This window comes from Telmatherina bonti, assembly GCF_933228915.1.
Source record: "Telmatherina bonti genome assembly, chromosome: 4".
Classification (NCBI taxonomy): Eukaryota; Metazoa; Chordata; class Actinopteri; order Atheriniformes; family Telmatherinidae; genus Telmatherina; species Telmatherina bonti.
The window spans coordinates 20,861,098-21,002,225 of NC_136622.1; the positions used below are offsets into that span (position 1 = coordinate 20,861,098).

The 141,128-nt window shown below is 38.7% G+C and overlaps 13 protein-coding genes across 17 annotated transcripts in view; 6 read left to right on the forward strand and 7 right to left on the reverse strand.

Annotated features, from left to right (window-relative positions):
* The first annotated feature begins 1,727 nt into the window (after positions 1–1,727).
* On the forward strand, positions 1,728–6,771 carry ca6 (carbonic anhydrase VI). The gene is made up of 10 exons (XM_079238946.1): positions 1,728–1,832; positions 2,351–2,530; positions 2,767–2,915; positions 3,263–3,358; positions 4,944–5,010; positions 5,202–5,359; positions 5,479–5,605; positions 5,704–5,787; positions 5,874–5,906; positions 5,993–6,771. The coding sequence occupies exons 1-10, from the start codon at positions 1,742–1,744 to the stop codon at positions 6,625–6,627; spliced, it is 1,620 nt and encodes a 539-aa protein (XP_079095072.1). The 5' UTR covers positions 1,728–1,741; the 3' UTR covers positions 6,628–6,771.
* A 273-nt stretch (positions 6,772–7,044) lies between these two features.
* On the reverse strand, positions 7,045–23,342 carry slc2a5 (solute carrier family 2 member 5; the record flags this gene model as incomplete). Its single annotated transcript, XM_079239712.1, has 12 exons — positions 7,045–7,269; positions 19,968–20,095; positions 20,309–20,384; positions 21,378–21,479; positions 21,613–21,723; positions 21,913–22,100; positions 22,175–22,300; positions 22,383–22,535; positions 22,624–22,748; positions 22,840–23,000; positions 23,093–23,191; positions 23,298–23,342. 12 exons carry the CDS (start codon positions 23,340–23,342, stop codon positions 7,045–7,047), a joined length of 1,539 nt encoding a protein of 512 aa, XP_079095838.1.
* A 5,558-nt stretch (positions 23,343–28,900) lies between these two features.
* On the reverse strand, positions 28,901–34,118 carry gpr157 (G protein-coupled receptor 157). Its single transcript, XM_079239222.1, has 4 exons — positions 33,613–34,118; positions 31,528–31,741; positions 29,633–29,827; positions 28,901–29,281 (listed from the first exon to the last, which is right to left on the reverse strand). The coding sequence occupies exons 1-4, from the start codon at positions 33,987–33,989 to the stop codon at positions 29,063–29,065; spliced, it is 1,005 nt and encodes a 334-aa protein (XP_079095348.1). The 5' UTR covers positions 33,990–34,118; the 3' UTR covers positions 28,901–29,062.
* On the forward strand, positions 33,795–64,528 carry spsb1 (splA/ryanodine receptor domain and SOCS box containing 1). Of its 4 annotated transcripts, none has more exons than XM_079239226.1 (5): positions 33,795–33,836; positions 42,048–42,226; positions 52,427–52,665; positions 60,704–61,591; positions 63,150–64,528. In XM_079239226.1, exons 4-5 carry the CDS (start codon positions 60,898–60,900, stop codon positions 63,275–63,277), a joined length of 822 nt encoding a protein of 273 aa, XP_079095352.1. In that variant the 5' UTR covers positions 33,795–33,836; positions 42,048–42,226; positions 52,427–52,665; positions 60,704–60,897; the 3' UTR covers positions 63,278–64,528. The 4 variants fall into 4 exon arrangements, with proteins under 4 accessions (XP_079095352.1, XP_079095349.1, XP_079095351.1 ...); XM_079239223.1 differs by having other exon boundaries at positions 42,048–42,190; XM_079239225.1 differs by having other exon boundaries at positions 33,816–33,884; positions 42,048–42,190.
* A 6,200-nt stretch (positions 64,529–70,728) lies between these two features.
* On the forward strand, positions 70,729–78,082 carry slc25a33 (solute carrier family 25 member 33). Its single transcript, XM_079239135.1, has 7 exons — positions 70,729–70,941; positions 73,002–73,175; positions 74,466–74,543; positions 75,644–75,744; positions 76,017–76,083; positions 76,844–77,124; positions 77,214–78,082. The coding sequence occupies exons 1-7, from the start codon at positions 70,901–70,903 to the stop codon at positions 77,411–77,413; spliced, it is 942 nt and encodes a 313-aa protein (XP_079095261.1). The 5' UTR covers positions 70,729–70,900; the 3' UTR covers positions 77,414–78,082.
* A 4,123-nt stretch (positions 78,083–82,205) lies between these two features.
* Positions 82,206–88,727, forward strand: LOC306755426 (uncharacterized protein). Its single transcript, XM_079239805.1, has 8 exons — positions 82,206–82,575; positions 83,623–83,661; positions 83,744–84,055; positions 84,590–84,898; positions 85,149–85,463; positions 85,601–85,750; positions 85,851–85,923; positions 87,342–88,727. The coding sequence occupies exons 1-7, from the start codon at positions 82,530–82,532 to the stop codon at positions 85,892–85,894; spliced, it is 1,215 nt and encodes a 404-aa protein (XP_079095931.1). The 5' UTR covers positions 82,206–82,529; the 3' UTR covers positions 85,895–85,923; positions 87,342–88,727.
* Positions 88,728–88,896: 169 nt separating this feature from the next.
* Positions 88,897–93,303, reverse strand: LOC306755168 (uncharacterized protein). Its single transcript, XM_079239458.1, has 7 exons — positions 93,164–93,303; positions 92,871–92,969; positions 92,250–92,281; positions 91,449–91,474; positions 91,267–91,320; positions 91,102–91,164; positions 88,897–89,920 (listed from the first exon to the last, which is right to left on the reverse strand). Exons 1-7 carry the CDS (start codon positions 93,243–93,245, stop codon positions 89,713–89,715), a joined length of 564 nt encoding a protein of 187 aa, XP_079095584.1. The 5' UTR covers positions 93,246–93,303; the 3' UTR covers positions 88,897–89,712.
* A 4,434-nt stretch (positions 93,304–97,737) lies between these two features.
* On the reverse strand, positions 97,738–100,555 carry dnase1l1l (deoxyribonuclease I-like 1-like; the record flags this gene model as incomplete). The annotated part of the gene is made up of 8 exons (XM_079238485.1): positions 97,738–97,818; positions 98,385–98,481; positions 98,651–98,808; positions 98,986–99,098; positions 99,845–99,966; positions 100,054–100,140; positions 100,230–100,318; positions 100,415–100,555. The coding sequence occupies 8 exons, from the start codon at positions 100,553–100,555 to the stop codon at positions 97,738–97,740; spliced, it is 888 nt and encodes a 295-aa protein (XP_079094611.1).
* Positions 100,556–105,971: 5,416 nt separating this feature from the next.
* traf3ip3 (TRAF3 interacting protein 3) lies at positions 105,972–111,097 on the reverse strand. The gene is made up of 12 exons (XM_079238486.1): positions 111,001–111,097; positions 110,122–110,410; positions 109,339–109,366; positions 109,144–109,173; positions 108,923–109,018; positions 108,142–108,213; positions 107,823–107,963; positions 107,523–107,651; positions 107,314–107,449; positions 107,041–107,186; positions 106,533–106,649; positions 105,972–106,335 (listed from the first exon to the last, which is right to left on the reverse strand). Exons 2-12 carry the CDS (start codon positions 110,352–110,354, stop codon positions 106,135–106,137), a joined length of 1,329 nt encoding a protein of 442 aa, XP_079094612.1. The 5' UTR covers positions 110,355–110,410; positions 111,001–111,097; the 3' UTR covers positions 105,972–106,134.
* Positions 111,098–111,958: 861 nt separating this feature from the next.
* atp5pb (ATP synthase peripheral stalk-membrane subunit b) lies at positions 111,959–116,273 on the forward strand. Its single transcript, XM_079238660.1, has 7 exons — positions 111,959–112,095; positions 112,781–112,817; positions 113,470–113,615; positions 113,831–113,994; positions 114,220–114,345; positions 115,349–115,528; positions 116,025–116,273. Exons 1-7 carry the CDS (start codon positions 112,068–112,070, stop codon positions 116,100–116,102), a joined length of 759 nt encoding a protein of 252 aa, XP_079094786.1. The 5' UTR covers positions 111,959–112,067; the 3' UTR covers positions 116,103–116,273.
* A 1,802-nt stretch (positions 116,274–118,075) lies between these two features.
* eps8l3b (EPS8 signaling adaptor L3b) lies at positions 118,076–125,579 on the forward strand (the record flags this gene model as incomplete). Its single annotated transcript, XM_079238488.1, has 18 exons — positions 118,076–118,090; positions 118,195–118,297; positions 118,382–118,446; positions 118,534–118,692; positions 118,864–119,013; positions 119,113–119,198; positions 119,284–119,417; positions 119,631–119,752; positions 120,132–120,224; positions 120,339–120,413; positions 120,510–120,655; positions 123,655–123,868; positions 124,292–124,320; positions 124,447–124,540; positions 124,948–125,064; positions 125,152–125,240; positions 125,329–125,461; positions 125,538–125,579. 18 exons carry the CDS (start codon positions 118,076–118,078, stop codon positions 125,577–125,579), a joined length of 1,866 nt encoding a protein of 621 aa, XP_079094614.1.
* A 350-nt stretch (positions 125,580–125,929) lies between these two features.
* LOC306755152 (glutathione S-transferase Mu 4-like) lies at positions 125,930–131,197 on the reverse strand. The gene is made up of 8 exons (XM_079239435.1): positions 131,057–131,197; positions 128,873–128,948; positions 128,718–128,782; positions 128,546–128,627; positions 128,232–128,329; positions 127,928–128,023; positions 126,439–126,549; positions 125,930–126,308 (listed from the first exon to the last, which is right to left on the reverse strand). The coding sequence occupies exons 1-8, from the start codon at positions 131,090–131,092 to the stop codon at positions 126,213–126,215; spliced, it is 660 nt and encodes a 219-aa protein (XP_079095561.1). The 5' UTR covers positions 131,093–131,197; the 3' UTR covers positions 125,930–126,212.
* Positions 131,198–134,265: 3,068 nt separating this feature from the next.
* Positions 134,266–141,128, reverse strand: part of ampd2b (adenosine monophosphate deaminase 2b) — a gene marked incomplete at both ends in the record, with an annotated part of 19,838 nt that continues 12,975 nt past the window's right edge. The window contains 15 exons of one of the 2 annotated variants that reach the window (XM_079239749.1): positions 134,266–134,481; positions 134,573–134,683; positions 135,895–136,068; positions 136,263–136,383; positions 136,872–137,035; positions 137,130–137,256; positions 138,069–138,232; positions 138,350–138,481; positions 138,578–138,772; positions 138,882–139,011; positions 139,135–139,224; positions 139,302–139,443; positions 140,638–140,827; positions 140,907–141,009; positions 141,093–141,128. The exon at positions 141,093–141,128 is cut by the window's right edge and continues 33 nt beyond it. In XM_079239749.1, coding sequence (XP_079095875.1) covers positions 134,266–134,481; positions 134,573–134,683; positions 135,895–136,068; positions 136,263–136,383; positions 136,872–137,035; positions 137,130–137,256; positions 138,069–138,232; positions 138,350–138,481; positions 138,578–138,772; positions 138,882–139,011; positions 139,135–139,224; positions 139,302–139,443; positions 140,638–140,827; positions 140,907–141,009; positions 141,093–141,128 — 2,095 coding nt within the window. Of the gene's footprint in view, positions 134,482–134,572; positions 134,684–135,894; positions 136,069–136,262; positions 136,384–136,871; positions 137,036–137,129; positions 137,257–138,068; positions 138,233–138,349; positions 138,482–138,577; positions 138,773–138,881; positions 139,012–139,134; positions 139,225–139,301; positions 139,467–140,582; positions 140,828–140,906; positions 141,010–141,092 lie in introns of both variants that reach the window. The other variant, XM_079239750.1, reaches the window with a different exon arrangement.

Below are 141,128 nucleotides of genomic sequence, written 5' to 3' on the forward strand. Positions count from 1 at the left end.
TTGTGAAGACTTCACAACACAGCTTCAGTGTAAATTTGTTAATATATACTTCCTCATGAAAAAAAATTGTTAAAGTAGGTTTAGTTCAAAAGTTCAGCCAGTGATCCCCTTACCAAGGCAGAGCCCCGCAGAGCATAAAATTTCTTGTCTAGCTTGTATGACCAAGTCTTAAATTTTTTTGATTTTGATCAAAATGGATAATCAAATCAAAGTATGAAATATTATGTTCAAACCATATCTTTGGTTCAAACATCACCAAGCCATGTTTTTGTTGCAGGTAGTGTTTGATGTTCTTAAACTGACATATTGGTAAATATTGTATTGTGATGCTTTTACTTGGTTTACTTGAACTGTTTTAATAGGTTTTAACTTTGCTAGTCAGAAGCACAATAACCTGCAGCAAGCCTCTTGGAAACATAATCTACCTCAGAAGAAAGAAAAAGATGCTGAGCTCAGTCATGTCACTGTCACTAAGATACTCAACCTTGTCAAGCTCATCCCAGTTGGGATGAGCTTGACCTAAGTATTTATATCATGCACAGGGAAAGATTTTAGACATAAAAACATAGTCAGTTTGGTTGTCATAGTTTATAGAACTGTGAATAAAGTCAGAGATGGCTGCTTTGAGAAGATCTAATACACTGAAATTCATGCTGACTTGTATTGTAGTTGAAACATTTCCTGACAGGATTTTATATGAATAAAACAGATCTTTACCAAACATGTGCTGTAAAACAGAAACTTTTATTCAACTGTGGAGACTGCTGAATATTATTCTTATTCAGGGGAACCTAAACATTTGCATACAGCTGTAAGCTCACTGAATGATGATGAAGTTGTTGCCTGACATTTAACACAGAGGTGTGAGACTGTGTTACTCTTGAGCACTTTTTCCACATTGTTGAGCAGTTTGAATTCTTGGTTTTTGTCCCATAACCACAAGTAACCCCAAACCTTTCTGAAGAAAACTAGATATTTCCCCCCTTTTTTGTGAGTGCATCCAATTCCCAGAAGCAAACTATATATTCACACTTACACACCCCTCAGTTTGACATTTCTGGCATTTGAACCAAAAGGGTTGAGCATGTTGCAACTGGCCCACATTAGCAGGTAATACACAAAGTAATATGTTATTATAGATCCATGGAATGAACACATTGTTTTCTTCCATATCAGGAGCCATCTGTTGTTTTGTTTGACAGAATGACTTGCAACTTTACCAACAAAGTCAGGGCGTCAAGAATGTGCTTGTAGCCAAGCACTTTCTCTTCTATGCCAGTCCTCTAATAATTAAGTCAACACTTCTGCCAGAGTTTGAGAAACTTCCGGTCTTGAATGACTGATTCTTAAGAAAAAAAAAACACATCAAAGACTAAAATAAGATTTGTTTTAACATTTCAATCCTGAAAGTCCAATAACAGGTAAAACCACACATGTACATAACAAATACAGTTATTATAACATAATGTTTCCCAGCACACATACAAATGTATTTTAAACAAACAAAACCAACCTTTAGTCTAAATTAAGAGTGCATTTCAGATATGAGAGTAAAATTGTCCTCGAGAGTTTTTTTTTTTTTTCCCTTTTTTATTTTGTTTTTCCCCTTCCAGTCACTTTGGCTCTCTACTGGGAAGCGCTCTGGGCGTTTTCATAACACCTCCCTTCTTTACTGGTGGGTTAAATGTGGAGAGAAAAGCTCTGTGAGGAGTCAGTGTTGTGCGAGAACAGAGACGCGGCGATGGAGATCCTCTCTGCGTTTGTCTCCGCCGTTTTGGTTTGTGTAGTGAGTGCAGGAGTCAATCATGAAGATATTCGCTGGACATATTCAGGTGGGTTTTTTGGTTCTTAGAATATTTTAGACAGGAATATAATATATATGTTTGTCATCTGAAAAATACCAATCCTTAATTAAATGGGTTTGATGCGTAAAGCGTGCGTAAAAGCGCTGTTTGGTTGATTCTCGGAGATATAATCCGTCAATAAATGAAGAATTTTTGTTTGTTCGTGATGTAATTAAAGCTGTTTGGAGGTTTGCGCACCGCAGTGGTCAACTAAGATAAACATTTTCAGACTCTTCTTACATCTGTAGTCTATTGGAGGAAATAGCTGTGTTGTGCCGTTGTAAATATTTTTGGGGATAATACTACAAGGAGCTAAAGCGACATCGCAGCATCCAGTTGAACAAGTTCTGTGGGTGCGCTTATAACCAGCGATCTGCAAGCTCCTATAAATCCTCCGCAAATAAACGCTACAAACCATTTTAAACAGCAGCACTTATTAAATAAATTTATGTCTGTCAAGTGTTATTTTTAGGCTACATGTAAGTGGATGATTATTTTGCAAACAGAGGGAGCTTTGGATCAGATGCACTGGCCAACTAAGTACCCTTCGTGTGGCGGCAAGAAGCAGTCCCCAATTGACATCCAGAGGCGCAGCGTAAAGTACAACCCAGACATGTTGGAACTGGAGCTCAGCGGATATGATGCTCAGAAAGGGAATTTTCTCATGTCTAACAACGGGCACACAGGTAGGTGTGTTTGAAATGCATAAACTTACAGCTTGTGACCTCAGAAAGAAATAAAAAGAATAAAACACTGAATAAAAGCACAAAGAGCTAAATTTCCCCCCCTTTTCTTTCCTTTTTTATGCAATATTGAAATAAATATCACTTCTTTCTGGAAAGGAGGACATATTCATAAACGCCTGAACAGCAGCCTTCTAAAGTATTCATGACCTCTAATAAAATCTTTATGTCACCATCAGTTCAGATCGACCTACCTCCCAACATGATGATCACCAAGGGCCTCCCAGGAAAGTACACAGCCGTCCAGATGCACCTGCACTGGGGTGGCTGGGACCTGGAGGCCAGTGGAGCGGAGCACACCATAGATGGTATCCGATATATGGCAGAGGTGGGCTTAGAAGACAGCAATGAAAATGTGACCTGTTGGACACTAAGACGCTTACTGTAGAATTATGTTTTTTTTTCTATTTCATTTTTTTTTTTTTATGGAGACAGTGCCATTAAGGAAACCACGGCTATCTGCATTTATTAGTTTAAGATATTATCTTCTTATTTGGGAGCGATTTTCTTGTATTTCCCTTTTTCTTTTAATTTTTTTTCCGCTTTCCATGTTCCTGCTAATACATGCTTGTTGTTTTATTTTAACTGAGTTTAAATGCCATATTTACATTGACATTGATAGATAAGGTGATGTTGACGCCTAACCTGTCCCTTTTTTTCCACCTTGTCTCCCAGCTCCATGTCGTCCATTACAATTCAGAGAAGTACAAAAGCTTTACTGAAGCCATAGATAAACCAGATGGGCTGGCAGTTCTCGCCTTTTTCTATGAAGTACGTGAACCATAAATACCTTTTCCTCTGGTTTGTCTCATTTATTTAAAATCTACTTCGTATTCAGGCACCATCTGAGAAAAATGAGCATTAGCTCTGTTGTAGAAAATTTGAATAAATGAGAAAGAATGTCTTTGTGCTGAAAAATGATTATTTGCAACCCCCTGGTCTTTGAAGTGGGTATTTTGGTCATCCTGCTGGATTAAAGGCTCTTTTGAGTTTTCAGCTGCAGACTCACATATTGAATGGTATCTTGTTTCCTGTAGCCCAAGACAAGTATGAGCTATGAGACACTTCCTTTCCTGTCCATTGAGAGGTCATTGCTGCAGCAATGTCACTGCTATCATCCACTGTGACCGAAGCACAGTCAGTCTTGTTTGGACAAAGTTTGTTGCTGAAAAATTCTGAATAAAAATGTCTAAAATACGTCTCAAATTTGAAAAAATGAAAAAAAAGGTCATATCTGTAAAGCTAAACTGATTTTTTAATTGATTTCTTTTACCATACGTTCCCGTTCCCACATCCAGCATATCATCTGCTGGTTAGAACGAGTATTTAGATGCATTATAAGCTTAGAGCCAGTCATATGGAGCTTCTTACATTCATTGAGCAGTTTCTTTTTAATCTACCACATAGTGCCAGCTTTACAGACAATCGTCCATCCAATAAGAAAATAATATATTGTTGTAACATGTGGTCTATCTGTAGCATTAATGGGTTTGTTTTAAAGCATAATCTCTTCCTAATGTTAACTAAACAGCTTTATTGACCAAACTTAACCAAGTTGTTTAGAAGTCTAAATCTAATTACACAGCTAGAGCAATTAATATGAGGTTTAAAGGAAAATGAATGGCAGTCATACTTTAAATTGAAGTTCACTAGAAATTCTCCACATCTGAGCAAATAAACTGAAAAAAGTAAGTCCAAAATATGCAGTAATTTAATTTTGTATTAAGTTCATAAACCAGCACAAGACAGGTTTATTTTGTTGTTGTTGTTTGCTTTGTTATTACGTTATTATCTGTTACTGTCTTGTTTCTCTCGCTTTGTGGTAGACTGTTTCAAGTTGTTGCTGTCCAGCTTTCCTGTCCTGTCTTGGTTTCAGTTTTCTCTGTTTGTCTTCTTGCTGTTTCCTTGTGTGTTTTTGGATTTGAGTTGCAGAACATGGAGCTTGCTGGGTGGGAAGATACTGCATTAGCTCCATTATAGGAGGATGGACTGATGATGATGATGAGATAAAGTTAGAACATTACCCATGAGGCTGGACTTATGATGGCTCACAGTAGTCTTACATATTTACATGTTCAGGTTTATGACCCAAAAGTGGTCATTTATCATTAAAGGAAACATTGAAGTTTCAGTTTAAATGCAACCATGAGAAACATTAACCACATATCAGAACTCAAAGCTCTCACTTCTGCATCAAGCTTACTCTTTTTCCTGGTTTCCACAATGACACATAATTTATCTGTATGTACCAAGTTTGTTGTGAGAAAGGACTGGAAGTGTGGTATATAAGTAAAAATCACCTGTTGGGATTGAATCTGCTGGTTTTAAGTTAACCCCAATACTGGTTTATTTCCAGGATGGCCATTTTGAGAACACCTACTATAGTGATTTTATCTCAAACCTGGACAAAATCAAGTATGCAGGTGAGGTTTTCATGCATTTAACACTAATTTGGATGTTCAGCCATTTAAAAAAAATACATGTTTTTACATGTATTTTTTTAAAATGCTTTTTATGCCTCATCACTTTGCAGAAGGTCACTTTTCAGGTAATCTTCCAACTGATCCAGATTTGTGGGTTTGGGTCTGATTAGACACATGTGTAACTCTGACAGGTCAGTCCATGAATATAACGAGTATCAACATCCGCTCCATGCTCCCCGAGAACCTCAACCATTTCTTTAGGTATGAGGGCTCCCTTACCACTCCACCCTGCTATGAGAGCATCATCTGGACAGTGTTTGATACACCCATCACTCTTTCTCATAACCAGGTACAGCAGGCAATCTCAAAATGGAGACCTTGTAAGAATAAATAATTCAGCAAAAAGCCGGCTTATTTTGACTTTCAGTGCTAATTTGACATACATTTATGTGTTGTATGTGCATTCAGATCAGGAAACTGGAGAGTACCCTCATGGATATGGACAATAAAACCCTGTGGAATGATTACCGCATTGCTCAGCCTCTCAACAACCGTGAGGTGGAGTCTTCTTTCCTGCCACGCCTTGGGAAAGGAAGTGTGTATGATTTCACAATTTTTACATCAGAAGTGATGAGGGAATGTTCCAAGAACTGAATCTAATTCTCATAATTTTCCTTCACTTTTTTTCCAAAGCATTTTGTCGGCAAGATGAGATAGAGTCCAGGTTGCTGAGGATTGAGGGTTTGATAACGTCTCTTGGAAAGAACATGCATTCAGGTGAAACAACTTCTCACGTCGGCTTCATCAGAATGTAGGTAGTCATATTTCACTTGCCATGTTCACTTCTTTCTCTTTCTCTTCAGGAGGATCTCGCCCCTCAAGGCCTTCCATATATGGTGAGTGTGTGTTGTGTGTGTAATGAAGCTGATCAAAAGATCTGTCCCTCTCTGCAGTCTGATTCTGGTTCTTCTGTCTTCCTCAGAACATCGAGATCTGTTTCCGCTGGTGCTCAACTTCCTGGAGAAGAATTCAGACAGCTACGCCTTGGCCCGCATCAGCCATCCCATGGATCTGGACTCCTTCACTGTCTGCATGCATGTCCTTCCTCAAGTTGAAGGAGTCCACACCGTCATCTCCTACTCCAGCCATGGTATCGACAACGAGCTGATGATCTCCATCGGGGAAGACTCAGATGCAAGAGAGGTGGGCCTCTGGATTGGCAATGAGTTTGTCAACTTGCCTCACAACTTTATTCCCCATGACTGGGCCAACTACTGTGTAACGTGGTCATCTCACACTGGTGGGGCAGAGCTCTGGATTAACGGTATGGTAGGGGAGCAGAGGTACTTGAAGAGTGGTTACACAATAAGCCCTGGTGGTGAGTTCATTCTGGGCAAAGACCAGGATGGGCTACTGGGAATCTCTAATTCGGATGCCTTTGTTGGTAAAATGACTGATGTCAACATGTGGGACTACGTGCTGACAATGGCAGATATCCGGGATCAGATGTCATGTGAGAGTAACAGCACTGTGGTGGGCAATGTGTTCAGCTGGGGTAGCACCAAACTTAGCCTGTATGGAGGGGTGCAGTTGGACAGCCAGTACAGATGCTCCTGAAAAGCCTCAGTAGTTTGCCCTGCTATACAGGCTCAAAAATGCTGCAAGTAGTAAACCATCACAGCTGATGATGGGGTTTTAAAATGTTTATGGGATGATTAATGAAGGACCAGATGTATGTCACAGCTTCATCCATGTATTCATATCCACGCATCTTTAATAAAGCTTACAAAAAACTTGCTGTTTTGTTTAATGAGTCATGCACATAATTCACACCTCTACAGCTGAATGAAGTGAGATCAGCTCAGTATTTTTAGCAGGCACTCAAATAAAGATATGTTGCCACAAACTGCACAGAGATTATCAAAATTCCTCATAAGATAAAGAGGAGAAACTAAATTAAACCGCTGAAGTCCTTTTAGTCTCCTCAGCCCCCACTGTGAAGACTTCCTCTCCGTTCAATGCTCTCATTCTTCCTCAGAAGGCCGTGACCTTTTCCGCGTCCTCTGGGCTTTTTTTGCTGTCTGTCAAAGGTACGTTGCCATCACCCAGTTTGATCTCTGTTTTGTTCCTCTCAGCGAACATTTGAGAGACCTCCAGGAAGGTCTTGTTCTTGGTTTCTGGCACCACCAGCCAGACGTAGACCAGCGTGATCAGACAGACAACAGAAAAAACAATGAAGCTGTAGGGACCAAGGCCTCTCTGGAGGGAGAAGGAGGAAAAAAAATGTGAGTTTTTTGTCAGGGTGAGAGCTTGTAAATATAGAGATAGCTGGATAGCGACATCTGCTCTGATACTTTTTTTTTTCCTTTTTATGGGAATACTCTTTTGTTTAGTCCCTTCTATCTAAACACATTCCTCACTGGTTTGCTTTTCTACACTGAAAATGTTTCTGTTTATCCTCAAGATTATACCCCTCTGTCCATTAGGAAGAAACACATTGCTCACTCAAAACAAAAACACTGAAGTGGATGCATTCCCTGAAACGAAAAGGTCATTATTGGTGCTGTGAGAAACTTCCCACTTTCAGCAAATAGATGTGAAAACTGTTTTCATATTTGAAACCTGACACACAGAGTGCTAAATGTTTTAAATATTTCACTGTCTATTCATCGTGCAACACCATCAGGTGAGTGTCTGATTGGTCTCTGCAGCATGGAAAAGACTCCGATGCTGCAAATGACACAAAAATCACAAATAACTCAGAGGGATGGAAAAATCTGTAATTGTGCCTGAGCTGGGAACTTGATGAGATTCATGTAATTTTGATATCTATTAAGTTAGTATATGCTTGAGCACTAATTCTGTCATTTATTCAATATAAGCTGCTGATGACATGCAGAATTTATCACCACTGAGTGTTGTCACTTTTGCTCGGTGTGTGTTTCGCCTTTAGGCAGAACAAATGAGTTTCAGCAGGCAGTTTTTATTGAGCCACGGCTGCATGAAATGGATCGCCAAGAATACTAATCTGGAAAATGGAAAATAATTGAAAACCTTTTCAAACGAAACTAAAACTTTTTGTTCACACAACAGATATGATTAAGAAGTATTGATAATATTGAACAATGTCCAAGGATTCATATAAGAGAGCTATTGTTTTGTGAATAGGTACAAATAAATGGCAGTTTTTTTTGTTTACTTTTGTTTTCTTTTATGGCATTGGGCTGTTGTGTAATACGACCTGTTTGTGTGTGTATGTGTGTGAATGGTGTAAGAAATATGTCATGTAACATAGAAAAGACACCGGGAAGTTTAGCAACTGATGTTTTATTGGGTAATGTGAAGCTTATTCAATCAAATTAATTAAAAGGAATATTTAGTTAAGTTGTGCAACTGAATATTTGTCTTCTTTCTTTTGCCTGAGATTGTTAATGCTGTCTTTGTGCTTTTTATTACACCAATAGCAAAGACTAGTAGTCCATCTGGTCAGACACAAGTTGTAACTTGAAAGTGTAAGTTTGGAACTTTTACTGTCTAAATGAATAATTATGTAATTATCTCTTAATCTTTTCCTCTGTTATAGTAAAGATGCTTACTTCTTGAAGTCAACTAGCAGAGAAGAGAATCTGCAAATGCTACTGTCCCATTTGAGGGTGAGTTCAAAATGGCAGCATATTCAGAAGTCACAAGATGTTTATTCTCCAAAGCAACAGGAGATTTTGGACTGAGTATCCTCCCAGTATCTTCCGTTCTTCTGCAAGTATTCCCCCCACTGCTCAGACTAAAGACTTTTTCACATCATTTCAGTTTACATAGAGTGTGACACCCAAACAGATACTTTTGCAGTGTTTTTGTATTTTATTGTTTATTAGTTTTTTTTAATTAGTATTTATATTTTGTAATATATAAAATTTATATTATTTCATATTTTGTATCTATTTTGATTTTTGACTTTTACTTAGTTATTTTGACATTAGGAGCTTATTCTATCTGCTTAGGATTATGACTGCCTGGTTTATGTGTGATGTGGGTGCCAGTCAGGGGATGAACACAGAAAGACACCAGATAAGGCAGTTAGTTTTATGTATAAGACAAGCATGACATTTGATCTCTGGTCTCATACTGGCTGTTGCCATTCTGCCTCTGCAAGTGGTGTAAAACTGCTGGAGTAGGTTGTAACGAGCTTAGATTACTGAAGGGTCTTTTTTCTGTGACTTTTTCTGTTGAGCCACACACACATTCATTACTGGTAGTGTTGTGTGGCACACAGCATTTACTGCTGATACAGTAAGGATTTATCTTTGATGTGCTGGAACGAATCCAGGACTTGTGGTGATGACTGTGTTTACACATGAGACAGTTAGCATTACCATTGTTTCTCATTAGTGTCCACAACTGCTGACCAGAGAAATTATGAGAACAGTCGCATTAAGATCATCATAAATAGTTGTGGACCAGAAAGTTTGATTTTTTTTTTTTTTTTAATGTGAAAACAGGATTTTGCATTACCAGAGGGTGATCTTTATGTTTAGCCAATCTGAGAGATGCGAAAGAGATGCTTGAAAAGAAAGGGAAACAAAACAAAGGAGAAAAGAGAAAGAGAAAAGAAAGAAGAGAAATAAAAGAAATAAGATTAGAGAAGAGGAAGACAGAATTCTAATAATAATGAACAAAGTTCTCAAAAGAGAAGCAGTTGATCTAGCAGAGCAGAGAGACTAAGTTGCAACTAGTCCTAATGTATTGTCATATGTTAATTATCCAGGTTCAGTCAATAAACTGAATTCATGGTCACACTTTTTAACCTTTAAGCTGATTGCAGAGACACATGTATTTTGCTGATACACCAATCTGAAGATTCGAGTGCTAGCCAACCTTTCAGAGAAAACATTTGCAACTATTGTCAGCAACAGATACGACTGTGTTTACACATGAGACAGTTAGCATTACCATTGTTTCTCATTAGTGTCCACAACTGCTGACCAGAGAAATTATGAGAACAGTCGCATTAAGATCATCATAAATAGTTGTGGACCAGAAAGTTTGATTTTTTTTTTTTTTTTAATGTGAAAACAGGATTTTGCATTACCAGAGGGTGATCTTTATGTTTAGCCAATCTGAGAGATGCGAAAGAGATGCTTGAAAAGAAAGGGAAACAAAACAAAGGAGAAAAGAGAAAGAGAAAAGAAAGAAGAGAAATAAAAGAAATAAGATTAGAGAAGAGGAAGACAGAATTCTAATAATAATGAACAAAGTTCTCAAAAGAGAAGCAGTTGATCTAGCAGAGCAGAGAGACTAAGTTGCAACTAGTCCTAATGTATTGTCATATGTTAATTATCCAGGTTCAGTCAATAAACTGAATTCATGGTCACACTTTTTAACCTTTAAGCTGATTGCAGAGACACATGTATTTTGCTGATACACCAATCTGAAGATTCGAGTGCTAGCCAACCTTTCAGAGAAAACATTTGCAACTATTGTCAGCAACAGATACACACACTCACACACTTTGTAGTATAATTTATCACAGTTTCCTTTTTTCTCCTTCTGTATCTGTCTGTCTTTGTCTGATGCAATCTGTCGTCTTGAGGCCCTTCACAGGATCTCTACTCTTATCCATCATGATAAAATCAGGAGAGACCCACCCACCAATAACAATAAAAATTAAAACCGCAAGCGGTGATATAGGCCCTCGCACCATGGCGCCGCTCGGCATCATGCCACCGCCTCCCCTGGCAACATCCTTCCCATGCCTCTCTCAACCTAAAGTTCAGCCAGACTGCACTTCAGGCCATTTAGGTCTTATGAACGGTCACTTCCTGTCACCAAGGGGCGGGGCTAATTTATATTCTAATTATTGACATACAGAAATGTGAAGGATATGACTGGCATCATCTGTAGCAAATTTGGTGCAGGTTGGTTGTTTTTTGTGGGAGTTATGTCAGTTTTTCTTTTCATTGCATCACATCTGCTTTGCTACCCATCCTCTCCTAAACGATATCCCCTATTAAAAGAAATAGCACAACTTTTAATAACACATGCCTCTTGAGCATCCTGACTCATTTGGGTTAAAGTTAGACAAAATTCTTTGGAGAAGTTCCTCAAAATGCATGGCAAAGAAAATGACAGAAATTACCCCAAAAATGGCACCTTTTTCAACATGGCCGACTTCCTGTTTGATTTAGCCCATATGTCCAAGAGACTTTTTTGAAGGTACTGGAAGCATCTACAAGTGTGCTGAATTTTATCCATGTCAGTCAATGTAGTGGGAGGGGCTAATTGATTAAAATATTGTTGGGGGCGCTATGGATCCATTTACTATCTTTTCCACTATGTTGTAATTTTACTCTATTAAGGACATAACTGTCATGAGTCATGGCAAGTATGGTGAAGATCAAAGGTTTCATGGCTTTGTTACAGGTACTTCCTGGTTCATGATATCAGACACTTGTTGTTGCCAAGGGGGTGGGGCTAATTCATAGTCGTATTATTGCATTGAATATTTTGTTCATCATGGGACTGGCATCAAATGTGTCGATTCCTGTGCTGATATGTTGTTTTATGTGGGAGTTTTATCATTAAGTCTTTGTTAATGAGACATTAAACTTTGAAGGCCCGCCGCTCCTAAACTAAATCTTCTATTTGAAGAAATAACACAACTTTAAATCACACATGCCTCCTGAGCATCCTGTGCAAGTTGGGTGTCAGTTGGACAATATCCCTAGGAGGAGTTGTTTAAAATGTATGGCAAAGAAATGACCCCAAAAATGGCACCTTTTTCAAAATGGCCGACTTCCTGTTGAATTTAGCCCATATGTCCAAGAGACTTTTTTGAAGGTACTGGCAGGTTCTCCAACTGTGCTGAATTTTATCCATGTCGGTCCATGTAGTGGGCGGGGCTGATTGATTGAAATTTTGTAGGGGGCGCTATGGAGACATGCTCCATTTATTCCATAATGTTTCAATGGGGCTTAGTTCAGGGCCTTACTGTCATCAGTCATGGCAAGTTTGGTGGCGGTCCAAGGTTCCATGGCTTGGTCACAGGTACTTCCTGTTTCATGGCGTTGGACCGCCATTCGCCATGTCCCGTTTAGCGTAGCGACTTGAGGTTTTTATTGTGGCATCATGAAAGGGTTTGACATGTTTTGGAGGAGTCTCAAGTGTTTGGGACCATTTGCTTAGAAGCATGACCCTCAAACGTGGAAAAAAACACTTCCTGTTGTAAGTGGGCGGAGTTTAGGTCTACACCAGCAATGGTCACAGTAATCTGTTCAGGACTGATCCCTTATTAATCCCTATAAGTTTTAGGGTGATCAGATCAAAATTGACAATTTTATAGTGATTTATGATGTCACGCCGCCGCATGGAATTTCGCCATGGCGTCACGGGCACGCCGTGCAGCGTAGAGCAACGTCCTTTATCAGATCTCTTCACCAACATGTTTTGTGATGCCTGAGTGAATTTGGGCCATGTGGTGTCCACCAAGCCAGAGTTATGGGTGTGTGAGCAAAAAACAACACTTTTGACCTCCAGGGGGCGTGGCTATTTCATAATCAAAATATTGACATATATAACTCTGTAGGAGGGGACTGCCATCATATCTAGCAAATTTGGTGCAGAAATGTTGCTTTATGTGGGAGTTATATCCGTTTAATTTTTAATGGCGAGACATCAAACTTTGAGGCCCCGCCCCTCGTAAACTAAGTCTCCTATTAGAAGAAATAACACAACATTTAATCACACATGCCTCCTGAACATCCTGAGCAATTTGTGGCTCAGTGGGATAAAAGCCCTAGGACGAGTTCGTTAAAATGCGAGGTGCTAAAACGCCAAAATATTGACTTTGACCTAAAATGGCCGCCTTCCTGTCGACATTTCACCATGACATTAAGAGGATTTTTTGTTCGCCCTAGCATGTAGATCATGTGTATGAATTTTCATAAAGATTAACGACATGCAGTGGCGGGGCACCTAAAATAGGTGGCGCTCTCATTCAGTTTCGCCCAAACATTCTGGAGCACCTCAAAATATCAAATTTTTCGTATTCCCTTGGGGGGGTACGCAAAATTTGGTGAGTTTTCGAGCACGTTCAGGCCTCCAAAAAAGCACGCGAAGTGTCCGAATAAAAATAATAATAATAATAATTAAAACCGCAAGCGGTGATATAGGCCCTCGCACCATGGCGCCGCTCGGCATAATGCCACCGCCTCCCCTGCCAACATCCTTCCCATGCCTCTCTCAACCTAAAGTGCAGCCAGACTGCACTTCAGGCCATTTAGGCCTTATGAAGGGTCACTTCCTGTCACCAAGGGGCGGGGCTAACTTATCATCTAATTATTGACATGCACAAATGTGAAGAATATGACTGGCATCATCTGTAGTGAATTTGGTGCAGGTTGGTTGTTTTTTGTGGGAGTTATGTCAGTTTTCCTTTTCGTTGCATCACATCTGCTTTGCTGCCCCGCCTCTCCTAAATGATATCCCCTATTAAAAGAAATAGCACAACTTTTAATCACACATGCCTCTTGAGCATCCTAACTCATTTGGGTTAAAGTTGGACAAAATACTTAGAAGGAACTTCTCAAAATGCATGACAAAAAAAATGACAGAAATGACCCCAAAAATGACACCTTTTTCAAAATGGCCGACTTCCTGTTTGATTTAGCCCATATGTCCAAGAGACTTTTTTGAAGGTGCTGGAATGGTCTATGAGTGTGCTCAATTTTATCCATGTCAGTCAATGTAGTGGGCGGGGCTGATTGATTGAAATATTGGAGGGGGCGCTATGGAGCCATTTACTATCTTTTCCACTATATTATAATTTTACTCTATTAAGGACATAACTGTCATGACTCATGGCAAGTATGGTGAAGATCAAAGGTTTCATGGCTTTGTTACAGGTACTTCCTGGTTCACGATATCAGACACTTGTTATTGCCAAGGGGTGGGGCTAGTTCATAGTCATATTATTGCATTGTATATTTTGTTCATCATGGGACTGGCATCAAATGTGGTGATTCCTGTGCTGATATGTTGTTTTATGTGGGAGTTTTAGCAATAAGTCTTTGTTAATGAGACATAAAACTTTGAAGGGCCGCCCCTCCTAAACTAAATCTTCTATTAGAAGAAATAACACAACTTTAAATCACACATGCCTCCTGAGCATCCTGTGCAAGTTGGGTGTCAGTTGGACAATATCCCTAGGAGGAGTTGTTTAAAATGCATGGCAAAGAAATGACCCCAAAAATGGCACCTTTTTCAAAATGGCCGACTTCCTGTTGAATTTAGCCCATATGTCCAAGAGACTTTTTTGAAGGTACTGGAACGTTCTCCAACTGTGCTGAATTTTATTCATGTCGGTCCATGTAGTGGGCGGGGCTGATTGATTGAAATTTTGTAGGGGGCGCTATGGAGACATGCTCCATTTATTCCATAATGTTTCAATGGGGCTTAGTTCAGGGCCTTACTGTCATCAGTCATGGCAAGTTTGGTGGCGGTCCAAGGTTCCATGGCTTGGTCACAGGTACTTCCTGTTTCATGGCGTTGGAACGCTATTCGCCATGTCCTGTTTAGCGTAGCAACTTGAGGTTTTTATTGTGGCATCATGAAAGGGTTTGACATGTTTTGGAGGAGTCTCAAGTGTTTTGGACCATTTGCTTAGAAGCATGACCCTCGAACGTGGAAAAAAACACTTCCTGCTGTAAGTGGGCGGGGCTTAGGTCTACACCAGCAATGGTCACATTAATCTGTTCAGGACTGATCCCTTATTAATCCCTATAAGTTTTAGGGTGATCAGATCAAAATTGACAATTTTATAGTGATTTATGATGTCACGCCGCCGCATGGAACTTCGCCATGGCGTCACGGGCACGCCGTGCAGCGTAGAGCAACGTCCTTTATAAGATCTCTTCACCAACATGATTTGTGATGCCTGAGTGAATTTGGGCCATGTGGTGTCCACCAAGCCAGAGTTATGGGTGTGTGAGCAAAAAACAACACTTTTGACCTCCAGGGGGCGTGGCTATTTCATAATCAAAATATTGGCATATAGAACTCTGTAGGAGGGGACTGTCATCATATCTAGCAAATTTGGTGCAGAAATGTTGCTTTATGTGGGAGTTATATCCGTTTAATTTGTCCTGGCGAGACATCAAACTTTGAGGCCCCGCCCCTCGTAAACTAAGTCTCCTATTAGAAGAAATAACACAACATTTAATCACACATGCCTCCTGAACATCCTGAGCAATTTGTGGCTCAGTGGGATAAAAGCTCTAGGACGAGTTCGTTAAAATGCGAGGTGCTAAAACGCCAAAATATTGACTTTGACCTAAAATGGCCGCCTTCCTGTCGACATTTCACCATGACATTAAGAGGATTTTTTGTTCGCCCTAGCATGTAGATCATGTGTATGAATTTTCATAAAGATTAACGACATGCAGTGGCGGGGCACCTAAAATAGGTGGCGCTCTCATTCAGTTTTGCCCAAACATTCTGGAGCACCTCAAAATATCAAATTTTTCGCATTCCCTTGGGGGGGTACGCAAAATTTGGTGAGTTTTTGAGCATGTTCAGGCCTCCAAAAAAGCAATTCATTTATTAGGAGAATAATAATAATAATAATAATAATAATAATAATAATAATAATAATTAAAACCGCAAGCGGTGATATAGGCCCTCGCACCATGGCGCCGCTCGGCATAATGCCACCGCCTCCCCTGGCAACATCCTTCCCATGCCTCTCTCAATCTAAAGTGCAGCCAAACTACACTTCAGGCCGTTTAGGCCTTATGAACGGTCAGTTCCTGTCACCAAGGGGCGGGGCTAATTCATAATCTAATTATTGACATACAGAAATGTGAAGGATATGACTGGCATCATCTGTAGCAAATTTGGTGCAGGTTGGTTGTTTCTTGGGGGATTTATGTCAGTTTTTCTTTTTGTTGCATCACATCTGCTTTGCTGCCCCGCCTCTCCTAAACGATATCCCCTATTAAAAGAAATAACACAACTTTTAATCACATATGTCTGTTGAGCATCCTGACTCATTTGGGTTAAAGTTGAATAAAATTCTTAGGAGGAGTTGCTCAAAATGCATGGCAAAGAAAATGACAAAATGACCCCAAATATGTTACCTTTTTCAAAATGGCCGACTTCCTGTTGGATTTAGCCCATATGTCCAAGAGACTTTTTTGAAGGTACTGGGAGCGTCTACAAGTTTCCCGAATCATATCCATGTCAGTCAATGCAGTGGGCGGGGCTGATTGATTGAAATATTGTAGGGGGCGCTATGGAGCCAGTTACTATCTTTTCCACTATATTGTAATTTTACTCTATTAAGGACTTTACTGTCATAAGTCATGGCAAGTATGGTGAAGATCAAAGGTTTCATGGCTTTGTTACAGGTACTTCCTGGTTCACGATATCAGACACTTGTTGTTGCCAAGGGGTGGGGCTAATTCATAGTCCCATTATTGCATTGTAGATTTTGTTCATCATGGGACTGGCATCAAATGTGGCGATTCCTGTGCTGATATGTTGTTTTATGTGGGAGGTTTAGCAATAAGTCTATGTTAATAAGACATCAAACTTTGAGGGCCCGCCCCTCCTAAACTAAATCTTCTATTAGAAGAAATAACACAACTTTAAATCACACATGCCTCCTGAGCATCCTGTGCAAGTTGGGTGTCAGTTGGACAATATCCCTAGGAGGAGTTGTTTAAAATGCATGGCAAAGAAATGACCCCAAAAATGGCACCTTTTTCAAAATGGCCGACTTCCTGTTGAATTTAGCCCATATGTCCAAGAGACTTTTTTGAAGGTACTGGAAGGTTCTCCAACTGTGCTGAATTTTATCCATGTCGGTCCATGTAGTGGGCGGGGCTGATTGATTGAAATTTTGTAGGGGGCGCTATAGAGACATGCTCCATGTATTCCATTATGTTTCAATGGGGCTTAGTTCAGGGCCTTACTGTCATCAGTCATGGCAAGTATGGTTGCGGTCCAATGTTCCATGGCTTGGTCACAGGTACTTCCTGTTTCATGGCGTTGGACCGCCATTCGCTATGTCCCGTTTAGCGTAGCAACTTGAGGTTTTTATTGTGGCATCATGAAAGGGTTTGACATGTTTTGGAGGAGGCTCAAGTGTTTTGGACCATTTGCTTAGAAGCATGACCCTCAAACGTGCAAAAAAACACTTCCTGTTGTAAGTGGGCGGAGTTTAGGTCTACACCAGCAATGGTCACAGTAATCTGTTCAGGACTGATCCCTTATTAATCCCTATAAGTTTTAGGGTGATCAGATCAAAATTGACAATTTTATAGTGATTTATGATGTCACGCCGCCGCATGGAACTTCGCCATGGCGTCACGGGCACGCCGTGCAGCGTAGAGCAACGTCCTTTATAAGATCTCTTCACCAACATGTTTTGTGATGTCTGAGTGAATTTGGGCCATGTGGTGTCCACCAAGCCAGAGTTATGGGTGTGTGAGCTAAAAACAACACTTTTGACCTCCAGGGGGCGTGGCTATTTCATAATCAAAATATTGACATATAGAACTCTGTAGGAGGGGACTGCCATCATATCTAGCAAATTTGGTGCAGAAATGTTGCTTTATGTGGGAGTTATATCCGTTTAATTTTTCCTGGCGAGACATCAAACTTTGAGGCCCCGCCCCTCGTAAACTAAGTCTCCTATTAGAAGAAATAACACAACATTTATTCACACATGCCTCCTGAACATCCTGAGCAATTTGTGGCTCAGTGGGATAAAAGCTCTAGGACGAGTTCGTTAAAATGCGAGGTGCTAAAACGCCAAAATATTGACTTTGACCTTAAATGGCCGCCTTCCTGTCGACATTTCACCATGACATTAAGAGGATTTTTTGTTCGCCCTAGCATGTACATCATGTGTATGAATTTTCATAAAGATTTACGACATGCAGTGGCGGGGCACCTAAAATAGGTGGCGCTCTCATTCAGTTTCGCCCAAACATTCTGGAGCACCTCAAAATATCAAATTTTTCGTATTCCCTTGGGGGGGTACGCAAAATTTGGTGAGTTTTCGAGCACGTTCAGGCCTCCAAAAAAGCACGCGAAGTGTCCGAATAAAAATAATAATAATAATAATAAACGCTGCAATTACAATAGGCCTTCGCACCGCCAAGGTGCTCGGGCCTAATAATAAACGCTGCAATTACAATAGGCCTTCGCACCGCCAAGGTGCTCGGGCCTAATAAACACTGCAATTACAATAGGCCTTCGCACCGCCAAGGTGCTCGGGCCTAATAAAAGCAAGAAAAACATATCACAACCATCCTCAACAAACTGAGACCGTTCCCCACCCCAGCCAGATTAAAGAGAAGTGAAAAGCACATTTGATTTCGGGTAAATTATTACCACAGTTTCTCTGCTCCATGGGCTTCAAACAGACTAATGGACATGTCAAATATCTGCTTTGGATGGTAAAACACCCTTTTCATGAAAACTCCTGACCATACATTTCATTCAGATCAGATCAGATCAAAGCTCAAGGGAAAAAAAAAAAGAAAGAAAAAGGAAAAGATAAAAGGAATGAGCATTTCCGCTCAGTTTCGAGGTGGTGTGGTAACTGGGTTTAGAGAGGACAGGAGGGTGTCAGGGGTCTGAGAGGGTGTAAACGATCCAGTTCAACGCAGAGACAGAGTATTACTATGGTGAATTGGGCACAAGATCAAAAAGGCGGTTTGCCATCTGTCTAATCCACGACAGAGCTGACTCTGACATGGATAAGCAGTCATGTGACCATTTGACACTATGATGATGAGACTATTTTGATTTCATACCACAGATAATTAATACGTGTATGCAAAACACTGTCCATGCACTGAAATTCTGTATCTTTAAGGTGGTAAAAGTAAATATAAGAAAACCTCAGTTCTAGTTCTGCACATAAGACAAGGTCACAACCTTGTTACAAAGCCACACACACGACATATCCACACAAGACATACACACATGAACTCATATGCTCACATAGAATCTCCTTGCTACAGATTCACATGATGTGAGTAATAACAAGTATAATATGATTTGTTGCACCACGTTAAGCTTGACAGCAACGTGGAAATGCAGAGTTTCGTGTCGAACTGTCAACCTTTCACCTGAACTTACTGTACTGTTGTTGTTGGAGAGAAAATCCTGTCTGTTAATATGCTTGACCCACTTCTGTTGAATGTCCCTGTCTCTGTTTGCCCAGGGAATTTATAAATCTAAAGGTCTCAGAAAGGGGCAGTCTTCATAAATTTAAGGTCTGTGCTCTTTGCATTCAGCTTTTCTCCACAGCTGAAATTTTCCACTGCTGTTAGAACAACCAATAACAGTGCATGGCCTCCTAGATTCCCTTAACATTGTTTAGCAGTGAGTAGTATGAAGCAAAAATGACACAACTTTTCATCAGAATTGCTTTGTTACTGACACACAAGGTTCACCTCAAAAATGGCAGGCAGTCCAGTTCCAGCCTTTGCTTGGATTAGTCTATAGATAGCCTGTGGCAGGCAGTTTTGAACTTCCATAATTTTTGTCAACGTCTCCAACCCATAATGTGAGAGTGACACAGGATGTGTCACTTTTCACTTTTTTCAGGAAGTTGAAGGCGACACATCATATAAAGCTCTTCTCACTCATTTCACACAGTGTATTTAACCAGCCATTTCTGCAACCTCACATCCTCTTTGCACTGATAACATTCACCAGATTCCCAGGCTAGTGTAATGAAATACTCATACATTTCATCCATAAGTACAGTAGATATAAATATAATCTAAATCATGGGCATTGCAAATTATTACATTGGAAAGCAGATGCAATTTAGCTACTCATATTCCTGGTCAGCATTAAGAAATACCTGTAACTATAAGATGCTGAAATAAAATTAAAAAAAAAAGTGTTTTTTTTACTCTGTCAGTGTATGTTGTGTAACCAACCTTCATGAAGGGGAAGACAAGACCAACAGTGAAGTTGGAAAGCCAGTGGACACAACCTGCAACCATGAAGGCCGCAGGTCTGGCCGACTGCCGGAACATCTCAGTGGTCACCACGTTAGGAATGGGGCCTGCAAAGCACAGACGTGGATAACCACAACCAAAACACTGGCAGCATACCATCAGTTTGAGGTCCCTATGAGGCTGCTTATGTCTCAAACAACTGAGTGCTAATTTACAGAATAAATAATTACATGTCTGCTCAGGTCCAAACAACACTTCAGTTAATGGAGCACCTGTCTATAATCAGTGTGTGTAGATAATCACAGGTGTGTCAGACTCACTGGGACCTATTGCATGTCCAATGACGTAGATGAAGACACATGCAATGCTGATGTAGGGCATCCACGTCACACTGTCCTGTCCACAGAAATAAGCAACTGTAGTTGTCATAAACAAGTCATTGATGGTTACCAAGATGACATATGAGTCTGATATCAGACTGTTAAATGCCTTTCCTATTGTTAATGATGGATTCTGGATCAAAGTGAATTTGCAGGTTTGCAAAAGCTGTCTGATTGCAGCAGATTTCTGTATTAGCTTTGCTGTCTGACAGAATGTCCCTAATTTTGGCTATATTACGTAAATGAAAGAAGGCTGTTTTAGTAACCTGCTTAATATGTGGACCAAAGGACAGGTCAGGGTCAAATATTACTTCAAGGTTTCTCACTGTAGCACTGGAAGCTAAAGTAATGCCATCCAGGTTCATTACAAAACCGGAAAATTTAGCTCTGAGTTTTTCAGATCCAACGAGAATTACTTCAGTCTTATCTGAGTTTAAGAGGAAAAAATTTCTAGACATCCAAGTCTTTATGTCTATGAGACAATTTTGTAGCCTATTGGGCTGATTTGTTTCATCTGGTTTAAAGAATAAGTATAGTTGAGTATCATCTGCATAACAATGAAAGTTTATTCCATGCTGTCTAATAATTTTGCCTAAAGGGAGCATATATAGCGTGAAGAGTATTGGTCCAAGTACAGAACCTTGAGGAACTCCATGACTTACTGTAGTTTGGGAGGAGGACTTGTCATTTACATGAACGAACTGAAGTCTATCAGATAAATATGATTTAAACCAGCTTAACGCTGTACCTGTAATTCCAATCACCTGTTCTAGTCTTTGTAGCAGAATGTTATGATCGACTGTATCAAATGCAGCACTAAGATCAAGCAAGATAAGTACGGACACAAGTCCTTTGTCTTATACTGATGGGAATCATCAGAGTATACCTACAGCTAGTTTTCAAAACTAATGGTCTGACATCAGTGTAATGCTGCTGAGTGCTGATCCACTGGAGGGCAGCAATGGCACATTTTAAAGGTCTGAATTGGATTGCAGCTCTCACATGTTACCTGGAAGTTGAGGGCGACAGTGAGCAACACACAGGCCCCGCAGCAGATCCCAAATCCCAGAAGGAGGAGCCATCTTCTGCCTGATGACTCCACAATAAAGACCTGAGAAAGCAAATTCAGAGAAAATTCCCTGCTGGGACGATAAAAAAACAAAAAAACAACAAAAAAAAAAACAACAGAGAGAGCACATTTTTGCTCTTCTTTAAGTTTTGGTTCAGCTTTTCTGGGTACTCACAGCAGCTATGGTCATGACGACATTCACTGCACCTGTTCCCACTGTGACGTACTGGATGTCATTCTGATTAACTCCTGCAGTGCCATAAATGCTGTCTGCATAGTAGTAGATCTGAGAGAGACATGCATTATGATTAAAACATTTGACTGTGAAAACCAATAATAAAGATACACTAGACTTTTCTTTTTTTGTAGAAAAAGGCTGAAAGAAGCCAAAGCAGTGAAAATACATCCCAAAAATTTAAGCTAAAACAAAATTGTTTTACATGGTCAATTGGCCGCAAAGATAGACATGTCTCACCGCGTTGACCCCTGACAGCTGCTGGCCCATGTTCATGATGATGATGGAGACCAGCTGCCAGCGGAGAGAGCGCTGGGACAGCAAAGTGAGGACGGACAAGCGACCCTCTGCCCGCTCTGACTGGTCCTCAAGATGCATCTCTGTCATCTCTGCATCTACATCTTCCCAGCCACGCAGACGCTGTAATGCTTAGAGTACCGAGACACTATTACCGGTATCTGCCTTCTTTTGGCTCTAATGTAAAATATTTTTGTTTTCTTACCTTTCTTTGCTTTCTTCTCATCTCCCTTCTGGATAAGCATGTACCTCGGGCTCTCTGGGAAAAAAGGCAGCAACAACAGCTCCATCACAGCAGGGATGCCAGTCAAACCAAGCATGAGGGTCCAACCTGAAATGAAGATGAACACAAAAAAATTACCTCTTCTTTTCAAATCAGCTTCTATTATAAGGATATGTGTCGGTATCTAAACCTGTGCTGTTGCCTAATATGTTTCTGATGCCCAGCACTTGTGCAGCAAGAATGCCAATAGTGATGAAGAGCTGTGGTACGATGCCAAGGGCCCCCCTCAGGTTTTTGGGAGAGAGTTCACCCAGATACATTGGCACCACGTTGGAGGACAGACCTGCAAACAGGGATGAATGCAGGAATGAAACCCACCTTCTATTCATGTTTGACGCAAAACAAATGGCTGAAAAAAAATCCCATCCAACCTGCACATATGCCCACTATAAACCTGGCCACAATGATGATCTCACAAGAATTAGCAACCTCACTGACTCCCATCATGACAGCAGGTACAATAGAGAAAATGTTGTTGAAGAGGAGGGTGCCCTTCCTATTGCAGGGTTGAAGGAGATCAAATAAACACACTGTGCAGTTGTGACAAAACATCCTTTAAGTCCTTTATTGTATAAAGGAGTTTTTACCTCCCTAGCTTGTTAACCAGAGGAGCCACCATTAGGGAGCCAAAGAAGCCACCAAGAGGGTACATGGATACTGACAGAGACCAAAGCAGAGTCAGGAGGTTGTCCTCTATCTGTGTGCCATAACGCTCCATGTAGGTAGCATTATAAAACTGCTGCATGTTCTAATAATAAAAAAGAGCAGGACAATGCTGAGAAAAACACATGTCAACGACACAAGCCTGGGTATGACTTTCTGTTAGAGTGTTGTGGTCACCGGTGCTGGAGAGTTAATGACAGCCACGTTATAGCCATACTGAAAGGATGAACCAAATGCAGATATGAGTGTAGCCAGTCCCAGGACTGCAGTTAATCTCTGTCAGGGGACATTAAGAAATTATTTAGAGCCTCTTTATCATCACAATAATCATCCATCATGATTGTTGACATGACCTGATATTAATACCTTGACTTGAACTCACCCCTCTCCTCTCCATTGGCTTTTCCCATTCCTTATTTTTAACCATGGCTTTGTTTGGATGTGTTGTCACTTTCAGCCGTCTTGATGGTGTGTTTGGTTGTTATCGCACCACTGGATTCAATGTGCCCTTTAGACAAGAGATCAGAGAGCATGGCAGCAGTTTACAGCTCTCGTGTTGCTGACTGAGCTCTCAGGTTGATGAATTTTTTTTTTTTTTTCTGAATGCATCGGACTCAGGATATTAAAATCTGCCTTTGGAGTAATCATTATTATTATTATTATTATTTACAGCTCTGGAATTTCACCACACTGTTGACGGCAAATTAGTTTAACGGATGAGTGTTACAGCTGTAATTAAAGTATAAATGATAAGGATAAAATGTCTTTATTGGGTATCCAACGGCAGTTGGCTTTGGTTACATTAAAAAAAAGTTCCTAAGACTTCAGCAATGACCCTTGTAGAGTTTGAAGATTTACCTGCTTTCTACATCACATTTAATTCCACACTTCCAGTGGCAGACAGAGGTAAATTTCTGTAGAAATGACACTTGCGATCTGTTTTTATCCAGTGGATTGTAATACCCCTTATTGCTTCTTATCTCTAAAGCTTAGCTTGCTTGTCGATACAACGTCCCTGAGGCTGTTTGCACTTAAAGCTGGATGCCATATACACGAGGGAGGCCTTGTATACGCAGTGGCCTATATGCCCGTAAGCAGATAATGCCAGTAGGGAAAAGGAATCATTACAGTTTTAATGCTCAGTGAAAAAGATTATATTTCTTTGTGTGTGTGTGTGTGTGTGTTGCAATCATGACCAAAACCATTCTTTAAGTGCCCCTACTTTCATCTATTTACAGAGAGAAGCAACTTTGCAATCTGATCTAAGTTCTATTGAATTTCTTTCTATTTTCATTTTCAATTCATTTGATTGAATTTCTGATTTGTGTTCATTTTAATGGATTTTGAAAACAGGTGAAAACATTTTTTTTATTCATGCAGATTTTTCAGAGATGTAAAATGATTTAACACAAGACTTCATTCCCTAAACAGGGCACTTTATGATACTGCCTTGTGCAGTGCCTCTGAAATAGTAGAATAAGAAATAAGTTGTTCAGTCAAGTAATTCTGATACTAGATCTTACAAAACTAGAAGCAACATCACTGTAATGGGAAATTGCTAACAAGTCATGGCCCATGGGTTTGGTTATTTTCACTTGGATATGGGTTCATGTTGCTTTGTTTTGGTCTGAAATTGTCCTTTTTTTTAATGTTGTTTCTCAGCTAAATTCACTTCCTGTTTTCTTCTAGAATAGCTTTCCCTTGTACCTCAGTTAATTCCCTTTTTATCTACATTTTCTTTTGTTTTCTGCCAGTCTGTTATTATTGTGTGTTGGTTCAATGTCATGTCTGATTTATGCCCTGTTTAAGTTTATGTTTAGCTTTTAGGATTTTGACTTCATGTCATAGCAGCAAAATGAGTTCAGTAAGAAAGAATAAAGTTTTGTTTACTAATTCCCTTGTGTTTGAATATGAAACTGTTTTATTTTTGCTTCGTAATTCATGGCGTTTTCGTGGAGTTTATTCTATAGCATGTAGTAGTATCTCACAACTCAAAGGACATTGAATAGGAATTACAGGGCCTGTGGTCTGGAGGCTTTGTTCAAATAAATGTTCATATTTTTTATTGTAACGCAAAGAAAATGACATTTGATACACAAAAAATTGCCAATAATATGGAAACAATAAAGACACATGAAACAAACACTTTTAAAAAATTGACAAATAACATAGAAGTGATGCAATGCAGCCCAAGAGATTCAGAAAGAATACAAAGCGCAACAGACACTCGTCATTTCACAAAATGATCAACACAAAAGAAAAACAGATATAAATGAACTCAAATCCTTTTGACTCTAAAATAAAAACATATGCACTAAAAACAAACAAAGAAATATTGCAATCATCAAAACAAAGCAACTGACTCACTATTTAACAAAAGGGTGACATCTGAGCAACCTACAGGATGATACAGGCTGATATGAAACTATGAGAAAATAGTTTTTTCTCTTCTCAGTCCCACATAGCAGGACAGAGAGAGTGAACCAGCAGCTGTTGTGCAGACTGGTGAACTGGATCCATCCAAAACTTCAGTCTATATCCATGTTATTCCTGTATTCCCAGCACTCTGCATTCCTAAAATGTCCTTTACAGATTTGGGGAAACATGTTTCCAGGCTGTGTTTCCATTTCATGTGATCAGAACTCATCAAATGAGATTAAGCAAGAGCCATCTGGGAACCCATGGGCTACTGTCACATGACTTAGGCTCAATACCTGTCACTCCCTTGGTACCCTTCCACTTACAGGTATACAGTGCCCTTTCTTGTTTGGGATCAAGACCCCCAACTGGGGTGATGAAACCATTTGGGAGGGTAAATGGGTTCTACTCCTTATATCTCAAATGAAAAGGGATGCCGAATTATTGGAGAATAGATGTTTGGGGCAAAGTGCTAGGACCAAGAGGATCGATCTGTAACTACTGGCAGCAACAGGCAAAGTTTCAGAACTTCCTGTGTACCCAGAATATCTCCAAACCAGAAAACAGAAAAATTTCAGTACCTAACAAAAAAGCCCAGAGATGCTGGCTGAAAGTTAATGATTTGGAGACTAGCTTAGTAAGAAGCCTAAATAATAACAATAATGTCAATAATACATGGGCTAAAAATGGTTATCAGAATGTTTTAAGAATCTGAAAAAAAGCCCTTTGACCCGTGTCTGTTTTTAAATGAGTTTTTTTTATTGTTGGAATCAACTTCACTGACTTTAGCAGCAGGCTGATTAACAGTTCAAGCTATAACTTTGATGTACCTCAAGTGTTTGGTGTTTCATGTGTTCTGTTGTTCTTCATTTAAATATCCTGTTGAAGTTCTGATTCATAGCTCAAAGTGGAACTGAGAGTTTCGGTATGAGCTCATCAAATAACTGATGCAGCCAAATGAACAGCATGCATTGTGAAAAAATCCCCCCTGTCAGTGAGTGGTCACTCTGGTGGCTTAGCACAGCTCAGGGCAACTCTTGAACTTAATGAATTAAATGGGCAAAGAGCCAGCAGAGGAAAAGAAGAAACCTTTTCCTTAAGTGTTTTCACCAGGCAGAGTTGTTTCAATGTCAGCCAATTCTCAGTACTAACACCATAGATTAATTCCTGCAGGAAATGCAAAAACACAGGGCTCTCTTCCTGTCCCCTAAAGTCCCAAGGACAAAAAGCTGTCCTACGGCTGCTTTAGATCTCTCCAGCAGGAGCAACATTCACTTCCTCTATTTTCCCATACAGAGTGTTCGACGCACTGTCATCAATATTATTGAAGTCTTGAGAGAATGAACCCTGCACTGTCTCATCACTTTGACCAAAAATAAAAAGTTATGTTGGTTTATTTACTTTAACCATCTTAATGCAAACTGTGAACTAAAAACTACTGCATGGGAACTAGCTGCACCCTGAAGGGTGCAGCATCATTCATGTGCAGATGAGGACACAGAAGTCCCCAACTTTACCTCCCATGAGACCCTGACTTGAAAAACAACTAACTACCATTGCACTAATCAATCAGGACCCAAAGATCTACAGAGAGCAAGATTATCCTTGCACAGTAGATCAGTGTATTGAGCTGCAAGTAGTTCATAGAGTTCAAAGACCCCTCTGTGGTATGCATTTGGCTTATTGCTAAGTGAAGCAAAAAGGAGGCACAATCAGCGCAAGTCAAAGCAGAAGTGAGGCTCATGAGTAGAGCTCAGGTTGTTCAGGAGGAAGCATGACATGTGATGATCATTCAGAATTCTCCTGACCACAGTGACAGCAGTGACAGAGGTAAATTTGGCAACACGTCAGAGCCTGCTGGTATTTCACAACATCTGTAAGAATTATGTTGCAACTACCAAGTTAGGAAAGAGTTAATAGTTTTCAAAAAGTAAAGATAGCAAGGGAAAAGCTTGCTATGAGCATCAACAGTTATTTTTGGCTCAATGTAATCAGTTTGTGTGTGTGTGTGTGTGTTTTTTTTAATGTGAACAGCAATGTTATTTTAACACAAAGATCAAAGATAAAAAGATAATTGACTCACAATTAAATACCATAACGCCATATGTTGAATGAAACAAACATGTAGAGTCCTCAGTTTAACAGTTGTGAGCTGCAACAAAGAAACAGCATTGATTTCTGCTTTAACGTTAGGATGTTGTGTAAAATGTTGAAAAAAAAAAACTAAAAAACAAGCTAAAAAAAAACAAATAAAAACAACAAAAAATAAAATAAAATAAACCCAACAACAGAAAGCACTGAATTGAAAACTTCCTAAAATCTATTTCTAAATCAGCCATAACATTATGACCTCCCCTGATTGATTAGGTACTGGTTAAGCTGCCAAAAGTTTTTCTGGTGTGTCTAGTGCTGGAACATTTATAATGGGTTGTGTGAGGTGGGGAGTTTGTCTTCAGATCTCATCACATTGGTAATAAAGTGGTTTGCAATGAACACCTGACTGTGTTCTATACTAGCGTGTGCTGTCCTGGAGAGAAGCAGCTACTACATGTTGGTGTGCGAATGGTCTGCAAGAATGTTTAGGTAGGTGAAAAGTGCACAATAATAATGGGAAAAGAAATCTTTCATGTGAAGAAAAGAAGATATACCAAAAAAGATACAGAAAATGGGACAGTGTTACTTGTCTCAGAAATAAAATGCTGAACCTAATTCCTCATTATATCAGCATATAGCACTACAGCAGAATCCAGACGCTGATCTGGCTTATATTTGGCGATTAAAACATTTGGTGGATAATAAAATGAAATATGAGAAAAGTAGCTCCTAAAACTGCTGTGCAGCCAAAAATCTATATAAAGCATAAATGAGAAATTTTTTAAATGATGACAGCTGCTCTCCTTGGTTTGCAATCTGTCAGAGTTTAAAAAAAAAAAAAAGAGGAGATGAACATACTCCTGCTCAATCATATTTATAACTAGATTACATTTCTACCCTATTAAAGTTATTGTTTCCTAACCAAACATTAGTTTGGCTATCACGTGCTATAATTATTCAAACATCTTTTGAAGTGTTTAGCAAAACACTAACTTCAGTTATTTATGTTTTACATAACACAACTTTTTTGGAAACCAGATTGCATACTACTTTTGTATGGATAAGTTTATCTAAACACATTTTAACTAAAGTTTAAACCTTGTGTGGCTGAAGACAAGTGCAGACAAGTTCTGAGTAAAACCATCAGATAGTAAAGTTTAAAGATGTCTTGAGTGGGTTATCTCATTCTGTAAAAGTTCAGCATCAGTTAAACAAATCATACAGTTTTCTCATGACTCAAAGTGTTTTACTGTTCTCAGCAGAATCATGTAAAAATATATGAAAACCCCAATGCTGAATAGAGAAAACTAAATATCAATTCCCAGTGACAACCTCACAACAGTACATGATAAATAGAGGCTTTACTGTACAGTGTCCTTCATGAAGTGTACCAGAACCAACCTAAAGTATAGGAGCACTTCCTTTAATGCTGGTGCAGTCTGACAGCATCATCCCATCACCCACAGTGCAAGTATCTAACACAGATGTGCATGCACCTGCAGAATCTACAGCCCCCCCGCGCCCCCACCCCGTGCAAGCAGTTGATTTAATGAGGCCTGAGACAAAGTGGAAACCACTACTGCTCCCTTTGCGTCAGCTTTTCAGCCTGTCTTTACCCATCCACCGTATAAATTATCATCTGTCTGTCCGCACTCGGCTGGTGCCGTCTTCCTCCCTCTGGATGGAAGACTCCCGTTCAGGCTGCAGCCTCTGTGAGGCACCATGGGAGTGCTGCAACTCTCTACATGTAGAGAAGCGGCAGCAGAGCGCAGTGCAGAGGCGTTCACGTATCGGCTGAGTAAACAGAACAAACATGATGCAGTTGGCTGCTCCCTGGGAGGTGTTGCCTATACCCTGTTGGGTCAAAGTTAAAGGGTAGAGTGTTATTGATTAATAGAATGGAATGAAAAGAATAAATATGATTTTAAATAATCCAGGAAGCAGTAACATGAGAAATATTTAATTGGTTTCCATTTATTCAGGAGAAAAATATTGTACTGCATTTTGGAAATGACACCCAGGAAGAATGCATGGTCATCATGCAAACTATGTGATGATTAACAGGTCCAACGGCATGCAGTAACAAATTTAACAGCACATCAACTAATGACACACACTCCGTTACTGAATGTGCTGTCACGCACAAATCAACAGCATGGTATTAATAGACTTACTCTGAACTGGACAAAAGTGGCTTAAACTTACATGCAGTGTCACCAGCACTGGGTTCAGTCTGACTGGAGACTTAGTGAGCAGCAGCATGAAGCGCACAGTGCTCCAAATGCGCAGAACAATGAAGATGATGGGAATGAGAGTCAGCTTCATATCAGCCATAGAGGAGAAAGAGTGTGATGGAGGCCTGTTGGCCAAGATGGGACGGTACTCAGACAGGGCTGCATGCTGCATCAGACAAAAGGAGAGAAAGTATATATTATGACAAAAAAGAAAGGTGAAATATAATGCCATAAAAAAATGTCACATTAGCTGTTTGATATATACACTACTCACAAAAAGTTACAGATATTTGATAGGGACAGTGTGTGTAAATAAACATCTATTTAAAAAAATCGCCGTAAGCATGTCAGATTATAGCTAGCAAGGTTGTTTGCATGCAATCGCTAGCATTCGTCTTGTTAAAAGGATGAAGAGAAATGAGTCTGGTGGACTCCCTTCTACATTTTTAATTAGAACAAAAAAAAGATTACATAATATTTGGCAACTGCAATGAAAAAAGTCAAGTCCTTAGAAATATTTATATTTTTATCATTAACTGTCATATTTCAGGGTCATTTGAGCCAGTGCTAACATTACGGTTTATCGAAAAATAAATATAAAAAAAACTAAGAGGAGTCTGCTTCCCGAACCCAAACCAGGACCTAGATCTGACCTAGAACAAGAAAGCCAAAACTTCTTTTGCTTATTCTGCCATCTGTTACCTGGCTGCTACGTTACTCCAGATCTGCAGAGCAAATAGAAAAAAAACAACAACTCAAAGATAGGTTGCCCTTTAGTGAGCTACCTAGTCTCTATAACCCAAGTCAACCCATAAATAGTTCCGTTGGAATGAGCCTAATAAATAACTGAGATCTTTAAGACACCATTGTGCTTAGTTATTAGTGGTTTTGTAAGAGTGAACAAAAACTACAAATGAAATGGTTGGAAGGATGGTCTTATTTGCCTGCTCCTGTCATTTCTTGCTGCATATTTGTGGATCAGCTAAAGGCCTTTCAGTGAACAAATTGGACATTTTGCTGATAAGGAATTACAGCAACGTAGCCTTCAAGCTACAAATGCTAGTTTCTCTGTTTTGCTGTGAGACTGCGTGCTCCCAATTTAGGGTACATGATGCAGGATAAAAACAAAGAAGAAACATTATAACTGTGTTGTTAGGATTTTCTTCAACCTCAACAAAAGTGCTGTAAGGTGAACAAATTATTAAAGCCCCTACTAAAGCCCCTGATGCTAAGTTTTCATGCTGAAAACACAACCTAAACTATGCATAAATAAATTACACAGCTCACTTAATGATAAAAATAAAACTACTTATAAATATTCATAATAACTCTATAATAAATTAGCAGCTGCTGTGTGTAATTGGAGACAACTGCTGACCCTACATAATGCCAGAATTTGGACAACTGGAGGCAGTTCATTGCAAGAGGGTTGACCAGGACTGATGCCGGCTGCTTGGTACTGAGACGAAGACTTCCGTCTGTAAATGCAGGACTATTACAGTTCCATTTCCTATTTCAGCTGCTGCCTCATTGCTCAGTATGATATTTTATTCTGTTTTGAAGATGAACTATTTAAAAAATCTGATTATTAAGACAGTAAACATTACTTTCTATCTAAATGCATAATTTTGGAAGAAAATGTGATTTAAAAAATTGTTTTGTTTAATGCTTTGCACAATATTACATGTTTGAAAGTATTGAGATTTGTGCATGTGCCATTTAAAACTGGTTTCTTCATGATTATACCTCTAGGAATTTGTTGGGACTCCTGCAGAAGAGGTTAAGCATAGAAATGAACAAATCAATCAAGATTTAGCTAAGTTTAAGCACAATACTCTGTGTATGGCTGCTTGAAGAAGACCTCACCGCGCTATGGATGTGCCTCTTGATCAAAATGTAGAGCACAGGGAGAGTAAGATATGCCAAGAACTCCCAGATTTTCCCCGTTAGAAGCATCCAAAGGACCCGGTCTGGGGCTTCGATTCTGACCCAGCACCAGCCCACTGACACCTCAGATGCATCATAACCGATCTTGTTCAGACACACAGCGGTGATAGTGATGGCCAACGGGACACCCCAGCTACAAAAAACAACAAAGGTCAACATCAAATTTCAAAATATTTGTAAATATGTAAATATTCAGAAGGTACAACAACCACAACTAATGCAAAGACCTGTGACGCCATGTGAAGGATTATCATGTTCCTGGTCATACCAGTTTTCTTAGTCTAAGTTTATTATCATAAACTCACAAAATCATTTGTTTCTTTAAAAGTATTCCCCATCTCACCATGAAGTTTAACTTTTATTCCAGAAACTTCAATTTAAAATGAATAGACAATTCCTCAGTTTTCACACTGATCTATGGCAGATAAATTTTAAATACCACAATGTTCAAGGCCTAGGCCTGTTTAGGAGTTATAAGCCTCCATGAAAGGCCCTGTTGTATGACAGAGTACACAGAAAAAAAATAAGGATGATACACTGTGGTGAGGCAAACCCAGGGGTGAAAACGTTCCTGTAACCAGAAATAGATCAGTTACAGAAAACCACAGCACAGCAAGTAAACTCATTTCTTGACATCCTCAAAATCCTCAAGGATAACTCATAAATAAGCAGAACACAAACTGACACAAAGGATGAAGCGCACAGTCTAGTATGGACCAAGTCAAAGGATTAAAACTGAAGTCTTGCACTATCTCATGAAGCCTGTCAATAACTTTTAGAATAAAACCTAATTTTGTGATGATTTAAGCTACTGCTAAAAGCGCTGAAAGTGTTTTAATTGTTTTTATATTTGTGTTTTTGTTGTTGGGAAGCTGACAAAGATTGTGTGCATTAAAGATGCATGAAATGGTAAACTTTGTATCAGCAAAAACAGTGACATGGATTTCTGTTCGGATCACTAAAAATCTGTCTACTTACTGTGTGATACCACATGCACATTATCAGTGATCAAATTAAATCAGTGTTGTCATCTAGATTAGTTTAATAGGAGCTAAAGATAATTGTATATTGCTTTTAGCCTCGGATTTCTTTTTATAAAAATATGTTTCCCCTCGAGGAAAAAGAGTAGCAGAGAAAGTCACAAAAACCCACCTGCTGTGGAACAAAACAGCGAAAAAAAATGCTGAAAATTAAAATGTGACGTCAGAATATTGCACGTGTGCTCCAGAAAAATAAAGTAGCAGAGAAACATGCTGAATTTAAACACTGACAAGCAGAACTATGAGCCCCATACTGTTTTCTAACTGTGTGTAAGCAGAAAGTTACTCTTTTAACTGTTGGAGCTGGTTTATACGTATTTACATCCAATTTCACATACAAGAGTATGGGTCTTCAAATAGCATGATGCAGTGAAAGAAAGGGGGGGGGGGGGGGGGGGGGGGGTGAAACTACTCAGACGTCTAAATTATGACCGCCAACTAGAGACAGCTTTTGGGATGTAGTAGGTCAAAACAAACCAGGAGTACCCTCAGTATTGTGTCATGAACAAAATCAAAGAATAAAAAAAGCTTGGAGCCAGGCTGTTATTATAACATCAGCAATGGGTCAAAAAACAAAACAAGGGCCATATATTAATTTTAAGCTAAAAGAGGTTAATTTATTTCATGAACATATATACAGTTGGAGTTAACGCCTCACTCCACGTTACCATAGAAACAGCGGGCTCAGCAATGGAAAAGTCTGGAGTAGGCAATTTAAAGTTTCATAGGTAGATACTTTCTCAGATTAACTAGTTAAAAAAAAAACTTTTGTTTTTAATAGTTAAAGTGGAACTGACGTATAAACAGAACCTGTTCATTATTTTATTTGAAAAAAACAAACAAAAAAAACAAAACAAACTTTAACCTCGACAACAACTTTAACTGCTTCATCCATATATCCCAAGATCCTTCAGGCTATATTTGAAGCTAAGTTTACAGCTAGCTTACATCCTAACTTACGTACCTGACAAGGTGAAAGAAGACAACCAGGCTGTCAGCGACTCTTTGACTGGACCTGACGATGAAAACGTAAAGGTAAATAGCGATGGCTACTGTCCAGAAGAAACTGCTGGTGTTGGCGAAAGTGGATATCGCTCCTTGAGCGACGCATTCAGGCGAGTTGCTGCGGAAAACACTCCAGACTCCGAAGGCGTAAGAGACAGCTGACAACCAGTCAGATACAGACAGGTAAACCAACAGCTTCCTCGGTGTTGTCCTCAAATCAGACCAAATAATGTAAGTAAAGATTATCAGAGAGGAGCCCAGCAATGACAGAGCGCAGGTACACAACACGACCACCTGCTCAGACAAATACAACTCCGTCTGATTTCCGTCTAACATGGTTTAATGTAGGATACGAGCTACTGTATAACCGTGTTTCCAAACTTTCGGCAGCTGATACATCTTGCATATGATCACGATCTGATATGGTTTTTCCTTAAAGCAAAGCGACGTTTCAGTCACTCAGTCCAGTTCAGCTAAACTTCAGTGCTTCAAGGGAGCAGAAGGAAAGTTTTCTCCCAGCATTTGAGCCCTCCCTCCCGCAGTCGCTCTCTTCCCTCCTCGTCGCACCAACCGGAACCCAAAGCAGAAGTTTGTCAGCTGGTTCTGGGTCGACATAAGTCTATTTCTGTCTGTGTTTGTGTGTGACTGCAGTACATCCATACGGTCACCGCGTGTCACACACGACACATGACATCATCTCACTGTGGTCCATTTTTAAATGTGTAATTCATGAATAGATAATAATAAACCCTGTTGCTTATTATTACACGAGGCTCTCCGGTGCAGATTGGTGTATCTTAAGATTTTATGCAAAATCCAATTTATCATAATCTTTGTGATCATTTAAAAAAAATATTACCAATAACAATTGCCATTATATAATACATCTAAAAAATGTAGGTAAACTTTGTTAAAAAGGGGATGATTTGATATAAAATAGTATGACAAAAGTTACATTAAACAGAATAAATGCAAAAAACTATCAAAGATAAGTACAATGTCATCAGCAGAAATTAAATAAATCCATTCTAAAGAAGTATGAAATGCAATGCAGCTTGAATTAGTAAGAATAATCAATCTACCTGTTATGTTTAACCTTATTTGTGTGAACGGGTATCAGTCTATCACATCCTTTGGCATTTGTATTCTAAAAGAATTCTAAATAAATTATGTATAATTTTTATAGGGGGCTGCACAGTGGCGCAGTGGTTAGCACTGTGGCCTCACAGCAAGAAGGTCGCTGGTTCAATCCTTGGCTGGTTTGGTCAGTGGCCTTTCTGTGTGGAGTTTGCATGTTCTCCCCATGTATGCGTGGGTTCTCTCCGGGTACTCCGGCTTCCTCCCACCATCCAAAACAGGTTAATTGGTCACTCTAAATTGCCCCTAGGAGTGCGCGTGAGTGGTTGTTCGTCTCTCTGTGTGTGGACTGGCGAGCTGTCCGGGGTGTACCCTGCCTGTCGCCCAAAGCCGGCTGGGATAGGCTCCAGCTTCCCCGCCACCCTGAATTGGAATAAGCGGTTCGGAAAATGAATGAATGAATGAATGAATAATTTTTATAGGCTTCAAAATATTTACTGCCACCTATGACAGTATCAGTCCGGCTTTAGATAATTATTTTTATTGAAAAAAACTTTTTCATGTGTTTATGATTTGCATTTTCATATTTTAGATCATTAATCAAATCTTCTCTAAATTTTGTACTGTAAAACAGCAGTTTCTTGTGTCCTTAGTATTGCAATTTAGCATCAGGTTACCAACTCTCACACACCCATATCATATCAGATTTGGTTATTATCCCCAGTTTCAGTAACACCATACACTGCTGATTTTGACATGGTCCTACTACTTGTCAAAAACAGTCCATCACTGTATTTCTCTGAACATTCTCCAATTATGCTACCTTGCGGGATCTAAACAAAGCATTAACAAAAGAGGCTCAAATTATTACACAACTGATGTGTTGCCAGATAATATATAAGTGAGATTTTTTTTTCACATATTTTATCAAGGAAAATTAGTCACTTCAAGGTCTGCACAGGAGGGAGGAAACATAGCTGTGGATCATCAAGGGAGAACTAAAAAACGTGTTAGGAAAGCTGCTGTAGAAAAATGGGAAAGGAGATATTTATAAAACAGTTTTTTTTTAATCTTTAAAAGCCACTGGTAAAAGTGTTTTTAAAATTGTTAGAATCTTATATGGTTAATAATCTAGTCTTGGCAGTGTCAGAGTTTCAATAAACACCTTTATATGGGATGCATATCCTTCATTAAGTGGCTCTTTGTACTCCCAATGTGATATACGTATAATGTTTTACTGCTGTCTATGAATCAATGGCATGTTCAAATTGTGTATTGTTTTTGTTAGTTAAACTAGCTGGCTACAGAAACTTACTTTCATAGCTTCCAATGCTCAGTTTTAATTTATTTTTATGATTTCACATCATCCTTTGTGAGCGTTGGTCTCATTTCATTGCATTTTTTACATAACGTCACACATCAACACAAAAATATGGTCTTAAAAAATGTTGGCGCTTCAATTTTTTGTTATCTTGACTTGATTCACTGAAGTGATAAATTTTTATTCATGCCATGGTTATTTTTTCTTAAGTAAATGGTTGAGCATGTAAATAGTAATCAATGTAGGTGGCGTAAAATAAAAATATGCAAATGAAACATAAAATTCTTAACAGGCAATTCATTAGTAAATATGAGTCCTAGGCATTAGGATTAGAATTAATTGCAGCTTTAGTGAAACAAAGAAACAAAGAAAAACCTATAAATTAATGGAAATACATTGTTGATAAGTCTCCTTTTGCCTTTCAGTAAATTTTCCTCTTGTCAAACAGTTAACATGGCCCCTTTAATCACATCAAAATTTGTGATATTTTAATTAACGAGTCGTTTTTGCTGTGCTTTGTATCCAGCAGCTGTTAATTATCTGCTGGCCTTTTCATTGGGGTTTTCCACCGAGTCATCTGTAGAGAAGTTGAAAGCCTGTAAAGCAATGACCTTGTGTGAGAACACGACTTTATTGCTTCTGCATTGCTGCAGCACAGAAAAAAACCCTGCAACCTTCTTAAAGTGTTTACAGCAGTGCAGTGGAACATCAGCACTAATTCTGCAGACTGCAGCAAATGCAGCATCTGCATTATGTTTAGAATACAAGCAGTCTGTTTAGAATACAAACAACTTTACACCAAGATGGTTTGACCGGATATACTTCAGAAAAACTAACAAAACGAGAAAGTAAGAACCTGATAATTCAGCAGTTTTTATTGTGTGCAAGCATTTCTAAATTGATCTGCACCTGGTTCATCTGCTCTTATTAGAACCTCTTTGTTTTCATGGCAACATGAGTTTTTTAGCGTTCTCTTCGTGCTTTTACTTAGTACAAAGTGGTTTGCACATCATAATTATGCATATAAAAATGCATGTGTGGTGTGAAAAGAAAAAAGGAAAACTGATTAATCAATCTTAATGCAACATTTATTAGGCAGCAGAGCATAAATTAAGACTATTAACTTTCATTTGTTAGTATTCAGTTAAATTAAATATAATTTTGATGCAAAATTAGATTTAGTAACAAGGAAACATGCATTTGCAACTTAAATATAAAGAAAATCCAGGTGTAATTAATCAAGCAATGTTTTTAAATAAAACAAATTGAATCTTGTCTCAATGAAAGTCAAAACATTAATGTAGATTTTGCTTATTGGTGCAGTGATGGATGATCAAAAGCGTGCTCAGAAGTTGTTTTCAGTCACAAGATGGCAGCACAGGATCATGAAAGTGCAGTAAACGCTGTAAAAGTTTGATGCTTTGATCCGTTTGCAAATGTTGTGGAGGCTGTGAATAAAAAGGCCATGCTTTCATCCGGTCTGTCTTCAGTTAATTCTGTATCAGTTTTAAACTTACAGAGGCAGCAGCATCTTCTTTGGCTTTTACTACAAAGCAATTTCTCTTCTTCCGTTTTGTTTTGCCCCCGTGACGGCTGGGATCCCAGGGCTTCTTATTGCGAAGAATTTCTGCGGCAGTATACTTGCTGATTGCTTCGTTCTCACTCCTCACAACAACCAGCTAAGACACTGCCAGAGAAACACCCACAGCAGCCGCATCCATATAACCATCCGTCTGTCCACCTGCTTCTTCTCAGCAAGATCCCAACTGCTTTTTGCTGCGTGTTTCCATCTGTGCCTCTGGCACTGCACCTTTAACGCCCAGCTTTAAGGTGGTGCGATTCTTTGCCAACAGCCGGACGTTCCTAAGACAGAGCAGAAGTGAGGAAAATGAATATGTGATATTTTTATATGAACTAGAATTAATCTGTCCAGTTACATTTATATTTAAATTGAAAACCATTCATGAGTGTATTTTTTAAACTATCATGCATCGATGAGTCTACATTCCCAGTGACCTAAAGCTTATTCCAAAGCATATTGGCAATATTCCAGTCTTTTTCTGCAGCATCACTTTAAGTTCACATAACTTGGGCAAACACCAACACCCCCTAACTAAGAATAGACTTGCAATGACTCATGATTTTGCAACAAAAAGCTCAGATTGAAATAGTCCTCATCGTTTTTGTGCGAGTGTGTGTGTGTGTGTGTGTGTGTGTGTGTCTTTCAGTCTGTTCACTTGCGTGCTATACAGCCCACGGACAACAACTGTAATCCCCCTGCTATCAGCTGTGTCCGCTCACTGCAGTGCTATTTTGGGCTGACTGACCACTCCATACTGCCGTCTGTGTGTGGACACTGCTTTGCTGACAGGACAACAGAGATACTAGAGACCAGCGTGCAGCTGCTGGCAAATGAAAGAAAAAAGGAGGGATTTTAGGAAGTGGAGGACATATTGGTGTATTTGATATGAGTTCTGTAGCAAGGCTATTTGTAATCTTCCATGTCTGCTTCTGGTGAATTGCATGACACATTGTTGGTTGTATAACTGGAAATTCCACGGCTTTAGTAGTAGTTTGAGCTTTTTAACTTCATCTGATATCAAAGAATTCTCTGATTAAAGTTTATGCTCATAATGTTTACTTAAACTAACACTAACTATTAATTTGTCTACCCCTGCCAAACACATACGATGCTTGACTGAGGTCCACGGTCAAACCCGGACACTCCTATTGACCCGCTTTTAATTGCTGATCTGCTGCATCCATGTTGCTTTGTGTGACACTCCCTTCACTGAACACATGATGACAGGATTTCCTTCCTGCTCAGGCCTTAATGTAATCCCAAATACGGGATTGGGGAATGCCTATGAAAACACAGCCAAGCTTGCTTTAATGAATGACTGGTTGCCTCACCACTTCAGTCAGCAACACTGTAGTGGAACAGCAGCGAGCTTTGACTCACACACATCTCCATAAATATGTTTCTGACTGAACAAAAATAAAAAAGGTTACAAATTTGTTTACAAGTAGAAGTAAATTGAAGATACAGTTTTACTTCTGTGTGACATCTTGCATTACTTTCTCAGTGAGTCAGTTAGTTGTGAAAAAGTAAAAGAAATTTAAAATGTTGGTTATTGTTTCCGAGATTTCGTCCTCAAATGTTTGCTTTGATCACAACTTGGAAATTATATTCAGTTTGTTGATATAGATGAGTAAAGAAACCAGAATATATTTAATAAGGTGGCATTAAAGTAGTGCAACATCTTTTTTGATTACTCACAATGCTAGATGAAGTGATTTAAATGTAACTTAATTGCAATTTAACAAATAATTGATTAATCATATGTTGTATGTGTAAGAATAGATGCTGGCACCAGTAGAAATATTACAAAGACATAAAGCATAAAGATATCTAAATAATTTTTTTAGCATTTCAAAGACTAAGAAGGATTTGGTTAAAAAAAAACAAAAAAAACAAGAAAAACAAAAACTATATTATTTAATCTACTGTGTGACAAAAAATAAATTCTGGAAAACTTCAACTTGTAATAAGCATATGATAAATTTATTTATTTATTTATTTATTTGCTTGATCTGTCAACATCTTTGCTATAAATGCAAGAAAAGTTGGGTTTGATATTTTAAATGTTTCACAGATTTTGAATTGGTAATGTTATTTGATCATTTCGTCAGATTCCCCAATATTTCAAGGGTTCACTCGTCTCATGCTCAATTTATTTTTGCTTTTCTTCAAATTGTCAGAAAACATCCAATTTTAGTGTTATACTTGAAGTTCTTGAAGTGTGATTAGTCAGATGATATGTTGTTTTTAACAGACTAAGTAAAGTATGAAAGGACATTTTCTTATAACACTCTTTAAACTGTTTTTAAAAGCTTGAATCAGGTATTTGTTTTGACTAATAATGGCTTCTTTTCCACATGATAAACAGCATGGAGCCATGTAATTATGTCGGCATGTGCATTATTCCATCCAGTTTCCTTAAGTTTGTGTCCATGATGTGTTTTTTTTTCTATGTTCTGTTCAGGCCCTCTTTGGAAAGAGAAACTTTCTGTCTTGCATGTATTGTCAGTCTCATCTCCTCTGTTGCTCATAACTCAGTGATGTCAGCATAAGTTTCAAACTGCACAAATTATTCGTCAAAACTATGTACAGAAGTGTTGATGATCTCAAATAAAAAGTCAGAATTACATGTAACCTACTCTGCAGTGATAGCATGCATCAAGCAGATCGTGTTAGACTCCTTAGACAACGTTAGTACAGGGATCCGTGGGGCTCTGCTGTTACAGCAGCAGTACTCGTGAAGAAGTCTACAGTTTGTGACATGTTCGACCTACAGGCAACAATTCTCAGCAACACAGATTTTGAATCATTTCAACAAATCTTAGACACACACACTCAAACCTCGGACTCACCTACATTGAGTATGCTGGATCCCGTTACTGTCAGGGCTCATTATTTGTGGGATAAAAACACATTCACCCTTCTACCCATCAACACCCCCTTGTACTTTATTTCTTATCTTCACCCCTCCGCACTCTTGCTGTACATTTCTTGGTTGTTCCAGTGTCAGCTAACGCTTGAACAGCCATGCTTCACTGCTCCAATCTCATTCCACTCACCTAATGATCTTATGGCTAACAATGCCGCCAGTATTTATTGTACAGCAGTGGTTCTGAACAGTTTTACGTCTGCCAGTGACCACTCAAAGCATACTCAAGCATAATCATTACAAACCCTAATTTGGAGGCATTTAGGTAGATGAGAGTTGGAAGTAACAAAACTTATAAACTACTTGAACAGATTATTTTGGAGAAAATATACTGAATCTGCATCAACAAATCTGAATTACATGTCAAACTGAATTATTTTTAGAATTCAGCAATTTACACACACATGCACTATTCTTGGTTGCTTAAAAACACAGTAACCTGAGTAACGATCAGACTGCATGAAACACAGGTCATAGGTAGTGGAAACTAAGTGGTTATTATCTGAGTCATTGACTGATTAATGTATTTCAGTTTTCACAAGCTGTTATGAGTTTTTACTGCTGAGTTTATCACTAATGTGATTGCGTGTGACAATTCGGACAGTTTGGACCTGTTTATCTGTATCTCTGTATACACTGTGTGCAATCTTTTGCCGCCTCCAGACTAAAACACTGATGACACTTCTCTTTTCAAAATGATTTGCACCTCATGTTTTGCAGACTTCAAATCTACTCAGACTCACATTTGCTGAGAGAAACTCTTAACTTTCTCTTTAGCCTGAGGAAAGGCTGCTTGCTAGATATTTTAAAGGAAACCAAGTGTCCTTCTGAACACAGGAGAAGAAATAAAGAACAGAGTTGTTTTTCTCTTTGAAGATTTAATAGTGAAAGGGTCACTCATTGCGCTGTCTGTGTGAGGTTACTGTGCAACTGCCTTTGGGTGTGTGTTGTTGTCCAGATTCAGTAACGTCTTTCCTAATTCAGTAACGTCTTTCCTAATTTCCATAGTTTTGTAAAAGCATTAAAGCTCTCCCTTAGATGTTTTCACAACACAGAGGTCTGCACGCCTCAGATTAAAATTATGTCATTTGTATTTACATCAACTCAAAGCCTTAACTCTGCTGATCTGAAGGCCTCCGTTTGCCTTTTTGACTTTCTCACAGTATCAATTTCTGGAAACTGACCCTTTGTACACCAAATGGACAATGCAGTTAACCGTTTGCAGTTAATGAGAAGTTGACCTAAGTGTTCAGTTGCATTAATGTCAGAGGCATTTATTCACACACAGTGTTGACACTCACCAGGCAACAAGGCAGCAGCGGAGCTCCTCCATCCACCCTCGCCTCCATTCGACTGAATTTTCAAGAGTCTAACCATGGGTGCTGCGGGGCTCTCCCTGTGTGTGGGTCACTTCACACAAGATAACAGCTGACCACCAGTGTCTTCTCTCTCTCCCTCTGCCTCTTGTTTCTCTGTTTCACCCAGGCAGTGCAACAAGTCAAGGCATGTTCCAACACGCCACCAGCAGCCGGACTGGTGCATGAGCCTAGACCACAGGGGGAGGAGCAGAGGATCAGAGAGGGGGGAAGCCCAGAAAAGACCCAGCATGACTCAGCCTGCTTCAGTGGGTTAGCATAGCTTTCACCTTAAACACTTCAACACAAGTTAGTGTTCAAAGTAATGATGTGATTAAAAAAACATGACAATTAATGAAAATGTCTTACACCCCAGATGATAAATAAAGTTCTGTTTGGAGGCAATGACAACTCTGTCCCCAAGATGAAAACAGCACTCAAAGTCTGTTTCCTGACTAATGCCAGTCTGTTAAAGTCTGTTTAACTTCTCCTCATGTATTTGTAAATATTTCTGTCTTAGCAGAATACATAGCCTAGTTTATAGAAGAGGTGATAAGGCAGCAGCGCAGCATACAAATGAAAACTGCTTATTCATCAAATCAAATTATACTGTAACCCTCAGTAGGTCACATCAATTACAGATGAAGTCCATCATCTGTATGAAATATAAAACTGAAAATCACAGGGAATGCATCAACAAAGATATGAAATACTTGTTAAAATATTAATGGTTTGTAAGAGCACTAGCATTTGATGTCAAATCTGAATTTGAAATCAGTTCATTAATGCAGTGGTAGACAGAATCTTCTCCGTATCAGGTATGTGTATGTGTGTGTGTGTATATATATATATATATATATATATATATATATATACATATACACATATATAAAATGTGTGTTTGTGTGCACACTCATTATGCAGGATTCGTGTGCTATTTAGCTACTGACACATTACACTGCATCAAAAGGTGCAGAATCATCACCATTTATGAGCACTAATTATTCTAATGTTCGCTGGGTTTTTTTGGGGTTTTTTTTACTAGAGGAGGGGTGATGCCAGTTCATCATTGCTGCAAGTGAAAGTTGATCACTAGGCAGATTCTGGCTACAGCGGCAGGAGCCAGCTCAGCAAAACTCACCTGCCACAATATGGTCTGAGTTTGGCTGCCTGAGCATTTCTAAAGCACCGTACTATACATCACTGGTGATGTTCTTCACTGCAGCCTGTCAACAGACTGAAGTCCGTATCAATGAAATAGCAAAGTCACTATGATGTGACATCCAAACAGATTTTAAGCACTTTAAGCTCTGCTTGGAGGTTACTCTTTTTCCGTCTGAATGAACTTGACTCTAACTTTGTAAAAGAGCAGAGAGGGACCATTTGCCGGCAGATACTTGCTTTAATATATTGGAAGTGTTGGTGCAACACTGCGCTGCACATTAGCCTTTTGATGAAGTGCCAGCCGTTTCACCAGCTAATTTGACTCTTAATTTTATGCAAGCATGAACTATCTGTTTACACAACATTGAAATATGGAGAACCACTGAGCTGGGCCACTCACAGGAAATTATTTTCTCTGCTGTTCATTTGCTAAAGCGTCACATGAAACTAATTTATCGGCTTTCCTACCTGGGACAAGACTGCAGCGAGACCTCACATTTACATCTGTGTCAGTCAGCATGGGGGAGTTGAGGGGGGGGGGGGGGGGGGGGAACTCTCTAGCCCAGCAAGTTCAAAGCTTGCTGCATTGATTACATCATCGGAACTGGAGTGCTGGAACGGGACAATGCACCATCGGGGGTGGGGGGTGGGGATGTGGGGGGGGAGCAATCATCTGTTTCTTTCTCTTCTGCTTCTAAACTCTGTTAACTCCAAAGCAGTGAGAAGGCCTTCTCTGCCTGGCCTCTGCCTGATTCTGGCCGACGCTGTGTCACGTGACTGAAGGTCTGACTGAAGAAAGAATGATAAATGCACATCTCCATATTCCTGTGTTTGCATCTGTCTCTGTCTGCGCATGTGTGCTATTAGAGGCCAGCACTGCAGGAGCTCAATTGCTGCAGGACACTGCAGGATTGGTGTTCTGCTGCCGGCTCACTGGCTCTTGCCTTTTTTTTCCCCTCCTCCTCTCTCTCTCTCTCTCCCTGTTTCTATTCACTCAGGCAAATTGCTCAAGGAGGATGGTGAGAGCATGTGCTGCATACTTTTTCAGCAGAGGGAGGAGGAGGAGGAGGAGGGGGCAGAATCGCAGAGGTGCAAAGCATGCCGGTGAGTTGCTGTGCTGGCCAACTGTACCTCAGAGAGACTACAGTAGAGAAACTGGAGATGAGGGAAGAGAAGGAGGGATAAAGAGGAGAGAGGGTGGGAGAGAAGAGGGGGGGTGGGGGGGCAGAAATTAGGTGCAAAGAACATCAGGTGAGTGCGGCAGTTTCCTTTGCTGGTAGTGCAGCACCCACCCTGAATGAGCTTGTGTGCTGGAGAACTGCAGATGTTCCTAGATGATGTCAGGCTCTGAATGTAGTGCAGACTTTAAGTACTTTTTCTATCATCACTGCACTGACCTGCCTGCAGTGGGAAGAAATGCAAAGGCCAGAGATGCTGTGCGCTTCAGCCTCACGGAAAGCCAGCCGGTGAGAACCAGGGCCATTCTTTTCAAGGTCTTAGCACAGTTACCTGAGGTGAACTCGGGGCTGACCTGTCCGGACTCTTTGCCCACTGGTTTTAGAGTATACTTTTAATATTGACTCACTCTTATAACAAGCTTCTCTGCCCTATACTATTTTTACATCCCTTTTGAAAAAGCTTGGAGTTGAGCACAGATACTGCAGTGAGACAAAAGTAGCAACACTGACTTTTAGAGTTTCTGAAATGCTGTTGTCGCTGCTGTACAGCATTACTGAGTGCTAGAGCGTCTCTGCAATGAGCAATCTTCACTTTTTTTTAATCCAAGAAACAACCCTCCCAAAGTTATCTTTGCACGCATGGAAACAGCTTAGCACACTTTGTCTCACACAGCATGTGTCAAACTCTTCAGAAATAATCTGTCAGAGCCGCACTCTTCCCAGGTATCCTCTTATAGGATGGCAGAGAAGTCTTAGCAGCTACAGCACAACTTCACGACTGCACCACAGCTCTTCTGTCCCATCAGGCCATGCTAGCCTCATTCTCATTTCACCAGTCAGCACCCATCACTGACAGTCCAGGATCATTGTTACAGTGCATCCTTCTTATTAGTTTCCAGCATAATATACATAATTACTTGTTATCTTTAGTTTTAAACCAACAGCTAGCAGGGGAACATAAAAATCTGGGACTGTCAACTCTTTCCAAAGCAGAGTCAGCAAAGATAAGTCTCCTTCAGAGGAGGAAACTATTCGCATCCTGCTAAGTTTTTTTTTGCCCTTGTGTCAAATGGTAAGTCCTCTTGACTAGCCGCTATCTGACACGGCGGCTGCTATTTCCAGTCTGTACCATGTGTTAAACATGGATGAGGGAGCAGTGAAGCCTGACTGCTAGCTGACTGGCTGTCTGGCTGGCCACTGCCTGGTTATTATTGGTGCAGAGGAGGATGAAACCGATAAGACAGAAGCAGCGTGGAGCTTCAGCACTGCAGGCATGCTCACTGACAGACATATATCAACTCCCGAAGGGTAATATAAGAGATACCCTCTCCTTAATAAAGACAAAGACACATAAAAAGACATAATGCAAGGTAAACCAGACTACAGAAGAAAGAAATATTTACCTACAGTTCAGTCTTGCACTGCATCACACACAAGAAGGAGAGGAGGAAAACTTCTCTGCACTCACTCTGAGCCTCTTGGTCGCTGGTGATGTGCTTTCATGGCGCGGCAAAGTTGACTGCAGCATTACCTCCTGAACAGAATGACATTGTTTGCACTCCCTCTCTCTCTTTCCCTCATTCCTCCTCCTCCTCCTCCGGTACGGCGCTTGCTCCCCCTCCTCTTCTTTGCACGCTTGCTGGCAGCATAAACTGCACAGCTCAGCAGTGTTCCCCCACTGCCGCAGCAGATCCTGCATGAGCTCTGCGTATCTGAGTGGGATGGGACTTTTAAAGGGGAACACAACCTCAAGGGTCAGTGTATGTGCACATCTTCAGTCCGCCCTCCTCAGCAACCCCTCCTCCTCCCCCAAGAATTATCAGTGTAAAGGACTCCTCAAAAGAGAGCAAGAGAAAGACCCCCCTCTATGCACATCACTTGCTAACCTCTCTTATTAATTTTCACGCTACAGTAATAGCTGCTTTGAGAAATGAGGATGCTCGAAGCCCCAAGAGGAGCTGTTCCACTGGGGACCTTCTCTTCAAGAGTGATATGGAAGTTGTCATAGTAGAAAATTCCTGGAAGGAGAAACGACTGTGTGTATAAGTTTTAAGAAAAATGCATCTTAGAACTAAATTATTCTTGTGAGATTAGAGAAATGTGACTCTGTCAAACTAAATTAAGAAAATAAACACTTTAAAATTAAATTCACCTTCTAAAAAGTCAATTAACTTATTGAATACCAAAGAAATATATTTTGACGAAGTGTCACCTGTCAAATGAGTATTAATCATGTTGGGCCATCTCAAAGCTAGTTCAGAGTTTAGCAATTCTCAGAGGCACACCACAAAATCCTCCTCAGACAAGCTAAATGTCCTTAATCTGCAATCCCTGTTCCTACCAATCATTACCCAAGATGCACTGCTCTACTTGTGCTATTCTGCAGTGCGCTAAAATATAGAAATATCTTGACCAAAAAAAATAGTCTTTTATGCTTTGCTCAACTCTGTGAAAGTAAGATCATCTATCATTTAGTTAGACTCAATTCTTCATCTTCTCTTTCTACAGTGTCTGTTTGCACTTGGTGGTGCTCTTTAGTGATGACATTTGGACACTGTGTGAATAATGCTAACTCAATTAGAAATCCTACGTGTTACAGGCATTAGCATCTTGGCTTTTTTCCTGCAGCATTGCAGCTCACTCTGCTTCTTGCTGCAGGTGACTTTTTATTTTTATTTTTTACGTGACTTTGTTGTGCCTGGGTCCATACTTGAATGCTGCGATCCTCCCATCATCTGGAGAAAAATTAGGAACTGCATCCATATAATGTCAACCCTGACTCTTAAGACAGGGTCTCTGTTTACCTGTTTTTACCTGTTTCAAGCACATTATGGCATGAAAACATTTTCTTCATATAGTTTCCAGATTTTCCCTTAGAATACAGACACCGCTACAGATTGCTGAATCAGTAAATCTCCCATAATGGACAACTGAAGTCCTGCTACATGAAGGTGTCCATTAAATCAGTGTCTATATTAGTCATTGGTATGTATCCTGCAAACACTTTTCATCAGCTGACAGTGAAGCACCATTCTCTGCATGTACGATCTGCTGCTGCACCAGTCTGCAGAGCCTCACAGCTTCTGTCCTCTGCACTCTGTGACACCGGGGAAAATGCCCCCGCCAGCATATCCCTCACATAGCCCACGCTCAGTAATGACATCCCCTCTAATGAATAAGCCATGAGGAGGAGCCCTTTTACATGTCCTATTGGATTACCTCGCAATGCTTTACCTGGCTACTGTCACTTCATCGCCACTGGTTCTCCTTTTGACTTAATATTCTCGCTTGTTAGCCCAACAAAGGACACAATGTGTAAATGTGTGTGAGGGCTCATATATCAAATAAGTTGCAGCGGAGTTGTCTTTATGCCGCTCATTGTATCTGTATAGAAATTACTTTATCTTGCTTGTGTTTCAAATAAAGTTCAGAGAAAACTGGAACACTGAGTGTTTATGAGAAGCGTTTAAACAGCTGATTGTGCTTTAGCACTTAATGTTGTGGAATGAACTGTAATAATACTATGGCAATATTCATCTGAGGGAATAAAGGTTATCCATCAAATATGGACAGGCATGAAACTTGTAGATAATGGAGATGAGCCTAACCACTGGTTGGTGACTTAGCGGGTGTCTTTTTTTCCTCTGTCTTTCTCTCTCTTTTTTTTTTGTTGCCATTCACAGCTCATTCCGTAGTTCAATTGATCAGTCCAGGAAAGATAATAGACACATTGATTCACAAGCTCAGCAGCTTGTTTGGTTTACACATCAGTTCAGACTAATTCTCACTACTCGTCAGTCAAGAAGAGAATTGCCTTTACTCACAATTAACGGCTGGTTCATTGAAACAGAACATTAAAAAGATTTTCTGTGAAGACTTTCCGTTTACTTTTGCTCAGCGAAATTAATTTCTGAATTCGTTAATAGGGGATGTTTAAGACACACTTAAAAGTGAAACTCTCTGACGATTAGTCAGATGGGATGTGCAGTTTCCAAAACAACATCATTCTGCAAAATATCAATCAAACCAGAATGCAATGATTTTTAAATTATTTAAGTTGTGTGTTTCTTTGAAAAGCAAACCAGAATAATGCAATAACAGAGAGATCATAAACTTCTTTTGTAACATGTACCAGCAGTATGTTTAAAGAAATTAAAACAGCTATGCTTTCCACTGTGCCATATCACATCATCTTTTAACTTAACTCTCTAAGCTTGTAAAGTGTAGGCAAGCCAGTAAAAGTACCTTGGCTCTGATACGTTACTGTCTTAATATGTGTAGAATACAGTTTGGCAACTTCCTGCTGAAATTAGCAAGGTGTACATGTTTTTATTCTTAAAGTGGTAGAATTTAACATAAATATTGGCATGCAGTGATAAAATGTTTCAGAAAGTGTTTTTAGAGCCATGAACTGACTTCCTTGACTAAACCATGTCTTTTTGATGTTGTGCTGCATAAAGGCCTTCAGATCACAACCATTCAAAATTAGTTTTAGACTGGTCCCTTTTAAAGGGACATTTTTGATTTTCTGAATCCTCCTTTGTGATTCATTGTCTCGAAAAAATTATAAAATTCTTTTCGACTGAAAAATGTTTTTCTTAAATGATTTATCCACACATTCCTTTACAGAGTGGTGAAACCTCACTCCATCTTTAATTCTTAGAAAAAAAAACCCAACTTTCTCTGGTATGCTGTTCTTATGTCATATTGCTTTTCCTTGCTGACTAACCTTTGGTTGTCAGATGATCCAAATGACATTTTACTTTTTAAGCATTAAGTCCCAATGCTTTTAAGCATTTTATGATTTGTCTGCATTTCTTCCTTGTTACTCTCCTGTTTCTGTCACAATTTTTTCTGTCAAACACTGCCAGTAATTTCAACTCAGTCCCCACTAAAGTTCTATGAAAATGCATGTTTCAATGGGGAATTTTGTGTTTTGACTTTTTATTAAGAAGACTTATTTTATTTACACAATTTGAAGTTTGAAGCCATTATATTTGTGTGTCTGATTTTCTCCTCAACTCCAGAGAAGAAGGTTGTTTTAAACGCATCATAAAACTTCATAAAACATCATAGAATTGTAAAAATTACATTTCTGCATTGAGCAGACCCTTCTGGCAGTCATGGGTCAACATTTTCTTTAGATATGACTTTTTGTTTGTGAACAGCGCTTGGTTGTTGGAGGGGATCTTTGTAAGCCCTGTTTAATATTTGATATTTAATTTAGCTATCGTAATTTCAAAATTTAACATTACACATTCATAGTATTTTGGGTGACGGCTTTGGATGGTACTAACTCAGTGCTACTACTGTGCATGTGTTTAAACAATATTACAGTCTCATTTTAAAAGTTTTTTTTTTAGAAAAAAAAATTCATCATACGTACACTTTCATATACTTCATCTGGCTTTTTAAGTGAATTTTCCATTAAGCTCTAGTCATAAAGGAGATGCACTTGAGCAATATGTAATTAATATGCAATATATTACACATAACTGACTGCTAGTGCCTCCACAGTCAGCTGTATGCCAACACAATCTCTAAGCACTCAGTGATGTGCTGAACTGATTGGTCATTTGTGTTTTCTGTGCTACACACGGATATGCCATTCCCAATGAGTGGCCAAACCATCAGGACTCCAGCACTGCCAACCAGTTGCATTGCAGCTGCTTTGTTGTGACATTTTCCATCATGTATGTCACTACAAATCATTTCTTAGCCAATATATATACCCTAAAATGTTTGGACAATGTTCCCCGATTAGATTCATTGGGAAAGTGTGTCCAACCTTCTGGTCTAGGTCTACTGTATCTGAGTGTGAAGTAGTTGCATTGGCACCCATCAAATTTTTTCAGAAATGATCTAATTATAGCTGCCAATGCTGTAAACATTAGAAAAAACATATTACTATCTGTCTGTCTTTATTATTATTTCTTTTTAGCAATGATTAGTAATAGACTAAATAAAGAATCCTGACATTGCGCTGGAAATGTGTGGCGTGTCTCACTGCACCAGTGCTTCTTTGCTGACCTCATTTTGTGAAGCTGAGCAGATTCTTCCTAAGGCCAAGTGGAGTTAAAGATACTGTTAAGAACAAAACACTTAATAAATGATTGGACAGCAAAGACTGCACGGACAGATTTTAAACTAAGCGGAGAAGCTCAGATGCATATTCACCAATGCTACTGAGATTCTATTATCTATTCAAATTAATCAGTATCCTCCAGTCTTACTCTTAATGATTTTAAATATCCTATTTTGAAAACACAGCCCCAAAATGTGAATTAAATGTGCATTAAGTGCAGAGTGTCATCAGTTCGTCTGTCAGTGTGAATCAGATGGTAGGAAAGGGTTTATGATGGAGAGCGACTAAACTTCTGGCAGCTGGCTGCTCCTTTGTAGTGAATGAGCAGCAGCTCTGTAAGCTGGAGGTGTCAGCAGCAGAAGCCTGTCTGTACAACAGTGTTATAGCAAAGCTTAACACATAGATCAGCTGAAACGGAGAGAGACTGCAGGATGTCTTGATCAACCTCTCACAGGCTGTAATATCAACCTCAAGCAACCCTGTGTGGTGTTTAAAGATAATGAATGAGGGTGAAAGCTGAGACTCAAACAGGGCTGAACCAAGCATTTGTTGAAAACTACTTTCATCTACAGATTATTACATATTTGATGCACTAGTAAGCATTTCTGGCCCCAGAATTGTATGTTCAGCTGAATTAAGATATCCTTACTTGGATGTTTGAAATAAAGAAAAAGTTTAGTACGTGCTGTGTTTTTAGTAAATTTGCATAACAGTTAAGCTAATGTGAGGACATAAAAGTTTTCACACAAATTGTTATTAACTCATGCATTCCTGCTTTTTAAAAGTAGTTTGATGATATGTTTGTATCAAACAGATACTGTTTACCTGCGATGGACTGGCAAGCTATCCAGGGTGTACCCTGCCTTTCGTCCAAAGACTGCTGGGATAGACTCCAGCTTCCCTGCGACCCTTAATCGGACTAAGCGGATAGGATAATGAATGAATGAATGAATGAATGAATGAATGAATGGATACTATTTACTGATTCATTGCACTTGTCAGCTGTGTGTTTCCAAGTATACACAGTATGTGCTTATTGTTGAGAAATTATGAAGATTAGTTGTTAAATCAGTGTAATCCAACACACAGGACGTACCTTCGACGCTGTTACTGATGCATTTGTCTGATACTGGCAGAATAACTAAAAAATCTTAATTTTTAGCTTTAAAGATGTTTCACCAATTTGATTATTTGGTGGGTGTGTGTATGTGCTTGTTTGTTTTTTCCTTAGTGCCATGATAAGTGTGGTTATCGCTGTCAGTACCTTTGTTATTGATAGAATTATGCAATTAGGCGTCACTCATAGTGTGAATGATGCACTTATTTGTCACAGATGTCAAATGTTTTTAGTGTCAAGACGATCGTTCAAGGTGAAACACATGTATAGATCTGATTTAGTGGTACTCAATTTCTTGGTGAGATAAACGTGACAAATAATCTGTTTTGTATGTCTCATGATCCCATCTAAATGTTAATGATTAAATAATCTTGTAAACCCTCTTGTTATTATTCATTAATTAGTTCATTTTCTATGCAGGTGTGGAATTGGTTAGCAGTTCATCACACTGTTAGGTATCGATGCTTTTAGATGCTCAGAAAAGTGATTCATGGGTTGTTAAAATTTCTTAATCTTTTCTTCTTCTTCCTTGACAGAATAGTATTGAAGACTATATTTTTGTTTATCACACTGTCCAGCTGAAGCTCTGTTTATATGTGTTTCAAAGATAAACGTTATTTAGTTGCAGTGACATGTAGAGAAAGGCCTGCAGATGTTACTGGTATTTAAAAAATGAAAAAGCTTGGATTATGGGATCCATTGTTTCAAAAATAAACATCAATTAAGATGATATCACATCAAATAATTTGCTGCCATAAATAGTATAATTTTATCGTTCTAACTCCTTCATCCACTACAGGCTAGAGAGTATAAGGTGGCAAGATTGATTTTATAGCTGCATTCCTGACCTTAGTTTAGTCCAGCTCCATTATTCTTTGCAGCTGATGAGTCAGATTAGAAAATATGGTGTACTTTTTATTGATTCATGCTCATAATTTCTGCTCATATTTTTCTCTTCCTACCAGGAAAGCACTGTTGCTGCCAGTTTTACTTCTGGATGAGCTCCCCATTGAGCTCGATGTAAACACGGTCTACAGAGGGTCTGCATGTGCCAAACTGCTGTGTGACGGATGAGAAGGATCAGCCTGCATCCAGAATACTTTCTGACGAGCTGTGATAGCTAAAGATGACCCCACATCCTCCCAGGATATGCAGACAGAGTGGCCAGCTACTGGCTTTGCTTATGACCTGCAGGATTAGCTCAGTAAGTCTCCCTGCCACAACCAGATCACTTCGCTGTTGCAACGTCAAACTTGCTTTCGCACAATCTGAGATTTGTACAAGTTTTTGAAATGACAAAGACTGTAAGTTGCACCTTTCTGGAATGAACAATAGAAATTCATCATCATTTTAAATGTATTGCTGTGTATATTGTGGAAACAGCAAGAATATTTTATCTGCACATTTGCAAAGCAGGCTCTCATCCACCTGGGACCCCTCTCAGGTGGACAAGGTGCGCTGTTTCTCTGCTGATTGCCTCTCTGTGTTTCAGCAGCAATGCACCATTCAAGTCTGCAGGCAACTTGACAAATGAGCAGCGATCTGAGCAGTGGGGGGATGCTTGTACTGCACCATATCCTGTCCTGTCCACATCCCCCTGCCCTGCAGTGGTTCACCTCTCCCAACTGACGCCCTTTTCTTACGCTAAACCAGCAAGAGCTACATTCAAAGTCACACAAGTAGAATATTTTCGCTAGATGCGCATGCTGACGAATGTATATACAAAAACAAACAAACAAAAAAAAAAATGCTGGAAACGTAAATGAACACAAGCCTATGTAATTCTATTTTGCTGATTATCGTATTTATTGTAAATTCAACCAGGCTGGACAGAGAATAATGTTGCTTTGTTTTTCTCGGTTATTTCAAAAAGTCACATTTTTAAAAAGATTCAAGGTTTAACTCGGGACATGACCTTTACTGCAGTGTTTGTTAAAAAAAAAAAAAAAATAAAAAATAAAAAAAAAAAATATATATATATATATATATATATATATATATATATATATATATATATATATATATATATATATATATATATATAAGTGAAGTTGAGAGCTTGTATAGCAAAACTGTTCTTGACAATAAAAATGTGACTGTGGCTGAAATTAAACAGGGCTTACAACAACTCACTGGGCCTTTCGAGCCTCACAAAGTGCACTGCTCTTATTAAAAGAAAAAAAGTGACCTGAGGTCAGTACTCCCAGAGTCAATCTCAAAATATCTGCTTGTCCACACTACTCCAAGTATCAGTAAAGATTTTTTTTTTATTGCTGAATCAGGATTTCGCCTTTACAGAGCTGAACTGTGCAGGTCTTATATTGCAAGCGATCCACTGAAACATGAGTCTCACCTACAGCATGAATCTATTTAAGTGCTCAACCTTCAATACAGTCAAAGACCTGCAGGGTGATTCAAAAGGTATAATGAGAAATTTATGCAAGATGCATCAGATGAAAACCTTTATTATCTCCATGCATGTTTGTGAATCGGAGACAAAAAAAAAAAAAAGTCAGCAAGTACCTGGCGTCTGAACTAGTTCAAAAGCTTCACCAGTATGTTTCCTGCAACTGCATCCACAACTTGAGGACAGCATCCACCCACTGGCCCTCTTCAGAAACTGCATCTTGGTGCAAGTGAGCAGCAGAGTGTCTGACGCAGCATGCGATCATTCACCTTGACTGTGTGCGTTGCTTGGACTTGCCTTGGTTGCAGCTGTCCACGCATACCCTGCAGTCCTCCACTCCCTGTAAAGGCAATGCACTCTACCAGCCGTGGAGTGGGACGTACTATCGATCCTGCTGAAATGATGGTTTCTAAAAGGGAGGCAGTAAGCATGTCTGTCTGCCCCTCCTCCACTGTGGAATGGCCCTGAGATATCACCAAGCTCAGCACATTGCACCATCACCGCATGGGAAAATGGGATTTTCACTGGCAGATGAGCTGAGTGGAAGGTAATTCAAGTCGCCAAGCTATGTTCCTCACCAAAGGATGTAAAATGAGCCATGTTACCTTCAAAAGCCTCACGAAGTGGACAAATAAGGTCATATATAAAAGTCCCTTTAATTCCAGTTGCTGTCACTGAAAAGTCAGATGATGAGTGTGGAAATAAGCATGAGGATTGAGGTTAAGGAGGAATTTAAGAGGAGAATGTTCACTCGGCAATCGACCACACATATTTGAAGCTCTCAGCACTTAATCTGGATGAGCATGGGTGCACCTTGTATAGTGGGATTCTTCCAGGAGTTAAATGGTTCTCTGCATGTGTTTTATATGAATGGAGATGAGCTATGTAAAAACTCAGTGTAACACTAGTGGTAGGTGTGTGTTCCAGTGAATCCACTAGATGGCAACAGTGTCCTAGTACATCCCAAGTATCACTGACCACTACTGCATATGTCTGCTCTGACTCACACTGGGTTGCAGGTTCAGTGGATACCAGTCAGTGTTGGGGAACTCAAGTGCAACTACTTAGGAGCAAATAATGGTTCACTAGGGTCACATCTAATATAGACTGAATGAATGACTGTATTTGTTTCTGTTAGCTTTGTGACTCTGCCTTGTGGTAAGTGAGCTGCTGATTTGTTATTATTATCAGTTTGAAAGATTAGAAGTGACTATATCAGCTGTCCGGCACATGAGAATGTCATGCATCATCCCGTTCAGTCCAAATGACCCATCAGGGAACGTACATAATATTCCCCAGGTCTCTGTGTGTCAGTCAGTGAAGTATGATTGTGACTAAGAGAGGAGCTCTCATTGAGGAGCTTGACTCACTAACATCATTAGTTGGGGGGACTGAATGGCCTCAAGGCCAAGCTGAACAACAAAAAGCATCATGGTTACAGTGCATGGAAATTCAGTGTTGACTGGTGCAGCTATTAATGTCATCCCTGAGCAGGAGCTGGTCATATGGCTTTTGCATATTTTGAGACAAATGATGTTTGTTAATCCTTTTTGGTTAGTTTTATTATCTTGTGTTTGTTGTATATCCTCAGGACAGCCAGCACTAATTCACAAATCAAGACACTATTCAGAAGTATCCTATTGTTAACATATTTTGAAAAAATACTGATTATTTATTATCTGTGTAATTGCAGAGCATATGAATTCATTACACATAAAATAATCTTTAATGTCTGATAAGCATTTTCAGTCAAATGCATATGTAAAATTTTTAAAACATTGTGGGATGACTAACTTCACCCTGTAAGACCTAAATCCAACACGGTGGGTTACTTTCAAAAGCATTATATTATGATTTCACACTGGTGATAGCATTGGAATGAGAATTTTGAGAAAAATTTTCCAACACAATATTTTAATGTCCTCTGATTTGACCCTTTATCTTATTTTCCAATTTCCACATCCTTAGCTATTTCCACCAAAGACAGAAACAGAGGGACAAGGACAACCATGAAGGAAAGAGGAGGTGCCGAAATATGACATATTAAATTGTGATTTTCTTGTAGTAGAGCCTGTGTTGAACATGACATGTGATACATACAAGTCTATTATCTAACCATTGCATTGCTGTAGCAGCATACAGCAGTATTTTATTACTGCACCTCAACGATGCTGAAAAGACTTCTGAATAAGATCTAGAGGTGTATCCTTGCTTGTTGCTCTTACAGCAAGCCTCCTCTTTCTTCTCTCCTATTTCCTCTAAGTGTGTGTTATAGGAGAACTTTCGCTATGCTCTGATCAATTCCCAGGTCACAGACAAAAGGACAGAAAAGGAGGCAAAAAATTCTAAACCTTTGTCCCAATTTTCCAATTTGCATACTTGAACATTTCTGTCTTATTTCCCTCCCACAGGAATGTTGTAGTTTTCTGCTGTTGTTCTATTTCTTTTTCTTGTCACATGCGTTGTGTTATATTAATTAATACAATGCTGTAATTTAAAACAAATTAAGTTAGCTGTATCTCAGGTCAAAATATTTCTTATGAATTTAAGCCAATGACGAGAAGCGAAGTACTATATTTGATTAATAATTAGAATATTAAAACATAGTTGTGCTATAATCTTTTTCACTTCAAACATTTTACACTCGGGTTAAATATTAGCAAATAACTAATCTGAAATAAAACATCCACATACATCATCAAAAGCAATGAAAATATTTTAAGTTTTAAATAGATTATTTTGGTATTGAAATAATCAGAAATGTGTGCACCGAATTTAATTTTCTGGAGAAAAAAAAGACGGAATAAATCTGGTGTAAAATGATAAGACCCGCACAGCAGAACCGACACGAAGCCATCTTTTCTGTGGCTGCAGATCGTCATGGGGAGGTCCTAATCTGGTGTAGCAGCTGGGAGCATTTTACCACGTGATGCGAGAGATGTTACAGCAGCCATCACCATTTCACCTAATTCATGTCCAGGCTGAAATGCTAAAAGGTGAGACGACAAGCTACAGGAAAACTATGATGAAGTAACAGAAGACGGTGACGGCTCGCCCGGTCTCATCTGCTTCAGCGCTTCACAACCCAAGCAGGTCTGTTTCCTCTGAGCTCCGCAGAGCCTTGCCGGTGTCCGCAGAAGTGTTTGTGTCGCTTTCCGTGGTCGTCTTCACGCGGCATATTTGGTGTCGCACACAACTATCGCTAAGAGCTCGTGCTCCGGTAGCGTCTACTTTAGTAGTAGTAGTAGTAGTAGTAGTAGTGCATGCTTTGCTTTGTCGTCGTTGCCGGTCATTATCACCGGCCACGTTGTGTGTTTGCGTTGCGCTAACAGCAAACGGACTGTAATTTTTGTGCAACTAATGTTGCGACGTACATCAAGCTGTAGGTCAATGCATACGACTTAACAAATTGATGGTTAAACAACGCATGGTTGGCGCGTGTAAATGTGCAAATCCTGGAGCACAAGGTAACCTGGCCCACGACTGGGAAAATGGGAGAATGGCTAGCATGGCAAGCTCGCGGGATAGAAGGCCTCCGTATACTCATTCACACACTACGACTTATACTGGAGTGTTCCCGAAACGACAGCCAACACGTTTCTTCCTTACAAATATGAAGAACACAAGACTTTAACTGGTTTGTCAGTCTGGACCAGTAGCTGATGGCACAACTGACTTTTTTTGTTTGTTTGTTTGTTTTGTTGAGAGGCGAGTCGGTCCTCTGTGATTTGGAACGGGAAGTACTAAGACGTGTTTAGTTCACCCTGCACTGTGATCATGGTAGAGTAGAGCAAGTATAAATCATTGCAAAATAGTCCCACAAACTGACCTGCCATCATGTCCAAGTTCTATCAGTAAGGAGGATGGAGTTTATTGTTTGTTTTTTTTATTATGTGTTTAATTTGGAAAAAAAAAACCAAAAAAAAAAAACAAACAAAAAACTCAGCTGAACAAAGTTCCAATAAGTCCAATAGAGCACCATAGGTAAAATGTTTCTGTAAGATGCTGAAAGTATGACTTTGTCTTTGGTCAACCTGCATCCCCATGTGATTTCTAGGTCAACAAACAGGCTAAATTCAGGTGAACTCAGACAAAATTTAGCCTCACAACAGAAACAAATGTTTGCTTGGCTCAGCCAATCCATCAAGCACTTCCTCCTGCATTTCAATCAGCTCTAAACCATCCCAGGGCCCCAACCTGCCCAGGCCTGGCTCTCAGCCCCCCCAAAACACATCCCTCCACAAGCCACCTTTTCATACCACTGATTTTATTTATTTTAAGGACGACGTAAATGTGGGAAGACCTTGTATTGTTCTGTTAGTTTTGATTTGTGTGTGTTGTACCAGGAGGGAAAATGGTAAAGTCCTGACTCATGGAGTGTGCAAATGAACAAGTTTCACTTTGCCTGAATCGCGGACAGGCATTGAAAAGGAGATTGTTTACATTCAGATGCTGGCCACCCGCTGCTGGCTTTTTCTTCCCTCCTGTTTTCCAATCACTAAGGAGACATGACCCCTTTAAATGGTTGTTTACTTGCATTAGAAGAAGAGCCAAGGCACTGCTCAATGAACTCTTGTCTACAATTCAATTAGAGTGGCCTTCCCAGCAGTACAATTTTCCACATTATACAACGCGATCTTCAGTCTCACTGCTACACAGGCAGAATAGGAAGACCAAACAACAGCAGTGACACCTGCACCCACAAGTCACTTTTTTGTTGTTGTTGTTCTGTGAGCTTAATTAGTGCCATTTATGTTCCGTTGTCTGTAAGATGTTTTGTTTGTTTTTGTTTTTTTTTAAATGAAACTGGGTAATAACACTGTATGTGCAAAAATTACATGTCTGATATAGAGTTGATTAAGAAATCAGGTATTCCTCCTCCTTTTGTGACGTTTCTTCAGATCTTAAATAATTTCTGCCTCCAGTCAGCTAGCTTGGCAGTTTCTTGGTCAAACAAAGCAAAACTTTTTTTTATTTTTTTTTAATTTTATTTTATTTTTTTATTTTATTTTATTTTATTTTTAAAGCCAGATGTTTTATTACTGCTTTTCCTGTTTCTCTCTGACCAGACGGTCATATAATAGATTAAAACTCCAGCCATTTCCTTTCTTTTCTTTTTTTCTCAACCAATTTTTGGCAATTGTAGAAATATTTACTTTAAGAGCTGAGTAATGGTATCTTATATAAGAACTATTTATGTTTGTTTTTTGTTTTTTTTTCTTCCTCAATACTGTTATTGACACTGGTGGTTCTCTAAGATCATTAGCTTTTATATCTTCTTCCTTTTTGATGTGATACATTTTTTGCTGCTGTTGTCTCAAGTCCCACCTTGTTCAGAGAGTGATTCTTATATTCAATAAGTGGTTTAAATTGGCTTCGCTATTTTATCAAACTCTAGTCTCTGCTTTGTCTGGAGAAAGCAAGGCGTGTGATCGAAGACGGCTAATCAAATAAGAACTGGAAACTCCACAGCGTGTTTGTGCACTGTAATCCTACATGATATCACGTCATTAAAAAAAAGCACACACAATTGTTGTTTACCAGCTGCACATAGAGCCCTTTGGTACATGTGTGGATCTCACACATGATTTATAAAAGTATATTTATCTCAGTTTCAGTTTTTAAAGTAATGTGAAAATGTGTGGTGCTTTTCTTTTTGTTAGTCTGCCGTGATCAAGTTGGGGACTGGGTCTCCAGATGTTATGTGACAATCGTTCAGCTTTAAATAGTCGAGCATTCAATTGCTTTTTTTTCAAAGGTCATACATTTTACCACAGTGTATAGTCCTTTTAAAGCATGAATTTGGTCTCTATATAGGAGGCACTTCCAAGTATTTGTCTCAAAGGAAAGCCTGTTTTTAAAAGTTTAAAAAAGGGCTTCTAATCAGTTCAGGCTGATATCGTATAAATTGATGACTGAACATCCCCTGATCTTAATAATCTGTTGCTGTTTAGTAATGGAAACTAAAAAGTCTCTTGGCAAAATTCAAGAATGAGACTGTAAGTCAGAGGATTTTTCTTTGGCTTTATTCCAGGTGTGCATGATGCCATAAAGCAGCTCTGCAACTCTTCATAATGGCTCAACACAAAGCAATCTCTTGGACTCGCATAACACGTATATTGCCACATTTCCCAACCATACTTATCCACATATAAAGACTTCACTGCAACTAAATCTGAGGTTTTTACTGAAACCAGTTCAGTCTATTCTATGATAATCTAATCTATTATCCATAATCTTTTCTGTCTTAAACTATTTGCATGCTGAGTGACAGAAACCTGTTTATCTTGTCTGTCTTGGTTGGCTCTATTATAGTGAGTTGATAGAGTGAAAAACAAGGCTGTAGAGTCGTGCTTTTCGGGAGTGAAACAATTTGTTACTTTGAATTAGATGGAGTCTGAAGTAAATCATGCTGTCTTTACAAGTACTTGTTAGGCTTCAGAAAGTGAGGACATTGTAAAGTAAATCTGTGTTTCAGTGTATGTCTCAGATTGGACATAGGACACTGTAGTCTGACTTTATTTTTTTTAAACTGTGTGAATCACATGAGAACAAAGGCACTTTTGAGGCCACTTGGATCCCTGCAGCTAATCAGTTGTTGTCCACCCTTTTTTTTTCTTTTTTTTAAAAAATGATTTAGTTAGGATATTTAGAGGAAATTCCTGTTTAGATGTAAACAATTGCTGTATTCACTGTGTGCTGGTAATATTTCCAGTAAATACTTTGTCATCACAGTTGTACCACCTTGTTGGCCTCATGGTAAACTTAATGTACCATGTCAGAACTTGGTGACATTTGTATTCTTTTGTGCTTTCCTCTCTTCCGACTTCTCCAGGGAGCCTTCAAACAATATTCGTCTCACCTCGATGGTTTGCAACTGGGACTGGACAACAAACTTCACTTTGGCTGTGGGTGCACGGTGGAGGAGAGGGTCTGAGGCTAATTAACTCCCCCCATTAGTCACCGAGAAGGGGCAAGGGGGGAGAAGAGGAGGAGGGGGAAGGACAAGCTGCTATAACCACCTGGAGCATGGGGCAAAAAGTCCCAGGTGGCATTAAAACCATTGATATGCGGGATCCAGCGTTCAGCCCCCTCAAGTTGGAGCTTCAGGCCCTGAATCACACTAAGCCGTCTCGACTGGATCTGCTGCTCGACATGCCTCCCGCCAACCTGGACGTGCAGGTCCAGCACTCGTGGAACAACGAAGACCGCTCCCTCAATGTCTTTGTCAAGGATGACAACAAGCTGGTGTTTCACAGGCACCCCGTGGCGCAGAGCACGGACGCCATCCGCGGCCGTGTTGGCTACACAAGGGGGCTGCATGTGTGGGAGATCAGTTGGGCCATGCGCCAGAGGGGCACGCACGCGGTGGTTGGAGTGGCTACAAGCGACGCTCCTCTGCATTCGGTGGGCTACACGGCTTTGGTAGGAAGCAACGCGGAATCATGGGGTTGGGACCTGTGCAGGAGTAAACTGTACCACGATGGCAAGAATCTCCCAGGAAAAACCTACCCTGCCTTCCTCGAACCAGATGATACCTTCATAATACCAGACTCCCTTTTAGTAGTCTTGGACATGGATGAGGGTACTCTGGGTTATATAGTGGATGGACATTATTTAGGAGTGGCGTTCAGAGGACTTAAAGGCAGGAAGTTGTACCCCGTGGTGAGTGCTGTGTGGGGACACTGTGAAATACGAATCCGGTACATAAATGGACTCGATCGTAAGTATATTTTAACATGCTAAAATATGTATTATGAGAAACAACATCATCATAGTATCTTGTTTACAGTTTGCATAAGTTAAAAAAAAAAAAAAAAAAAAAATTTATTGTAATAAAGGTTTAATTTTTTGTAAAGTTTAAATGAGAGGCCTTCAAGGTTCAAGATTACTTTAATGTGTAGATTTGTATCGCAGAAACAATCATAACATTTGATATTCATTAACGAAACACACATTGAACCTGACAGGTTCGTGATCGAGTGACAAAACAAAAAAGTGCTCTGTGTTCTGCAATTCACTAATACAGCAACCTGTACAAGTAAAATAAGATCAAGATTTATAAAATTATTAAATAATCCTTAAAAATAATGCTGCCTAACTGTAGAGCAGCATCTGTGTGGCTGTTATGTAAAGCAGTAAATGTCATAACCCCCGATGATTTTTCTTGCCTTCTAGTCCAGATTACATCAAGATGACCTAAATGTAACCATTACTTGCTTTTACATATGACAGTGATGGTTTAAAGGAGGACATGATGCAGGAGAAATGTGATCTTGCAGTAAACTGCTCTCTTGCGATTAGCTGTACTGGTTTTGGTTGTTTCAGCGAGGCTGAAAAGCCTCCACTGCAGATGTTTGCAAAACACCAAGTAGCTTCTCATGCTCATGTTGGGGAAAACAGATGCTGCTTGTTTTCATCCTGACTAATGTGAAGCAAATTTCAGTTGGAATAATCCAATTTATTTATTGATAAAAGGTTCACATGGTTTAGTGAGGGAACATAGGTGCATATGAAAACATGTACTAACCAAATGCTCTGTGCTCATTAGATTTTTATGTTCTGCTCCAATCTCTTGACCTAGTTTCAGTCTGTGCAAGACGTGCTGCATATGCTGTGATATGCACAAGTCAGCTGTGATAAAACCCTTCTTACTGTTAGCTGAGAGCAGAGAAATATTACTGCTGTTTTTTTAAATGTTAAAGTTTCTCATTTTGTGTTTTTATGGTTTTAGTTGTGACATGTGACAATAAGGTTAGTCTTTTTTATTAGATCCGTTGGTTGTTTAACATATTTGTACAAACACTGAAACTGAAATTAGCTACTGAAAATTTCAAAACATCTCTCTAAATATCTTTCACATAGAGAGGGTTTAATCTTGACTCTTGACTTAATGATTAAGTCAGTAAATGACCCAAATTCTCTTCTGTTCTACCCCAAAAATCCGTTTCAACTACTTTTAAAACATATTTCCATGGTTTAGATCTTGTTTGTGATGTAGTCAGGAAAATTGATCAAGCCACCAATCATCTGACCTTTTCTTTGAGTGGAAGTTTGTGTGAACAGCTTCCTTGAATGTCTTTCCTTGTTGCAAAATGGATGTAAGAAATTTCTTTTAGCTGAACACAAAACAACCATAGTAGCAGAAGATAAATGTCCTTTTTTTTTTGTTGTTGTTGCATCTTGAATGAACGTTTTCACTAAGTATTTCTATACACATGAAAAAAAGATGTAAGCTTATTCTGCTCCTCACCACTGTCCTTCTCTTGTTACCCTCACAGCTGAACCCCTCTCTCTGATGGACTTGTGTAGGCGTTCGGTGAGGGTGGCTTTAGGAAGAGACCGTCTGAGTGAAATCCATAGACTGCCCCTGCCGGCCTCTCTCAAGAACTACCTGCTCTACCAATGACGAAGCTGAGAACCGCATGCTCAGCACACCGTTGTTTCTTTCTCTGGGATCATTCTTGGGTTTTAACCCATTAGACAACATTACTCAAGTCTTCGGGATTGCCTCAGCAAGTACACTTCTGTCAGAGGCTGGACTTCTTTTGAGTTTCTTATCCTGTTTTTATGACTCTTTGCAACTGTCTTCTCTAACTCTACAAAATCAGGAATCCTTAAGCTCTATGCACATGCTGATTTAGTCAATGCCCTGACAGCCGCCGTGTTGAACCACCTCCAGTTTGTAGGTTAATATGGTAAAAGTGGTCAGTGCCTCTGCTGTGACCTCCTTACTTTTTGAATTTATGCATTCCTGTCCTGTAGCCTTTGAAATTTTAAGTGATGACAAGATGACACTGATGTGATGAACATTGAACTTTAAATGTTGACATCAGTGTATTGCTATTATTTGACCACAAGGTGGCAGCACACTATTGTCAACAGTAATTTGTCTCAAATTGAGCATTATAATCTTGTTTTTAGAAAGTGTTTTTAGATAGCTATTTCTTGTTTGCACAACACAGAAGAGATACTGACCACTTTGGATATTTGTGCTGCCAGGCATATAAAGAGCAGCACTGACCACTGCACTGTCTGGTTTCTATGTGATGTGGATATGTCCCATTACGCACCCGACAGGAAAGGTATCTTTTTTTTTTTTTTTTCTTTTTTTTTTAAAATGAAATGATATTGTCACTGTGATGATTTGTAGCATGCATCTGCAGGAAATGTTTCTCAACACACACCTCTTTTTAATCACCTCTGTCACCCCTGCTTTTATATAGTACAGTAGTTTTCAGCCACCTGCTTTTGAGCCCCAAGAGTGTTCTTAAACCACCAGCCTCTCCATCTGTTCACTGGTTTGCACATATAAACCAGATTATGGGAAAACAATATGTGTAATAGTTGACTGACTCTTGGGTCCCTCTGGCACATAGCTGAGAACCATTGGATTTGTGTTTTGTGTTTTTGAATTGTATGGACTGGGTTTTGGCAAATGGGCTATGTAGGAATTTACAAACTTTGGTTTTAAAGCACCATAAAGACAGAAAATGACAATCTACAAAGTGCTGCACAAATATAACAAATTATCAGATTGCCAACATGTCAGATGCCATATCAGACTTTAGTATTTTCAAAATGAACATAACTTGTACACGTTCAGCCCTCTGAATGTGAACACACTGTGCTACACCTTGTCCTTGCTTGCAGCTTCCACTTGATTTATATTCCTTGTTGTAGATTTGTTTGTAACTATATTAAAGGTTATTTCAAATGATTTACTGTAGCATGTTATATTCTGTTGCACCTGATTTATTTCTCCAGCTGCTGCTAAGATCCAGTTAAATGCAGCAAACTCACCTTGAAAGCTTTTTCAGACTAAAATCAGTAAAGCATACAATTTCTTCAAAGGGATTTTAGCTCCTTTTAAATAAAACCTACATCAGAAATATGTCAAAATTGTGGTACCATGTTCCCTCCCTAAAATATACAAAGATAAATCTTTTAATGCTTTTACAAATGAGGGCAACAAAGGAAACATTTCTGCTAATTACACAAAACCAAATTACAGTAGTTTAGATTAGAAATTAAATTCACGATGTTCCATTAACTTGGTTAGTTATTTCAGTATGATGCAGTCAGTCTCATCATTGTGACTTTACTTTCGGTGATTCTGTCAAACTTTCATCAGTTGGAGATTTGTAACTGAACTCATCTGCAGCTCAGTCTCATCGCAAACATTTCAGATGGTTTGAAGTCTTGAGTTTGGGCCTTTGCAGCACCAAGACTCTTTCACTTGTTTTGTTTGGATCATTGTGTTGCATAACCTGTTTCAGACAGGTTTAGTACTCAAATGATCTATTACACTTGAAGATTATAATGTACAGAGGGAGTCATGAATGGCTGAATGATCTCAAATTACGAGGTCTATCTGCTCTAAAACAAGCCAACATCACCATATTTTGGTTTATTGCAATGTTATTGTTTGTTATGGTCAGATTTACACTCTGGTCTTGTGGTTAAGATGTTATTTTGCACACCTAAACTGTGCTTCTGGGTTTCTTATTTTTGTAGATCAAAGCTACTTTTTCCTGATAAACAAGCTGCACTTGTCATTTATTTAACTTGCAAAAGCAAAATGTCAAAACATCTGTTTTATAGAAATACTTAATCACGTAGTTAATAAGCATCTGCTCTTAGCCTCTTCTATTTCTATGGAAGCAGTAAGTATGGATTTGGCTTTATTTCATGTTGACACAATGCAATATGTCATGGCGTACGTCAGAGGTCGTACTTGTTTTGAGGAGTGATGAGTGATTTTCATCGTCTACTGTTTTGTAAAGTCTTCCAGAAAGCTGAATTTCTGTTAATGACTATACCGGTCAGAAAAAGTAAACTCTACCGAGAAAGTATCTAAAAATAGTTTACTGGACTAAAAAAACAAAATAAAAAAACATCCATATTTTAAGCATACTATATTCCCCAGTCCATCAATAACAGTCTTTCAAAAGTCAGAGAGATTTTAGGATTAGGTTTGGTATATATTTCACTGAAACAATTTAACTTGGGGAAATAAAACAACATTTTTATGCAGGCTTGAAGTTTAATACTCCTGAAGAAAAGAACTGAGTGTTTTAGGTGTATTGTGTATGAGAAGAGCTCATTCTGCGTTTTTGAAAGCAGTCAGGATGAGTGTGTAATTCACTTTTATTGCCACATTTGTGTCCAGCTTTTGTGACAGGTTTAGAGAAACCAAGACACTAATCCTATGGTCCAGCTTTTTACATAAGGTTGAGGATTAGGTGCTGCAGCTGCTGAAAAGATAAAGTAAAAAGCAGATTTATTTCTGAAAGCAGTTGCAGTGAGAAATAAATGAAACATGAAATTGAGCAGGAACATAAAATCTATGAGCAGCGGTTGCATGGCCAAACTATTAAACAATGTAATGCTGGTTCAAGTGAGTGATTAAAAGCACACCAACATAACACTAACACTGCTAATAGAAAACTGTTTGTTGTGTATAATCAGAACCTAAGAGAAATTTGAACTTTTGCTAAATTTACAGTTGCACTTTGCATATATGGTCGAATGAAGTCAGCATTTCCAACACATAACCTTAACAACCACTCAGCTGTAATCACCTTGATTTTTTTTAAATTTGTTATACAAACGTACTCCTTTTGACGGAAAACAATTCTTTTGTAACATTTTTTGACTCAAGCAGTCTGAAATATTCAACCCATCAAACCTTTGATCAAAATTTCCTTTTCTTTTTTAAAACCTGGTCAGTCCTACCTCTTTTTGGCTACAGACTGAAAATCTTGCACATAAATCAGATATATTTTTAACTGTATTGCTCCCTAGTCATCTGACAGAAATCTGACACCGCACGCAAAAGCTCTCCCATGTATTTACATGCCTCTGCAGTGTGGTGCACTGGAGACATGGGGTGGGGATATTAACAGCCACTTTAGCTGTACAGCTGTACTTTATATCATCAGTTGGATCATTTACCAACTAGCTGTCGGAAAGTGGAGCGTTTGTGGAAAGCCACAAAATTAGAGGTACATAGACTCAATCTTAAAGAAATGATGTCGGAGCTAAATGAAATGATAAAAGTAGCTCGGTCAACTTACTTCTCAAATCTAGTGTCATGTAATAAGAAAAACCCTAAAGTCCTGTTTGATACTATTGAAAACCTTGTTGTGCCTTCATCTCCACATGTTCCTGTGTATACACAGGAGGATTGCAATAATTTTTTAAAATTCTTTGTGTCCAAAGTGAAAGACATTAGGGCCAGCATCAGTCCTTCTTTAAATAACTTATGCCCTGTGTCAAATAGTGTTCGGATATGGTCCTCGTTCACTCCTGTCAGCCTGCAGAATGTGAAGGCTTTAGTGGACAAGATGAAACCTTCCTCAAGTCTGGCAGACATTCTACCGACATCTTTGTTTGTGAAGGTTTTTGATGTAGTTGGTCCTTGGGTTGTTAAATTGATCAATCTTTCATTGGAATCTGGCTCAGTCCCCAGCTACTTCAAACATGCAGTGGTAAATCCCATCCTTAAAAAAACAAATCTAGATCCTGCGGAACCAAGAAATTATAGGCCCATATCAAAACTTCCTTTCCTTTCTAAGATCTTAGAGAAAGTAGTGGCTGAACAGCTAACTACATTTTTGGAAGAAAATGATTTTTACGACAAATTTCAGTCAGGTTTCCGCAAAAAGCACTCCACTGAAACTGCCTTATTGAGAGTTTCAAATGATGTGATGATGGCCGCTGACTCTGGTCGCTACACAGTTTTGGTTTTACTAGATTTAACGTCTGCCTTTGACACAGTAGACCATGACTTATTGATTGATCGACTTAAATCAGAGATGGGTTTTTCTGGGACTGTTCTTCAGTGGTTCTCCTCATACATAAAAGGTAGAACCTTTAATGTTGCGGTAAACAATATAATGTCTCATGTGTCTAAATTGTCGTGTGGAGTGGCCCAAGGTTCTGTCCTGGGACCTGTTTTGTTTCTTTTGTACTTATTGCCTCTTGGCCGACTTATTTGTGGTTTTGAAAATGTATCTTATCACTTTTACGCTGATGATATTCAGTTGTACTGTTCCTTCAATGATTCAGAGTTTTATTTTTTATCTATGTTGTTAGAATGTGTGTCCTGCATTAAAAACTGGCTCTCCTCAAATTACCTTCAGATAAATTCTAACAAAACAGAAACTCTGATCATTGCCCCTGATAAAAAGATACCTATGATCAAAAACTATCTTGGTGCTCTGGGATCGTCTGTGAAAACCAGTCTCAGAAACCTTGGGGTTGTGTTTGATCAGGCCATGTCTTTGGAGAGTCACACCCGACAACTGACCAAAAACAGTTTCTATCATCTAAGAAACATCTCTAAAGTAAGGAGGTTGTTGTCAAAATCAGATCTTGAAATGATCATCCATGCTTTCATCTCGAGTCGCATTGATTACTGTAACTCTGTTTTCACTTACATAAATAAGACAACTCTAAATAAGCTTCAAATTGTGCAGAACTCTGCTGCCAGACTTTTGACAGGTGCAGCCAGAACAGCCCACATCACCCCTGTTTTGACACGTCTTCATTGGCTTCCTGTTAAATTTCGCATAGATTTTAAAATTTTAGTATTGACCTTTCAGGCGTTACATGGTCAGGCCCCTCAGTATATCACCGACTTACTATGTCCATACTCTTCTGGACGCTCTCTTCGGTCTTCTGGCCAGAACCTCCTGAAGGTTCCAAAAACTCGTTTTAAAACTCGTGGTGACCTGTCTTTCCAGTCTGTTGCTCCCAGACTCTGGAATGAGCTGCCTCTGTCCCTTCGTGTGCTTGACTCTGTGGACTCTTTTAAAATGCAGCTAAAGACTCTACTGTTTAGAAGAGCTTTTGGTTGATTCTTGGATGATTTTAATTGTTGCTGATTGTTGCTGATTGTGTTATTGTACCCATTTTTATGTACAGCACTTTGTGATTTTTATCTGTGAAAAGCGCTTTATAAATAAACTTTACTTACTTACTTACCAAAGCCTAAACTAGGCCATTTGTATTGGCACAGCTGATGAAAAGGACACCCAAGCCTTGTTATATAATGTATGACTTGACATTGCTTGCTCACTTAAAAAAAAAGAACAAACAATATTTGTGACTTTGTCAGTAAAAAAAAGAAGAAAGAACTGACACTCAGTGTCAGTGTTTTCTGTCAACATGCAGTGACAAAAACACTTTCAAATGGTGCAAAACATAAGTGTGTTTGGTTTTTCATGCTATCTTTTGCAGTGTGGCACAGATGTTATTAATATACATGTACACAAACAAGGCGCTATCAAGGTGATTGTCTGGCTTTCCTCTCTGTACATGTCCTCAGGGTGCCAGCAGGAGTGGCATTCCAAGTTTTATTGGACACTGTGTGCTGGTAGATGGCTAATAATATAACGCTACAACCCCTTAAAAACATAGTTAACCGTCTTGAAGGTGTAGTTTATATCCATTCATCAAGATGGTATTTGCAGCCATGAGGTTTTGCCGTTGTAAAAAACAGGGTTGTTTTTCTTTTACTTTCCATGTCCCTACATGTGGCTTATTTCAGGTAAACAGTTTGATAATATATCTCTGGAAGCAGGAAGTAATAAATGTTATATAACTAGTTCGTGATGAACACACTGTTCAAAATGTACTGTAGGGCATGAAGTGTGACTGCCCTTTACGTTTTATTTTTCATACATCATATATATGGCAGTTGCTAGAGAGCAGGTGACATTATACCTTCATTTCAGCAAAATCTTGATGTAATAACTGTTTCATTTATTCATTTTCTTAACTTCTTATTCCATTTAAGGGTCGCTGGGAAGCTGGACAGGTCACCAGTTCATCAGAGGGTCATAACTCTGTTTCCAGAAATAGAAATGTAGCAATTTGGGATCAAACCCATGATCAGATGACCTCCCTTTTGAAGGAGACCCAGTCATCTGCCTGAGCCAAAACTACTTACAACTGGTTTCCCAACTAGACGGGGAAAAGTTCATGCCCTGCTCAGGCAAATAAGAAATAAGATTATTCAAGAAGAACTTCAATAAACCGGGACATTGCTGTCTGGTTAACTAAATTTATGATTATTATTATTATTATTATTATTATTATTATTATTATTATTTAGAAACACTAAACACATATCATTTGTCTTAAATAAGAGCGATACTGTGGATTTTCTTTGTATGTCTGATTTCTGCACACAGAAAATCAGACATTTTGTGATCAGACAAAAAATTATGAATAATATCAGGTTTTTCGATAAATAAACCGTGTCATCCAGACATGTTTTTCAGTGATGTTTTACAGAACACCATGTCTCTGTGGTAAAAGAGTCTGGATGTTTATATAACCTGCTTGAAGACAAAGTCTATTAGCTGTTAAATATTTTGCACGTCATATAGCAAAAATTATGCCAAAGGAGTCTCAGAGTTCTTAAATCCTGTACCAAATAAGAATGAGATTGGTTTTAAAACAACAGTGATGAATCTCAAACTATTGACAGGTAGTGTCTATCTTTTGTTAATCATGTCATCCAAGCAACATATTATACTGCATTCATAAAACACACACTCGTTACAGTCGCCATGGTAGGAATATTTTTGATAATGCTGTTCATTCTGCTGAGCCACAGTGTTATCTGTCATTAAACCCGGTGAAGGTCAGCACGTCTAAAGTGTCGTCTTGTTGTTTGTTTTTTTTTTTTTTTTTTTAGATCTATTGATGCCACCAGTAATTGTGCAACAATTTGAAAAAGGCTAAAGGGGCAAGGTGGTAAGCACGCATGGTCACGTCACGGACAACGCCCCCGTCCGGCCCTCTGACGTAAATGTGAAGAGCTTTTCACGTCACGCGGCAGCTCAGTCTCGCTGACAGCTCGTGCCAGAAAACACCGGCCGGGTAGTGAAACGGAGATCGATGGACCGCAGTTTACTGGGACAGTAAAGCTTTCTCCTCAGCTCGACGCGGTTTTCACAGAAGAACAGTAAGATCATGGCTGCGAATTGAAAAGGAAAAAAGAAAAAAGACTTTCAAAATGGCACAGAGAGACACGCTGCTGCATCTTTTCGCAGGGGGGTGAGTAAATTTAGCCTAATGCTTCTTCAGGCTGCGTTAAGTCATTAATAACCAGAAGGTTGATGTTACCTTGAAATATAATTCAAGTAACTTGAGTACGTGTCTTTTAAACTGTATTTAAATGTTTTATTCGTGAAACTAACGCACTTTCAGGGTGACATAGCCTCCACCCAGTGCGCTAACATATCGATGCAAGCTAGCTAGTGTCGGCACACCACGAGTTTTAGACTCTTCTTAACAATGTTTCTAATCATTTGTACTTTATTTCAAACAGATGGCGCTTTTAAGTGAATAACTAAAAAATGAAAAAGGTTTTTGTTAATGGTATAGCCCATAAATTCATGACCAAGCTAATGTCATTGAGAACAATTAACCGACCGGCGACATTTATCCTCGGAAATAATACTTTAATCGCTTACGTTAACCAACAAACTATTGTTACTGGGTTTTTAGATGTCCTTATTCATATTAATCATGGTGGTGACAACGTTAAATTTGATATATAAACACACACATATATAAACAAAAACACCATAAAGATGTCATTATCGTGAGTTTCATAACAGTGTAGATTAACAGGCGGCTAGCCTTGTGTCGTCGTGGTGACAGAGTTTAGCGCAGTGCACTTAGCCTTTAGCTGTTTGATGCCCTTCACCGTTATATAACGCTGACGCCCCTCGATGGGAACATCCGCTCGTACATGCAGGTCATCTCATGCACACTTCAACACACGACTGTGTGTTACTGGAAAACTACGACATGGTGAAAATGTAGCACAAGTTGCTGGATTGCATTGCCGTAGTTAAGGTCACATATTAAATATAACATATTTGGTAGAAATGACGCCATTTTACCCTTGAAACATATGCACTGATACTGAAATTTAAACAGTAAAGCCAAACATGTTAAATAGTGATTTGTAGTCTAAAGGACAGGCACTGCAGGTATATTGGAAAACATTTTTGAATTAGCTGTTATCACCATGATACTCACTTGGGAGATTATTGACGTTTAGAACATATTTGGCATCATGTTTACTGATATGTCACATGTTTGTTACACAAATGGCTCCACAATATTTCATTATGTATTAAAAGAGAAACTGAAAGTGCTGCTGGAGACGTACTCAATGTACATTTCTAATGCTTTATTGTTGGAAAGATTAAAACTTTTGGAGGCAAAATATTTCAAATTTGTTTTGTAGAGGGAGAAAGAACCAACTGGATGAAGAACACACATGCTAACAACTCTATTGAGAAAATATGATTAATTCTCAAGTTAACCATGATGCATTAAACCCACTGAGTTTAATACTCATATTTTTAATGTACGTAAGTTTGAGTGCACAATTTGTACTTAATTGTTTAAAGTCAGTGTTGATGGTTGTAACAACTTGTGTACCTAACATAAATGTGTGTGTGTGTGTGTATATATATTATATATATAATATAAAAATATAATATAAAAATATGACCGTGTTTCTGATTTATAAAGCAATGTGTAAAACCATATAAAGAACATACATTCTCCTCTTCACCATTTTATGTAGTCTTACATATGTTGGATGGGTTTCAAGTGAATAGATAATTGGGTCTGGAGTTACTTCTGGTAAGATGTTTGACTCTGTCCTTCAGACATGACATGGTACAGAGGCTTAGTCTAATCTGTTCCAGACAAAACTTGTCTTTGTCAAGGTTGCCCTGTTCAGGAAGCATGTACAGGTGTCAGCTTTAAAAAACAAATTGCATTAATTTGCCTATGTAAAAATTATGAAAGTTCTCTGTTAAAGCAATCTGTCCTCAAACTAAAAGTCATGTGGACACCTGATTTGCTCTGTTACTTTGGAGTACTTCCACTGCAAAGTGAGGGACCAGTCTCTGACCAGAGACTTTTATGGGAAAATTAGTCTCCTCAAAGTTTATGAGTGAACTTCAGTAATAAAACCACTGTATAGCTACAAATATCTCTAATACCTAAAAAGGGCACATAGTTGTTTCAGGTTTTCAGATTTGAAACACTCCATTGCTCATAATCCTTCTGTCTGTGTGATCATTTTGCAGATGTAGTGGCACCGTGGGAGCCATTGTGACCTGCCCACTGGAGGTGTTGAAGACACGGTTGCAGTCTTCTGGCCTCACCCTTAGACCTGTCTTCCAGGTCCAGCTTGGCACCCTTAGTGGCACTGGGGTTATCCGACCGGGGACTGTTACACCTGGGCTGTTGCAGGTTCTGAGGTGAGATGTTTGTCTGTGTTATGGCATCTCCCCTGGGGGTTCTGTGTTTTTTTGGGTTTTTTTTCTAAAGGGACAGGGTGTTCTTTTCAGACAGCTGGTGTTCTCTACTTATCATCAGAACTGCAATGTAAGGAGTGGCATTCATGTTGGCAGATTATTTCTGCAGGTTCACACCTTTTATAAAAAATTTTAAATGGTAAAAACTAATTTTTTTTTAGCAACAGTTTAGAAAGTCATATACCGTTGTCTTAGTTTCTGTGAAGAACCAGTTGTCTGCTATCCACTCTAATACTCTTAAAATAATGTTCTTTAATCTTGTCCTACATAGTCTGAGGATTAAGCACACTGTATCCTTCTCATACTTTGTGCCTTTGACCAGCTGTTAGGGAAACAGAAACATCTCTTTTCTCCAGCTCTTAGGATTTGGATAAATCATGTTTTTATGCTGTCCATGAAATTAGCTCCTCTGTGTGTCTTCTGGTGTTTGTCAGAGAATATTAGAGTCTGACCTAGTTGGCTAAAACAAAATACAGGAAAGGTATTAACTCTGGTGCTGAATAAGCATTGAATTACTCTTGGATCACTGCATTAACAAATTGGGCTGGTCTGAACTGGCATCAGCTGCTGCTGTAGGCTGTGAAATTTACAAAAACAATCTTTTCTCTGCAAAATTAACATCTTTTAGTTCGGGTCTGATGTCTGTTTTTATGAGCTTAATTGACCTTCGAGTTATTTTTTTCCTGAGTTGTATTTAGAATTGTCAGGCTTTTATTAATGTGAAACCTGATGTGAATTTAAAGTGGACTTAAATCTCCCTCTGCTATTTGAGCCTTGAAACATGGCACGATTATTGCCTGAGAATGGTTAATATTGTCTTTAAGCACTTTGTTTGAGAAGCGGTGTCATTGGGAGAAAGGAATGTAGTGCATGAACCCTGCTTGACTCATCAGGTGTGCGTTACCCAAAACTAACCGGAGCTGCGGGGGTAGTTATAGACTCCTTCTGTATGGTTCCTGGAAGAGCAGGCTGTCATTTGACACATAAGGGTCACTTCCTGCAATGAGTTAAGTAGGGACATGGCTGGCGTGACTTGCAAAATGCTAATGATTACAAACAGATTCCACAAAATCAGCTTCAGTAAACTTTGCTTGTGTAATACTGGAGTGGATAGAAGGAGATAGTCACATCTGCAATAGACCTGAAGAAAACAATCTCATGGTTTAAGTGCATATTTATGAAAGGATATTTTCACTGGGTTTGATGCTTGACGGCCCTTTGTTTTTATTTCAGATCGATTCTTGAAAAAGAGGGACCAAGATCTCTTTTCCGTGGACTGGGGCCGAACCTTGTTGGTGTTGCTCCTTCAAGGTACAATGCATTCAGAGCTCACACACCCTTTAGTAGTTCAAGTCTGACTTTGTTGTCTGTTTGCCAAGATTGCTTTAATAATGTGAATGTTACACAACAAGCACCTGCTGGCATATAAGTCAACAACAAACCAGATGCAAAATAAAAACGTCTCTCTCTCTCTCTCTCTCTCTTTTTCTTTGTCTTTTTTCTCCTTTCAATGTAATATATTATGGCGACCAGACAGGGAAAACCAAAAGGATCACACTTGTGTTTAGAGTCCCTGTGTTCTTTTTTTTTTTTTTTCTTTTTCTTCTTTTATGTTGCATGTATCAACTTGCTGTATAAACAGGAAGCTGTTGTCATGGCAATAACTTCCATGTCCTATGTTTAATGAGTGTGCTTCTTTTAGTTTGAGTTTGCTAAAGCTGTCAACATGAGTTTCTGTGTATTCTTACTTGAAGGAAATGTAGAAAAATAACTTCAAGTTACATAGTTACAGCTGTTTACCATTAACCAGTGTTACTAAGAAAACCTAGACAATCATAAATTAAAAACAAACATTTAGTCCTGATCATATTTTGTGAACGTTTAACTTCAACTTTGTTCTATTTTTGGTATCAACAGTCATTAAATTGTCACATAAATTTTACTATGCACCAGAAATATAACATGGACATGATATGTGTTACATTACATGTTGTTCAGACTTTGAGACTGTGCTAAACTGAAAGGGATCACATATAAATTCTTCTCCAGTTAAACAGTTTCAGCAGTACTATCATTTACTCAGTAATGTATCAGGGCTTCACCATTCTGCTGTCCAGCTTGGACAAGGTTGCATTCAGAGCAGCTCTGTGGGCAACTCTGGTGCCCAGTGCTTATTCAGCCCATTTTGGTGCACTGGTGGTCTGTTCCAGAAAGCAGGGTAGGGAGTGCAGGCACAAGAGAACAGATCTGGACACCCACTGTCAAAAGCTCAAACTGACCCAAACTAAACTGTAACTCTGTTGCATAGTTCTAAAACGACATTAACATTTTGAGAATACACTGATTATATTTAAGTGTGCTGTGTACAGTTGCTTTCATGTAGAGTTGATATAAATGTTTCTACATTTCAGAGCTATTTACTTTGCTGCATACTCAAGGTCTAAAGAATTATTCAATGGGCTGCTAGTCCCCAACAGTGGATTGGTGCACATGTCATCAGCTGGTGTTGCAGGTGAGTAAATTGTGGTGTTTTCTGAATAAACATTGTGTGAATGTGATGATCATAAGTTAGGCATTATAAAAATGTGATGCAGTTGAGAGCTACACAAAAATGTAATTTGGAAAGCGATGTAAGATTTAAATCTAAAAATGAGAATTATTTCCTCATCTTTGTGCACACTAGGAGCTCAGTCTTTAGTCCTTCCAGTTTGTAATAGGATGAATATAGGATTAATAATATTTTTTAATGTTTTAAGTTTAAACTTTTTGTTTTATTGTTTTCAGCTTTTGTGACCAATTCTCTGATGAACCCAATCTGGATGGTCAAGACCAGGATGCAGTTGGAGAAAAAGTAAGTAAAATTCAAGAACACCTGTTAAGTCCTTGAATTTATCACCGTAGTGTTTTACACAGATCTCTGTACAACAGTCTGACCTATTTTAAGGTCTTGGCAGGTGGCAAAGTATAATATGACCTTTAGCAGGAACCCTCACCACACTGTGCTAACATTTAGCAGTGCATGAGACTGAGCATGTGACCCGCCTCCATAAATACACAGTGCTGACGCTATGTCCTCTGTACAAGAGTCTATATTTGCATTACCAAGTACAGGGCAGCAGAATCATGCAAGGTCAAAGAAACAAGTCTTTTCATGCTGTCCTTACAAACTCAAATCAATATCCTGCAGCACAAACTAGTTTTCTTATGAATGGGGGGAAAATAAAGGTTTAGATAAGTTCTTCAGTTTAACTTCCGTTTGGATTATATAAGATAGTCATTCATAACAATGAGGAAAACCTCAAATGCTTCCTTATTTGGTTAAAAGTAGACTATCCACTCAGACCGGAGGTGCTCAAAGTGGGAGGTGGACCTCCCCGGAGGAGCTCCATTTTCAGCGGCCAGTTGTAAATAAAAAAATTATACTTTAGGATATTTGATTAGTGCTGTTGGTTAACTAAAATCTTAACTTAAATAGTTAAGACTCACTCAATAGCCTCTGGTGACTTGTGTGATCATTAATAGAATTGTTGAACACCCCCCATGCCCACCCACCAACACCGCTTATCATGCTTCTTACTCATGAGCCTGTATTGTTTTTTGTTTTTTTTCAGAGCCAGAGGAGAGAAGAAGATGAATGCACTGCAGTGTGCACGTTATGTTTACAACACGGAGGGAATGCGGGGCTTCTACCGTGGTCTGACTGCATCTTACGCTGGCATCTCAGAAACCATGATCTGCTTCCTCATCTATGAGACACTGAAGAAACACCTTACCAAGAACCAGTTCACGTCCCCAACAAGTGAAAATGAGAAGGGAGCATCAGACTTCCTGGGCCTGATGATGGCAGCTGCTTTTTCAAAGGGTTGTGCATCCTGCATAGCCTACCCACATGGTACATACATATATCTGTTGTCTGTTGCTTGTAACACAACAACCTTGGGTCACACAAAAGTATGATTAAATATTTTCATGTCTCCACAGAGGTTATTCGGACAAGACTGCGCGAGGAGGGCAGCAAGTACAAGTACTTCTTCCAGACTGGGAGGTTAATAGCAGTGGAGGAAGGCTACGCTGCTTTTTACAGAGGACTCATTCCACAACTAATTAGACAAATCCCGAACACAGCCATTGTCCTTTCCACATATGAACTCATTGTCCATCTGCTGGGAGATTCCAAGTGAAGGCATGTTTGACTGTTGGGACTTTCCTGTCAAACAATGGAGCCCACAATAAACCCAATACACACTGGGCAAGAGACTTTTGAAAAGCAGCACATACATATTTTTTGATGTGGTACTATCCACACTGTTCTGGTGGAACCGTAGCAGCTTGTACTGTTATCCAAAGATCTTTATTCATTCTTTAATTGAAAGCGACTTGGTAGTTTAGCAAAATAATGCAAAAGTAATGGTACATATTGAGACTCCAAACCTGTGGAAAAAGGTCATATTTGTTAAGGAGTAGTTTTAAGTTAATTAAATTATTTTTGTTTTATTTTATGACTGTTTGTTTCCTTTTATCATTGTACCATAATGCATAACCGGGCAGGTTGACTCATTTAGTTTTAACAAAAAAAGAAAAGGGAAGTTATTCAGAAACACTTGTAGGAATTGTTCTGTTATTTGCACCGAGATGACAATACGAGCTACTTTGAGAGTTTTTGTTTAATGATCTGTTGGACTTGAAGTTGGAGCTATAAAGAGATTTAGCATATTTTTTCATAAATGTACATTTCTACAGACTAATCTGTATGTTTTCTTTCTGAAGAAAATGGTCACCTTTTACAATATAAGAACCTGGATGCTTTACTTGACCATATAATGTATCAATAAAATGCAGCAAAAACTCAATCAGTTGAGACTGAAATGATAAAGTTTACATTTCCTTTATTCTTTTATACCAACGTTTACATCACTACACAGTAAAATGTATTTGGGACTTTGACTTCACTTCTGTCCTAGAGCAAGAGAGTGGGGTGCAGATTAGATGACCGGACAGTCATCTAAAACAGGAAATTCAAAAGAAAATGGAAAAAATCTTCGAGGTATTTAACACTGCGTGTGGAATGATTTTCAGACATGACTCAGCAGATACGAACTCTTCCTGCTTTTCTTGGTTGATTCAACCACATTGACATTTAGTCAGAAGAAACTCCTTAACAAAAAAAGACTTCAGTAGGAGCCGTCATGTGAAACAGGGTGTGAAAATGTTGGTTCCTCTATGAAATGTCCAAATTATGAAACTTTCTGAGGTCACCCTTTTATTATATACTGTATGTATATAATGTGTATATATGATATATATACACATTATATAGATATATATATCTATATATATATATACACACACACACACACTGCTCAAAAAATAAAGGGAACACCTAAACAACACAATGAAACTCAACCACACTTCTGTGAAATTGAACAGTCCACTTAGGAAGTGCTTGACAATCAATTCCACATGCTGTTGTGCAAATGGAATAGACAACAGGTGGAAATTATAGGCAATTAGCAAGACACACCCAATAAAGGAGTGGTTCTGCAGGTGGTGACCACAAACCAATTTTCCAGTTCCGATGCTTTCTGGCTGATGTTTTGGTCATTTTTGAATGCTGGTGGTGCTTTCACTCTAGTGGTAGCATGAGACAGGGTTTACAACTCACACAAGTGGCTCAGGTAGTGCAGCCCATCCAGGATGGCACATCAATGCGAGGTGTGTCTGCCAGCGTAGTGTCCAGAGCATGGAGGCGCTACCAGGAGACAGGCCAGTACATCAGGAGACATGGAGGAGGCCGTGGGAGGGCAACAACCCAGCAGCAGGACCGCTACCTCCTTCTTTGTGCAAGGAGGAACAGGAGGAGCACTGCCAGAGCCCTGCAAAATGAGCTCCAGCAGGCCAAATGTGCATGTGTCTGCCTAAACAGTCAAACAGACTCCATGAGGGTGGTATGAGGGCCGACGTCCACAGGTGGGGGTTGTGCTTACAGTCCAACACCATGCAGGACGTTTGGCATTTGCCAGAGAACACAAAGATTGGCAAATTCACCACTGGCAACCTGTGCTCTTCACAGATGAAAGCAGGTTCACACTGAGCACATGTGACAGACGTGACAGAGTCTGGAGACGCCGTGGAGAACGTTCTGCTGCCTGCAACATCCTCCAGCATGACCAGTTTGGCAGTGGGTCAGTAATGGTGTGGGGTGGCATTTCTTTGGAGGGCCACACAACCCTCCATTTGCTCGCCAGAGATAGCCTGACTGCCATTAGGTACCGAGATGAGATCCTCAGACCGCTTGTGGGACCATATGCTGGTGTGGTTGGCCCTGGGTTCCTCCTAATGCAAGACAATGCTAGAGCTCATGTGGCTGGAGTGTGTCAGCAGTTCCTGCAACATGAAGGCATTGATGTTATGGACTGGCCCGCCTGTTCCCCAGACCTGAATCTAATTGAGCACATCTGGGACATCATGTCTCGCTCCATCCACCAACGCCAAGTTGCACCACAGACTGTCCAGGAGTTGGCGGATACTTTAGTCCAGGTCTGGGAGGAGATCCCTCAGGAGAACATCCACCGCCTCATCAGGAGCATGCCCAGGTGTTGTAGGGAGGTCATACAGGCACACAGAGGCCACACACACTACTGAGCCTCATTTTGACTTGTTTAAAGGACATTACATCAATGTTGGATCAGCCTGTAGTGTGTTTTCCACTTTCATTTTGAGTGTAACTCCAAATCTAGACCTCCATGGGTTGATACATTTGATTTTCATTGATCATTTTTGTTTTCAGCACATTCAACTATGGAAAGAACAAAGTATTTAATAAAACTATTTCACTCATTCAGATCTACAATGTGTTACTTTAGTGTTCCCTTTATTTTTTTTTAACTGTGTTATATGTATATAATACATATATGTATGTATATATACATATATATATATATATAAATAAATAAATTGTGTGTGTGCTTAAGACGAAGACTCTTAAGATATGAATATTGCTGCCTGGTCTGAAAGTCTTAAATTCAGCTGCAAAATTCAAAAAGAGAATTTTGTGGAACTGACTTGAAAGCATGGATTCATCCTCACTCGAATAAAAGGTTCATGTTGCTACAGATTGGGGAGGGGGCTATTTTTTGGGACACTATGGGTCCCTTAGTATCAGTTGAGCACAATTTAAATACCACAGCTTACCCAAATATTGTTCCTCACCATGTCGGTCCATCTAATGACCACAGTATGCCCATTTTCTGACAGCAACTTCCTGGTGGGATGATGGATAATGTGACAAAAAGCCAAAATCACCCATGTTCTTTTCCTACTACGAAACTATATTTGATCTCACTGACTTTAATTGGGGCTGATACAAATATTAGGACAGACTGCTGGATTACCAGACCAATGAAATTAACTGAGGAATTAACTAACAGTGCTTAATTACCATTTTTTTCCCTTTCAGTGTGTGGTGGTTAAAACTTAAAGATTTTAACCACCAAACTTAGTAGGAGTTGCTGATGTAAAAACATCTATGTTTCAACTAAAAAACAAATCTTTCAAATTTTTTCTTTAAATATAGATGGCATGTTAATCATTGCAAAACTTTAGTATATGTCAAAAAGACTTGAATTTTGCTGTTGTAAGAAACACAAAAATAAAGTTAAATTTAACTATGGAATGAAATCTAAATAAAAAAGAGGTGGAAAATGTATTTTGATGGCGCTACACAGTTGAGAATTGATAGGACAGGACTAATGGAACTGTGGCAATAAAAAGTCTACAAATTGAGTTCACAGATAAAGTTATCTATTAACTACATAAACAATATGAAAAGAACAGTCCAGCAATTGCAAAAAGCAAATAAAATGGTTAAATGTTGTTTGTAATGACTTTGTTATATAACCAATGATCACCAGGACCTCGGGGTGTTCTAATAACCCTATTTACATCTAAAGAGATGTAATTTTCTATTCTTAGAATTTATTAGAAAAAGCTAGACTGGGCTATGATTTTAAAAGTTATAGAGACTACGTGGACTCTTGAACTAATATCTGTGCCTCATTCCAGCATGGCAAGCCTCCAGAAACAGGCTGCGGCTTGTGGTGACCTCTGTCTGCTGCAGGGAGAAGGACTCAGCACCGGAACACGAGGAGGAAATCTCTGACGTGAGTACGTCAGACCGACGACGCTGAAGTTAGCTTCCGACTCGTCGTTTCCGATTCGTAATATGTGTGGAGGGCAATTCCACTCATTTTTATTAGAACCTACACTAGGGGTCACCAACTCCTGTCCTCGAGGGCTGCCATCCAGCAAGTTTTAGTGCTTCCCTGGAAAAATATTCTGGATTCAAAAGAAAAAGTTCCCCAACCTATTGTCATCTTCTGCACCTGCCTTTTAATGAGTTATTGATTTGGGTCATGTGTCTTGTCCCAGGGAAACACTAAAACCTGCAGGCAGCCCCAAAAGATCGGAGTTGGTGGTCCCTGAACTAGACCAAAATGATCCAGTTCCTGATCAAAAACTAAAATACTTAAAAATACTCTTCATATCTTGATATATCTATCTATCTATCTATCTATCTATCTATCTATCTATCTATATATATATATATATATATATATATATATATATATATATATATATATATATATATATATATATATATATATATATATATATATATAGATTCTTAGTATCATAGTTATTGTTTAGGACCTTAAGTCTAGATAACACAAACATCATACAATTGGCCTAAATAGACAAAAAAAAAAAATAAAATAAAAAAAAAATCACTAATAAGAAACTGTCCTTTAATCCATCTGCACGCTGTAAAATATTTTAGTGTAGACCTGAAGAATCTGAGTATTGTAGTTTTTGAGGAGCTGGTCTAATGTTATCCAGATTCAGTGGAATCATCCGTTACACATATAACGACCCGGAAGCTCCTAATCGGAAGCTAACTTCAGCGTTATGCCTACAGTATGTAGAGCAACCCGGCTTGTCGTGGGGAAGCATGCTGAGTGACAGCTACCATAACTCAGCAGATACCGCCTCACTTGATCCCGACGCAGGAATTATTCCACGGTCACAGCATCTACCCGAGCTGTCCGAAGAAAAGCCTACCTGACGTACAACCGCGCCCTGATAGTTACTGTTGGTCAACCATTAGCTCCTCCCCTCCGCCGTGTCTTTTGTTGGTCTAGTTAGCCAAGTCTTTGCAGCACAAAAGCTAGCTCATGTTTGTCATTGGCTGTCAAAACCATCACCGAGACAATTAGCTCTCTTTCCCCGTCCATCTGATGGATGGCTGACGGAACGATGCTGATTTTCCTCCTCGTCCTTCTGACAGGTAAGTTAGGTTAATATCGCTGCTGGGTGAGCATGTTGGGTCACTTTTGTCTACGTGATTACGCAACATGATAACCAGAATGAGTTTGAACTGCTGAAATCGGTTTCTATGTTTACGTCACATGAATAAAACATTTTATGTGTTACATTGAAAACTTTTTTTTTTCTTTTTAGTATCAGACACTGATTTACCTGATTAATAAGCCATTTGATTAGAATGTGATATGTGTCACTGCATATTTGTTATCAAGTTTGTGGTTTTCTTCTAGCCTGTAGTTTATTAAATGCTTAAATTGCAGGGTATATGTAGTTCAGCTTCATTGCGGTTGTTGTGTGGTCTCTGTGTGACCCCCGAATAAGAACTTCAGACTGCATCCATACAAGCTATGCAGAGGCTCTTTTCAACTCTTTGACATATCTTGATTGTATCAACATTGAATGAACACAAAAAAACTGCCTTTCAAATAAGTTTTAAACCACATTTGGAGTTTGTTCGAGAAGTGATACGGTTGCATGTGAGTGTGGTCATAATGCTGTAAACAGTTTTCAGTTCCTTGCATCATTTTTTATCATTTTACTCGAACTGAGGATGTCCAATAGAGAGCTACTGTAGTGCTGAGTAGAGACTTGCTTCTGTTAGTAGAAAGCTGTGGAGGATCTCACAAAGACATCAGCCCATGGCGAAACCTTATTAACAAATTTCACAGCAGTTAATTAGATGTTTCTGGATATGCATGAGTAAAAGAAACTTTCTGTTCAAAAGCTGTGTGGGGACATTGTCATCATCACTTGGGTTGTTACAGTAAACAGTGATGATATGGGTCATATTTGGACCAACTCTTTTAACTGGGTTACTCTGTCAGATCTGAGATACTGAACAGGTTTTACGCACTTATTTCCACAGCTCTTCCTGATGAGTTTTCATTTAAACTGAACACTCATAATGATTTTTATTGATTGCATAAATGATAATAATAGAATTATTAAATATGAATCTGTATTTTCCTGATCACAGTTTCTTTATTTTTCTTTCTGACCTTCTTCACAGGCCTGTTAGGTGATCTGTGGGATGGAGTAGTTGCTCTTGGTAAGTCTGGGATTGACTTAAACCTTCATTTACATCCTTCCCTGCAGCTCTTGTTTCTAAGTGGATTTTCTCTAAACCACAGGTGGAGAGGTCAGACTCGTGAATGGGGATAACAAGTGTTCTGGTAGAGTTGAAGTACTCCGCCATGAAGAGTGGGGTACCGTTTGTGACCGTGGTTGGGACTTCCGTGAAGCTGATGTGGTGTGCTTGGAGCTGGGCTGTGGCTTAGCAGAATCTGCCTCTCATGGTGCGGAGTTCGGCCCAGGCAGGGGAAAGATTGCGTTGCATCACGTCCAGTGTTCAGGACACGAGTCCAGTTTGACACGCTGCGCTGTTGTCCTGCACAGTAACTCCCACTGCACCCATGAGAATGACGCAGGCGTGAAATGCTCAGGTGAGGCTTGACTCTGTAGAAGCAATGTCAGATAATGTCAATGATAGTTTATTGATCCATTTAACTTTTTGTGTCAGTAACCAGTTCTATAAATGCATATTTCTGAGTGTAAATAAGACATAGCAGCAATAAACCAGTAATAAAAATGTATTACTGGTTTATTAAAAACTTCTGAAAATGTCAGTATTCTTCACATAAAAGGTTCTGGCCAAAATATTTTTTATTATTTCACAGACCTGTAAACATCAGCTCTTATCTCTACATATGGTCTGGATATTGTGTATATCTATCTATCTATCTATCTATCTATCTATCTATCTATCTATCTATCTATCTATCTATCTATCTATCTATCTATCTATCTATCTATCTATCTATCTATCTGTCTGTCTGTCTGTCTGTCTGTCTGTCTGTCTGTATGTATGTGTGTGTGTGTGTGTATGTGTGTTATTGTAGTAAAAGTCAACAAGACCATGTAAGAATATGGTTGAGCAGATTGACCTCGCATTGCAATTAACCCGTGTCCTCTCACAGGTACTCTGTTAATGCCAAGCCTCTCCTTGCTGTCACCTCACACTGTGTTCTCTCCCGGGGAGTCCGTTCGCTTTCGCTGTAGTATTCTGCTGCATCATCACCTCAGCGACTTCCACCTGTACAAGCATGGTGTTTCCACACCTCTGGTCACACAAAGGGCCGACCAGGCCCAGATTGGAGTTGACCTCACCCTGTCTGATATAGAGACTTTTCACCAAGGCAGCTACAGCTGCCAGTATAGCATAAAGGGTGGCTTCCCCTCTCGGCTGCTCACCTCTCCACCCAGCAATTCCATTAACATCACTGTGGGTGAGTTATAACTGCTTTCTCCTAAGCATATTCATCCCATACACTGCCACTATTTTTCTCTAGTAATATTTTGGTTGATGAGCAGTTGGTTTAAGTGTGTTTATTGCTTAGTCCTACTCCCACCAGTTATCAATAAGCAAAAATCTGGTGTCAGCACATGCTGTTAAATGCGGTTTTAAGGTGGTATTGCCTTGTTTTATTTAATTTTTTTGTTCCCAACTTTTCATATCTTATCTTTTTTGTTTGACAGTGGAACTGTTGACTCCCCAACACTGGTATAACACTTCCTCCGAGGCGCCGGCCGGCTCTGTCATCAAAGGGCAGAGTTTTAACATCACCTGCTCCACGCCGCAGCAGTACTCTGGTGGTTCTTTCCAACTGCGTCTAATCCGCTTTAATGGCACAGTGCGCCAGTCACTGCCTGCCCTCACCCAGTCTGTTACTTTCACCTTTCCCAATGCTCAAAGTTCCAACGAGGGATACTATTCCTGCCTGTATCGGGTCCAGCTGGGCGGGCGTACCTTTGTGTCCAGAGAAAGCCAGCCGCTGCCAATAGCCATAAGAGGTGTGGTTGTATTGACTACAGAGATTATAGAAGTGTTAATATGAGAGTTTTGTTAATTATTTAGAGATGATTCAAACATTCAAAAGTTTTAGCATACTACCTTTTTTCTGATTTACCTTTTGTCCTCTCGTTCTCAGATCCCGACCCAGTTCTGAGTCCGATAGTGATCAGCTGGCTCGTGTCTGGGGTGACATTTGTTGTAGCTGTCATCACTATAATTATTGTGGCCAAGGTACTGTGTAACAAGGAGAAGAAGCCCTCAGAACTGGAGCGAGAGACAAGAACCTGTGAGTTCAATCATTCATTACAGGCCTTAAATCCTTGAGAGTGTTTTCAGGAACCTCCTGTGTGTATCCTGAGTAACCCATGCTTTTCTTGTTTGTACAGGCGTGGACAACACATATGTTGCCTTATCAATTAACAAGCTATGACTGGGGAGCATGCAACAGATACTGGAAGGGTAAGGATTATAATTCTTGCCTATAATGTTGATGTGTTATAATACTCTTCAGTTAACTTCCCTTTGCATCACAGTGACTACATTTTAACACGAGTCAGGTGAAGCAATCACATATGGACATTTCTAAGTACATAATGTGACATATGGCCACAGAATGAATCCCAACACTAGGTGTGCATACATAGAATGACCTGTGAATAAATACACAGGCTACACAGTCTGCACCATGCACTTATTTGTGCAGTAAGAAGTATGCTAAATAGATGGAGTCACTTCGTAAACTGCATATCAGGAGACACACATGGGATGCCTCAACGTGACATAGTTGCACAAGCAGCATATAACTCCACCTCCATAAAATAGTTCATAGAAACCCGACATAGTTGTTTGAGTCACAAACAACAAGCATAGTGTGAAATGCATGAAAAGGTTTTTCTGCTGCATGGTGTTATCTAATCAGCAACAGATCGTGGTTGTTTTAAAGTGACACCTCCTTGCACTAGCAAGCCTCCTCCCTTTTGGTTTTAGAGATAAGTACTTGCACTGACGCTGGGAAAAGGTGATCTTCACTTTGACTTGAGAGCACTTTTTTTTAGTCAGTCCTATGACCCAGTAGCTCCAAAGCAAAATGACTTATGAAAACCACTGGGACCCAAACCTGTCAAATGTTTTATGTTTATAGCAGCAGGAGGTATGGGTGGCTAAAATGCGACACAATACACATTTGCAATCATGCCACAGCAATAATGGGTCAATTTATGCTCCAGAGCATATTCTAAGTAATTAGATGCATCCACAAAATGCATTGAGTACGTTCACATCTGTAACCGATTTTAACTTATTAAAATGGATCAATTATAATGGATATTGACCATATTGTTCATGCAACGCTTGTCAAGACACCCAAAGTGCTTTTCAGAAAAGCATGTTAATGCAAGAGGTGTGAAAATGCCCCAAGATGCATGTGTTATTACAATCAACTTGAGTTAGCAGAGTTGTACACACAGGTGATCTCAGTTTCTCTCAACCTGGGATTAATAAAAGCCGCCACGTGACACTTGACAGTGATGATGATGATGTCTGTGCATATTTTTTTGTAAGTGATTTAGCTTTGACCCGCTTTAGTTGCGGTAGAAAAGGTGAAACTCCCATGTACCATCATGGCTGATGTGAGGTTTTATCCCTCTAAAGTCTCACACAGAGCAAGCAAGAACATTAAAAGACAACTATATACCAACATTTCTGAAAACTGAAATGACTGTAAATGACTTAATTTTAGATCAGCTGAACTTGTAAATTGCAATAGTATTTCAGGATAATGCATTTAACTTTCGTCTATATTTTATTGTGTGTGTCCATAGTCTTCACTTTGCAATAGGAGTAAGTGAGACTATTTTGTGTTTTTTTTTCTTTTAAAGCTGAATCACTTGTGCAGACAGTCGAGCGCCCAAACTGTGTCCTTTTGGCATCCAGACAAGAGGAGACATTAACCAAACTACTGGGTTGGCCGTTCACCTCCTGTTAGCAGCTGCTGGAAACTTTAACATTCTCTGGATGAGACACAGACCTAACTCAGCACTACAATGGACCTTCCTGAGACAGCACTGTAATACTCCGACGTACCAGACGTCAGGCTAGTGCGACTGCTGGAAAATGTTAAACTTGACTTGCTGTGTAGTATTTTTTTTTTTTTTTATTATGGGAAGCTGTAAGCTCACAGCAGACTGAAAAACAGTTGAATATCATTCTGCTGCTATGTTAGTAGTTTTTAAAGCTATACTTGGTATTCACCCAGACCTGGCTACTGCCATCATCTACAATGCACAGAGTTGAAAACTGGTACCAAAAGCTGGGGAAACTGTGACATGACAGCAGCCTGTACTATGAAGCAAGGTTAATGGCTTATTGAGGTAAATTCAGGTTTGACTGAACTTTTATTTTCAAGAAATTTATTCTTTGTGATACTTAGACGAGACACTGCTCACTCCTGACGTAATTGTACCAACGTGGCTACTTCTGCTGGAAACCTAACCTTTACTGCTGCAGGTTAGGTCCAAAGATAATAAATCACTGCTTATTCCAGCAGTTCAAAACCCCCTCCTTACCAATCAGCTTCTTATCAAATTAAAAGATAAAGACATTTGTCCAATGATTGTGTATTTCCAACCCTGCCATAAGTCAGACTGACTCTTTGATATTCACTCATCTTCATCATGAGATTACATCATAAATTAATGTATATGTAGAGTAAGAGAGAAACAGTTTAGTTTGAAGTTTTTCTTGCAGACTCTAGATTTGAATTTAATTTGAATTCTTTTTTTCCAGCATCAATTGCTGAGCTATAACATGTCCTGCTGTCCTCTCCTGCAGCACTTGTGTGTGCAGCTTATCAAACTACAGCAGATGAAGTCTGTGTGCTCATAACCAGACTTTTAAGATATGGGTTGACTAACAGCATTGTCCTACTGCTTCATGAAATCTCCATTGTCAGGGTTAGTGGATCCACATCACTACTGAACTTGCTTCATGCTACAGGTCTGTGGAAACCCAGTTGAAAAACACTGTTTTGTATTTCTTAATAGGCAACAATAATAAAAGGCTACACTAGGTAATTCTACCCTTGCCCACAGAACAATGATCCTTAAAGGATTAGTGGATGTTTTTGTATTTCAAGTTAACACTATGCATCTTTCATTGTCAAAAGGTATGTTCATCAACGCACTTATGTCTGTAGTTGCTTTAGTTGACTAAAATGCTTTAACCAAGTTTAGCGAAGAGGTTAGACAATCTAAAGCTCCTACAGAAGGTACTTAACATTAGATCAAACTACATAACTTTTTAACATGTACAGTACATTTAATTTATTTTTGTACCCTTGTTTCACTGTTAAGAATATTTTTGTTCCTAAATAAACGACTTGAAAGTTGAAATCTTTACTTAAAGAAGCTTTTTATTTCAATTATGAAACCGGAATAAAAATCTAAAAAATTCAGAAATATATACGAATTATGCCAATAAAGGTTCCATCTTTCAATTGTTAAAAGACAAAACAAACATAAAATAAAAACAATACAACTTGTGTTATTTCTGAGTTGGTGCTGGAATAAAACAACCTAGTTGTTAAAAACCTGAAGCACATTGATATTTTTTATGAAAACAGAAGCATGGCGGCTGTAAATTACAAGAATTTATACACTGACTGCATGTTTTTACATTAGGTCATACGTTTGGCTGTTTACAGCATCAAATCTGTTTAATACATCTCAAGTGTAGAAAAAAAAAAATCAGACAAAAAGGATTCAAACCCTGATAAAACTTTGATTTGTATGTCTTTTTTTAAAAATAATAATAATAAAAAAAAGATATTTATATAATTAAGATGTTGAAGTTTACAGTAGATATGTTCTTTTACCACCAGTTTGAGGCATTAACACAGGTAAATTAGCAGATGTGGAACTGCAGTATATTGATGGTTTTGTGCACTAGTCCAACAGATAACGTTGCCACTGGATGGACTGAAAACTGCTCTTTACATTAAAAAAAAAAAGTTTAGTGTGTTATGAAGTGGCATTTTTGAATCTGGGATTGGTGCTGTAGTGACGCAAGTGGGGGGGAAGGGAAAAAAAAAAAAAAAAAAAGACCTTTATCTTTTAAGCCGAGCATAAGCAAGCAAACCTCAGTTACAAACACATATTGCATAAATGACTGTTTCAGCAACATATCAAATAACAAATACATTTCTCTGTATAAAATGAAGAATAAAAAAACTCTCAGAACTGAAAAACAAAATCATTCAATTACTTTGAGAGATTCGTTTGTCTCCATATTGGAGAAAACAAAGTAGAGGAAGACCGCCACACCTATGAAGAACCCGATCTGAACCCACAGGGGGATGAGGCGAGCTGACTTTTGTTCCTTTGGATCTTGACCAGATTTCATGGGTGTTGCTTTCATATAGGAGTTTCTGTAAGTGGACGGCGTGTCATACATGTAGGGCCTGAAAAGAAATCGCAGGAGTTGTTTAACAATATTTTTGGGGGCATTTAAGTACTTCAATATTTAATAATGAGTCATAGTTCAAAGTGTCAGATTAATCTAGTTAAGAGAAAAGTCCAACATTTGCTTCTTCAAAAAAATAGGAGTTGTATTTAATGAAAATACTTGACTTCAAACTGTTTCCTGTTTAAAGACAATGACTGAGTTTTATATCTATCAAGTTCTACTAATTCTTAATAAGATAATAAAAGAATACAAATACAAAAAGTTCTACTAGGTAAAATGTACATTTTAAGATACATTTAGTGATTTAAGTGACATTGTCCAAATTTTTGCTAGTAGAATTTCACGAGAGGGGCAGTAATGTTGGTTTCCCATGAGCTTCGACCACTGCTATAATTACTGTGCTTTCTCCTGAATTCTACTCATTTCTTTGTTTGGCTTTTTGTGAAGTTAGTCATAAACAACAAAATATACAGTTTCCTCTTATTCTTCCGTTGTCTCCAGAACACACAAGACATAACAGGGACTCGTATCCCATCTAGTGGGACAAAATGATGTCACAAAACAGATTGGCTTGGAAGTCTCCCCGTTGAAATAACACTTTCTAGCTTTAATACTGAGTGCTACTGAATTTTTTTTTTTTTGCACCAACATTTACCATGTGCAATCATGTAGCCGTTATTGTCCTGCAGCATCCAGAGGATCAGAAACTGCACTGTACTTTTTTTTTTCTTTTACTTGTCCCAAGGCAGCAGTATTTCTCTTTATGGCAACACATCACAAGTCAGTAACTGGATATCAACAGCTGTTCTTATCGTGCCCCATGGGGAATTCAACAAAAAAACCCAAGAAAACATTAGCAGAAATTGATGGAGAAAACTCAGGAAAGAGAAAGGGTACAAGGCAGATGTTGAAGCTGTTGTTTAAATGAAAATTATGAGTTGTAGACCCTCAGCCTTAGTCTTTGAAAATTCAATGTAATCTGAGATACTATGGTGGATATCTTTAGCTGTATTAACATTATACTGTAGTTTCTATGTAAATAAAATGCAATAAGTAAAAGTCACATTTACATTGTAAGTTGTCTGCTGAAGGAAAATCTGTGTGTAACCAGTTTTACAAGTCTGAACTCTAACAGTTTAATTTAATACCTGACTTTCCTCAAAAACACCTACTTACTCATCAACAAAATCCTTCCCTTTCTTTTCAGGGTTGGACTTGGAGTAGCCTGAGTAGGAAGTCCTAGAGAAAGACATGAGAAGAACACGTGAAGTTTTGTGCATACTATTCAATAACTCATAGAAAAAAACAAAACAAAAAACAGTTCATATGATGAAATCTTACTTGTGTTCATATTCCCTCTCAGCCCAATCTGGTCTTGACCTCATGTAAGGCACACTAGATGAACAAAACAAACAGTAGTTACTTGTTCTACATTGTAAAAACCTCCCTAATTGGGCAATTTAATATTGCTGATGGTAACAGAGGGAAAGGCAGTTTGAGCCATGAAGGTTTAGTAAACATACCTGTCTCCAGTACCATCACTTCTGACCTAAGAAGTTGGATTGGAGATAAAGAGAAAAAAAAAAAAAAAAAAAAAAAAAAAAATATATATATATATATATATATATTTAAAATACTGATAATGTGAAAATTTAAAATTGACAACATGAGTCTGCAGCTTTAAGTGTTTCCACAATTAAGTTGTATTTATGATTAAAGTTCTTGAAAAGTATGCTCCCCTCGTTCAGTCCCATCATTTTTGATCAGGTAAATACAACAAAAGGCAAGGAAACTATACAGAAATTAGCCACTTAGTCTACAGCCTGTATACCTCTGGTATAACCACCACCAGTAGTGTCTAGTGGACAGTATGCAAATAACAACAATGCAAAAGATGCATACATTTATTTCTACAGTCAGTTTCAATTTTGCTCAAACAGAAAGGAAATTTTATTGTTGTCCTTCAAAAACTTCCACTCTAACGTGTCTTCAAGTAGAAACACCATAAATACTAATTTAAGAGACTTTGCACTATACATGAGCCAAAACACAGTGCTGCCACATTTTAGATATGTCTTTTATTATGAACTAAAACTGTACTGTCAGAGGGTGACCGTTACTAAATACTATTTCATTTTACCTCCTCTAACAGAAGATGCTGCAGTAGCTTAAATAAAACTCATCTTCAGGAAATTAAAACTATGAAAAACTCTGTCAGCTCTGTCTGGATTCAAATTCAAGAAACAAAAAAATGTCACAGTTTTGTGTCTATGACACAAAACAGTCACAGACACAAACCATAGACTGTGGCAAAAGATACTTACTGGTGTCCTGTACACATAGGTGACTTCTTCCTCTGAAAGAAAACACACCCATTACACTGAAAAATAAGTTTACATTTCTCTAACCCGACAAGTGGCTAAAGACATTGCTGGCAAACACTATATCTGACTCTTTTATTGAACAACAACTACTTGCTCTCATAAATTGCACAAATGAAACTAATGACAGTACATTATTTAAATCCACTAAACTCAATTACCATTCAGTTTGAAGTTACTCACCTTATCCAAATGTTTTATTTATAAATTTATTAGTAATCCTAAAATGACCAAATACTGATATATATAAAGCTAGTTATGAACTTAAGCAGCACCCAAAAATGCGCCAAAATCCTCTAAACATGTTTTTATTTACTCATTTTGAGGTGTTTATTGAGAAGTTGTACTTCAATTCACAGGTGATCAGTCAGGCCTTAAAACAACGTACTAACACCAGTAGGTAATGTTGAAAAATAAAATTAATAACCAAACACAAATGCAGACATGTTTACAGTAATTAAGTTCTGCTGTTCTTGTAGGTTTTTTTTTTTAAAGTAAGTTTGTTTTATCCAGATTTGTTTTAGCAATACGTGAAAAACATCAGTACACTGAATAATAAGTTACCTTCCTCTCTGTAGTAAGTTTTATCAGGTGATGGATGAGCTTTTTTCCCTTTGGCCATGGCTTCTTTCAGCTTTTTCTCATACAGACTTCTGGTAGAGTCTAGGTTGATAAACATCACAGACATGAGTATAACACGATAGGCAGACAGCAAACTATTAACTAAAAAACAAACAAACAAACCAAAACTAATAAAATGTATTAACTTCAAAGACAGGCTGGAGGCCTGAGATAGCTGGCACGAAGGTTGACTCGCATTTCGTCTCAAAGTAAAGCGCTGAGTAGGGGTCACTCACCGACAATAGGTCCATGCTTTATCCCATATTCATCCAACAAGTCGCTGATTTCCTGCGCAGTTTTGTTACTGAGCGAAGACATAATTACCTCACTGAACTCGTCTGCTTGTTTGACGTGTTTCTGTTTCTGTTAAGCTTTCGTTTTAGTTGTCAAGAAAAAAAAATAGATTTGACTCCTCCCACCGATCTCTGACAAGTCTTCGTTTTCTATCGCAGGTGGTGTTGATGTTGATTTGTGGAGTCAAATGCTAATACAGTGAACAGGAGAGATCTAACCCCACCCTTATTAACCGGACCGAGTATTAAAACAAGCGAATGTCCACTTGAATCACATCATTTCCGATTGACTCTTCTTCGTGTACTTTATATTTTGAAGCAATACAGCAGCACCTCCATCAGGCATGTATGAGCATTTCCTATCTCTGACGCTCTGCTCATTTTCATTGAGACAAAAAGCTGCAAATTTAAAAAAAAAAAAAAAAAAAATTAGCCTAAAAAGGATTAAATCCACTCTGCCGTTATTTACAGTTAAAGGATTTATAACAACGCTCCCTTTGCAAGCATTATTTGTTTGATTACATCCATCAGTTTGAATTGTGTGCTCATTGGATTAGTTACACATAACCAATTATTAGTATTTTACTGTTTTATCTAATTAAAATAAACATTTGCCAAGTTTAATCTGCAACTACTCCAAATAGCTTATTGGTTTTCATGTTTTATATTTAAAACTTATAAAAGCAGACATTATTATCAGATCTTTGGAAAAACTAAAAGAATTAAACAAAAGAATAAAACAAGTGTGATATTTTCCTCTCAGATGTGTTGACCTAAAGACAGAGGTGTCCAGCTCCAGCCCTCAAGACCCACTATCCTTCAGCTTTTCCATGTATCCCTACTCCAATTCACCTGATTCAAATTGATGTGCCATCAAGCAGAACTACATTGGTTGCTGAATTCATATAGTCTATACCAGGTGTGTTGGAGCAAGGATACAGCAAAAACCTTCAGGGCAGCAGCCCTCAAGGACCAACTTTGGGCACCCCTGCCTTAAGGCAAGTGGAAACAACAAGTGTACAATGCTGAGGACATGAGACATTTTATAAAGTGTAATTTTAAACAGAAAAACTTTATTAAACACACACATGAAACAGGTAAAAGTACATATTTTTATATTTACATCAGTTTTATTTGCCACAGCATTTACTTTTCTTCTTTCTTTCTTTCTTTCTTTCTTTCTTTCTTTCTTTCTTTCTTTCTTTCTTTCTTTCTTTCTCATGAAAATATAGTCCAAATTTAATGATCAAAGTCATCAACAGCCCTAAAACAAAAAGTGCTGCCGGAGCCAGTCCATCTGGTCGGTAGTCAGCCAGATCATCAGCAGTCCCATCACCAACACCACAACCATCCTAATAATCAGCTTCAGCATGCTGAGACACTGTGAGAAGAAGAGTTGGGAAAGTAAAGTATTTGAAGCCATAAGCAGATTTAATGATCAGTCAGAGAGTTTGTGAGTGCACACCTTATGAGTTTCTTTGCAGATTTGTGTGTTGCTGTGATCTGATATATTCTCTAGCAGCTGAACTATTGGGGGATCAGCTGTGGGTCTTATTTGGAGGTCGTCTTCAGACTCCTCCAGCGGCTGTAGAAATGGAAAAGAAGTTTAACAGCACATTTGTGTGTTGTGTGCGTGTCTGTGCTGTGCCGCAGACACACAACAACGTCATATATTTCCTTATGCTAATAATAATTTTCTTACGTCAGGTGCTCCTGCATAGCCCAGGTCCTCCTCCTTGTCTGTGGAGCTGGTGAGTGAATCTGTGTCACTACTGAGAAAACAAGAAACCAAGATAGATTTGGTTGTTCCTGTCAAATTTTATTTAATCCCAAATTTTTACATAGTAAACAGAGATAAACAGTTGTAAAGGTGTTTTAATTTGGCCTACCTGTCAGTTTCATAGTGGATGACTTGAGACAGTGGGTTAGCACAAAACTGAACTTTTATCTGCCTCCCTACAAAGAAAAACATTTGAAAAGCTATAAAAGACTTTCATTGATTACATGTAACAAGTTTAAGACATGACTGATCTTTTTCTGCTTCAGATTAAGCAGCCTTTTTTATTCTTACCTTCTCTTTCATTTTCTTCATCACTGTCATCATAAAATCTGTAGAATGCTTTGATTCTCTCTTGCTCTTGTTCCCAGTTCCTATCCTCTTCACACTCATCATCTCCTAGCTGTCCCAGCTCAGAGACTCCAAAGGGCTCGGGTTCAGAGTTGAAGAAGAAGCTGTCGTCGAGAGATCCCTGATTAGAGGGCCTGATCATTTCTGTCTGCGCCTCAGAGTAGCTGTTGGCATCATCAGCAGGACACTGTTTCACATCTGAGGGAGGTGTCTCTTCTTTCTCTGTGTCTTCTGCAGTTAGCAGGTATTCAGAGAGAAGGCTGTCTGTTTTTAACACGTTGAAATCCCAGTTGATGAAATCTAAAGGATTAGCTCTGCTGTTTGTGACGGGTTGATCATCGGAGGTGTTCCACGTGGAAACTGCAGCACTGCCTCCATCGTACAGCTGAGTTTCCTCCGTCTGCTTGAAGTGTTCAAACTCTTGCACATGCAAACTATCCAAGAGTTTCCCCTTGGTAATCATTACTGGCTCTTCATCATCACAGGAGCTGCTGCTCTCACCTGTCCCCTCTACCTCATCCAACCTCCTCACAGCCAACAAATACTCCGATTTTCCCTCATCTTGTTTTCCAGCTGCCACACCCAGGCTCGTCATCTCATCAGTATTCACCTCTAACTCTTTACTGTATAGGAACCCGCTTTCCTTTTCATCGTCTGTGTCCTCAGCATTGTCCATCCATGTAATTTCTGTTGCAGCATTTTTCAGGCTTGCATTTAATTCCGTACAAATTGAGACATCAGACTTGTTTTCTTGATTATTTCCTCCATCTTCTGTATTTTCAAAAGAAGACAAGTCTGAGGGATACTCTGCAAAGCACTCACCTGCTTCTTGGTGCTCCTCCCCTGAGAAATCTGTCATTTTCTCTTCATATTCCTCTCCATCAACTTCTGCAATTAGATCTTGCAGATTTTGCAAAGGTATGCTTGGGAACTCCAAGCTGTCTTTTGCAGGATCCTCCCTGTAAGGATTTTCACTGTCCTTTTGTTTGATTGTTATGCTTTCACAGTTGGAATTAGAGGGGCCCTCTTCTCTGTCTTGCTTGTCCTCTTCAGTCCCAGCACCTTTCATGTCATTCTCACGTTCAGGGATTCCTCCCAAATAGGCCAACTCCTCATCACATTCTGCTTCACCTTCCACCTTGTTACTATCTTGAAGCTTATCAGCACCCTCCAGGGCCATTGGTTGCTCCTCAGTAAAGACCCTGTCCTCTTTATCACCACAGTAGAACTCATCGCTGGAGTGAACTGACATCAACAAATCCCCAGCTTCTTCTGCTGACCCAACACACTCTTCTTCTTCTTCTCCAGAGACAGAATTTTCCTGTTCAGATTCTCCATCTGAGCTTGTGTAATCATTTTCAGGTATTTCACTCATAAGACTGACCCCTTTAAAGTCCTCCTCATCACCTTCATCATTGTTCTGCTCGTCATTGTCATTTTCAGCTTTGCATAGTAAATCTTCTGCTGCCTTGTCTAACAAAGCGGCTGTTTCAGCAGTTGCTTCCTGAAGCAGCAACCCATCTGCCTCTGTTGTGTTTTCTGTCTTGTTTTCCCCACTCTTCTCATCAAAACTTAAATTCTCAAAGTCCAAATCTCCATCAGGAAATGATGGAACAGAAGGCTCTATAATAACACCATTAAACAAAAATTAGATTTCATGAAAAGATATTCAAAAGATAATCAATATAAGAAAACAATAATATAATATAAAACAATCAATATAATTTTTTTTTTTACCTGAAAATGCATCAGTGAGAAGATCAGCAAAACCTTCCATCTTTACTATCAGACAAATCAACAAGTTAGCCGTTAAAAGAAGACAAATAAGAATTCATTGCAACAGAGAGACTGCTCTCTGAAAAAAAAGAAAAGGAAGAGAGCTTGAAGTAGCTCTCATCTGGTTTTGCTGCAAGTGGCTTCCTGTCAGACAGATTGTGCATAAATTAAGCATTACAACTCAATCACAAGCAAAGACAGGTACTGTTTATATGATGAAAACCTACCATAAAAGATGAAGGTGAACGACAATTCCTCTTGTTTCTCCAAAAAGTGTAATCACAAAAAGTAATGTATTATGTTTTTCTATTGTTGCAGGAGCGCACTTTTATGAACTCATGAAATGATGTCAGCTTTGATGTGGTTTTGGTTTCAGATACGAGTTATAAGCTTCAGCAGTTGAACACAAAGTTCCTTCATGCTGAAACAACTTTTTGTCAGCAGTGTGACTGAGATGGGTGACATGCCCCTCGATGAGAAGTTAGTCATTCTCAAGAAAAACTAAATCAAAACCCTAAACAGTCAGGGAAAACTCATTTGATTAGTTTATTATTTTAAAACTGAATAAAATTACAGTTAAAAAGAAAGGGTCAGAGGGGTGTTCGGCTGTCATCTATAGCTCATGGCGGAGGAGATAGCGGTGGTTGGGTTTTAGGTCGACTTCTACAGGAAAATGGTCACTCACCTCCAGAGCCTGAATCAATGTGAAAATAAAAACAGATTATTATGTTTTATATATATATATATATATATATATATATATATATATATATATATATATATATATATATATATATATATATATATATTTATATATATATATATGTATATATATTTATATATATATATATGTATATATATTTATATATATATATATGTATATATATTTATATATATATATATGTATATATATTTATATATATATATATATGTATATATATTTATATATATATATATGTATATATATTTATATATATATATGTATATATATTTATATATATATATGTATATATATATATATGTATATATATATATATATATATATATATGTATATATATTTTTATATATATATATATATATATATATATATATATATATATATATATATATATATATATATATATATATATATTTATATTTTATATATACATATATATGTATGTATATATATATGTATATATATATATATATATATATATATATATATATATATATATATTAAGCTAATGTATGGTCAGATGTTCATTTTCCAGGCCTACCTGTGCCTCTGTGAGATGGAAATTTTCTTTAAAGTTGAAAGGTTTAGCTGATCCTGGCACAATGCTGGAAGTAATGTCCTGACCATGCGCAATGATCCTATTTAATAAAGGAAAAATACTTTCTGAGATTTAATCTCTTCTAATATGATTGATCTTTCTTTAAACAGAAAAAACAAACACAAAAACACCCATTTATCACAACAGGTGCCAAGTGTGTTGGAGAAACACTTTACACTTGCGCAATTCAGTGCTCAGTAGCCTCTAACCTGTCGTAGGCACAGTGCGTCTTCTCCCGCACAGTGGTGTCTTGCTCATCTCCAATTAGCCAGTGGAATTTGGGATCATTCCTCAAGCGCACAGCCCTCCAGCCCTTTATGGTTACGTAGCTGCAGCCAGCATTCAAGTCCCCTAAGATCATCACATTCTGGTGTGAATGAGAGGAAGAAAAAAGGTAAGAGCAAAAGCATGAAGTTCCTCATAAGGCACGAGTAAAGTAGACACCTAACTGTAAATTCATGCTGAAGACCTCTGGCAGAGGGGCAGGCAAAAAGCAAACAAAGCAAAACAAACAAAGAGATATTGATTGTGGAAATTAACCTACATCAGTTTTCCACTTCTTGTGAATTCCTTTGACAACAGTATACAGTTCATCAATCTCCTTCATGGCGGTTTTGGGACAAGTGTGCTGTCCAATCAGGACAAAATCCTTCACCTCTGAAAATGAACATATCTTCAATTGAAACTTTATCCAAAATATTATTCTTCCTGTGTGCGTTTATTTATTTAATGTAATCACATTTGCAGTATGATGGAGGAAACTTGATTAATCTATTTAGTAATCAAAGTTTTCCAAGTTTGCACAAGCAGGTTTCAGGCTGAATGCTGGTTGATTTACTTCTTTTAGTTGATAAGTCAACTTATAAATCAACATATATGTCCTCAGAAGTGTCCACAGTTAAAGTTGGGAGACAATTTCAAGGAAAAAAAACTTACACTAACTAGTTGAGTCTTCACCAGCTGTAAGACACAACTACTTAACTTGCTCCTTGGGACAAAAAGGTTTTTTTTTTTAATTGAACTGAACACATCTAGTATTCATCTCAGAACATGTGATGTCTTTATAGATCTAAAGTCTTATTAAATAGATACTTGATCAGTCTGTGATTGAAACCCTTTTTAAGTCAGAGACTTAAAGAAACTGGACAAACTGAAAAAGGCTGGTTCTGTTCTGGGAAAAGCTCTGGAGTTGCTGGTGCTGATTTTCCACGAAAGAATGTTGCACAAGCTGCTGAAAGTAATGGCCAATTTTTCACATCCTCCACAAAACACACAAGGAAACAGAAATGTTTTTAAAAAGAGACTTTCGTCATGTCTACTGTTACACAGGGTCGCAGGAAGTCATTCTTGCTAGCAATCATCAACCTCTGAAACAAGAACTCAAATTTACAATTCCGTCTTACGTGTAGTAGGGGAGTGAAAGCGGACGATAAAAGGCACTCTGGAGAAAACGTCCGTTTCATTCTTCCCATCCTCATCCAGTTTAGGATGCTCGTAATGATCCTTGACCTTTAGAACATTGTTCCTGCAGGTGATATAAGGGGGAATGAACCAGTAATGATATTATGTCTACTGAAAGAAACGGTTGTGTTTGACATACATCACAGGTTACCTGTAAATATAGACATACTGCTCCTTGTAGCTTTTCTTCCCCAACCTTTCACTTTCCACATAAGAATAGGAGTTGGATTTGTCAAATCTGGTGATAACATCATGAATCACACAGTTCACATGTGACAGCTATTTTTTCCACTTTCCTTGTATCTTCAAATCCATAAAACCTTTTACCTGTTAAGATCCTTTACCAAAGCTTGTATTACTTCTCCTTTAGAGTCTCGAACCTCCTGGATGAGACACAAGTCACACCGAGAGAGAATCTGGGGACCAAAAAGATCAAATTAAATAGACCCATCAGTTCTCTAGGTTTGTGTGCCCGTTGCCCTGGTGGCTGTTGAAAATACACATCACAGTACCTTTAGGATAATCTCCATGACCCTCCTGTTGTTTGCCTTTGATTCCCCAAAGCTCTGAACATTGAAAGCACAGATTTTCATGGAAGATGTGATGCTCAACACACACATCCCCACAAGAAGCAGCAGCCATGCAACCTTCATGTCGGAGACGAGTATTGCTCTGTAAGTAAAACAGAATTTAACAAGATTCTTTCATTAACTTAAAAAATGTGTGACAGAAACTTTCAGCCATAGCAGCAACACACACTGCTGCCTCTTACCTTCAGTGAGACAATCGCTAGGAGACTGACCTCAGGCCAGCAAAGATCCATCTCATCAATGCTCAGTGGTATATTTGGGGAACATACAGGTAAAAGCACTTGTGAAAGGCAGCGTTTACAGATCTGTGTAGTGGATGTGCTGCGTCAGTGCCTGTTGAGAATGGAGCTTTATCTGGAACAGTTAAAACCACTGAATACAATGAACAATGACTCCATCCAACTCCGAGTGTGCAGCTTTGAGTGGGTTTTGTCTGTAAGTTTGAGTGTAAAATGGACAATACAAGCGGCCATATGGCATGTCTGTCAGCTTCATGAACATTTGTGTGGAATAAACCTCTTATCATTGTGTTCCATGTGAGGCTGGTAGTTACCACGCATTACTATAACATCAGCAGATTTGTGCTGATTAAAGTCATTGTGAAGGCTTTCCTTCTCAATAAGATGCATCTGAAACTTAACACTGCTGCAGTTTTTTTTTTAAATTGTTGACTAAATGTGATTATTATGTTCAGAACATCATAACTAAACTTAAGCAAATGACTGCTATAAAACAAAATAAACAAAAATAACTTGTAATGTGTTTTTAATAGTACAGTTATCCTACGGCATGGTAATGAGTCATTGAAGTCCAGTAATAACTAAAATTAATCACACACACACACACACATGTATATATATATATATATATATATATATATATATATATATATATATGTGTGTGTGTGTGTGTGTGTGTGTGTGTGTGCGTGTGTGTGTGTGTGTATAGATAGATAGATAGATAGATAGGTAGGTAGATAGATAGATGATGCCTTCATGTTTAACTTGAGTACAATATAGACTTAAATAGTTACAAAGCCATAAGAAGATTTAATGGTTACAGGGCTATTCACCTGAGAAACTATATTCTGGTAAACTGCAATCCATAATTAGGTTTTAATTTGCTTTTTATCAGTTTGTGTAGCCTGAGTCTCACTATGTCATGGCACCAGTGAGGACAGCAGGATGCAGACGGATAAAAACGACTGAAGTTGGCTGTTCACCCTTTTATTTAAAAGACAAATTCCACTGAAAACAAGTTTAAACACTGATGTCTCAGAGATAACATCCTGTAGTCTTTAACGGAAAGCCTAGTTGGTCACTGACAAGTTGCAGCGAATTATAAAATAGATTATTTGACAATACACCAATCTGCTTAGTCCTTTTGAGAATTGAAGATGTAAGCCACTGCATGGCAGCGAGAGGAGTTTCTCAGCTCTTCAAAAGAACATAACTATAATATATACTGAACATTTTAATACTGATGTGACTGGGTCAAAGTGTGGTTTTTAAATTGAAATAGTTTTATTGCATGTGTTTTTAACTTGTTGCTTGCACTACTAATCCCCCCTGGAGGCCTGTCGCATAACAACTAATTGTTAAGTGGGAACACCTGTGAATGGCTGGGCAGACACTTTAAAAGAGCAACAGGTGTGGCAGAAGAGAGACAGAGAGAGGGAAAACAGAAAGAGAAGGAGAGGAGCAGGACAAGGAAGGGGCAGAGCTCCTGAAAATGGACGACAACGACGAGACTGCTGAGGGGCCAGTGACGACTGGTCCCACCGCGGCTTGGTGATGGCAAGGTGGAGCCTGAAGTGCAGCAGCCGGTCTGGACCCTAAGGCGCAGCTACTCAGTCCTGGCCCAGGACCAAGCGTGAGTAAAAATGGCTTAGTTTAGGGTCCAGAGGGAGAGGCTGGCTGCAGGGCCAGGCAGGAGGGTTTCCCTCCTAAGCAATGTAGACTGCCACGTATGCTCCTCTCTGCAGGTCCTGGACGTGATGTTGCCGAAGGAAGGCTGAGAAGACGGGATCCGTCGCTGCAGAGAGGAGGGCCACCCCAAGCCGCACGGTGGCCATTTTAAAGGACATTTTAGAGGACTGGAGTTTTATTATTTTAACTTTTTAACCTTTTTTTTTTTTTTTATTTATCTTTTTATTAAACTGGTTTTTGAGACTTCGTGTGGTTGACTCTGCTCCCCCTGATTTTTAAAAGAACCAAGGTGGCCGGGAGGACCCTCTTTTACCTGTTTTTATTTTCTTTAATTTATTTAAACACACCCCAGCCACCCCATGTTACACTGACAAAAAAAAAAAAAAAGCGATTTTAAAGTGCAAAAGTTTTGAACCAGACATAAAATATATATATGCTGTGTCGTATTAACACAAAATTGTAATAACCGTTGCATGCACAGTGTTAAAACACTACAGGCTGATCCAACTTTGATGTAATGTCCTTTAAACAAGTCAAAATGAGGCTCAGTAGTGTGTGTGGCCTCTGTGTGCCTGTATGACCTCCCTACAACACCTGGGCATGCTCCTGATGAGGTGGTGGATGTTCTCCTGAGGGATCTCCTCCCAGACCTGGACTAAAGTATCTGCCAACTCCTGGACAGTCTGTGGTGCAACTTGGCGTTGGTGGATGGAGCGAGACATGATGTCCCAGATGTGCTCAATTAGATTCAGGTCTGGGGAACGGGCGGGCCAGTCCATAACATCAATGCCTTCATGTTGCAGGAACTGCTGACACACTCCAGCCACATGAGGTCTAGCATTGTCTTGCATTAGGAGGAACCCAGGGCCAACCGCACCAGCATATGGTCCCACAAGGGGTCTGAGGATCTCATCTCGGTACCTAATGGCAGTCAGGCTACCTCTGGCAAACACATGGAGGGCTGTGTGGCCCTCCAAAGAAATGCCCCCCCCCCCTCCACACCATTACTGACCCACTGCCAAACTGGTCATGCTGGAGGATGTTGCAGGCAGCAGAACGTTCTCCACGGCGTCTCCAGACTCAGTGTGAACCTGCTTTCATCTGTGAAGAGCACAGGTTGCCCGTGGTGAATTTGCCAATCTTGGTGTTCTCTGGCAAATGCCAAACGTCCTGCATGGTGTTGGACTGTAAGCACAACCCTCACCTGTGGACGTCGGCCCTCATGGAGTCTGTTTCTGACTGTTTGAGCAGACACATGCACATTTGTGGCCTGCTGGAGCTCATTTGGCAGGGCTCCTCCTGTTCCTCCTGCTGCTGGATTGTTGCCCTCCCACGGCCTCCTTCACGTCTCCTGATGTACTGGCCTGTCTCCTGGTAGTGCCTCCATGCTCTGGACACTATGCTGACAGACACAGCAGACCTTCTTACCACAGCTCGTATTGATGTGCCATCCTGGATGAGCTGCACTGCCTGAGCCACTTGTGAGTTGTAAACCCTGTCTCATGCTACCACTAGAGTGAAAGCACCGCCAGCATTCAAAAGTGACCAAAACATCAGCCAGAAAGCATCAGAACTGAGAAGTGGTTTGTGGTCACCACCTGCAGCATCACTCCTTTATTAGGTGTCTTGCCAATTGCCTATAATTTCCACCTGTTGTCTTTTCCATTTGCACAACAGCATGTGAAATTGATTGTCAATCAGTGTTGCTTCCTAAGTGGACTGTTCGATTTCACAGAAGTGTGGTTGACTTGGAGTCACATTGTGTTTAAGTGTTCCCTTTATTTTTTTTGAGCAGTGTATTTCACAGCTATAGAAATGGTGGAGTGGGGTGTGTGATGACAAGTGGCGGCAGAGAAGCCTCACCTGAGGATAGAGGCTGGACCAGTCTGGTGGTTTGTACATAGAGCTATCTTTATCTGCCAGATGCAAGGTGATGCTGATCACACAAGATGTTGTGCATGTGATATATACAGTAGGATGTTGATGGTGTTTATTTCAAAGAGGCCTGTAACAATAATTCCTTGCTGTGTTCTTTGCCCTCTGGGTGTGTTTGCTGTTCAGCCTGAGTATATCTAGAGATCCATACAAGGGAACTGTAGGTCAAAGCACTGGCAATGGCAAAATGTTGAACTGCTGAGGGATATCAGTTCATCAGATGAAAGGGATGCTGTTTCGAACTGCTGTGGCAATGTAGATGCCCCAGGACAAGTGCTCTGTCACAGTCATACAGAAACTTAGTCTGCAACTCTCCACGGCCCGGCTCCCAACACAGAGTGGAGTAAGAATAGATAATCCTGGTTTGCAGAAGTGATTTATTATGTCCTTAGTTTGTTTAATGTTCAGGGCCACATTGTGATTTTCACATCATGATGCAAAGCTATAAGCTGACATGTCACTCTTGTTGATAAAGAGCCCAAGCAAAGTGGTGTCATCAGCAAACGAGATTTATTGTTCAGTGGATTTTCAACATACAGTTTGGTAACTTTCTAGACATATATGTGGAGTTATGGGTCTTTCAATGAGTCCGAGTTGTCATCCAATGACAAAGAAGAAACAAAAGAAAAAGAAAAAAATATGCTGTAACACTACCTTAGAAAAGCTGATAGACTCAAGTTAAACTATTTATTACAACATTCTTTAATTTGTCAAAAGGCCCCACCCATCTTCAATCACAATTTTCTACAATAAGGTTACAAACTGAGCTGACATGATAATCATATTTAAGATGAGCATTTAACGTTACACCAAGGTTAATTCTCTTTCTCAATTTTTTCCCTTTTTTTGTCATTTTAAAGCTGCAATGCCAGTAAAAAAAAATGCACATAGCAAATATGTTATTGTTCATTAGAAGTCTTTGGTGCTTCAGGACATCATCAAAAGAACCTGAATAAGTAATGTTTTATTTGCTTAAATTCCTTCCAATTGTTTCTTCTACTTTTCCCTTGAACATTCAGTAAATGTACTACTACTACTACTAATAATAATAATGTCAAAGATGTCAAACAATCTTTTCAAAATAATTGACAAACCCCAGCATTTGTTGGTGACAGTATATTTTTATTCCTTTAAATAAACATTCATGTATGACATTGCATCTCACCTTTCTTGTTTTTCAAACAAGACTGAAAAAAATAATTCCTCAATTAGTCTACTTTGTAGAATCAATGTTGTTCCATCACCACAACAGCTTGGAGGAATTTAGTAATGTTTTGCCTTTATTTTAATAATGGCAAAACATTAAAGTTAGACATCAGCAAGGCAGTATGGACAATACCCATCATAATGGGACATGCCATCTAAAATATATCATTTTTAGTCTACAGAATAAGGCTGTCCAGGTTGTTCTTGATGTTTGCATCAAACTTAATGTTTTAAAATGAAACTTCTCACTAGATCAGCTTACAGTACATGGTAATCTTTTTTTTTTTAAACTATAACTTTTGAGCTGAAAACGACAGCTTTTCATTTATCACACACATTCACCTGATGTCTCTGCACACATGTACGGTATGACCACATGTCATTACAACACATAGCACAAATTTTGAGTTCCAAATTTAAAATGACATGAATTAAAAAAAGTCAAAATGCACACTAAAAAAGTCTTGTTTTAAAGAAAAAAGTTCTAACAGTAAATACAACAAACAAAAACAAAATAATTAAAAAAAAAACCCCAGCAATAACAAAAAAGAAAAAAAATCCTAAGTGCTCTGGTCATATTGGTCTAAAACAGCCAGAGTGTCGAGGAGAGGCCATTTCCATGAGATAATCTTCAATTCTGGTTTCTATATCCAAGTACAGGATTTCAGCTTGCTCCCTGAAAGGAGGATGCAACAACCACAACATGGCAACCCCGGCTACGATGAGGAGAAGGAGGAAGAACATACACACTGTCCACCAGGAGCCACACAGAATCTGAACAGAAAGGAAAGAAAAATCCAACTCACATACATAACAAATATATCACAAGCAGAGAGCTGAAATCTGCATTTCTGCTCTGGTGATCAGTGTGAAGGTCATGAAGTTAAAACAGGTTAAAACTGGTGGCAGTCAGTGTGAAGGAGAATTAACTTTCTGAGCTTGGTAAGGACACACAAAAACACACTACTCACTGGTCTCCTGCGACGGTGGCTGAGCTGCCGGAGTTCGTCTCTGCACTGCGACAGCCTGGTCTGGCTGGACTGACATTCCTGCTCCATCGTATGCAGCTCTGTCTGCAGCTCCTCACACTGCACACACACACATGCTATACTGAGCACAAACATACTTATTATATTAAGCTATAAAATCCTTAAAACAACTGTAATGTAGTGAAAACACATTCAGATCATTATTACCACATATTTAGAATCCAAGCAACAAAACTTGGAATTAGTGATAGGGAGTTTTTATTTAACTAAACTCTATATTCCTTCATTGTGATCTGAATGCATCTGAAAAACTTTAATAGCATATTTGTGAAGCACTGTGTGTGCATCTTGTTTTTTAAGAAATAAATAAATAAAATGCAATTTTTAAAAAATTTGTTTGTAGTAATTTTTGTGTTTGACTTTTGGATCCAAAAAATAACTGGAAACTTGTCAACATGCTACAGTTTTATCATGGCAGGGTTCAGTCTACCTCTTTCTCTTTAAGGTGGAGTTTTTCCCGAGTGTGTCGGAGCTCCTCCTCCAGCTGAGAGTCTCTCCTCACTGTCAGTTGCGGCTCTGCTTCCTGTGATGTCAGAAACTGCGGCATCAAGAAATCCTGGGGCCCATCGCTGCCATCTATTACATGGAAAGGGTTTCAAACAAGTGAACCATGCTATAATTGCAGAATGTTAAATGTGTCTTAGAAAGGTAAGTGTTTTAGTCTTAATGTTACTCTCGAGGAAGAAACATTCCAGCATCTTACCTAGAAGGTGCTGGATTTCCTCTCTTAAAGTCTGGTTGTTCTCCTCCAGTAGGGAAATGTTGTACTGAAGATCTTGCTTTTCTTGTCTCAACGATGCCACTTCCTCCATCAGCTTAATCTCCATGGATTTGGAAAGCTAAGCAGGACACAAACAGATTTTATTACAATGATTCTCAAACATCTGACCAAGCACTTTGTCCCAGTGATACCTCTACTTGATTGAGCAGCTGTTCATTATTGAGGCGCAGGTTCTCCCATAGTTGCCCAGAGTTTAGTCTCTGCTCCTCATATTGGCTCTGCCACTTCAGTGCCTCGGCCTTAGCTGTGATTAGTGCTTCCTGATGGAGAAAAAAGAAACAAAACAATCCTATTTAAAATATCAGCTGCAGTCTTGACAATGAGTTAAATCTGCATACGAGTCACTGCAACCCAAATAAAGTATCTGCATACCAAATGACTTTGTGTTATTTTTGTGGTCAAGCTGGAAAAACGTGTGTCTGTTCTTTCACCTGTAGTATTTCAGCCTTGCTGAGTGCCTCGGTTTTCTCATGTGTTGCCTTCTGCAAAGCAACCAAGGCCTTTTCCTCATACTTCATGCTTTGCTTCTCCATCTGATGCACCAGTTTTTTCACTCCATCCTTTGGAAACTTCTGTAGGGAACACAATGCAGCAGCTAAATATTTGAACGGTAAGCAGAGTGGTGCAAGCAGAATCACAGAGAAGTGCAAAGCTCTTCAGTCATGTCAGGACTGAACAAAACATTTGCAGGAATTATTCAATAAAACACACAATGCTAAAAATCCCTCTTGAATGCTATCTTCTGCTTACCTGCAGACAGATTTGCAGCTGTGCCTCCAGAGTCTTGATCTTGTTTCTCAGTAGGTCCTCACTGCAGCGAGACTGTGTGGGTTAGAGAGGAAATGTGTGACTATCATGCTGTAAGCTGCAGGTGGAAAATGAATGGTTCATGCATCAATAACTGTGACATGTTGTTTCACAGACTGCAGTCTAAGGTGCAAACAGGAACTGGCAGCATCAGCAAGTCTCAAAAAAGCTCTTAGAGTATACATGTGCTGCAGAACCAGACTGAAAACAACATGCAATCTCCCTGATGATAACACACCTCAGTATGAAACAGTTGACTAAGATGGAAAAATAATTAATTAATTAAAACAGCTTTGCAGCAGTGGAAACAAAAAAGAAAAGAAAAGAAAAAAAAACCCTAAAACCATAAGATTTTCCTCTCATTCATTACAAGAAGATTAGCTGGAGCTGTGATAATGAGGATGCATAGCATGTATAATAGCTCCTGTCAGACTGGTACACCCTTCCTGTGTATAAACGACAGCTTGCACTCCTACAAACGAGAGCGGAAGCAGGAAGCTCCAAACCACAGACTATACAGGCCTTCCTGAACATCAACTGCTGGGTACATAACTGTGACAAAGATGTAAAACACCAATCAAAGAAGAACAAAGACTAGCAAGAGCACAGCCCTACAAAATAATGACATGTTCTGCATGGCATTTGGAGGCTACAACCCTAAAAAAAAACTTTGGGTGTTTATGATGTGTGTAAATAGGCTGCACATACAGACACAGACTCTTACTGTCCATATTATGTTTGAGGAGTTTATTAAGTTTGTCACGCTCTCCTGGAGTGTTGCCAGTTTCTCCTTCACTGCCTCTTCTCTCCACAGGGCTTCCTGACAAAAACACAGCAGTACGGTGAACATAACGACTTAATCTAAAAGTATTTCTTTCATTTTCTTCCTTTCAGTTTACATAAACCTGTAGTTTATTACAGTCAGGATAAACTGGCTTGATTTACCTGCAAATAGTCAGATAGTCTCTGAAGATCCTAATATGAGAGAGAAAAGAGACTTTAACGGTACATGAGAAACTCTAACAGAAAAAATATAGCCTATTGCTCTGATGTAGATACTCTGGGAAAAAAAGACATGTTATCCCCTTAAATTACTAAAAACTAACCAGTCATCAAAATGGGAGCTTAATTAAAACTTACTAATTCTTTGACTGTGACAAGGCCGGACCTGCGTAAAAGGAAACATGAGAGAAATATAAAGTACTGATCAAATCTACCTCTGAGATTAAAGGGGAGATAAGATTAAAACAAAGGACCTGATAAATCTGCTTTAAAATAATCTTACTCTGTTTGCACACTTATCCCTCGAAATGTCTTTTTTTGGCGAATATCCTCAGCCTGCACTGATGATGTTTGGTGAGTCTTTTCTGTCTGGACGACTGTTTTGATGCTTGTAGGTTGAACTGTGAGAAACATTTAAAACAACTCTAGTAGTAAGACAGATCATCTATCAGTTAACAGAGCTCATTCAAAATATTTGCAAGAATCTCACCATTGATAACACTATCTCTTTTATTTATGCTTTGGATCCAGTACTGGCTTGATTCCATCTTCAGTAGTGTTGAGACAGATGACTGCTGCCTTGCTTGACCTTTCTCTTTTTCTGTCAGTGTTATCGGTTCTGACCATAATGAAGCCTATGGAAACAAGAGGGGAGGGAAAGGAATGTCTGTACTAATCATACTCGCCCTAAAAAAAGGCATAAACAGTTTAAATAATATCAAAATGTCATCTACCCAGTTGCTAGTGCTTGGATATTCTGCTGCTTTGCTCTCAGGCGTTAGAAGCCTCACCGGACGTCCATTAGAGGAGGGAGAATATTGTGTATTTGTGTGCAGTGTCTCAGACTTGCTGCTTGAACTACGATGCCTAAATGTAAACATCTCTGGAGAAAATTTTCTCTTTGAAGAACAGTTTTTACACCTTGAGCTGGGCCTCTCTGGGCTCACCGACCTCCTCCTCAGAAACTCCAGCTGCCTCTTATTCTTCAGTTCATTCTTGATTAATCTTGAGTCAAAGTCTCTCGTAGGGCTTCGACACGAAGTCACGTTGTTACGTCCTCTTAAGTGCTCATGTTTCTGTGCTCTGATGTCCACTTTTTGGTCAAACTCTCTTTCTGGGAAGATCTGAAGTCCACTAATGGTCAGGGCATCCATGGCACCGCCTTAAGCTGTTATGTTGCCTGTATGCTGCAAAGGCATGTAGCATGAAACTGTAGAGAATAAATTGAGTTTAAAGCAAGCAGTTACATTTTAATAATACAATTTACTGCTATTTTGAAAATTATAGTAATATAAGCCATTTGTATGCTTTGGAGCTGCAATTTGAGGGCCCAGGCATTAAAAAGAAACTTAATAAAGAATTAGAACCAGCAGATTGTTCCTTCATACAAACACTCCAAACATTTTAATCTCAAGAGACTTTTGAACGTCTATACAGAGGAAATTTAGTGACCTGTATCAACAGGTGAGCACAAAGTTGATGTGTGCTGTCAGCGTATGTAAAAAACAAAACTAACAAACAGCATGTATCTTTGGCTATTTGGATGCTAGAAGTGACCCAAAAATGTACACATTCTGTAAACCATGCAGGATGCTACTACTGCTGCAATGGTATAACTCTAAAATACTCCTTTAGTAGTATTTTTCTAGGAAAAAGTAATGATCAGTTCATTTAGCGTTGGACACCACAGCTATGACTGACAGACGACTGAAGGCCCTGGCAGCTGTTGATTAAGGTTGTGCAAGTGCAAGATAATTCAAAGTCAAAATGCTGCCTAATATAGAAAATCATGAGGCTTACTTTGTGAGCCATCTTCTTCAGTTGGGGAAACTCCTCAAGAGGTGGCCAGGAAGTCATCCATTTTGTCACACATCTCAAATGCTCTCTCGTTTTTCTCGCTCTTTCACATGTAGCTGTTTCTGTTGAACATAACTTTACAGGAAGTAAAGAGAAGCACAGCGTCATATGTTCCTCTATCTCAGAAGCCACTCGCACCACACTGATGATGCCACACACGGGTGGGCCCCAAGATTACAGTTAGACTTAACTCGCCCCCCCTCCAACAGGATGACTCTTATTTGGGAGAAAAAACTGTGCTCTGTTACTTTAAGATTGAAAGTCTGACTTTATATATATATATATATATATATATATATATATATATATATATATATATATATATATATATATAATTTTTTTTCACTTCTAATCAGACATTTATAGTTAATTAGCTTAAAGCATCTAATTTTGTTTTTATCAAGTTTAACCTCAAATTCCTGCCACTGAGAGTAATCTCTATCAATTCTAATTAAATTTAAAGACAGCATAAATATGTCCACTTAGTTTTTCTAGCTAAGCACAACATTGTTGTTTAAATTACAAGTGTAAATGATAAGCTTAAACAATAAAATGAATGTAAAAGATCATTGGTGGGTCAAGGGGTTAATTAATGTTGATGACACATACTGTATTTCTTGCCATTTATGGATTTCACTTTATTTTTTTAAAGTAAAGGTTCAGACTTAAATGATGAAGCAGTCTCATTGCTGCAATCCAAATGTTACACAGTGATTTATACTTTATATGTGGCAACAAGATGCACATGTTGAGGGATTCTTTCTTTACATGTGTTCTTCTTTAAAAACTATTGTTAAAATTACAAAAAAATATTTAAAAGTATTTAGAGCTGTCTATTTGTGTGCAGCTCCATCTAGCGAACGTTTTTATTAAACCCCAGCCAAATCTCGCGTTGTTTCATGCGGATTTCTCGTGTTTCCGCCATCCTTGCAGCTCTTTGCAGAAGGGCACGGAGAGGCCGATACAAGGGTGCCCGGTGTAGCAAGAACTAGGCACTTCATCCTTTAAAAATGCTGTCCAGACTCGTGTTGGCCTCTGGTATGTATTAAGCTACCCTTGGACATGTCAGCAATGAGTCTTAATCTGCAGCTTGACCAGATTGTGACGTGGGAGAAGTATAATTTCAAAGTAAATATAAACTGAAGGGTAAAATGAAGGCCGCACGCTGAATGACATGCTAGCTAGTCTGGCTATTATAAGCAAGATAGCTTTAGCAAATTTCAGTATAGATAATGTATTTTCCATGAGGCTGTTGCAGATGTAGGGTTCTATTAACAGCTATTGGACAAGTATTTTCAATGTGTATAGATTTTTGCTATCTAATATCTGATTGATTTTAGCTAGGCTACGTTATATTATATTAGCCAGCGTTAGAGGTGCACAGTTGCAAATGTTCCCACATTGACGGCTAGTTCAGATGATTTTACAACATAAACATGACATCCTGCTCTTAGAGTGCCATATTTTCCATCTACTCAAAATTTGGTAGTGTAAAACTGCTTAAAATTCTGCCTGGGTTTGGTGTATCTAGTGCTATCAGTTGCAAGAGCAACTGGTATATTTGGATGTGTGTGAACCTACATCATTTAATGTGTTCTATATTAGTAAATGCAAATACTAATACACCCATAAATTATTCTGAACTGTTAATTAATCTGTAAAATAGATCAATGTAGGCATTAATGGAAACTAACTTTAATTGCGATCTCTTGTCTATTTGCAGCCAGCTCCCTGAAAGGCTGTGGCTCTTTTGGAGCAGGGTAAGTAACAAAAATTTTTCTTTGTTATAAAAGTGTTTTCCCTACGGTTGGACAGGGAGGAGAAGAGGACTCTGACTTATATGTCTTAGTGTCAATGATGTACTTATTTCAGCTGTTGAATGCTCCACATTCATGCAATTCATATGTATTTCAGTTAGGTGAGAAATATTGTGCAAACTTGATAACTGCTGTTGGGTGCGTTTCAACGTTTAAGCTTTGGATTTTTATTTGTTGAAGTAAAAATGCAACTCCAATACACAGTAATGGCAAGAAAACACAATTAGGTATGCGATGAAGTAGACTGGATTAGAAATTGATTCCATTAAATTTGTACAGATAGAAGCTTTTTGTTAGTTGCACTAAAAGCTTCCCAATATTATTAATTGGGCCTAAATGACCGAAAATCATTCCCAAATATTTGCATTTGTTTTTTAGTCCGACCCAACTTTGAGCTGTAAATGATGTTGGCAGCCGGTATAAAGTCTAGATTAACTGGGCAAAGTGCCTGCAGCAGCCCCCTGGCCCTTCAAACTAGTAGAATGTTGTTTTTTTATTTCTTTGATACCAACATACTACTAATGACTAACTAAAGGATGATAATTGTGTTGAGTTTCTTTCCCTTAAAAACAATTGATATTATTGTCTATTTTAGTCTTGTGCATGCGTCTCGCTCCCTGCACACATCATCCCAGAGGTTGGCCCCAGTGCCCCCCCTGCCAGAGAAGGGGGGAAAAGTACGCCATGGGATCTTCCCAGAAGAGATTTTTGAGCTGTTGTATCCAAAAACTGGTGTCACAGGTCAGTAGTCTTCTGCTAGATGCAAGATTTTTTTTTTTTTTATCTCTGTTCCTAAAAATCCTCCTGAGTAAAAATACAATCTCTCAATTGACTGCAAAGTGTGTAGGATCACTCGCATCAGTTATTCTCTCAGCAAAGAACTGCTATCTGTCATTGTAGTCCTGAAAGGTATGACTAAGTTGATGAAAAACTGTTTTTTTTTTTTTCCTAAATAGGACCCTACATGTTGGGTACTGGGCTTCTCCTCTACATGCTTTCAAAGGAAATATACGTCATCAACCATGAGACCTTTGCTGCCGCCTCCATTTGTGCTGTCATCATCTATGGTGTCAAGAAATTTGGTCCAAGTGTTGCAGCGTTTGCTGACAAAGTGAATGAAGTAGGTTGGCAACAGAATGGGCATGTTTGTTTTTGTTCTGTTTGTTTGGAATAAGGCATATTAGTATTCTGACAGTGTGGATGTTTAAGGGTTTTTATTTATTTTAGTTTAATCTTATGTTTTTCTGAACAACAATCAGTCATTCAATTTGATATACAACCTTCCCGGTCTTTCTTGTAATCCTCCTGTATTCTTGTTTTCTGTTCCCTTCATCCTTCCCTTCAGGACAAAGTGGCTAGGGCTCAGGAGGTGAAGGACCTTTCAATTTCCGGTCTAGCTCAGGCCATTGAAGATGAGAAGAAGGAACAGTGGAGAGTAGAGGGAAGATCGATGCTCTTTGATGCCAAGAGGGTAAGCAGCACTGACCTTTTGCACTATAATTCCTGTTGTTTTAAATCATGACGTGCTGCAACATACATATTTACACATACATATTTATACATATGTTGACAGCTGTGACCTTCAGCTTCAAGGCTGTTTACTAACCTCTAGTGGCAACAAGTTAAAACTACCACAACATGATGAAGCTGGGCAATGACTGAAATGAAGATGGTCGGTTACTGATACTGGAAGCTGTTAGTGCATAGCCAAAGGGGGGAAATCATAGAAGATAATAGTGATGTGTTTCAGTAAGAAGGGACACATTTTTCTATCCTAACATCAGGTCCACTGCTGGGAAAATGTTATTGCTCTAATTAAGGAGTTCCTCTCTGAGCAGCCCTAAGGTAGACATAAGAGACAACACGGGTTGTGCATTATGATGTTAAGGTTAGATATGCATATGACAATATCACAATCCATTATCAGAGGATTTTAGAAACTTTGTATAAGGATAAACATGGGTGGTACAAAGCTACACTGGTACCACATAGACACTTGTTTGAACGCCTTATATGGATGCAGGAAATTCTAAACTTTTTGAGACCACAGATGCATTTTTGATTAAAAGATCTTTTCTTGCACTTAACCATTAGACCAACAGATGCTATGTATCATGAACTGGAACAATACTTTTCATTTGCGAACTTGGTAACCGATTTAAAAAGAAGTGTGTAAGCACTTGTCATATTGGTGTGCTTTAGGAAGAAATAAAAGTTTTTCATGTAGGCTAATTATCAAAGGCATTATTAGTTTGGGGTTTCTGCATTTTCAGCCTTGAAGACATGAAAAACTTTCTAGGAAAAAGAGGGGGGATTTATGGTTGGAAGTGAATGATTGTGCTTGTTCACATGCTTTGGATTAAATTTAGATGAATCACATGCCTCTTTCTTCTTTAGAAAAAGGCGAGAAAGTTTGCACAGTTCTGGGTTTTACTCTCCAGGCTAAACATATTTGATGTTCTATCTGCTCACAGAACAATGTGGCTATGTTGTTGGAGACCAACTACAGAGAAAGGCTACACATGGTGACCAATGAGGTAAAGAGGCGCTTGGACTATCAGATTGCTGTGCAGAACCTCCACCGTCAGATGGAGCAGGAGCACATGGTCAACTGGGTGGAGAAGAACGTCATTGGCAGCATTACCCCACAGCAGGTCAGTCTTATTTTAGTGTCAAAGCCACCAGAGAACTCATGACTATCAGTACAAATAAAAAAAAAAAAACACTGTATTGTGGTGAGAAGCTGAAGTTATTGTGTACAATATAGATAAGAGCCTCTTCTGCTATCGAGCTGTTTTACTGTTTATTTACCGTGGTGGCTCAGATACTAGATAAGTTTGATTAAGATATTTCCTGCTGTGCTCCTATTTTGCCCCTGTTTTTTGGAGCAAATATTTTCTTTTCAATGTCTATTCTTGAATTAATAAAATATTTGTTTGTGGAAATTTTGTTGGATTTAGCAAAATTTAAAATATTTATCTGTCTAAATGGGCAAAAAATTTCCAAGAGTGTGTTTTTTTTAAACCTCTTACAAATTTGAGATAGAATTGTGTCTTTGCTGGCTAACATGTCTCTAACTTGACGTTTGACCAGTTCTTAGACTCTAACATCTATTTCTTTTCTTTCTTTCCAATTGTTGATGTTTTCCAGGAGAAAGAAAGCATCGCCAAGTGCATCTCAGACCTCAAGGTGTTGGCCAAGGCCACCCAGGCGAAGGCTACAGCCTAAACCGACCATCTCTAGAGAAGACTACAAAACCCCTAAACTAATGTCACAAGACGAGACGCAACTTTTCTTTATAGAATAAACTATTTCTCATTAAAAATGCTCTCTGTCAATATGGGTGTGTACAGTATTTACATGTCACCACATGATGAAATAAATGGTTCCCTTATTCATCAAAAACTGGTTTATTTTTTTATTTAATCTATCATTTTGATCAGTTCTGCACTGCTTTCTGTTTAAAGCCACGATATGTTAGGTTATGTCAGCTGTAAATATTGTGTAAATTGAGGGTTTCAGAAAAGCACTTAAGACCTTTGATCGCTCTGAATGGGGCTGTGTGTGGCAGCACTTAGCCTTTGGACTCATAACAAGCCACAGATTTGCTGTGTTTTACCTTCCTTTAAATGACAAATTTAGCCACCCCCCTGGATCTGTCACTCCCATCGAACTGTTGCACTTTGATCCTTGTTCCTTCTCACGGAAGTCATGAAAATTTCTCCACCGGCTGGACAAGGAACAGATGCTATCTTTCAGTCTTGGTGGAAAATACTTTGAAATGTAATGAACAATGACACTGGAGCACAGCTGATATAGAAAGGTAATGGATTAAATATTACAGCGTCAATGTGACTTGATGTTAAAATGAAAGGTGATGAAATACCGCTTTACTGTGGCTGCACAGTGACTTGTTAGTATGTTTGCCCTTGCAGAAAGTGGAGTGTTGCCAGCAAGTCAGATCTACAATCAGTAGAGAAGGTATGTGGCACATCAAAATGACATGCTGAATCTGACCTAAATTGATTTTTGAACCTTGATTTTAAGACTTATGCCATTAACCTGTTTAGATCAGCTAATGGGACAATATCTAAATTCTCATCCAGTTTTAATTTAAACCTGTGTAGAGAGGAGGGAAACATTTTCATGATAGTTCAATGTTCAACACTTTGGTTTAATCACAAACAGGATATTAAGAGCAGCTTTTGTCACTAATTAACAAAATTTGTTCTCTCAGTGCCAATCTCCCCTGCATCTAGATTCAGTTTCATATCCTCTGCCATGAAACAAACTGTAATAACAAACTGTAAAATCATTTTCAATTGCATTAGCACAAGCAGAAAAATGGAAGCAACTTGTCTTGATGAAGGCTCATGTTTTTATATATATATATATATATATATATATATATATATATATATATATATATATATATATAAACACACACACACCGATATATACATAACATTTATATATAGTAAGACCAATTTACATATCGTAACACCAGACTGCAGAATAAGCACAACATATAGAGCAGAACCTTTGACTCAGCTGAGCTGAAACTGGTGGATGTTGGGCGTATAGTGTGCTTTTTTTTCTTTTAATTAATATAAACTGTTGCTATATTGGGAAAATTAAACAAGCCTACTGCTTACAAAACAGGAAATAATTTAAGATAACTGCATAGAAATAAAAAAAACCCCAAAACAAACATTTAGTTATTCACAATTAGCTACAAACAAAAGATTAAAGAAACATAAAATAAGCACAGATTTCTGCGAAACAATTTTGAAAACCAAAAAGTCACAAAGGCTTCATGTCTATCCACATCTCTTGCAACTGCTTTGTCTTTTCCAGTGAGGGTGCCTTTCATCAGAACAAGAAACTGTGCTACAGCTGGCTGTTTATATTTTGTCAATATGAAAAACATCTTGTATTTTCAGATCAATTTGGTTTCTGAGTGATTCCTACTGAAGATAAAAGTGATTCATGATGTTGGGAAACACCAATCGATTCTCCTACTCTGTTAAGTAAATAGATCAGGTTCATGTTTCACAAATTCAGATCTGTTCTGAGATTTTTTCTACAACCTTCTGCATAACTGTTCACACCCATTTAAGCTAAAACAAAACCGTGCTATAGTAACGGTGCAGCTACTCTGAATGAGTTGTTGACTTTTGATAGCATATCTGCAGGTTGCTATGTTGGTGACTAAGGTGGTTTTATTGGCATGCAATGTACTCAAGCTGCACAACTGATTCATGTACAACACTCTACCTGTTTATATTACCTCTTGTTTTTGTAAAGGGGTTTCTCACAGGAAGACTTCCCTCAACAGAGGAGGGATTTCCAACAAGATGACCCTAAAAGTTTGCCTTTCCAGAGAAATGGCATGTTCAGACCCAGTGGAAGATCCATATACAGTATGTTCAAACACAAAACAAACACATTTCAATGCAAATTTAGCAAAAAAAAAAAAGTGTTTTTAAACATGTTCTTTACATCAGTGCAGAGAAAGGAGTACTCTGAGTTACTCAACAGACAACCAGACAACTTTCAAGTCAGAGTGGAGGTATGAAATCTATTACATGCAAGGTGAAATACCACTTTACTAACAGTGCAGCTTTTAACTCTTCATTTACAACCCTCCTCCCTGCAGCATCTGTTCACCTGCGAGCTGGATGGCCAAGAGGTGCAAACAATGAACGATTGCGTGGCCAGGCTGAAAATGCTGGATGGCAAAGGCCAGCTGTGGCCTCAACAAATGATCATGGAGATTCAGGGAGGAAATCTTCTGCTCAGTGACATTGAAACCAAAGTTAGTCATCACCCTTACAGAAAAACTGACTTCTTCCACAATTCACTTTTATAATTAGTTAGAAATAAATTTCCCTCAAAATCTTTGTAAATAAATGATCTTTTTTTTTTTTTTTTTAAGATTAAACTGAACAGATCTTGCTTTAATGATATTATTATTCTGATCCTACAGGCAGAGCTGGAGTCGATGCCTTTGAATTGTATCATGGAAACCAGAGCTGTGCTGGACAGCTGCACCTACAACTCTTTGCTAACAGTAACCGTTCAGGACCACAGCAAACGTGTCCCACTGGTTTATATGTTCCAGTGCGAGGAAACAGGGGTGAGTCCCTGTTTGAAAAGGACGTTTTTGTAACTAGCATCTGAAGTTCTGATGTCACATACTGGAAGAGAGAAGGTAAAAGCAGGTATGTTTTACCAGGCAGAGATCATTAAGAGTGATCTGGATAAGTCGATGCAGAGAGGAGGTGGAAGTTTGGACCCACATCGAGAGCATTCTAACATCAGGTACAGTGTTAAAAGAAATATGAGATAGCAGAGAAAGGACAAAGGTAGAGATTAAATGCTCACTGCTGTCTGTTTATGTTTGCAGGAGCAATCTTGAGAACATCATTGGTCAGCAAGCTTCAGGAAACTTCCGGCATGGTGGGGCCCGTCCTGTACAGCAAGAGAGGATCCCACCTCCACCAGACCACATGGCCCCACAGTGGAACAGCAGAGAGCCAGGTACACTCAGAGCATTTAAAAAAGATAAATTATCATCATCCCCCCCCCCCCCCCCCCCCCCATCAGCAAATTTGCTGATCTAACTCTATTTTCTTTATTTTTTTTATTTTTTATTTCTTCTTTAAACTATTTGTGGATTTATCTTCAAATAAGAAATTCACTTCTTTAGACTATGTCAACATACTCTTCCATTTTTACCCCATTTCCAATTAGAGTACATGGCTCCCCCACCCACTTTCACTCCACAAGAAGAGACCTTGCATTACGCAGATCCTCGTGGATTCCAGAGCAGTCCAGACATGGTTTCTGAGAGAGCGGTCACAGAGAGGAACACGGTCAGTGTTGCTATATCTGATCAGTTTGAGAGAAATGATCATGTTAGGTCTGAAATCGTCCAGCTCCTCAAAGCAAATATACTTTTTTTTATATGTTTCCAAGAGTTTTAATCCATGTCTTTTTTTTATTGATATCTTTAGGAGATTTTAAACCATGTTCTAGATGATTTGGAGATCTTTATTGGGGAAGTGTTGGCATCAACAAATGCACCCGTTCCACAACAGAAAACAAACAAGAAAAAAAGTGGGAATAAGAAAAAGAAGTCTAAGAAAAATGGTAATATGTTTAGTCAGTTTATCAAACAAATGACATTTTCATGAGGGACAACATGAAGTGGTTCCCCAGAGATGATGGTGTTTTCTAAGTGTTTATTGCAAGTGTGCTTCTACAGCAGAGCCAAATCCCAGTCTGCCATCATGGGTTGACTATGTCGCCTTTCTCCAGAAAATCAAATATGGGTTTAATCTTCTGGTATGTACTTGTTCAGTCTCCATAGATTATAAAATTGGAATGAGTTGAAAAAATATGGATAGACATCTTTGAGTGATACGTGTGAGTGCAGCAGAACAACTCGTTGCATTGCAGGGCCAGCTGGATGGGGCTCTCAGCAGCCCCAGTGCTCCTGACTACGTGCACATCTTCTTCAATTATTTGGGCACGGTAAACTCTTCATAATATAATTAATATAATTCTTTGGTAGACTTCTTATATCTGGTTTGTTTTAGTTGTGACAGCACACGCTTCACTGTCCCACAGATAGTTCCGTTGTATCCAGCAGACATGCCTCCCACTGTGGTCTCCCCTCTGCTGACAGAGACAGCTGTGCAGCTGCTCAGTCAGGTTGTGAGCCCAGACGAGGATGCCCTGTGGAGGTCTTTGGGAGACTGTTGGAACATTTCCAAGTAAGGAAAACCAATTCATTCCTACTTTGACTTATACACACCACATGCAGCCTATCAATTATATATGTACCATGCCTGCCCTGACACAGCTGAACTTTACTCACTCTCACTGCTGATGTGTAAAAACAGATCAGAGGTTATTTTCCTTTAAGTTGTGGAAAAATGATTGACTGGCATATTTCACAGTCTCTGCTCTTTTACAGTTTCTTCTGTGTCAGCAGAAAGCAGCAGAGGAGACACACACATGCATTCATATTAAATAAACAGTCTATTTCTACTTACTCTGTCTTTTGAGGAATCTGAGTTCAGCACTACAAACAGAGTGAACTTGTTTTAGTTAACCTAGCACATATATTGCTCTGTCAACATATCAGTTTTTCAGAAAGAGTTGACTTTATCTGTCTGGCATTTTTCATATCTTGTAAATAGTCCTAAATATCTCACAAATCTGTTTAAAGGGCTTTTTGGAGCAAAGTATGTAGACTTCAGAGGACCCCTTCCAGGAATGCCATCTTTATCACCATGAACAACCTCTCTCACACTTTTTGTCATTAACTGGGGATAAATAGCCTACTTCTACTACTACTACTACTACTACTACTTCTACTCTACTACTTCGGTCTTTTATCTAAATGCAGTGTTGATTTTAACAGATCTGAAGCATTGTTTTTACCCGAAGAGAAGCTGGAGAGTTTTGTCCTGGTTGATACAAAGATGCTTGGTCGAGTTTTCTCCCAGCTGAACCCAACAACCTGCCTTTTAGACCCTATTCCCACATCACTGTTCAAGAAATTTTATGGCTTCTTTGAGTCTGAATTTTTACTTATAATAAATTCCTCTCTTCAGACGGGTGTCTTCCCCACCGCCTTTAAAACAGCGGTGGTGAAGCCCCTTCTGAAGAAGAGTAATCTGGATCCCAACATTCTTGATAACTACAGACCTGTATCCAACTTGCCGTTTCTTAGTAAAATGATAGAAAAAGTTGTTTTTATTCAGCTAAATGAGTTTTTAAACAGGAATAATATCTTAGAAAAATGTCAGTCTGGTTTTAGGACAAACCACCATAAAATAAAATGTGGGGTTCCCCAAGGATCAATTTTAGGCCCATTACTTTTTAATCTGTATATGTTGCCACTTGGGGACGTCATCAGGAGACACGGCATTGATTTTCACAGCTATGCTGATGATACACAGCTTTACATCGCCGTGTCTCCTGATGACCTGGAGCCAGTTAACACCCTTTTAAACTGTATTTTAGATATAAAGTCATGGATGGCAGAGAACTTCTTACAGCTCAACCAGGACAAGACTGAAGTTTTAATCATCGGTCCTGAAGACAAGAGAGAGATCATTTCGTGCAAACTGCAGAGTTTTAAATCCTCCCAGTGTGTACGAAATCTGGGTGTTATTTTTGACTCTGAGCTGAATTTTATTCAACATATCAGAAATGTTACAAAGACAGGATTTTATCCTCTTAAAAACATCGCCAGAGTCCGCCCATTTCTCTCTCTTGCCAGCACGGAGGTACTAATGCATGCTTTTATTTCTAGTAGACTAGACTACTGTAATGCCCTGCTCTCTGGTCTTCCCAAAAAGAGTATTTCTAGTTTACAACTACTGCAGAACTCGGCGGCACGAGTTCTGACAAGGACCAGGGGGCGGGAACACATTATACCAGTTTTAAAGTCGCTGCATTGGCTCCCCGTGCATTTCAGGATTGATTTTAAGGTTCTTTTAGTGGTTTATAAATGTCTTAATGGTCTTGGGCCTTCTTATTTATCTGATCTGTTTTTAAGGTATGAACCCTCGCGGACCCTGAGGTCCTCAGGTACTGGCCTTTTAGTTCTTCCTAAAGTTCGTACCAAAACATATGGCGAGGCCACATTTCAGTATTACGGGCCTCGCCTATGGAACAGCCTGCCTGAGGGCCTCAGGGCTGCAGAGACTGTTGATGTTTTTAAAAAAAATGCTCAAGACCTACCTTTTTAGTTTAGCTTATAACTGAGTTTTAACATTCTTATATTAACCCATATTTATTCTTCTTTTTAGTTAATTTTATTTATTTATATATTTTATATATTGATTTACATCTTTTTAGTTAATTTGATTTATTTATATATTTATTTACATATTAGTATAGATTTTATTATTTTATTATTTTTTAAATGGATTTTATTTTTGTTTTCGCTCCAGCTCTCTCCTCATTGGGGTCCTCTTCACCAAGGGCTGCCCCTGCTCTGACTGCATGGGTGTTGCAGTGGGGGCTGTCCCTGTCTGGTGGGTTGGGATCCAGCGCTGCAGCCTTACGGTTGTGGCGTGGGTCCTGTCTGCCCGGACCCGGGTGGCCCCCATGGTGATGGCCTGGGTGGTCTTGGTTGGGGGTAGCCCTTTGTGTAGAGGCTCCCTGAGAATATCGTTTCCTTATCTGGTGCACATCTGGTACAAATGCACCTGGCCATTCAACTTCTTTTAACTGTTACAGGGCAAATAGGGCACGGGTGAGGGTGGTTGTGGGTGGGTGAAAGGGGATGTGTATGTGTGTTAGTGTTTTATCTATTTTTATCTATTTTGATGTAAATTGTTTTATAATGTAAAGCACTTTGTATTGTTTTTAAGCACGAAAAGTGCTATACAAATAAAGTTTGATTTGATTTGATACTTGGAAATTTTTTTATAATTATTTAAAAAAAAAAAAAATCTAATTTTATTTATAAGGCATTTTTCATACAAAAAAAACAACACAAGTGTTTTACATGAAAATTACTTTGACACATTAAAAACAACTCTTCACAGATGCAAAGACAAAACCCAACCATTTTTAATTAAACACACACCAAATTATAGTCTTTCTCTTTCAAATTCAGTCATGCATGCACATGTCAAATAATCTGGTTAAAAATTCATTGATCAACATCTTATTTACATTTAAAGTTAAAAGAAAAAAAGTAATAATGTTTAAAACATTTATTACAGCTTAATGGCCTCCAATTTCCTTCCAGGTCTAACTGGCCAGAAGATGTCCCACCCTACATCCCAGAGTTCTATAATGGCTGGCAGCCACCTCCACCCATTCATATGTCTTCCTCAGCCCCTCATCACAACAACCCAATAAGCAGAAGCAACAGCCAGCGTTTCCCTGCTGACAGACCTGATGGACAAATGAATGAGGGCCCAAGCTACTCGACCATACCAATGCAGCAGCGGCCGGAGGAGGTAGTTGTATACCAACACCTTTAACTTGGAGATTCAGCAAATAAGAGTACATATTCATATTATACCAGTTTATTGGAGCAATCGTGGTCCTACTCTGTCTCCTTAAAAGCTTCAGCAATAAGTTTGATACTTAAATGAGCAGAAAAATTCACCTTTTAACATTTCACCTGCCTCAGTGGTCTTTCACAAATAGATAACAGCATTTCTAATCTTCTTTCAGCTTCTCAGTTAACTATTAACTTGATGTTAAAAGTTGTTGAAGTTGATACTAAAGACGATGGGGTTTTGAAGTGTCAGTTACCAGTTAAAGTGCTAGTTTGCGGAGCAAAAGAAATAAACATGTCTCTTGAGAAAATACCATCTCCTGGTCCATCTTAAGTTTAATTACAATGTTTTTTTTTTTGTTTTTTTTTTAAATAACAGCCTACGTCTAATGGTCCATGGAGTGCCCGGTAGGCTTTGCCATACAACAACACACAAAGCTGCACAATCAAGTTTTTGACTGCTGTTCTTGCTATGCTTTTCTTTAGTTATGATCATTTCTTTAAAAAAAGTGTGTTTGTCTACTGCTGTTTCAGCCCCAATGAACCGCCACTGTACATGAACGTCATATACAACTTTATGGCCAGAAACAACCAAGAGCTGAGTATAATGAAGGGAGAGGTGGTTCAGGTAAGAAGACAAAACATGTTACAGTAACAATTACAAACACAACCATTGGTAATTAACTGTTCAACAACAAAAAAAGTCTAAAATAAAATCTGTTACATGCCATTTAAATATTTTTTTCATGTCAGCCATACTTGCAGGAGTTTTTCTAACTGCCATAAAAACCATTGTGCTGCATTGTAAAGTCAGAAAAAACCCATTCGGATATTCATCTCTCCATAGTTTGGATACTTATTTGTCTGTTTGCTTTTAGACTTTAGGGCAACATCAACTCATAAGAACATCTGCTATCTATCTAGACTTCAAAAACTTTTAGCTTTTGCAAGTTATATCAAAATACAATTTATGTACCACATCCATAATTATAGCTGTTTTTACATTCACTTCTTTGAGATATGCATGTTTTGTAGGTGGTTAAAAAATCCAAGCAATGGTGGCTTGTTCGCAACTCAAGTGATGAGAAAGGCTATGTTCCCCAGAATGTTTTGGAGCCGATGAGTGAGGGTGGACCAGAGGATAGTCTACCAGTGAGTAAAGTAACATTTAGGTCTGCTGAGAGACATGTATAACACCATCCATATGCAGTAGTTTGTCATTTCCACTTTCACTCCCAGTGGGACAATCGTAACCCAATGACTTTGAACATGCACTCCACGCCTGCAGAGGTGAAAGCCTGGCTTCAGTACAAAGGTTTCTCCAAAATGTAAGCACCAAGTTTTGAGATGTTTATTCTGTAGTTGAAATGTTTTCAGACTAAAAGAAAAATGCATATCCCCCTTCCTTTTGCATAGCACTGTTGCAAGCCTCGGGGTGCTGACGGGAAGAGGACTTCTGGAAATGTCTAAAGATGACATAAGGACTGTGTGCCCAGAGGAAGGAAGTAAAGTTTTCTTCCAGCTTCAAGCCATCAAGGCATCAGTTGCAGTAAGTAACGTGTCATATGATAAACCACAAACACCCCAAACTCCTGCACATCAGTAATGTTTTGTGCTTTCTGCAGCTGGCCAGTGAAGCACCAAGCATGTACAACGGCCGCTATTAGGAACTTCTGCTGCAGTACTTCAGATCCTGGGTGTCTGGAACAATCGTACGTCTCTCTGAAAAAACTGAAACTGTTATTCCACAAAAACCCTTTTAGAGGATATCCTGTGTTGTATTGTTAATCAGATACTCTAATCTGTACCGTTTCTTTTGATTAAATTAAATCTAGACAGGTATGTAGACTCATGAATATTTCAGCCATTTCCCCTTCACAGCTGAGTAATGCATTCATATTTTTAAAAAAAAGTATTTAGCACTTTCAGCTACACGGTTGTATATTTTCTCAAATATAAAAATAATTTGTTGTGAATTTGTGTTGATTTAAACAAATTGCAAACAGCAAAATTAGTACAAGATTTATTTTAATGAAAAAAATTGTGGCAAATGTAACAAGTGCTTTCAACTGAAATAAAACAGGTAAACACTGCAAAGTTTGCTTTTTGCAAAATTCTGAAATAAAAAGGAAATGTTTGTTAATATCTTTGACTACATTGTGATTAAAAAGGGCAAACGTCTACAACTGTTGACATTTTACAAAAAAAAAAAAAGGGAAACAAATTTCTACACTGAATTTAGGGTTCAGTCATAGCACTTGGAATGTCACTTTTCCTTTAAGGCACAAATTAATCAGTCTTCACTCTTTCTTGTTCCCCCATTTGGCCATCTTGTTGTTGACAGGAGTCTTCATGAATCTGTTGGATTTCATGTAGGCAGAAATCTTCTCCAGAGCCTTAAATGACAGAGTTATTCAAAATTAAAAAAAACATCTTGTTCCTCCAACTCACCTGCACGAATGCATTGCCAGAGTGGAAGCACAAGGACAACATGCAGCTTTCCACTGGAAACGGTTGAATTCTTACCTCAAAACGGCTCAGAAGGTCTTTCAGGTTTTTGAAGTCATCCAGGCATGAAGGATGAAACATTACGTGTTGATCCAACAGCTCGTACATAATGAAGTCCACAAATGTGATCTATTGTGAAGAAAGTGAAAAGAAATAGAAAATCAAAAAAAGTTGTTGCTAAAAGCAGCTGTTGAACTAAGCGCCAAGTTTAAATTAACCCTTTAACTTTCACGCTAACAAAAAAGATAGAGTAAAACGGTTTCTCTGTGTTTTTCCTGTTTGTTTTGGACAAAAATGTACAAAATAAACCTCTTAGCAAAAGGCTGAGATGTTAAAAACACAACAGTTGAAATTTGAAAACAATTTTATTACAAACAGTTTGGGTTTTACATACCCAAACCAACTGGTAAAAATGGCTTAGGCAGGTTCGTTTCTACAAATTTTTTTTTTCACTGCAAATTTACCTCTGTCAAATGGTAGACCAGGACCTTAAAGGGCTCATTGAATAATTTAGTCATGTAATAAATCACAACTGTCTAAATAGCATTTCAGAAACCTATGTGTTAACTTACAATATCACTACATGCATGTAGTAGAAATTTGAGCTTTGGAAAAGATCAGGGTCAGCTATAAAACATTCTACGAGTTTACATGGAAATAATTCCAAATTGAGGTAAACAAGGAAACACGTCCTTAATTCCTTTTTAGATCGGCAGGTTGGGAAGGGTTCTGATTAGACAGGGGGCAGGCGCGACATACTTTTGTCAACCAGAAATAAACAAAGTTCACTTCCTGCTTGTCTTTTTGGTCATAACATTGAAAACTACATCAGTACCAGTTTCGCCATTATTTTGATTATAATTTTAAAGCACCAGTTCGACATGAGCATACTAAACTTTTTTTCAGCAGCTGAGAAGGAAGATAGATTACGGAACAAGGGAGGCAAAACAATGTGTGGAACATGTGCATCATTGGAACGAAACAAGGCAAGGCGCAGAACAATCAGAATTATCTTAAGAGCTGAACTCATGTTTCACATGACAGAGAAATTACTCAGGATTTAAAAAGTAAATAAGCCAGCCACTTACTTCAGATGTTTAATTATGTGTTTACATAGTCATTTTTCACCAGTTTAAAGTGGAATAAACTTATTCGGAATTAAAACTCCCATGTAAACGTGGTCATTGTTACCAAAGGCACCAGTGGCTTCTGGTTTTATCCAGATGTAAGAACTTTGCAGTTCCCATGTCTGCCAGGGTTCATAAACACATCTAGTATGAAAGTTTAAGTCAAGAACTTTTATGCTTCACTAACTTTGTCTTGTCTAGATAAGCTAGAGATGAAAGGCCAACAACAGCAACATGTTGCTGTTATGCATTTGTAAATGCATAAGATTTATTTAAATAGTTCTATTTTCCCCATCGTTATGGCCTCAAAGATCTAAAAATGTAGGAAAAAAAAAAGAAAAAAAAAAAGAAGATGAATAGATGTTCATATGGTCACATACCTTTTCACCTGCAAACCACTTCCTGTCTCCCAAGAAATCTGAGAACTGCTTCAGTACCCCTGGCAGGGTCTTGAGGTATCCTGGCTTCATGTTTTCCTGATTTCAGAGGTCATACTGGCATTAGTGGAAATTATTTATATTTTTTTTATGTATGTATGTATGTATGTATATATAAAAACACACACACACACACACATATATACATATATATATATATATATATATATATATATATATATATATACACACACACACACATATACACATACACACATATATAAAAACCATTCAATTTAATACTCACAAAGTCAGTGTAGCAGAGCCTCACAAAGCCATTTCTGAAGTCCATGGCCTGGTTCTCCAGGATGTCTACTCGGACCTTTTCATCCTCAGTCTCTCCACCTGTGAATGAATCCAAAAACCCAAAACAAAGCAACAGATGCTGAAAACGTGCATCAAGATGTTTCTTTAAATGAAATAAAAATACACAAGTATATGGATAAACACCTTTATGTCTTTGTGTATGCATCTGTGTATTCATGCATGTGCACACCCCAGACTCATGATTATTTTTCACGTTATCAGGCAGACTTTGACCACTTACTGAACAATACTTACATAAGTTGTGTTTACGAGCAATGTATCTCATGATAGCATTACTCTGCACAATCTTCCTGTCTCCATCCACCAGGTAAGGAAGCTATGGCGAAGCATCAGTACAAAATAATTAATACTTTGCACAATATATTACTTCAGCAGTGAAACTGTAATGCTGAAGCTAAACTCTTACGTTGGGAAAGTCCATTCCAAGTTTAGATTTTTCATCAAACCAGCAGCTCTTGTCATAGTTTGGAGCTACAACAGAGATACAAGTCCCATGAATGATCGTTATGTAAAAAAATTACAGCAGATATTCATTTTGTTTTTCCAAAAACAGTGAGTTACCTTCTCCACAGACATAAAACTTGTCCTCGTACTTGGTGCCGGTGTACTCCAGGAGGAGGCGAACGGGCTGGGCAAGCTGCACAAGATAGATTGTTCAGCTTTGTACAAACACATGAGCGCCAAGTTATGGATGTAAGTCAATCTCACATCTTTTACCCTTTAGGCTATTTATAATTATTAGAACTAAAATGCTTCATGAACAAAAAAATGAAGCCAAGTGGAAGGGCTTGCTGACATGGATGTCAAAAAAAAAAAAAAAAAAAAAAAAATCACTTTTTGGCCAAGAACAAATCCAGTGTTCAGTGGCAGATAGTTCAAGAAAAAGGTTTAAGAGATCATCGGCTAAAGTACAGTTACAGATGTTGAGTTGTGGCCAACAGCTCATCTATCAGAGCTGTGCAGCGCTTTAACGTTCCAACAGCCACATCAAGTTCTTCTTGAACTGATCACAATTTTCTAAAATTCAAGTTGCTGCTGACACTGTTGGGCAAATCCTTTAAAAAACACAAACTAGCTTACAAAACAGCTCTGTTTATCAACTGTACTCAGATTCATGAGCCACGTAGATGGGTTTCCAATGTTTGCTATAATTTTAGCATGTGTATGTATAGATCTGAAAGAAGAGTTTTTAAGAATCTTTGTCCTGTTTGTACATTATTGGATTTAAAAGTTTTTACAATAATCTTCATCTGAACTACTTTGCCTGATTTAAAGTGTGAAGTAAATAAATTTCAAGGATCACCCAAAGTTTTTTTACATAAGGTTTGTGAAACTTCATCCCAAGTAGTCTGATGTGGATACATAAGTTTATCAGACCCAAGCAAAGCTGGAGTTGTTGACTAAAATCTCTGATGGAAGCATCGAATCAAATATCACAGGGACTATTTGATATATGTAGCCAGGTGTAGTCTTATAAGCACTGCTGCTTTACATGCATGAGGATTTCAGTAATCAAAAATACACCATTTCCACAGCATGATATTTGCAACATATTCCTCTGCGCTTTGCCAAAAGCGCCACTTTCTCACATCTCCAGCTGTGATAGTGCATTTCCAGTCCAGAATCCCCAGCTGTTGCAGGCATGTGTGAAGAGCAACTGTGGGAACAGTGATGTCTGAGTTTTGTCCAGTTTCCAGAAAAATTGCAGCCATTTAAAAACATTTTGAATACATAAAATAATTTAACATATTGTATGTGACACTCATGTTTGCTATTGTTCAGGTCTTTGCACCAGAACATTAATCATGTTTTATGGTGTCACTTTACACTAAACAAAAGAGTTAAGATTTGCCTCAACAGAAACGCCCGGCTGCTGCCACACCTCAAACCACCAAGCATGCACACCCCAGCCTTTCTTTGAGAAAGATTGGATCTATAAGATGGAGAATAGTAATCTCAAGGACAGACTTGGGCACACCTGATTTAAATTAAGTTGTGTTAAAGCAGAAAATTTAGGCCTGGAAAACCTAAAATGTCTTTCCAGGCCAAGATTTGCTGATCCTAAATCTGCAGGACAATGGACACCATGGAAAAAAAAAACCAACAACACAACTTTAAATTAAAAATCTTGTTTTAATACTAATCTTTCTCCCTGGTGTTCAACACAAGTCTTTTTTTGTGAACAAGTTGTAATATCCAGTGGTTTGTGTTTGTTTCACTTATTTTTTTTCTCGTAATGTACAACAGTTTGTTCTATTTATATACAGTTTATGGTTCAACCAGATACGTGACCTTTCACACTAAACTGGATGTGAGCCGCTCAAATGAAATACATAAACAGAAGCTTAATCTCCAGTATGCACATGACATACAGACAAAGTTACTTTCACTTATGATTCATTCAACATAACTCGGGTTCACTTTACCAGACAGAACACACAAAAGCGCCTGATCACGTTATATCAAACGTGGACTTGTCAGATAACAAATTTAGCTCCATTTAAAATTGTGAACTCGACTGGGCACGCGCAGGCCCAGGCCAAAGTTACGTAACATCTTCTGCAAGCCGCCTCGTTGACACTTACATGCTCAGAAAACAGAGGTGTTGAGCAGCAGAGCTTAAAATATAAATAAATACGAACAAAGAGCTTGAAAAGCGGCGGCGAAGCTAAGCGGAGCGGTGACTGTTAGCTACACCCATGTGCAAGCTAGTTTCATCATTCACTGTAGACAAGTGCAGCTTACCCCGCGAATATCCCAGTACGCAAGTGTCACTGCCATTTTGACTAGTTGATGCTGAAAATGCAAGAGCTGTTCCAAAAACAAGTGCTAGTCTGAGTGTGGAGACGCGGAGGTGTCTTTTGTAGCTCGAGAGCCGACACGGTGGGTGGGGCGAACCGCCGGGTCATTCATTGTTGGCCCGAGCTTGTTCTGCAGGTTTATAGAGTCCGCCGCATGGTGTGTGCACTGATATGCTTCGTTACTTTTTCCATATGTGAGGAACGCAAGTGATTGACACACATTATTGTGCATAAAAATCCCTTGAAGCTGCTGTAGATCTGTCTATGTTTCAGACTAGGTCTGTATGATAGAAAGCTGCTGTGAAAGAGAATGTATGCGAGAGTGATTGTGTACACACCTATATGTGAGGGTTAACTTGTTCAAATGAGTTTTGACTGCAGAGGTTTTCCCTAAAATAAACTAAATTTTTCCTAAATCCTGTCTGCCAGCAGGTCTGGGCCAGTTTTATCGATCAGTTGAAAATATAGAGATCGTATTTTACCCCCGTAGATGCAATGAGAATGACGAATACATTATTATTAGCAGTGAAAATAATATTAACAATAAATAATAATGTTTGCTGATATTACAAGCAAACGTTTATATTTCAGATGCCGCAACAAGACATTTAAAAGTGGTTTTGCATGAAAATAAGTAGGCTACACAATTACATTTCAAAGATAAAACAGTGTGAATATGGATCTTTAGTCTGTAATTGGTTCTAAATTTTATGTTGGAAAAACGTGCTCTTTGACCCGCAATAGATCCGAATATGGACTCACTAAACAATGCAGTCTTTGTTCACACTTTTCATCCACTCACCAGCACAATCCCACAGAGCCCCAGCCAGTCAACAAGTGCTGACTCACTAACAGCCCTCATTTTATTATGTAAATAACATTTTTACTTTTTGCTGGTTTGTCTTTACTCCAGGCTAACTTGTGCTTCAGTACATGAGGAAAACAGTCCATCATAAGTAATATTTATTTTAATTTAACACAGAAGACATTAAATGATATTTCACAAACAGTAATTATCTGGGAGGATGCAGTTTCAGTGTTTTTGAATGAAAAGTAGCAGCCATACTGATGACACAAAGATCCAAAAGCAAATACAGTTGTGAGAAAAACATGGTGGAATTTCATTTCCCTAAAACATGATTTGTTTGTGGATTTGGCACAGCTTGAGTAAAAACTGAAAGGAAAAAAAAAAAGCATCATGCATGATTTACAGTACTATTATTAACTAACATGTCCAAGTCCAGACTGTCAGCATAAACAATGTCATAACATAAGTAAATATAAAATTATTTCAAAATTGCATGGCATCACTGCACACAGGAAATTAAAATTGACATGCCCCCTTATGCTGTAACTGTAAGGTCTGACAAACACAACAAAATATTGCAGAAATTCTGAAGATGAGGGTTTTTCTGCCAGTATCACAACACAAGTACTGCTAAAAAAAATATCAAGCAGCCCACAACAAGCAGCATTAATCTTTTGTCTCAAACCCTCTTAAAAATATAGATTTTTTGCATCATATGTTCAACTGCTCATTTGATAAGAAATAAGAGCTGTATTTAGTATTTTATTTTGTAAAAAAATAATCAAAGTTGATATTTCACCACACTGCTCACTGCAACACATAAAAGCTTATTTATTTGATTAAATGGAATTCATTCGCGTTACTACAGTATCCCAGGAGGATCAAAACTCCTGCTGTAGCTTTTGTATTCAAGATGGGCAAGTTATGTGATTGATACCAAACGTTCAAGAACACGCTTCAAAAAGATTAGCTTTTTTTGTGTGGTTGTAGGAAGTGCTTGTTATGTTTGTTAGCCATAATTTGAAAAACTGACAAGTAATCTTTTACAACAAGGAATATAACTTGTAAGGATTGTGCTTTTGTGAAATGAGCAACACAACTAAATGTGTGGATAATGCCCCCAAAAATCCAAAATGCCCTGTTATATTTTCCTGTTTGTATTCAGACTTGCTTTGTGTGGTTTGGTGGATTGGATGATTGCACTCTCCCACACATCAGCTATTCTGCTGGCCCCATTCTGAGTAGCTTTTATCTTTTGCTTGCGTGCTAAAAAAAAACAACTACAAAAAACCATCTGATTCCCCAAACAGAGAGGACTTTGATTCCTGTCTGTGGTGGGTTACTGGCTGCTTGTAGTTGTCATCTGCATTTTGTGCCATTAGATAACACAACATCTTACACACTGGAGCTTTAAGAAGTATGTTGGTCAACTAGAATGTGTAAATTTAGTGTTAATAATAAATCTTTTTATTTGTTTTGAAAAGAAACTGGTTTTGGAAAGAGAGGAAATGCCAAATTCAGTAGGTCTAACAACTTTTATTCATAGGTTTAACCATGTTTGGGTATTGACTAGTTAGCGCTTATTATTGTGCCACTTATTATTATTGCATTTTATTTCTCCACTTGAAAAACACTTGTTTTGCCAAGTTATGTATTAATTATTCAAAATTAATTATTCAAAAAGACAAATAATGTCTTTTTGTCTTGGACTCATTAGAATTTTCTTTTTTGGAAACTTGTACCAAAAAGTAAAGAACTGAATGTTCTAACACGTTAAAAACATACTTTTGTGTTATTATTTTGCTTTTTAAAAATGCCATACAAGTAATTTTGACATGAGGTGTTTATAAATACGAGAATTTAACCTAAACTAATGTGAAGTTAATTGCAACAAAAGCTGCCAGAAACTTGATCCCAGTGTTCTCAGTGCTGAGTTCCAACTTCTTTCTTTCCAAATTTATTCAAGATTTTCTATCTAATTAGACACCTTGGATCAAAGGGATTTATCCATTTTTATTTAGTTAACTTCTGAATATGAACAATAGCCAAGGCTTGGTACAGGGATTGCAGAAATTGTGCAGAATTGTAGACTAGATGTGGTCACAAACCATGAGACAATATGAAACTCTGAGATAAGTGAAATAAAGGATGACTTCAGGAAACTAAACGGAGCAAACACCTGGATACACAGGTTGGAGGACCTCTCCGAAGCAGCTCTCATATTAATGTTATCATGAAGCTGTTCTCATTCCACAGGTGTGATATTTTTGTGTGCAGATATGTACAACATCCAGCCATGGAAACGTAGAGTGCGGGGAGTATTCTGTTTGCAGGGAGCTTCATGTTCACTTCTCTGCCTGCATGGCTCCCATACTTAGAGATCCCTCCTCCTCGATGGTCTCCAGCTCATCAGTGCGAATGGCCTGTGTGATTAAATTCAGCTCTTCACACATGGTCTCATAGCGGTACGCTACGCGGATGTCAGGAACATTGGTGCGCCTGATGTCATTGCTCTCTTGTCCTTCTTTAATATAGTTTGGACCAAGCCAGTAGCTCTTCACCTGCAGAGAGTTGGAGTGAGATTATGCTACCTGCCAAACGATACACAGCCAATTTGCATACTTTTAAATCTTATATAAGGATAATTAATACCTTGTGAGAGAATCCACTCATCAGCACGCTGTTTCTGGCCAGCTCACACATGTCACAGGAGCTCAGTTTCCACACTTGAGCAGCGATGCTATACTCTTCCATCAAGGGCTCCTACACACCAGAACACATGCAGGTAAAACAGAGATGACCTGTTGTGGCATTTAACTCCTATGCCCTCCTTAGGCATTTTTGTCAATTTTCAATCCTCTTTTTTTTTTTTTCTTTGTTTTTATTTACTCTGTGATCATTTTGACCGTTTTGCAGCTACTGGCATGAAATTTTGCAATAACTTAATTTTAGTCAATTTATTTGAATACATTTTTTTTTTTTTTATGAAGTTTTTAAAATTATGCTGATGCATTTTGGAACCTTAGGTGGCCTTCATGGCCAAAAAAACAGTTCCCATAAAAATAAATAAATAAAAATAAATAAATAAAAAAAGAACAGCAAAACACCGTAATATGTAAATATTTTTTAAGTTTTTTCTTTTTTCATGAATTACTTTCACAGCTTCAAATCTGCTCAAACACAACCAAATGTTAAATAATCTTTGGCCTTGAAGGTCAGAGGGGATTCAGTTTGAGGAAAGCTCAAAGGCAAAACTCACCTAAATATTTTTGATTAAAAAAAAAAAAAACAAAAAAAAACAAAAACAACTAAGATTATTAAAATAAATAAATTTTTTCAGGATAAGGTTTGTTGAGTCAGATGGCTCAGGCAGCCAGGTCACCATGTTAAATATACTAGCAGACAGGGACAACAGCTGAATGCCTGGATACATGTAATGCAGCATTATCTTGCATAAACATGATGGTTGTCTTGAGTCTGCCTTCTTCAACAACTGCCTGAAGACAGCACCTTACAAAAACAGGTATTAGTTTTTCAACTCTGAACCAGTCTGCCATATGACTAAATGTTATTCCTCTTATTCTATATGTTCCAGAACAGCATGGGGCTTGAGTATCTTTATGTTTCTTGTTTCTCATAAGTCCTCAGCCAAACAATTACTAATTTTCTACAGTAGTTGTATCTTCAGAGGCCATGTTAACAACAGTGTTGCAACAGAATAATAAATGTTAATCATATATCAAGCATCTGTCTAATATCCATTTTACAACTGTTGACCATTCATTGCCAGTATAATGTCCTTTTGGGAATATTTTACCCAAAGCCTTCAATCATTATACAAATCTACATTAAGTGAAAAGGTGGAATGATAATTATATCAGCATATTTATTATCCTAATAACTGTACATGAAGTGCAGGGAAGCTGGATGTTTAGGCTGTGTGTTACTACGTGTGTTACTACTGTTTGGCTGACCTTGGTGAAGTGAAACTGCAGAGGGTCGTCTGTAGACAGAGAGACCATGAGCCCTCTGGAGAGGTACTCTGGGAGAGGGTTACGATGGTAACTGAGAAACAGGCTGTTATTGCTGAGAGGAGACATGGCGATGCCAATCTGAGCCAAGTAGTACAGGTACTGAAGCACAGGAGCCTGGGAAAAATGTTTAACAACAAAGCAGTGTGTTAGAGTAATACATAACAGCCCTGATTTTCCTACAGTTTTTTAAAGAAGCAAAAAGTCATATTATCTGTTTGAGTTGCAGTCTGAAAAATTCATGATATCCTCAAAAATTCTGGAGAACCTCTCCTCTGTGTGTGTGTGTGGTCTTGGTGTTGGTATCAGACCTTTCTGAGCAATAGCCCATGGGAGATATTCTCTGACAGCATGAAACCAGACACCAAGTGATGGATTGGCCCAGCCTCCCCACAATGAGGACGTAGGACGAGTGTATGAAACCCCCGCTGCCTGGAAAGAGAAGAGACACAGATTGTGGGAGGTTGACTTTAGCTTTGTTTGAGCTCAGTCTGCGTACAATGAACACCCACTGCAGCACTCCACTGAATCACCAAAGTGAGAGATCCCAGCTAAGAACGTATTTTCTGGGCTGAAAATCCAAATAGTTGTTATTTTGTTCTTTTTTTAATTAAACTTTGAAACTGAAAACAGAAATAAAAGAAATTAAACTGTAATCTAGAGTGCTAAATATACTGTAGGAGTAAAAAAAAAAAAGCTAAAAATAATTTAAAAATATGAGAGATTTCAGGTCAACATCTTTGGCTTAAATTTTTCTTGTTTGGTGATGCAAACTTCACCTTGACTCCAGCCAAAAAATAACCTCCAAAAGACTGCTTTCTTTCTTGTAAAATGTTGCTTAAACCTCATGGTACAGATAGCCGTTATGAGCAAAAAGGCAGGAAATGTCAGCCAGACTAACTGAGGTGAAGTTGAAGTACCTGCGCAGGTTGTTCAGCACGGTCATGTTTGCATACATATAATAGAGGTAGTAAGAGTAGGGTGGGTTGTCCTCCTCTGTCCAGTTAACTGGCAGCGGACTATCCAGGTTGAAGATATGTTGCTCTGGTTTTGATTCATCATCCACACTGTCAAAACCAACAACCTGTGAGAGGAACAAAGACAGATCCATAAAACCCACTGAGGACTGATGGATCATCTGAACGATCAGACGTGTATCTACTGTTAACATGTCATACGTGCTGAAGGAAGAGGTGCAGCTCCGGGTGGCTGCTGGGATTGACTGTAACCTCAAACAGAGGCATGAAGATATTCTCCAGCATCTCCTGGAAGTTAGACAGTTGTTTCTTCGTGTGGTAAACATCACTTTGAAGTGAAGATAAAAGCAAATAAAGGAGATAAATGTTAGATAATAATGGTTTTATTAATTAAATAATCCATGGTTGATCTAAATTTCAATAATGTAAACAGATTCTAAAACCTTCAGTCACTGGAGTGCCTGTCAGGGATACAGATTTAAGAAAAACTAGTTCAATCTTACTGAATAAAATGTTTAAATATAGAAATATCGTTCCATTAATGTAGAATTACAAACACACTGTCAATAAAGCACCGCCATTAAAAGCAAGACAATGCTTTCTCTCACAGAGAGAAGAGCATTTTTTCTCTTCATGATGCAACTGTCAAAATTTTACCCACTGTAGGTTCATTTCAAATTGTAGTTATGTTTGTTAGGATCATCCAAGGTAAAGGAATTTGACATTTGATCTGGATTCACTTCCACGAGAGCATGGCATAAACCTGATATGGTCAATCCATGACAGTTTTTGCTTCATATGATTATGACTTTTGTTTGTAAAACCAGACCACAGGTAATAGTGCGATAGCAAGTGTCATGTGACAATAATATAGACTGATTATTAAACAGTTTTCTGTTACTGTTGACAATTCCTGCAGAGATGTCTTACCTGCCACCAAGATGGTTACATGCCAACTAAATGCTGTCCATACTGTTCATGTCTGCAGTACAATTCACTAGTGCAACAAAATACTCTTTAGTTATAATTTTACAATTCAGTTATAAGACTGAATTGTATAACTGTGCACAGCAGAGTATAAGAGGCCCAATTCTGCATTTGGATACAACATTTTTGAGTATTTGCATTTAGTAAACTCACAAGAGACGTGGTACTTGAACAAGCCAGCGCACATTGTCAGAATACACTTGATGTGTGACAGCCCACTTGGCTAGTTTGTCCCACTCATCTCTGGAGCGCCCATAGATTGACAGCCTGAGCTCCACGTTCTGGTACTTGCTCTCCTCCAGGTCAGCCATCACCTCCTGAAAAGCAGAAACCAAAACAGTCAGTAGAGGGCACCAAGGGCTCATATAATCAATCTAAGGTTTTATTATAAAAGGTGTTACTAATATGTAAGTGATTGTGAATTCGGTGAGCACCTTAATAATGTGACCAAAGTATTTCCCCTCGATGTAGTTGTCTGTTTTAATGAAGATTTCTCTCAGGATGGATTCACCAATGGGATTGTATTTGGCATTGAACTTGTCAAATCGATGGAAAGTGTTACGATCCTGGAAAAATAATTGAAACATTTGTGCTCTCTTTTCTTGACAATGCATATGCATTCATTTTCCACACTGTGACTGAGGTTGAAGAGTATTACTCACTGCGTGCATGTCCAGAGTATCAACACTCAAGTCAAAGGCTGTCAGGTTCATACTCTCAAAGACCTCCATGAGTGTCTGACCTTTGCCCCTCTCCACATGCACAATCTCTTTAGGATACTTCTTCATGGCTCTTTTGATAAATCGTAGGAGGTGCTTCTGATTCATGCATGATGAAGCATGAATGTGCGTGTCAACCTGAAAAACAGCACAAACAAATAAGAGATAAAATGTATCCTAGAGTCTTGGTTTTGGATTGCAATAAATACCTATGATTGGGTGAAGCATAAAAAGCCTTCAAGTTCACCTTACGGATATTATAAAAATCTCGGTGTGGGACTTTTTTTTGTGCTGCCAGCTCCTTCATCTCATTCAGCAAAATGTGCATCTGGAATTTGGAGCTGAGGTATTGCAAACGGCGATAGCAGAAGGACTTTCTGTGGCAAAGGTAGACAAACAAATCAAAACATCAGTTTGGGTCTGAAACTTTTTTTCACTCTAAAGTCTCTACAAAAGAATCAAGTAATGTATGTAGAATCTATTTAAAAAATGGAGCTTACACTGGGCCATTGATAATGAGCGCCATCATGACGTTCATATCAGCTATGTACTCCTGCAGGTCTGGGTATGGCAGATCCAGCTCTGTGCTCCTGTTGGCACCACCACAATTAAAAGACACTAAAGATAAAGCATGTGTGCACCAAGAAATTTGTTCTCAATATCTTACTTTTCCATATTGTTCCTCGTTGTGTACACATGCATGACGCCATCCACCATCCTACAACCATAACCCACATCAGGTGGCATGCTGGCAGGGTCCTGATTCTCATACGGGTGTGTTTTAGAAACAGGTGGGTGCACTGTGGCATCTGAAAGAAGAAGGAGTGTTGAACTGAGTCACAGCTTTGAACAAAGTGAGCAGGCACATGCTGCTGAAGCTCTGCCTTGAACGGCCTACACATCATGACAGCATGTTCAGGGTGTATAAAACAGATTGTGGAATCAGTGGGTGCGACCAGCCTGGAATCATATTGTGTGAATGCTATCCATAACACTACATGCATTATAAGATTACTAATTCTGTTAAAGAACCCATAGAGTGCTTTGCCAGTATACTAATTCTTATTTCTACAGGAAAGTTTGCCAGATTAGTCTTATGTGCTTTAAAGTTACAAAAAAACAAAACAAAACAAACAAACAGGTTTTATTCACATGCTCTAGTTTAGGGGTGTCCACCTCTGGTCCTCAATCCTGCAGGTTTTCCATGTATCTCAACTTGAGGATCTAGTTTATATACCTCTGCTCTAGATTATTGCAGAACCTCTATCATCATTGTGATGAAATGTTTAGTTGTAGAATCTGTTCCTTTAAGGCAAGCCCTCCTGACAGACCCAGTTTACTCTCAGTTAATTGGTCAAATTTGGGGAATGCAAGGAAGTAGGTTATTCTTTGTTCAAGACATGCAAAATAGCCTCTAGAGCAGCGGTGGACAACTCTGGTCCTTGAGGGCTGCAGGCATTCAAGTGTTAGGAGTTTCCCTGCTGCAACACACCTGATTCAGATCAATGGATAATTAGCAGATTAATGCAGAGTTTGATGTCAAAGTTTGATGTGAAGTTCTGCACAAGTCTGCTAATTAAGTCTGATGTGTGTCAGGTGTGTTGCAGCAGGGAAACTCTCAGTATGCAGGACTGCAGCGCTGGAGGACCGCAGTTAGCCACTCCTGCTGTACCAAAATCACCCACTATTGTTGTTTAGGCTTGTGTTGCCTCCCTAAGACTACTCTGAGAAATCTGAACATTGGCACAAGTCTTCCGGAGGTGTCCTGTTGAGACATCAGGACGTTGGCAGAAGATGTTTTAGGTCCTGTGCATTAGAGAGTGGGGTGCAGTTGAACTGAACTTGTTGTGGGGTATCCTTTGAATGACAAACCAAGCTATAATGTGGAGAGCATGGAGGTCAGGTCAAGCTTTTAATCCTCTGATTCACTTTAACTTGCCAAAGTAACATCCATATGGATGTAACATCATAGTGATTGATAATAGAAATCAGTCCATTCTTACTTGCAGTAACTGTGGCCTCTGGGATCTCCTCTTCGTAGATATCTAAATCCAGAGGTCTCTCACTCAGCTCCTGCAGGTACCGAGCAGTAGTCCTGCAGAAGCTCTGCAGTGACAGGCCCATGTACTTTTCTCTGATGAACAAAGCCTTCACCACACACTTAGCAGCATCCAACAGATCGGTGAATGGAACCTGAACAGAACAACAAAACAGAAAGGGATAAATATGGTGACAAAAAAATCTTTTTCCCTGCAAGATTACTCTGCCTTACCCCACATTTTTCTTCTCCAGAAATAGTGACTCGTTGGTACTCTCTCTCTGGAACTGGTTCTCTTTCCTGCTGATCATGAGCCTGGCTTTGTTCCTTCATGAATCTTATCACAGATCAATGAGCATATTATGAATCACTTTTCCACCATTTTACATTTTGTGGCTAATGATGTCACAGTTGACTCACTCAAGATCAGTGGCACTGTCAGTTTTCATGAACTCC

What these genes read in the sequence shown, in the direction of transcription:
- LOC306755152 (XM_079239435.1), bottom strand. Translation starts at nt 131,092, where the DNA reads ATGGCAGTGACACTTGCGTACTGGGATATTCGCGGG. An exon ending in GTTTTATGTCTGTGGAGAAG is followed by an intron (nt 128,783 to 128,872) that starts GTAACTCACTGT and finishes TCTCTGTTGTAG; the next exon opens with CTCCAAACTATGACAAGAGC. An exon ending in TTGGAATGGACTTTCCCAAC is followed by an intron (nt 128,628 to 128,717) that starts GTAAGAGTTTAG and finishes GCTTCGCCATAG; the next exon opens with CTTCCTTACCTGGTGGATGG.
- gpr157 (XM_079239222.1), bottom strand. Translation starts at nt 33,989, where the DNA reads ATGTTAGACGGAAATCAGACGGAGTTGTATTTGTCTGAGCAGGTGGTC. An exon ending in GTCTTCTTTCACCTTGTCAG is followed by an intron (nt 31,742 to 33,612) that starts GTACGTAAGTTA and finishes TGTTTTTTGTAG; the next exon opens with CTGGGGTGTCCCGTTGGCCA. An exon ending in CAGTGCTGGTGACACTGCAT is followed by an intron (nt 29,282 to 29,632) that starts GTAAGTTTAAGC and finishes TTGACCCAACAG; the next exon opens with GGTATAGGCAACACCTCCCA.
- traf3ip3 (XM_079238486.1), bottom strand. Translation starts at nt 110,354, where the DNA reads ATGGATGCCCTGACCATTAGTGGACTTCAGATCTTCCCAGAAAGAGAG. An exon ending in GACTATCTGACTATTTGCAG is followed by an intron (nt 109,019 to 109,143) that starts GTAAATCAAGCC and finishes TGTTTTTGTCAG; the next exon opens with GAAGCCCTGTGGAGAGAAGA. An exon ending in AGCTGCAAATCTGTCTGCAG is followed by an intron (nt 107,964 to 108,141) that starts GTAAGCAGAAGA and finishes TGTTCCCTACAG; the next exon opens with AAGTTTCCAAAGGATGGAGT.
- LOC306755168 (XM_079239458.1), bottom strand. Translation starts at nt 93,245, where the DNA reads ATGTCTTCGCTCAGTAACAAAACTGCGCAGGAAATCAGCGACTTGTTG. An exon ending in AGTGATGGTACTGGAGACAG is followed by an intron (nt 91,321 to 91,448) that starts GTATGTTTACTA and finishes TTGTTCATCTAG; the next exon opens with TGTGCCTTACATGAGGTCAA. An exon ending in GAGAGGGAATATGAACACAA is followed by an intron (nt 91,165 to 91,266) that starts GTAAGATTTCAT and finishes GTCTTTCTCTAG; the next exon opens with GACTTCCTACTCAGGCTACT.
- LOC306755426 (XM_079239805.1), top strand. Translation starts at nt 82,530, where the DNA reads ATGGCTGACGGAACGATGCTGATTTTCCTCCTCGTCCTTCTGACAG. An exon ending in GGATGGAGTAGTTGCTCTTG is followed by an intron (nt 83,662 to 83,743) that starts GTAAGTCTGGGA and finishes TCTAAACCACAG; the next exon opens with GTGGAGAGGTCAGACTCGTG. An exon ending in TTCCATTAACATCACTGTGG is followed by an intron (nt 84,899 to 85,148) that starts GTGAGTTATAAC and finishes TTTGTTTGACAG; the next exon opens with TGGAACTGTTGACTCCCCAA.
- slc25a33 (XM_079239135.1), top strand. Translation starts at nt 70,901, where the DNA reads ATGGCACAGAGAGACACGCTGCTGCATCTTTTCGCAGGGGG. An exon ending in GGGCTGTTGCAGGTTCTGAG is followed by an intron (nt 73,176 to 74,465) that starts GTGAGATGTTTG and finishes TTTTTATTTCAG; the next exon opens with ATCGATTCTTGAAAAAGAGG. An exon ending in CTGCATAGCCTACCCACATG is followed by an intron (nt 77,125 to 77,213) that starts GTACATACATAT and finishes ATGTCTCCACAG; the next exon opens with AGGTTATTCGGACAAGACTG.
- atp5pb (XM_079238660.1), top strand. Translation starts at nt 112,068, where the DNA reads ATGCTGTCCAGACTCGTGTTGGCCTCTG. An exon ending in TCCAAAAACTGGTGTCACAG is followed by an intron (nt 113,616 to 113,830) that starts GTCAGTAGTCTT and finishes TTTCCTAAATAG; the next exon opens with GACCCTACATGTTGGGTACT. An exon ending in TGCTCTTTGATGCCAAGAGG is followed by an intron (nt 114,346 to 115,348) that starts GTAAGCAGCACT and finishes ATCTGCTCACAG; the next exon opens with AACAATGTGGCTATGTTGTT.
- ca6 (XM_079238946.1), top strand. Translation starts at nt 1,742, where the DNA reads ATGGAGATCCTCTCTGCGTTTGTCTCCGCCGTTTTGGTTTGTGTAGTG. An exon ending in GTATCCGATATATGGCAGAG is followed by an intron (nt 2,916 to 3,262) that starts GTGGGCTTAGAA and finishes CTTGTCTCCCAG; the next exon opens with CTCCATGTCGTCCATTACAA. An exon ending in TTCTCGCCTTTTTCTATGAA is followed by an intron (nt 3,359 to 4,943) that starts GTACGTGAACCA and finishes GTTTATTTCCAG; the next exon opens with GATGGCCATTTTGAGAACAC.
- spsb1 (XM_079239226.1), top strand. Translation starts at nt 60,898, where the DNA reads ATGGGGCAAAAAGTCCCAGGTGGCATTAAAACCATTGATATGCGGGAT. An exon ending in GTACATAAATGGACTCGATC is followed by an intron (nt 61,592 to 63,149) that starts GTAAGTATATTT and finishes TTACCCTCACAG; the next exon opens with CTGAACCCCTCTCTCTGATG.